At 42.9% G+C, this 144,179-nt stretch overlaps 2 protein-coding genes across 3 annotated transcripts; one reads left to right on the top strand and one right to left on the bottom strand.

Annotated features, from left to right (window-relative positions):
* Window positions 1–61,252: 61,252 nt before the first annotated feature.
* Window positions 61,253–101,031, bottom strand: LOC309344651 (uncharacterized protein). Of its 2 annotated transcripts, none has more exons than XR_014157809.1 (6): window positions 100,906–101,031; window positions 71,318–71,454; window positions 68,832–68,925; window positions 67,992–68,310; window positions 66,427–66,542; window positions 61,253–62,629 (listed from the first exon to the last, which is right to left on the bottom strand). XR_014157809.1 is itself a non-coding variant. In XM_081867282.1 (6 exons), exons 1-4 carry the CDS (start codon window positions 100,936–100,938, stop codon window positions 68,262–68,264), a joined length of 321 nt encoding a protein of 106 aa, XP_081723408.1. In that variant the 5' UTR covers window positions 100,939–101,031; the 3' UTR covers window positions 61,253–62,629; window positions 66,427–66,542; window positions 67,992–68,261. The 2 variants fall into 2 exon arrangements, 1 of the variants encoding a protein (XP_081723408.1); XM_081867282.1 differs by having other exon boundaries at window positions 67,992–68,318.
* A 27,788-nt stretch (window positions 101,032–128,819) lies between these two features.
* DEPDC1 (DEP domain containing 1) lies at window positions 128,820–142,301 on the top strand. The gene is given in 12 exon segments (XM_081867286.1): window positions 128,820–128,948; window positions 130,173–130,438; window positions 130,893–131,043; window positions 131,606–131,721; window positions 133,075–133,213; window positions 134,128–134,173; window positions 135,173–135,313; window positions 135,723–136,574; window positions 137,260–137,432; window positions 137,643–137,819; window positions 138,779–138,964; window positions 140,546–142,301. Coding segments are annotated over 12 exon segments (2,436 nt in total). The 5' UTR covers window positions 128,820–128,900; the 3' UTR covers window positions 140,687–142,301.
* Window positions 142,302–144,179: the final 1,878 nt, after the last annotated feature.

Below are 144,179 nucleotides of genomic sequence, written 5' to 3'. Positions count from 1 at the left end.
CTGGTTTCCTCTGCACTGCTTGGTGTTAACATTTCCAGTAGCCTTTGTGCAGCATTTGCTCACAATGTAATCGTAGCTCTCTTGACCTAGCTCAGTAATGCAAGGATTAGGAAGTTCGGCCACAGAATACAGATGGAATCATAGGACTTAACCAGTGTGCTGAGGAAACACAACAAAAGCAAACCTGGGGGATAATCCACTCCTTTTCAGTGACTTCCAACTCTGTATTTAAGGAACATCCAGTTTTATTCTCTCTTTTCAAAGAAAAGTCACTACCTTTCACATAACACAGATCAGATCCATCCTCATCAGTTTTGAAAAAGTACATCTCATGAGCTTCAAATCCCACAATTTGAAGGTTCCCGGTAAACCTGCACAGCAGCAGGTTTAGACTAGAACATCCATTGTAATTTTATGTCAAGTGCTTGTTCTTACAAAAGGTCGTTTTACAGAATAGCCCAGTTTATACCTTGTGGTAAACCATAAAAAGGTAAAGGTACCCCTGCCCGTATGGGCCAGTCTTGACAGACTCTAGGGTTGTGCGCTCATCTCACTCTAGAGGCCGGGAGCCAGCGCTGTCTGCAGACACTTCCGGGTCACGTGGCAAGCGTGACGACGCTGCTCCGGCTAACCGGCACCAGAGCAGCACACAGAAACGCCATTTACCTTCCCGCTATAAAGCGGTACCTATTTATCTACTTGCACTTAAGGGTGCTTTTGAACTGCTAGGTGGGCAGGAGCTGGGACCGAATGACGGGAGCTCACCCCGCCGCGGGGATTCGAACCGTCGACCATGCAATCGGCAAGTCCTAGGCGCTGAGGTTTTACCCACAGCGCCACCCGCGTCCGTGGTAAACCATGGTTTGTCATTAATGTGGAGACAACGCTTCTCTTGAACTGCCCTGAGATCTACAATTGAAGGGTGGTATACAAATTTAAGGGACACGAGTGGCGTGTGGTCTAAATCACTGAGCCTCTTGGGCTTGCCAATCAGAAGGTCGGTGGTTTGAATCCCCACGACGGGGTGAGCTCCCATTGCTTGGTCCCAGCTCCTGCCAATCAGCAGTTCGAAAGCACATCAGAGTGCAAGTAGATATGTAGGTACCGCTCCGGTGGGAAGGTAAACGGCGTTTCCATACACTGCTCTGGTTTCGGTGTTCTGTTGTGCCACATGGCTGTTGCGCCACATGGTTACCAGATTCTTTTTCAATGAATCTGGGGACACTTTTCAACTTCCTACTAAATAGATGGATTTTGTTGGGGGACTGATTTGTAAATCTGGGGACTGTCCCCGGGAAACGGGGATGTCTCGTAACCTAAAGTTAAAACCCCCTCTGGTCCAGCCCCCACAGTCCTGTCCTCACCACCACCACCTGTCACTCACAAGTTGGGAGCCAACATAGCTGGGAGCTTTCTGAACACGCATCGGTTCTCTCCATGATGTGGAACTTTGAAGTAACTGTTCCTGAAAACATGGTCCCAAATGTGCAGAGCACTGAGCTGCTTTGCTCTTCTCTTCCAGTAAAAAAACCCTGGACATTTTGCTGATTTTTCAAAATTCCTTCCCGGACAGTAATTTCATGTTGTATGGCAACCCTATATAACATGTGTTCTGAGCATGAGCAGAATGTCAGAATGCCAAAAAAGGAAAAACAGTGTAAGGTATGGTAGGGGACCAATAATTCCTCTTGGAGTTCTGGAGAACAGAAGCTGATATCTTTATATTATTCACCACAACCACTATAAAAGCTAATTGCTTTTACCTTATAGTTCCTCCATGGTTGTGAGGAACATCAATTTGTATGTTGTTTCAAATGATATCAGATGATGCTCGCCGAAAAGGTAACACTTTGTTAGCAACACAGAGTAAGTCACTAACAAAACCAGACATACCTTGGCCTGTAGAAGCTGTATAGATGCAGGCAATGAAATACGAAGGTGGGAAGAGGCCCTCTTACAAAGAGTGAGGGCACAAATGTTTTTCACTGACATTTTTCTTTCAGTGAGAGACTAGGCAAAATTGCAATACATTTTAACAGCACCCCTCTTAACACTGAAGGTTGCCATGGAAACTAAAATCTCAGATCAACATGAAAGGCTTTCAGAGAATCAGCCTGTACCATTAGCATGATCTAAGCATTCTGCACACCACTAACAATCTAGCATCTACTTCACGGTGTCATTAATATTCATTAAATATCCCTGTGTGGAATATCTGAACTCCTCACCCAACACACAATTACACACAAACATTGACACAACTCGTGTGTGAGTGTCACACTTAATAATAGGAATGCAATATGAAGCTTCATCTTCAAGTTTTTCTAGCAAAGCATATTTTCCCTCCTTCTTTAACACCACTGGCAGGAACTATTTAGTGCAGATACAGAACACCTTAGGCCTGAGGGAAAATTGTGACCCGCTGGGCCTTTTTATCAACACCTTGAGACTCTTCCTCACCGGCTACACCTCTCATTATCTCTGATCTCTGCCCAACTCAAGTATCTTTTGCTTGCCTGGATAAAGAGGCATTTGCATTCAGCCAACTCAATCTCTCGCTTTCTCCCTCCCACAAAACTCCTTCTTCATATGCACATTTGTAGAGCAATCATTTTGCAGTCACATGGAACATTCAGTAAATTGCCTCCTAATACCATCGATGGACCAGCAACCACCCATCCACTAGTAGCAAGGCAGGGTCACCTGCTGCAAAAAACCCCCACCCTTCCATGTTACTGATTTCCACCCTCTGGACCAAAACAAAAAACAAAAACCCCACCCACCTATTCCCCATCAAAATCACCAGTTTTAGCAATACAAAAAAATTGAGATTTAACTATTGCAAAACCCATTGTCTCAGTGCCTGGTCCATGCTTGTTTACATGAAAACAGACCCACAATTCTTCCCAGGACGGTCCTTGTCAAAACACAACACAAGTTAGCATTTCCTGAACCACAGGCAGCTCCTTTCCAGTCTCTTATAAGATGAATAGAGATTCAGCAACATGCACACAGTGAGCATACAGAAAAATTCGCTTTGAAACAGTAAACTTGCATTTGAGAAAGAAAAGCTCTGGTACATCTTAAGGCATCCTCATTTATTTTGCTCTCCGCATCATTTAAAACACAGTTTGCATCCTGCATCTCACCTGGAATCCCCAGAATTCTCAAACTCGGTACAACCAGCAACATGCATTCTTGCTTATTAACCGTGTGACAAGCTGTGAAAAAAAGACTCTCTCTTCCCTTTCTTGTTGTGAACTGTTTCCCAGCCCACTTCACCCCATTCCCAGTCCAAACTGTACACCTTCTAAAGCTTCAAACAACTCTTTATCCGGAGTACGTTCTGCCTCCTGTTTGGGGGTAAATTCTAGCAGCCAGCAATTTGCCTCTTGTCCATTATGCCAACTGCTTATACCAGGCCTGGCTTATACAGTGCATTATCTCAAACCAGGAACATAAGAAGCTGCCTTCGTTGGCTTGGTGTATTGTCTACACCAGTGTTTCCCAAGGTTGGGTCTCCAGGTGTTTTTGAACTACAACTCCCATCATCCCTAGCTAGCAAGACCAGTGTCAGGGAAGATGGGAACTGTAGTCTGAAAGCAGCTGGAGACCCAAGTTTGAGAAACACTGGTCTACACCATCTGACCACAGCTCTCCAGGGTTTCAGGGAGAGAACATCCCCAGTCTTACCTGGAGATGCCAGAGATTGGACCTGGGACCTTCTGCGTGCAAAGCAGTCCCAGTTCTGAAGCCAATGGGCTTTGCTTTCACAACTCAAAGACTTCTTGTGTAAGAGCAGGGAAAGAGCAGGGGCCTCCTGTAGCTATTCTGCTGCTATTGAACTACAACGCCTTATCATCCCTGACCATTGACCATATTGGCTGGCCCTGATGGTAGTTTAGCAACTTCTGGAGGACCACGGTTTCCCCATGCCTGCAGTAAGGCCTTCATAGAGTACATGTGTATTAAGAGAACAAAGTCCATAAGATGTTTACTTGTTCCATCCAAGCTAGTCTAGCCATGTAGGTGACCTGCTTCAGGAGGCAGCATAGGGAGAGGGGGCAGGAACTCGTGTCTGAATGGTGCAGCAAGGCTTTTAAAGGCATTGGCATTAATTTGTGCTCTATGTCACCTGGGCCAACATCATCTGACATTGCTGGAGACTTCGTGGGCTTCTGTCCACGTCTCAGTCTCCATGTGCAGGTTGTACTTTCTCTTGATTCAACAGTCGCAGATGGATCTCCCATCATCTTCCACCATTCCTGGGTCTTTTCCTCCAGCTTTCACCTCTCATCAGTGCTGGAGGCTTCCTGGATGGACAAAAGTCAGGTCTTGAACTACAGCTTGTAATACTCTCAGGGTATTTGCCGTTAAGCAAAGTGAATCAACCATGTGAGGCAGCAGATGCTGGGGGGGGGGAGTCCACAGCTGTTGTCTTCTGGAGGAGAGAGCTGTGTGCGCACCACATAGGTTGTGCTGTACCCTGCATAAAGACACATCTCTTTACCCTGATCTTAGACACCTGAAATGTGTGTTTTCAGGACCCACCCTATTCTTCTTAATATAATCTGTTTTAACTGTTTGTTGTAACCACCCTAGGAACCTGCTGGTGAAGGGCAGGTAATAAAATTAAAGAACTCCTCTGCCCCTCAGGTGCCGTGCTGGACCCAACACCATTGCTAAAATCGAATTAAGGTTCAACTGCAGCTAGCTTCTGTATGTGGAATAGGTAGATGGGTGACAACTTTGCCTCAGACAGCATAATGTCTACAGCCAGCCTTGAATATTCCACAATTCCAGCCTGCCTGTCAGCTTCTCATCCATCTCACAAATCTCCCGAGTCAGCCCTGACTGGATGCTCAGCTTCTGGATCAGCCTTCATCCCTGGTAGCCGCTGATCAAACATGGCTCTCAAATCCTGAAATGCAGGCAGCCTCAAGACTCTCCTTTCATTTCAGCTAGAAATGCTGATTCTCCCACCGTGCCTCAACTTGCACCAGCTGACAGTTTCTCTCCAAGGAAACCGTATCTCGTTCCTGACACCAGCGCTGTGCGCTTCCCACTTCCAGGCGGCGAGAGAAGTTCCAGGGGCAGCACGATAGGGTTTACTTTCCTTTCTATGAAAGAGAGAACCGGAGGCTTTGTGCTTCATTGACAGATGTACAAATATGGTTCAGAAGAGGCAAATAAACTCCTGCAAGATTTCTGGCAAGCAATGTGTGCAATCGTTGCACCCACAAACTTACCCCCAATTCGAAGAGGAAACCAACAAAACCCACAAAGCATCCTGTAATGCAAAGAAGAAATGAATGTTATCTCAAAGATGCTGGAAAGGGGGAATGCTTATTGTGAAATTATTAGCTAAAATCCTTTCCAGCATCTTTGAGATGCAATTCTCTTTTTTCCCTGTTTATCTTCAGTTTCAGATAGTGCATACTAGAAACGCCATTCCCTCTCTCTCTACTCCCACACCTGCTTTGTCTCATTTCAAGCACAGAATTGCTAGTTTCACAGTCACCCTGCCACCCACCTTTCTCAGACCCTAGTCCAGGTTAATTGTCCATTCATGAAAACAACCTGCTAATCACTGAGCGAATTTCAGCTGATCATTTCCTCACAATTGGAGCTTTACAAATGATGGTCTGTCTGCAGCTGAAACAGCATGCTTATATGTATAATGGGGTGGTAATGGTCATATTTAGGGATTGAGATAGCTGGTTCCTTACTTGCACTTGTTGGGTGCTCACACCACAACCCTTCCTCAAATGCACCACACAATGGTTTGGGTATCAGGAGCCTCATGGAGGGTGAGGTGGGTGACTCACCATTAGCATTTAGGGCACACAAGGCATTTCTCATTAAATATAAGGTAAGAAGCAATAGTGATTGAGTAACTGCCCCTCATTCAGGACCATTGGTTTACGTTTGCATCCAAAAAGCAAGGCTGGGATAGCTGTCATCCACAGAGAGGTCAACCTCCTCTATAGAAATCTAGGCTACACTCAGCTTCACTGAACATACGTAATACTGTGGGGCAGGAATGAGAATCATTAGCCATGCTTGCTGGGGCTGCTGGGAGTTGTAGTTCAGTGACATCAGGAATGTCACATGTTCACCAGGGGAAAGGAAGAGAACATTTTGAAGAGGACTGGATTCAAGACATCCTTGTAGAATTGGACACATTTTCTGGCATGACTGTTTCATTAACTGCTAATCCTTCAGTATCCACCTAACCCACATTTCTCAAATTTATTCACGATTTGTCAAAAGCCAGGCTGAACTAAATATATGTACAGCATTCCTCCTGATAATGAGGGTAATGAGTGGTGGGAAATAGGCAGCAATCATCATCATCATGATCTATGAAACATTAAATACAGTAAATGTGCCAGTTATTTCAGGATGGAGGAATAAAAGAGAGCCCTGCCAAATTTATGTGGAGACAGTATCCTTCTGAGGCTCCCACCTGGAGGCTGATAAGAGATTAACAAACACACAGCAAGCCTTAAGAGCTTGTGAAGCAAATGACAGATATATAATCTTAGAATAATGTGGAGGCAGATTGTGAGGTTGAGTTATTCCTGGGAATTTTACTTACACTGTGTGGAATCAAGATTAATGCAGGGTAAAGACAGATAGATGTTCTAAGTGTGGTTAAAATGGAGTGAACACATATTCCAAGAAATATTGCTTCAGGGTGAGGTAGATGTGGTTCAAAGCACTTTCCAGTATACTTAAAATGCCCACCTGTTTTCACCCCTAGGTTTGTTAAATGACCTCTCTAAGGCGGCAATCCTAATCATCTGCCGTTGCCAAGCTTTTGTCTTCCAGTTGTTTCAAACTACAGCCCTTCAGCCCCAGACAGCATAGGCTGATACGCACACTTACCTGGGATTACCTAAGCCTTTTATGGATAACCCCAGAATGGTACCATCTAGAGATGGAAATAAAGACTGCCTGAGGAATGGAAGGTCCATGATTGTTACCAAACTAACGAGAAATCAAGGTAAGGATTTGAACATCGGGATATGTTCCAGAACCCTAGTTGTTGCGTGGGAGACATGTCCTTTTAGACTGCAATTCTATAACTATGTACCTGGAAGTAAGCCCCACTGAAATCACTGGGATTTACTTCCATGGAGTCACATATAGGATTGTGCTTTAGATGCATATACCACTGTTGATTTAAACTCTTGCCTCGTGTGAGTCTCTCTTCTCCAGCTTTTTGCTGGAATTATTCAGGGGAGGATTGTTGTTTCCCAGAGCATCAGACCATCCTTGAGGATATTATACTTGCACATGCCAAACCACTTGGAACCAAATCAAGGCAACTTTTTTATCCTCAAGTTGCCTTCAAAACAAAGGCACCAGACAATGGTGACTACACTTGTGGGAGCAGTTAGTCAGGTACAGAAGCAATAAGAAAGGGTGCAAAAGCAAAACATGGAAATTAAATAGTTCACTTATACAGAGCTAAATTGAGGAGGAAACAAGGAATGCAGCAATACATGGTTGTATGCAGCATTCTTGCAGATGCTATGTTACTGCAACTTTGCCATATTGTTTTACTGTAGCTTTTCATGAGCATGTCCAATCAATACTATAGGGACTTCTAATATTGATGGGGTATACTGATCTTTAATCTGATACTAAAAAGGGGGAAAATAAACAGTTGGGAAACAACTGATCTCAAAATGGCAAGAGTAGCAGAAGTCAATGCGGGTGGCGTTGTGGTCTAAACCACAGAGCCTAGGTCTTGCCGATCAGAAGGTTGGTGGATTGAATCCCCGCGACGGGGTGAGCTCCTGTTGCTCGGTCCCAGCTCCTACCAACCTAGCAGTTCGAAAGCACATCAAAGTGCAAGTAGATAAATAGGTACCGCTCTGGCGGGAAGGTAAATGGTGTTTCTGTGCGCTGCTCTGGTTCGCCAGAAGTGGCTTAGTCATGCTGGCCACATAACCCGGAAGCTGTACACTGGCTCTCTCGGCCAATAAAGCGAGATGGCTGCCGCAACCCCAGAGTCGTTCACGACTGGACCTAACTGTCAGGGCTCTCTTTACCTTTACCTTTAGCAGAAGTCAAAGCATTTCTTTCTGCTGTGAAAATAACTAGTTATATGTTTACTGGGCTGTATACAAACATTATTTATCTTGAGAGAACAGAAGATCCTGAGAAAGAGTTAATCCTGCCTTCTGCCCTGTAGCTATGGTTGACAGTCTATCCATTGATGTCAATGAGCTGACATGGTGTGTGTGAGAGCGAGGGAGGGAGAGGCAAGAGGAAGGAAAGGCGCTAATAATGATAAAATGTTGAAAGAGGCTTGAAAATTTCCAGGCTAGGATTTAGCCTTTGAGATCTTGGTTCCGTAGACATGAGTGGAAACAGCCCTAAAATGCACAAACTTCACTCAGATGAAGCCCATCGAAATTAATGAATGTGACTAGTTAGATCCATTAATTTTAGTTAGTCTACTGTGAGTAAAACTTAGTTAAATGCCACTCATAATCAACTTCAGCATAACCCAACTTTGCAAATCTGCTTCCTTTGCCTCTTCAATTATTTGGGATAGAGATACATCTTTCAAATTATGTACCGTAATCTGTATCAAAGCCCCAAAATGCACCACAAGGCTCCATATGCCTAGCACAGCATACAAGACAACAAAACCTGTTAAGTATAATTGTTTAATTGACACTGAAATGGAGAATACCTATATGTATTGCTGAAAGGGTTTAGCTGGAAGTTTCCATTGATGGCTAAAGAAAAGCAAGAAGAGCTCTCTGAGCTCCTTGGTGGGTTGATAATTAACTGAGTTAGTTCTAGGTATGAGCTTTCGTGTGCATGCACACTTCTTCAGATACACTGAAACAGAAGTCACCGGATATATATAGAAAGGTCCGGTGACTTCTGTTTCAGTGTATCTGAAGAAGTGTGCATGCACACGAAAGCTCATACCTAGAACTAACTCAGTTGGTCTTTAAGGTGCTACTGGAAGAAATTTTTTTATTTTGTTTTGACCATGGCAGACCAACACGGCTACCTATCTGTAACTGATAATTAACTGTTATTGTTCTCTGGTAGCTCTGATGAGGTGTTTAACTTTAGATCACATGGCAGGCTATTGAATTGCAAATTTGCCATCTTGGAAGGGTGGTGGCTGGAGTCTTTGTTCCCAGACTCTGTAGAAGTAAGGATGCAATGAAGTTCTTCAGGAACACACAGCCTCAGGCTGCAATGGAGGCTGGATTGGGGCAGAGATATTTTTTTATCTTAATCCTGTTTAAAGTTATTTTTAAGATGATGCTGAGCCTATGCTTGGACAAGCATATGCCTTATGGAATTATTTGGATGTATCTTTGATGTTTTTGTTCTGTTTTGAAAAAAGTTCTCCAAGTAAAATTTGAAACAATCTAATGGGTCTGGACAATGTTTTATTCCAAAAGGAGTCAGTTTTTATGCATCTAGTCACCTCAAGCTGTACAATATTAATATCTGCAATAAAATCAAGCCCATAAGAAATTATTATGGTGCCACCATGGTGTGACACCATACTAATTATTCTTACCTTCTCACACCACAGCCGTATAATCAATTAAGATTTGTGTGTAGATTTTCCTCCTTTTGTTCTTTCCATCTGCTCAAGACCTCCTTGTTTCAAGTATTAGACTTCCTGGGCAATTAATGGAAGCCCTGCTGTCACCTCCTGGATAGCCAAGGCACTGCTGGCTTGCTTTATGAATTATTACTTTGTCAGATAAAATCTCACCCCTGAAAGTGAAGGTGGAGAATGTCAGACTTCAGAATTACTGCTGTTTACCTTTTACACTAAAAACCATAAGCTCATATACTCAGAAAAGTGTCTCTGACTTCAGACTTGGTCTCTAATAAATGTGTTAAGAATGGCAGCCTAAATTATAGAAGACCAAAACTCTAGACCATGCATTTGCTGCTCTGCAAGATTTAGGATTTAGGCTTGTCGTATAAACTCTGGATGAAGCTTTCAAGAAGCCTTTGACATTATTATTATTATTATTATTATTATTATCATCATCATCATCATCATCATCATCATCACCAACTGTTCTGGGCACTGCCAATTAGGATATCTAGACATTTTGCCTCTCTGTTGTGACTGGAACACACATTTAACCCAGTCTAGGTGAGGGAAATTGAAGTTGTTCATTATTACATTTCTTATTTTGGTGTTTCCTTGATTTTACCTTGGAGCAAATGACTTGGAGTAGAAAATGATCCAGCATATTTCTTACTAGAACAAGGAGGGAGGGAACCTTATATTGTCAGGGAAATCACACACATGAAATTCCTATTTGGCTCACTAGTCTGCTCCTCTGCAGGCTCACTCCATCAGTATTACATAACCTCCTGCATTCAGAGACCCCTCCGTGTGGTTATCCTGTTAGTGCTGCTTTGCTAATTTTTATTCTGGTGCACTGAACTCTTCAAAGCCTAGCAGGTTCCCTTTTAGTAAAAGGTCACAGTCCAATGGAGGCCAGTGGAAACGTGCTTGCCAAACTGGTGCTTGTCCAAATTTCAATATGGCATGTCAGTTTGTTGTTCTGAAATCAAAGCATCTCTGGTTACAGTGCAATCCCTTTGAAAGACCTCCAGATTTCTTTATTCCCCTCCCCCCTTCCCCCCAGTTCTTTTCCTTGGAAAAATTCTGAGAGGGTGAACACATTTCTGGGATGACATAAGTTTGTCCACAGCCCACAGCCCTTGGTCCTCAAACAGATGGGAGCTTCTGTAGTTTGTTTGCCTAAAAGGTCACAGCATTGCAAAGCTTTTCATCTTATGGTTTCAGTGATTTTTCACAGAATCAAAAATGCTGGATAATGATTTGAACATTATGTGAGTATAAAGAGAAAATCTGGCATATGTTGTGTGCGTCAAAGTGGTGTGATCATGCCTGCCTGCAATATTATTCTCCTTTTCTTGATAGATCCACCCTTATTTTCCAAGGCTACTGAGGAACATCTTCTTTGTGTTTCTCCCACAGTACTGTACCTCCTTACTTTTATTGAGTCCAATTCTCTCCCTCTGCCTTTGTTATATTCCTTTCGCTTAGACTGTAAGCACTTGAGGGCAGAATCCAGATGACTTCTATGGTCACCAGAGCTGCTACGTGTAGTTGGTGCTACATTTTTATCACCAGCTTTGAAGCACAGAGTATGTTTGTGCATTGGTCTTATTTACACGCATCTGATTTTGAATGCTGAGGGGAAATCCAGAAAGAAATTACCTCGCTTTTTCACATCTAGGTCAAAATTCCCTATGGAATAGCATGTTAATATGGGACGTGATAAAAGTGATTCATCATTGCAAAAGTGAGATTAAAAAGCAGATTATGAAGAAAAATGGTACATTAATTTTATCAGTTGTGACAGGACTGACATTAGGGACAATCCATTTGTGTTGCTTTCTGCTGAAGAAGAACTTCCACAGCACAATCCTAGGCAAAAGAGGGGGCTCTCAGGATTGCAGGGAATGGTGGCCAGGATGGTGATTTTCTGTGGAACTCCCTCTTCACAGAGATGCATCTAGCATCTTCGTTAGACAGCTCCCATTGCATGCTGAAAACACACCTCTTTACCTTGGCCTTTGACAGTTAGGTTTTTTTGCGGGGGGGGGGTGGATCCACCTCTTCTGTTTTGTGCTGCTTTTGCTTGGAATTGTTTTACTTTCTGAAGCCATGCAGTCTAAGCTTGGAGCACTCAGCTTAGACATCCTTCCTGGTCAGCTCACATGGTGGAAGAAAATAATGGTGGAAAGTGGGAGAACAAAGAGTTTGGTAGCTAGCTCTTCCTCCCAAGGTGAGGGGATGTGACCTAGCTAAGCCTGACAGGACAGCTTACTCTATGATCTTAACTCCGCCATGGATTCATGGAGTTAAGCATGTTGGTTAGATGAGGCTGGATTTATCCCATGGTGTTCCCATTGCAATGGTAGTAGTTGTAAGGACTTACATTGCCAGCATTACAGTGGTAATGGTGGAATCCCTTGGAGAATATTACAATCTGCTCGTGGTTATGCACATTTCCTGATATCTCTGTATATATTCTCATGCTGAGATTCATATGGAAAATGCATTCCAATGAACTACAGTGGTACCTCGGGTTAAGTACTTAATTCATTCCGGAGGTCCGTACTTAACCTGAAACTGTTCTTAACCTGAAGCACCACTTTAGCTAATGGGGCCTCCTGCTTCTGTTGCACCACCGGAGCATGATTTCTGTTCTTATCCTGAAGCAAAGTTCTTAACCTGAAGCACTATTTCTGGGTTAGCGGAGTCTGTAACCTGAAGCGTATGTAACCTGAAGCGTATGTAAGCCGAGGTACCACTGTACTTTCTATCTGTCTTGATAGATCTTACTCCCCATCCTGCATTCTCAAGGGCAGATGTGTCCCCAATCCAGGATCTAGAATGAGTGACAAACAAAAAGGACATAGGGATACAAGAAGCGCCTGCTGGATCGTGCCAAGAGCCCATCTTGCCCAGCATTCTGTTCTTACAGTGGCCAACCAAATACTTATGGGATGCCTAGAAGCAGGGTTCAAGTGCAACAACCCTCTCCCCACTTGTGATTCCCAGGAAGTGGCAGTCAGAGTCACACGGACGGTGAGGTAGAACGTAGCCATCCTTGGAAATAAGCTTAAATAGGATGCTACCAATGGGAATGAAGCAGAACAAGCCCTGCCACGGCTTGTGCTAATGATGTTTCAAGGCTGCAGTAAAGAGTGCCTATGAATGGAGCTCCATGTTAGTACACTGCACATTCTGAGAAATGTGCTTAACAAATGTAACACCATAAAGAGCATTTAAAATGTAATTGCTGGTTCTGGGGTTTTTCAACGTTTCCAAATTAAAAACAATTAGCAAGGACAGCAAATATTTCTTTATCACGAAACACTGGCGAAAATAGGCATGATGAAGGAGCATATTCTATGGACATAGCTGTAGAATGCCCTCTCTCCCACACATTAGTAAATTAAGGGGAAACTAAACAACAAGGCACATATATCTATATGATTTTATTCATTTCTATGCTGCAAAATCATATCTCTATGTGGTATGCAAAATCTCATCTAAAAGCAAAGCAACCTAACAATGAAATCAAAGCAGCATGCCCACATAAACACACACACATTATACCTGAATATCTATAGTTACATTACAAATAATGCCTTTGACTATTAAGTGAAACCATGGAAACGCAGTTTCCACAGAAACACAGGAAGAGGAACTCAAAAAGCATATAAGGTTAAAAACTCAGGTTCTTGTGAGAAAAACTGAAGAACTGAGCTTCTGGACCAGAAATCAGAAAGGCTTTTAAATTTTTTATCCCCTGTTTTCTACTGCTAGGACCCTTGTGATCTTCCCCGCTCCTTTTCATTATCTCTCCTATGCTTTTGTACTTGGTCTTCATCATGAGCGATGACTGGCATATAATGGCTTAATTGAATAAATGCATTGTTTGTGACCGTTGCTAATTCAGGATGGAAGTACAATGTAGCCAATGTCACACCGAATGTACATTTTAGCTAATGCAGGATTGATCAACAGAGGTTCATGTGCATAAAAGGTGCTGTGCATGATAAGCTGATCTGGTTCTAGTTTTGCTATGTGTGGCTACAGGATGTACATACTCTTACATGCCAGGGGCATCTATAGAGTTCAAGGCAAACCTGATGAATAGGGCCAGCTCAAGACATTTTGCTGCCTGAGGGAAAGAACAAGGTGGCACCCTCTCGCACGCACACACACACACACACACACACAGAGAGAAGCCAACTGAACTGGTAGTTGAACCTCACTTCAATACTGGTGAAAGTACAGTGTCTTCATCTGCATTTGAAGGCCTTAGGCTAGTGTAGGGTGGTACAGGGCAGGCCACTTGGTACTCATAGCTCTGGGCGCTTCCTAGGGTTGCCATATGTCTGGGTTTTCCTGGACATTACCAGGATTTCAATGGCGGAAGTGATGTCCGGGGGGAATTTCTGAAAAGCAGTGATTTGTCCTAGATCTGCGTCAACATAGTAATAATACAGTGGTACCTCGGGTTAAGAATTTAATTCGTTCCGGAGGTCTGTTCTTAACCTGAAACTGTTCTTAACCTGAGGCACCACTTTAGCTAATGGGGCCTCCCACTGCCGCCGCGCCGCCAGAGCACGATTTCTGTTCTCATCCTGAAGCAAAGTTCTTAACCTGAGGTACTATTTCTGGGTTAGCAGAGTCTGTAACCTGAAGCGTATGTAACCTGAAGCATCTGTAACCCAAGGTACCACTGTATAAAAATCATGGGGTTTTGCGTTTTACACACACACACACACACACACACACACACAGCTCAAAAATTTGGAATTTCCCCCCAAAATATCAAAGACTTGGTTCCATCCCCCCATAAAGCTCAGCAACTTTGGAATTTGGTTTTTTTAAGCTGCTCAACAACTTTGGGAATGTTCTACAAAAATAGGTCAACAATTTCTTTGTGTCCGGATTTTCACGTCTTGAAATATGGCATCCCTATGCCTCCCCCACCTGAAGCAGCTGCCTCATGCCTAGTAGTGCCAGCCCTGCTAATGAACTCTGTGATGCATTCCACAGCTATGGGCACAATTATTCCTTGCTTAATTGTGAGGCATGAACACCGCATGCAGACAGTTTGATCTAGGTGCCCGTTTGCATCTGCGTTGCAATTAATTAAGGAGCTATCAGGATGTGGAAGTGCCTTTGCTTCTGTACTGAGATGCAGAGATGCACTTCATCTCCATCCACCTAACATTACCATTGTGCCCTCTTCCGCATGCATTGCACATTGATTCAGCCTGCCAGTATGCATGAGATCCCTTCATTATCCATTCACAGCAGGATTCTGTGCAGCTTTCCACATTCAGATGCGAGAGCAGTGGCTCTCTTCCTCCTTTTTCTGTGCAGTAGATTGTAGAGGGTTGAAAGCGCAGAACAGCTGTTCCAGGCACACAATAGGCCTACAGCACATAAAACAGAATTGTTGGGTCAGGTTAACTGGGTACATCCCAGAAAATGTGAAACATGCCTAATTCCCACTGAAAATAATTCCTTCACTCTGCCCCTTTTTTATATTTGCCTCTCTAACTCATTACGCATTACACGGTTTATATTCACTTGCACACCCTCTACTATCAATGGGTACGTTGAAGAAGTTTGGCAGCATGTCAGGAAGGTATTCAGCTAATCAGACCAAATCAGAGCTGTAATGTGTGCAAGGCAAGGCAGATGGTGGGGGGAGAGAAATATTTAGGAGTCAAATTATCTATGTTGTTAAAGAGCTAGTGAAATATAACATTGGTCCACTGATAAATAAGACAAGGTGAAACCTGACTGACAGAGGAAGCCTATGCATGTCTACTTAAAAGTAAGTCCCATTGAGATCAACAGGATCTACAGGCAAATGCATGTGAATGATTCAAAGAAATTATGTACAGGATGAAAAGAATTAGTGGCACAGTTAGGGCTGGACTTCAGAGCCCCACAGCCTACCCCATGGGTAGGCAAACTAAGGCCTGGGGGTCAGATCCGGCCCAATCACCTTCTAAATCTGGCCCACTGACAGTCTGGGAATCAGCGTGTTTTTACATGAGTAGAATGTATCCTTTTATTTAAAATGCATCTCTGGGTTATTTATGGGGCATAGGAATTCGTTTATTTTTTTCCCCTTCAAAATATAGTCTGGCCCCCCACAAGGTCTGAGGGACAGTGGACTGGCCCCCTGCTGAAAAAGTTTGCTGACCCCTGGGGCCCTACCCCTCCCTCCTGAAACAACACCAGAGAGCCGGCCAAGTTTATTTGGAATAGCAGTTGCAACACTGGCAGCAACCTCAGTTCATCAGACTCTGGGTCAGTAAGAATGAGAAGGTGGGCCAAGGTTGAGCACTACTGCTCTCATTTCGGGCAGACGTTTCAAATGAAAACAGTGGCTGCTGGTTGCCATATTGGCTGCCAGCACACGACTTCACTTCTTGGCATGCCCAGCGCTGAGTGAAGCTATGCCTAGCCTAAATTAGGGTGAAGTGGAAGCAGAGCGGAAACATCTTTCTTCCTCCTCACCTCCAGCCTCAAGTGGATGCCACAGTTCCAGCATCAGCTTTGCTCAAAATGTAGATAGTGAGCAGGATTGCCGTGCTGCTCATAGTACTTGCTCCACACTGGCCCAGTTGGCAGGCAAGGGCCATGGGGTGATGGAACTGTGGGGATTTTGTTATGGAGAGGAGAGCAAAGGAGTGCCATGTCCAATGGGGCAGAAATGCAGAGCCAGCTTTCGGGTAGCAATGTCACTACTACTTCCTGCATGCATAGGCATTTTCAATCATGTTAAAATGGGACTTTAGACTTTTTATGGTCACAAGCACTTTAACAATATGTGCATTTCCATTAAGATTGTAATAATGTGATCTGTCATTTGTTCTTGCACTTTGCATTTGCTCCTTCTTTGTTGCTTTAAAGATTCCTTATTCTCTTTAAAAAAAAATTTAAAAAATTATGCATGTGGATTTAATAGGATTGTGTTTTTGAGAAACATGCCATCAAAACTGATTTGTGACAAAACAGAACTTCAAACTATGAAGGAAAGGAAAGGATTCTTAGTGATATGATTTGGCAATCTTTTGGACAGTATTCTGTTTTTCATTCATTTCTGTTGAGTAACTGCAAAGCAGAATATTAAAATGCAGTTATCTATTCTTTCTTTTTTTAAAAAAAGGAAAATGTACTCTGTTTTTATGCATGAATCATCTCTAATTAGTTTTCTGAGATAGCAAAACCTACTTCAAATATCTCACAAAATTGTAAAAAAAAAGTGGATAAAACTATGATTAGGACTATTCTGCATCTTTTAAACTATGTGCTTGAAACCATACTAATCTAGTTCCATTGTATGTTCCTATGTCAGTTTGAAGAAAAGTTTGATATATCCAAAGAGCTGGTCATCTGACAGCTCAGTATATGCTTAAAATAAGTAAGGCACCGCTATTCTCCTCCCACCCTTGTTCCTGATGTATATCTTTATTCCTTCCTTGCTGCTGATGTAGATCTTAACTCACCCCTTATTCCTTGGTGTTGGGGGGATGCCATTTTGTGGTTTTTCTCAGGTGCCCAAATGTCTTGGGGCAGTCCTGATTAACCTTAATTTGTCACTTGTGGCAATTTCATATTGTTGAGTATTTCTCACCCACATCCTCAGTTCTTGTTGCGTTTCTGAAGCTTATACTAGATTTGAGTGTTTATAGCTCTTCACAGTTGTCTGCGGAACTGGAGTTCATGACCTTCCTATCAATTTTTCAGATTAGCAAATCAGCCTCTTCCCCCCTTTTTCTTGTAGCAATGAACCAGTAAGCAGCCTGGCCACTGAATTCTGCACCAGCTGAAGTTCCTGAACTACCTTCAGAGGCAGCCCTACGTATAATGCATTGCAGTAATCCAGCCTAGAGGTTACCAGAACATAGACAACAGAAGCTGTGAGGAGAACCTGAGCTTACAGGGTTAAACAGCTCAGAGTGTACACCCTGCCTACTATGGGGAGGGGGGGGGGAGATTCTGCATCATATCCGAGAGTCTCCAGCCTTTGTTCTCTCTCTCTACTTTCGCTTTTGAGGAGAGTGGACGTGTTTTCACGATGCTGTTCGAGAATGGATAGTCTGCTGTAAATAAAAACTGCTTTTAGCTGCTAAGATCCTGTCTGGACTTTATTTAAGCACACTGAAGAATGCACTGGAGTTTGCAGCTTTCCCTTACCGCTGCTGAACTCTGCTTTTGCTCAGAGCATCGGAATGTGGAGTTTGAAATGCAGAGGCCTGGCCGGTAGCTGCGCAGCGAAAGCGGGCCGGACGCCAGGCTTATCTGAGCAATAAATCTTCTTTATAACTTACACGTCCAGATAGGGGTGCAGCTGTCCAGATAGGGGTGCAGCTGGGCCACCAGCTGAAGCTGATGGAAGGCACTCCATGCTACTGAGGCCACCTGAGTCTTAAGCAACAGCAATGTGTCCAGAAGTACCCCCAAGCTACGTACCTGTTCCTTCAAGAGGTAGTGTAACCCCATCAACAGCAGGCAACCTCACATCCATCTGGTCTAGGGAACTACCTACTTACAGTGTCTCTGTCTTATCTGGATTGAGCTTTCATTTGTTGGCTCTTATCCAGTCCATTACTAAGACAAGACAACAGTCCAGCACATCTACTGCCTCTCCTGCAGATGTAAAGGAGAAGTAGAACTGTGTGTCATCAGCGTATTGCTGACAATGTACTCCAAAACTCTAGATGATCCCCAACTTGTCGATGTTAAAGGATTCTTCGAATTCCATTAATGGTTGTAGTTTAAAGGGAGCACACCTTGATGTCCCTTGTTCATCCCGCCACTCCTTAAATCTCACAGCTGCTTCTCTAAAATGCTATAAAAGTGGTAGCTTCACCAGCAATGCCTTTTTGTAAAGTGATGATGCTTCTTGTTGAATGCTGTAATCCGTAATTTTGCAGGCTGAAAACTCCTTGATAAAGAAGGACCTCTTTTTCCGTGTGTGTGTGTTCTGCACTGTCACCACCATGCTGTTGGCACACCAAAAATGATTAATTTAAAATAGATGAGATGATGGAGGCAGCTTCAAGAGGGGCCTCTGTGGGGATCGATTAAGTGAAGGTTGCTTTGTTAACACGGCCCTGCATAAATCGAAATGGGGGGAAATGTTTCTGAATGTTGTGATGATTTAGCTATGCCACGCTCAGTCTCCAAAGACTAAAGCTGTCTGGAAACAAAAGGTTTCTGAGAGATCAGAGGAAATTATTTGGAACTAGACTTCTTCTCTTCTAATGACAACAAACAAGGAAGTAGGCAGAGTACCGGTTAAAGGAAAATAAACAGTCCGAGAAAGTGATTTTACTATGTGGCCTTGTACAGAGTTGTCAGAAGCGTGTGACGATATACCCGGTAAGTGGTCTACCTGGGTCAGGGCTAAAGAATTATATGTGGGCAGGTTCTGGTCTTGGGAAGGTCCAGAGAAATTGTCAGAAATGGGAAAGATCTGGGGCAGATAACACAGCTAGGGAGGCAGGCAAGCAGGAAGACAAAGGAATAAGATAGAAGGGTTTGTGGATGCAGCATATGCCAAACTGGTCATAGCATAAAAATGTAGTTTATGGAGGTTTATGAAGGTGGGGCTGCCTGGAGGGCAAGCACAATCTGAGCCGGCAGATTAGCACCAGGCAAGCTGAACTGAAAGCAGCAGAATGCGACTGATGACAAGAGCATTAAATATCCCCCTATAATTTCTTTCTTTCTTTCTTTCTTTCTTTCTTTCTTTCTTTCTTTCTTTCTTTTTACAAATTTCTTTATTTGGCTTTTCAAATTAAAATTTTACAGAGATATATCAAACATAAATCATAAAAACCAGATTCCTAGGAATCTTCTGGACTTCTACCCTCCCCTTTGTGGGTTCTGCTATTAAACATTTCCTCCCGCATCTTTTATAATACTCCATATCTTTTACCTCTTCCATTATGTCCAGAATTCAACCTTAAACTACAAATGATATTCCAAAACCTACTAACAATTTTAACTGTTTTCAATGGTCTTTAATATAAGTTATAAATTCCCCCCGTCCCTTATTAAATTTTGGTCCTGATTTCTAACTCTTCCAGTCATTTTAGCTATTTCAGCATAGTCCAATAGCTTCATCTGCCATTCTTCTCTGGTAGAGACTTTGTCTTCTTAAGCACAAGAACAAGTTTTCAGGCAGGAGAACATCAGCCTTGTATGCAGGGGGTTCAATCCCAGACATCTCCAGGTAGGCACATGCGCACATACACTCACCATACGGGCTGCCACTTGCGCTGCATCCGTAAGGGCTGCTGCTCATGCACGACGTCCATATGGGCATCCATACAGACTGCCGTGCGCACGGCGACCGTATGGAGTGAGCGTGTGCAGCATCCCGTACAGATTGTGCATGTGCGGCATCCTGCACAGAGTGTGCATGCACAGCATCCTGTATGGACACCCGTATGGATGGCACATGAGAGTGGCAGCCCGTACAGTCGCTGTGCGAAAGGCAGCCCATACGGACTGCGTGTGTGCAGCATCCCGTATGGACTGCGCATGTGCGGTATCCCATACAGACTGCGCATGTGCGGCATCCTGTATGGAGTGCACACGCCCGGCAGCCCGTATGGCTGGCACGTGAGAGCGATGCCCCTACTGACTGCGCGCGCCCTTGGCTGCTCTACAGCTGGGGGGAGGCAGGGGCCATCTTGTCACCCTCCAGAGTGGCACCTGGGGCTGCCTGCCCCCTCCACACACCCCCACTTTCTCCAACCCTTGGGTAGGCATGGGAGAGAGCCCTGTCTGAAACCCTGGAATGCCGCTGCCAGTTAGTGTAGGCAATATTGAGTTTAGGTGGACCAATTGTCCTACTCAGAGTAAGGAAGCTTCCTGTGTTCCTTAGCTTCAACCCCCAAGAACTGGAGACAATGTTTAACTCTGTTATTAGCCCATTGCTACAGTTCTCATCTGTGCTTCTAGAGGATGAGGAGTATAATAGCACAGCTCATTCTTTTCAGTAGGTACATTCCTGGTCTATTTGTGCAAAGAAAGAAAAGCATTGGGTGGGGAATCTGGATCCGATCCATTATTAATTTATCTTTTTGTTGCTTTTGTTTTAGAATTATCCTGTTCTACAGTTATTCTTGCACTGATTAAGTTTAGCTTCCTTGAACAGCATCCATAAATAACACCTTTGTGTGCGGGAGTGTGTGCGAGAGTGTGTGTATGTGTGTGTGACAGAGACACCATCTGTGTTGTTTATAAAAGTTCATCTTGCATTCCACACAGACAAACAGAAGGAGGTCTCCATATCTCATACCTCTTGCAGATGGATCAATGTCCTCAGTAGGCATCAGATTGCCTCAGTCTCTTGCCACCACTCTTTCTAGTCTACTAAAACAAAAGAACAAAGAGGGCCTCCAGTAAGTTAGCATAACTTGCTGCAGAGCAGTTAGATGGCGAAAGCTGCTCCATAACTCTCTGCAACCTTTTTTGGATTGACAACCCAGTAGGCCAAACATTTGTCTCTTGACGCTAAAAGATGGAAGATGCCCTTTGCCACTGGAAAGCCACTTGGAGAAATTGCCCACCAATAGTTTCCACCTGAGACCTTCCACCTTTGTTGCAGAGCAGAAAAATAGAGGTCAGGGCAGCCCTAAATGCTCAAGTTTGCTGCCCCATGATTGGTCACCTCACCCCCGATGACCTCCTTGCTCCTCTACAGATCCAAGTCTCCTTTGAGTAAGGGAGGAAGAGCAAATTTGTCCCTGCTAATGGCAGGGCAGCCATTGTTTTTGGGGTGGGGTACCTACCTATCAGAACATATTCCAATACCTTGAGAATATGGACCAAAGTCCCCTTGAGAGTTAGAATGTAAGTTAGAAGGTAACTTCCTTTTGAGGTGCAACATGTAAGGTATAATACAAGTAAAAGCAGAAAAGTAAAGTGGGAGCCCCTCTGTAATTGGCTGAAGTGGGAGCACTAACAAAAGATAGATGTGTTTTCTCCCTTGAATACAAGGAGATTGCATACAATACAAGGAGAAAGCATCATTTCTGTACAGACTGCAAGGGATAGATGTGGCTCCCTTGAATAGGAAGCTGCCTTATACCTAGTCGGACCACTTGTCCATGATCTAGCTCAGGTCTACACAGAGCGGCAGTGGCTTTCTAGGGTTGTCTCCCAGCCCTACCCAGGAGATGCTGGAAATTGAACCGGGCACCTGCTGCATGCAAAAGCAGATGCTCTGCTACTAAGCTATGGTCCTTCCCCATAGCTACATACAAATGCTTTATGGAAATGACCCTGGAGGTAGAAGAAGAACCTGTGAAGTACAGTGGCCCCAACCACCACTTACCTGAACCACTCCAGGAGGATACTGTGGTTAATAATAATAATAATAATAATAATAATAATAATAATAATAATTTATTTATATCCTGCTCTCCCCAGCCAAAGCCGGGCTCAGAGCAGCTAACAACAGTAAAAATAGCACAGTTTACATAAAAATCACCGTCAATTAATTAAAATACATTCTAAAATCAATTCAGCATCAAATTAATGGCAACCATTGGGCTAGAATTCTATGAGAATGGTATGGAATGGTATAGAAAGCCACTGAACAGGCAAGGAGAACGAGCAGGGTCACACCCTCCCATCTCTCTCCCAACAAAGGCCACCAGCCAGGGTGACCAAGGCAGTTTCAGTGCCATGACTGGGCTTGAAACCAGACTGAAATGGATCCAGATAGCCCAGGCATGCAAGAGGCATTTTCACAATTAGAAGACGCATCACATTAAGGCAAAAACACTTTGAGCAAGGCATAAACCAGAAGGTAAGCCTTGGGGAGAGGTTTAGCTCCCAGGATTCAGGTTCCTCAGCTCTGCTGTAGAACAACAGGATTGATTTCTCTCTCTTTTGGCATAAACACTAACCCAACAATAGCTTGATAATCACAGAAATGTAATGGTAGACTAGGAAATCTCAGTATAGAAGCCAAGATGGATTTCCTAAGTCTTAATTGTATCTACTTTCCTTTCCCTGGTTGTATAAAGGTCATTGGACTAGTGTAATTATAAAGATCAGATCAAAAGCAGCCTGTTCAAGTCAATTTCACAAAGAAGGAAAGAAAAAGATCATTGAATGTGCTGTGAAGGGCCCATTTCTCTCTCTCTCTCTCTCTCTCTCTCTCTCTCTCTCTCACACACACACACACACACACACACACACACACAAACACACAAAACTGTGGTGAGAGATGTTTCCTACAGTACCGTTCCACATCACTGAGATACGTGTCTGAATAATGCCTCACTTCCTCTGTGTTAATTCCTCATTGTGGAAGAATGTGATGGAAGTTGCCTTGAAGGAGTCTGAGCTACACCCCCTCCTTGGACCCTGGCCTGATCTAGACCCACTTCAACCTGACTTGAGGCCTGAGAAAGCTTTCACCCTGGCTGATGACCTTAATCGGAAGAGGCACACAGGTAATGTAACCCTGCTGCTTCTCCTGGACCTCTCAGTATCTTTCCCTACCATCAACCATGGTGTCCTCTTGGAGCAAGGCCATAAAGTGGCTCTGCTCCTACCTTCAGTACCAGTTCCAGTGTGGTTCTCATAGTCTGTGGCATTGTGTAAAAGGCAGCAAAAGTTGCCTTTTAGCAAAAGGGGTGGTGACGGAATAACACTGTGTCATGAGCAGTGGGAACCATATAATATTATATAATCCAAGTCTCTAAAAAGTTATGCTTGCAGAGTCTACAGGCACAGACTAATATGATCAAAATGGATGATAGCAGCATCTAGATCTGGACAGTCTGAATCATGTTATGAAAGAAAAAGCTACAATTATACACACACACACACACACACACACACCATCAAACCTATTTTTGATTGCATTTTTATCAGTGTCAATTGGACTGCAGGCATGGCCACAACTGGATTTCTGAGACTCAAGAGAGAGGAAATGAACATTTGGCATCTCATGAGATGCGCAGGATTCTATTCCCTCATGGAGAAATCTGTGTTTTCATCACATATGGGGTTGAGCGACTTTGGTACCACACGTTTGGGAATGGGTTTTATTTCCAGATGGAGCACTCTGACTGCTGGAGGCCAGTTTTATGAAACAACGTGGTATGTTGCTGCAATGTGCATGACTAATGCACTGTAGCGAATTTCTCCTCACCTCCCACCAGAAAGCAGAAACTATACCCTTTGCTTAATTCCCTCCGAATTACTCAATTTTTCTTCTTCCTACCGGTGCTTTTTCAATTACAAGGATCCTTCAAACAATCAGGCCATCCGCTGCTCTTTATCTTTTGACTGAGTAAAGCTGGGGAATGCCACTTGAGGGGAATAGTAATGTGGAAAGGAGGAATTTTTAACTAAAGTTTATTTCTAAAGCTGCACAGTAATAGGTATATTTGTGTGGAATCATCATTAAGGTCCTATGTTGAATAATGTGCTGTGAGTAGGAATAGGAGCTTTGCTATGCTGATGGTCGTCATACCTATTGCAAAGGTATGCTGCAGAACTTAACAGCAGGGGTGAGGGACCTTTTGCAGCCTGAGGGCCACATTTCTGTATTGGCAACCTTCAGGGGGCCACAGGCCAATGGTGAGCAAGGCCAAAGGCAAAAGGGGGTGGAGCAATAAATATAATTTTTACTTTGTGCATACACTTGCCCTCCATCAAGGCAACCGATAGGCAAGATCAGTGGCGTAGCGTGGGTTGTCAGCACCCGGGGCAAGGCAAGTAATTTGCGCCCCCTAACCCCTGGATTTTAGCACTCGAGTGCGAGCGCGCCCCCCCAGATGTTGCGGCCGGCCCCCCCCTGCACCCCCCACGCTACGCCACTGGGGCTGGGGGCGAGCGAAGGAGCCAAGGACCCCCCCCCTTAAGGCTCAGCAGGAATTTATTAAATTTATTATTTGCGGCGCCCCCGCGGGCCGAGGCAGCCGAAGCCCCCTCCCCTCGGGCGCCTCCCCGCCCCCTCCTCTCCTTGGGCTGTAGGTGGAGCCCGCGCTCCGAGGCGCTCCAGATTGGGGCTTGGCGAGCGCCTCTCCTCCCCCCCCCGCCTGGACCGGGGGCTTCCAGCCGCGCTCCGTCCTCGCCCGACCCCCCCCCCAGCTGAGAGTTGCGCTGAGAGCCGGAGCTAGCGGCGCCCCCTTCAGCCGGGAGACCCTCGCCCGCCCGCCGGCTTCCTCTCGGAGGGTGTTGGGGAGCGCAGGGCGCGGCGAGGCCCCTCGGAGCTCTCCTCCCCCCCAGTCGGCAGAAGCAGCCGCCGCCTGTGGCTGGGCCGAGGGGATGGCGGCGGCGGCGGGGTGCGGAGGTGTTGGTGCCGGCGGCGGCGCTGCTGCAGTGGCTGCTCCTCTTGCGAGCAGTGAGTGGAGCGCAGCCGCAGCGGTGGCGGCGGGGGGCGCGCGCGCACTAGGGCGCAAGGGTGGCGGGGGCGGCGGGGGCGGGGAGGCCGGCGGAGGAAGGAACTTGTCCCTTCCCTCTGGACTCGCGCCCCCCCAGAAGTTGCGCCCGGTGCGGCCGGCACCCCTGGCACCCCCCACGCTACGCCACTGGGCAAGATCAGAGTTCAAGGACACTTTCCAGCCAAGCAAAAACACTCGAAACTTGAATGTGAACTGAATATGAAATGATCAAGCTTCTCTTTTTTAAAAAAATGAAAATGAAAATCAATACCAGGAAACAAATTCAACTTACAGTTCAGTTTTAGATGTGTTTGTTGGCCTAAAAAACCCCACTTTAGTTCGCCTATTCTTTTTGCCTACTTGGGCTAAAATTCCCTGGTGAATTATTTGCTGGTGGAGATTTGTGGAAGCAAACCTAGCTTTTTTCCGCTGCTAGGCTTTCATAAAGCTCTGTGTCCCACAGTGCTTCACAGAGCACATAATTACATATTAGCAACAAAGAAAATGCAGCAATTTGCTGTGTGCCAGCAACAACCCACATACAGCTCTGAACATCCAGCCATCTTACCCAACATTAATAGATTGCTTGCAGGCCCTTTGGTCATGGTCACTACATTTTCATTTTGCTCAGAAAACATTTGGGATTGTGCCATTCAGTATTTCAGATATGTGATTGCTTTTATTAAAAAAAGGGGGGGGTGTTCTGTGAGACTGCAACATACATGTACATACAATCCAATCAGCAGAAAATGAAATCTCACACCTAGTTATCCTTGCTTCACCCTCCTGACTTCAGCGAGACTAAGCGTGTAGAAATGGATTGCCATCTAAGGAATAAAAGAGTAAATATATTAGTAGTCATACCCACAGCATATACATTTAAAAGCACATTCCCCCTGAAGAAACCTTGGGGAATATAGCAAACCCTCACAGAGGAAGTCATGTGTGTCAAATTTATGGTGTGAGTGTGGCTTCGTCTTTAGATTTAGAATGTGGCTTCCTTGATACCACCATGAAATACCGCTCGATACCACCACAGGGCTGGCTTTCACTATTTGGCCAAAATAGTGTATCTTTCATCTTTGTTGGAAGCCGCCCAGAGTGGCTGGGGAAACCCAGCCAGATGGGCGGGGTACAAATAATAAATTCTTCTTATTATTATTATTATAAAAACATTGCTACTCCTCTGTATTGGACCCTGAAAACCCATCTTTATTGGCGACACCCCCACCCTCACCCCACTCCGGATTGGTGATCCCAAATGAACAACTCTCACTGGACCACAGCGTAGCCGATCAGCTTACCAACTTTTAGTTGAGGCTGCCGGCACCTTTGATTCCTTAAAAATAAACATATTGTTTCATGCCACCCCAATCTCCAAGCGGTGTGGGATTCCAAGAGCCCATGCGCTTACCTGGGGTTTGTGTTTCTTTTGGAAATGAGGCACAGCAGAGACTGTGGTGTCATTATGATATATGGTTTATTTGCACATATATACAACCTGAGCCTAGGTTGGAGGGGCTCACAGCATTTAATACCCCAAGAGGTTCTTCATTCTCCCATGGGCACACGCTTAGATATCAGCAGAAATCAGCTATGGCCCTCTGTTCCAGCTTGCAGACTGAAACCATTTTCTCTAGATCATATCATCCCCAGCTGCAATCCTAAAAACAACTGCTCTCCTTTTGTCTCTGCTCAATACCTCATAGCTCAGGTAGGGACTCCTCCAACTACTGACTGTCACAGAGTTTTTGCTTTGCTGATAGCCCATCCTCCTGTCTTGTTCTCTGCTAATGTTCTCTGCTAATCTTTCAGGTGATCTTTTATACATGGGAAGCTGAGTCCAGCTATTAAGAGTCTGATTCCCAGTTTAACTCTCCAAGCATAGATTAAATTCTAACACTTACTAAATCCATGAATTATGGGTGCCTTGCACTCACAAATTCTGGCACTCACAAACCCGTAACATTGTTAATAAAATAAAGGATCCATTTCACAGGTCAGGTCAAAGGCTTCAGATTCTAGGAGGGTTCTCACCCATCTCATCTATTGATGCACGCAAGTTGTTTTAAGGTGCCTTGCATTGCCGTGCTCCAAAGTTGTATATGACAAACAGCATAAGAAAGAGTTAATTCCAAGAAGCAAGCATTTGAAATTGCTTTAAGTAAGGACATGTCTGCTTTGCAAATAAACCATTTTGTAATTTGTGCAGTGGTTGGTTTTTCGTGGGGTTTTTTCTTCTTCTAGATTTGTATCTTGCCAAATATGGCTCCATAGAGCCCTCAGGGCAATTTATGACACAAGGTAAACACAACAATAAAATCAATATTTTTTTTAAAAAAAATACCACTACTATCAGTCTCTTAACAAGAATAGACAGCAGCTCATCAGCAGAACAAAATGAGCAATCTAGATATCTGTTTAGCTTGCTTTTTAAAAAGTAAATATATTAGTCTTTCTTACTCATTCTGTTGTAACTTGGGCTACATACACACTTCACATTGAAAGCATACAAACACCCTGAAAATCCTGGAAACTTTGGTTTACACCTCCCAGAGCTACAATTCCCAGCACCCTTGGTGAACTACAGTTCCTAAGATTCTTGTGGGGGTGCTTTAAATGTATGGCGTGCCTGCAGTCTATGGCCCCTTTTCAGCACACATGTTTATGGAACATCTCTGTAAAGACCTCCCCCATCCCCCCTTTGTAATAAACGTCCTATGTCTAAATCAGCTTTTCTTATTAAAAAGAGAGAGAAAACCACTGCATTGGAGCTCAGTTGTGATGTTTGGAATGTAAAGTGTGTCCCTAAACCATGTCAAATATTATGTTGTTTTTCTAACAACATGGACATTGATTTGCATCGTATTGTGTAAGAGTGTACGTTAAATCTTGCCATAGTTTACATTGGGAATTAGCAAACTTTAAAAATAGGCATTCAGTTAAACACAGCCTTCAAAAATTAAAGGCTTAATCTTTGGCTGCAGTACTTTATTTTAGGTCCAAGCACACATAAAGCTTCTTGCTAAGAAATTCCCTGAAGTTATAATGCCAATGCTTTTCATCATTCAAAGCTTTCTTCCAATTTAGAAGAGAAAATAAAGAGATGCTTTTATAGTCTCTCCAGATAATAGTTTCCTAAATGACTGTAAAAAACATTATACCAATGCCATTCAGCTCCTGATGCAGTGAAACACTCTAACATATTCTTACAGATCAGACAATTCAACATATGATCATGGGGACATGCATTGAAACTGCTTGAGATGGTTCGCACACCACCCACTTATTGCAGGGGCTTATTTATTCTGGATTCCATAGATGGAATAATGACTTATTGCTACTCCTTATTGCTACTTGTACCGAAGGATTGCATCAAAAGAAAGACCAGCTGTATTTCCTCACCCTGATCCAGCTACATACTGATACAGCAGGGATGGCAAACCCGGAGGGCTGCTGATGTCGTTGAACTCCAATTCCCACCTTTCCTGACCACCAGTCACCTGACTGGGACTGAGGGGACTTGGAGTTGAACCATATCTGGAGGGCCATGATTTCCCATCTCCAATATATAGCATCTAGGGATCTGTATGGTAAGCTCCAGTCAGATAATGAATGATAGCACCAATCAGACCCGACTTTCTTCCCCTCTCAAACAGCAGATGTCATTGATTGGTTATAAGCAGTGGAATCGTGGGAGGAACCAGCTGGGGAACCACCAAGAGAAGAAGGCTCAGAGCCTGGGGAGTGGTGGTGGGACAACGATGAATGGCTATTGGGAGAAGACTAGGAAGAGGAGGGGTCAGAAGCTGAAGAGGTAACAGGCCTAGTGACCTGGGAGAGTCAGTGGCAGAGACAAATCCAGAAGCAGAGACAGAAGCTGAAGCAGGGGGTAGGAGAAGAGAGGTAAGGAGGCAGAGATGAGTGAGGCTGGTGAAGAGTCACAGATGTCTCCCCCTTCTGCTGCAACAAGCTCTCCCTTGTCTCCTAGAACCAGAAGAGGGCTGAAACAGACAGAGCAGTGGGAAGTTGCACATGGGTGCAGTCTCCAATTGCTTGGGGAAAGCCCTGGAGAGGAGGGGAATTAAACAGCTATGGGGAGGTGGGGAATTTCAGTCTTGGCAGCAGTGCTGGATTTATGTATAGCACTTTTTGTGGATTGTGTTGGGGGGGGGGGGGAGAAAGCACTTTTTGCTGCTGTCATGAGTCTAAGTTTATATTGACCACAGGCTCTATGTATGTTTTACAGAGCTTTCATCACAACAGGATTAATTTCTCTTGTCAGAACTGGCCCCCATTATGCTAATTAAATTTAAAGAGTTCATTAGCTAAATGGTAATTGCACTAACATGCATTAAGGACATTATGATTTACAAAACTTGCTTTCAAGAGGAATTGCTTCCCCTTTTAAATATAATCTCAAATAAAGGCCACACCAAGCAGGAACAGAGGGAGCGGGTGGGAAGAAGAGGCAAGATTTCAGGCATGCTTGTTTTTAATGAACCATTAATTTAGTTGAGATTAATTTTCCTTTTGCATCAATCTGACCATCACTTCTTCTGTAGGCTTGGTGCTTTGCTGCTAAAAATCACTCAAGGTAGCTGATTTGATGCATCCACATTTGCAGTGTTGTTTTTCTTAATTTTTTATCAGCTGACAGCAAATATCACAAGGCTTGTTGTTGAATCTAACTGTGCCGCTCTGTTTGCGGAAGAGATTTTCGTGTAGTGGATGCCTCTACAAATGAAGGTGGAGGGAAGGCAAATTTCACAGCTTCCTGTGTTGCCCAAAAATCTGCCCCAGAGGGTCAGGGGACCCTTCAAAACAGTATGGGAAATGGTGTGAGGAGCTGTAGGAGGAAATGGGAATCAGCAGGCTGTCCCCCCTCCTCTTCACAGCAGTGTGAGGAAGGACGTATAGCATCTGACAAATTACAGTATTCCAAAATATACTGGAAATGCAGGTTGTCTGTTTCATGCTAGTTAAAAATCTGAGCTGGCAAATGAGAACCAATACAAATCATAGCAGTGTGTTCCCACTCCCTTATAAGAGTGTTCCTCTTCGTGCAGCTAGACAGAATCTTTCTCTCGCTGTTCAGGCCATGGGATGGGGTGGGGAGAAGCTTCAGGAGTGGGGAAGGATAAGAGAACCTTTCCCCCTCATCCCCTGTATTGCACTTCTGACACCATGTAATGATTTTGGGTCAATAAAACAGGGAATGAGGGGAAACCTTGGGTATATGGAAGTTATCTTATTTTGGGGTGGGCCCGTTTCACTTCCAACCTGAGAAATGTTACGCTACCTCTAAAAAAAAAAGGTAAAATCCAGTCAAAGGTGACTATGGGGTTGTGGCGCTCATCTTGCTTTCAGGCCAAAGGAACTGGCATTTGTCCACAAATAGCTTCCCAGGTCATGTGGCCAGCATGACTAAACCGCTTCTGGCGTATCAGAACACCGTGATGGAAACCAGAGTGCCTGGAAATGGCATTTACTTTCCTGCCACAGCGGTACCTATTTATCTACTTGCACTGGCGTGCTTTCGAACTGCTAGGTTGGCAGGTCCACTACCTCTAATCCCTACTAGAGGGATTGCTGAAGACTCTTACATGAAGCATTTGATATGTATCCAGCACCTGAGACCTTCCTAGCGTGCTTTAGGTTTCCGAAATCCCCAAAACAAGCTTGGTGTGATGGATAGAGAGTCTGTTGAATTGCTAGGTTCAGAAGCGGAAGATAAAAACTCTAAAATTGGTAATACCCTCTTTTCCCAATACATTCTTCCTAGCTCTATATGTGCCAATCTTCCCAACATACTATCTTCCCTGAAAATAGTCAAAAAATAAAGTAGGACAAACCTGACCCTAAATGTTTGTGGAATAATTCAGCAATTTCTCTCTAGGTTAATGCAGTAATGCTGCCTTACATCTGCCCCCCTCCCCACCAGTATTGACAGGTAGCAAAGATTTGGTCCTGCATCTTTTAATATGTGGCATCGTAAGATCATTCAGAGATTTACACAGGCAGCATTTAAGAAGTGAAGCTTAGGGAGTTGGGGTTGGAAATGCCATCCTTTTGCAAACATTTATTCCTTTTCGTAAAAACATGCTTCTATTCTGCCTGTGCCCCTTGTGTCTCTTGCTGGAAGGAAGACTTGATAGAAAACAGCAGATTATAAAATGTTTTGCTCTTTCAGTCAGGAAACGGAAATGTACCATACGACCCGTATATTGAATGAATAAAATGCAGTCTTAGTGTTGTAAACATTCAATTCATCGTTCACAGTAAGCAGGAGTCAGGCTGATGAAATGTTTGGAGGTGGGGAAATTAATAGAAAGCCTTTCACCCACTCAGGTTGTACAGCTACCGTGTTTTTCAACCTCCCTCCCACCATGCTCACCATAAATCACCTCAGATCAGCGTAGGGGTCTTCTTGGTAGCTCTCCCGTCCCCAGAAGCTTGTGGGGCTGATCCTGGGAGAGGGTGTTCTCTGGGGCTGCCCCTAAGTTGTGGAACTCCTTCCAAAGAGAGCTTTAACCGGCAAGTTCACTCTGCAGTTTTCAGTGTACACTGAAGATACACCTCTTTACCCTGGCCTTTGACAGAGATATTTTACGGACCCAGCCTAGTCTTGTGATTGCCATTTGTTTTTAACTGTTTTTGAATGTTGCATTTTAAATTGTTGTGACCTGCCCCCAGTCCTTAGGGTGAAAAGCAAGTAAATAATAACAGTGCCTAGGCTGTCTATGTGATTGGGAATTCCTTTACAGATATTACATCGAATGCACAGATGTTAGGAGATGCATCAAAGATGGGTGTAACCCCACTAATGTGCATTCACGGAATGCATGAGCATTTGGACTGGAAAGAACTCACATATATTGTGCAAACAATCTGGCCTCACCCCAGTAATTGCAAAGTGATCGTGTGAATCTGCCCTGAGTCCTCCTTATTTCTGAGCTCCAAGATGACCCTACCAGTGAATGCTGCTGATCCTTACTGCTGTGGAGCTGAAAATTTTAATGGTAGCCCTTCCATTATTCTTCCACTACTTATTTAGATTTCTGGTGTTACCCCCTACCTGTGTGCTGGATGTGACTGTTCACTTAGCTATATTTCTGCTATAATGGCAAGTTTGGGCCTGCAGAGAGCTGAAGGCAATTTTTATTTTCTCTTCTCTTCTGTAGGTGTCACTGGATGCTGAAGAGACTTAATCAATTCCAGCAATACATTTTCTGTAGCCAAAACCTGGCCTTGGTCTGGGGCGGATTTGTCAATGGAAATTTATGGCGTTAAGACAGCCTGCCAGAAATGGCTAATTTTAGCACAGGTTGCTTTCAAGGACTAGAAATCTAGAAAGGAACATGAAGAGGAAGAACAAAATCCCATTCACTTCAGCCTGCAAAGAGGAGTCCTTATGGTAGGCCACTTAGGGAAGCAGAAGTCCAAGCCCATACTCACCCACCCTCAAGAATATTTTGGTTCTTATTGACCTTATTGACTTTCTTATTGACCTTCGTCTCGAAGGTCCTATTTTTCAGAGACTGGGCTATACAAACAAGTCTTAACACTTTAACTGACAAATGCTATATTGGAATTAGCATCATCCCACTTCCCACCCCCTTCTGGGTTTACACGATTTTGCACTCGTGGCCAATTTATAGAGGATGAAGGGAAAATGCATGATTCTTCAGCTCATTTAAAAAAAGTTTTAACCCTTGTGCTTGTCTCTTTGCATGCATCATTCATACATTTGTGATCTATAGCCCCAAGTGAAGCCAGGCTGGCATGAAAACCTTGTAGATGCAGAAGCCAATGAACAATTTAATAATTTTTCCAAGCACTTTTTTTCCTTTCCAATATTTCACCACCCAAAAAATTGCAAGATTAAAAAAATGCCACTTCCAGGCAGGGCATGAGTAAGATATAGCTCTAAGAACAACCTGAAGTATAGTAGTTTTTCATTTATTTATTCCAGTTTTCAGCTAGCAGGGGGGTGCAAGCAGCAAGATGCATCCTGACTGACTGCCCATTATGACAGCCTGAAATACTATATGTGATGTCCCATAATTTTATATAATCAGTGGGTAAATTAACAGTGCATGGCTCCCAGTTTCACACGCTTTACTAAGGTTTAGCGTGACTCAATCAATAGTGGGCCAAAGCCGAAGCCATCAAGAAGATCATTAGATGTGTGTATTGATTTCCTCATGATTTTCAGCACTATCTAAAAGACATTGAACAAATGAATTATAAGCACTCCTTTCAGATAGAGACCCCTCCTTAAGTTATTTAGAAAGGATATCAGTGGCATTGGTTTTTACTTTGAATTGTTATTGCTATGTACTGAAGTTCTCACCCTGGGCCAGCAGGGGGATACTGTAGATAGTTATGAAAATAAGGGATCGAAAGTGACGTTCAGTGATTGGATAGTTTTAGAAAGTTGTTACAATTATGTGTACTAGAGTTCTATATAAGCAGGCTGACTGAGCCCTTCAGCTCAGTTCTGTTCTGGCCTCTGAATGAACAAGAGCTGTTTGAAGAATCGCTGTGTTGTCTGATATGTTCACCCACAACTTAACAGTTATACCTTTTAACAATTGGAGAAGATGGACAGAAGCAACACTGTAGAAGGGATCTCACCTCACTCTTCACAACGTGTTGTTTTCCTTCTTGGAAAGTGATAGTGATAAGAAATTGCTTCTCACCGTAAGAAATATTTTGGAACATGGTGTGAAGTGCCTTGAGGGTCCCGATATGTAGGACAAAAAGAAGAATGGTAAAACGTTTTAAATTAATAAAGCAAATAAAAGAAGAGCAGAAACACAGAGGTATGGCAGGAGAAAGGCTTGCATGACCCCCGGTTTCCATTAAATGTTAGACACCCAAGATACTTGTGCCCTGTGAATGAACTAGCTTAAGAATAAAGTTTCCCTTCAGCAAAGAAGGCAGTAGCTCAATGTCAAATGCTAGTCCAAATAATTTCCAGTTGTTAACTATATATTGGTTCAGAACAAAAGCCTTTGTTCTCCAGAATATGAAAGGTGCACTGTTTGTGTATGACGTTACAGAATATGTTTCTTAAAGCATAGGCATTTCCTAGCCTCTAGTGCCAGTTTTAATCATTCTTGGCTACTGTCTTTGCAATGTTCTCTGTTATTGTTGTAAACTGCCTTGGAATTGTTTTTTAATGAAAGGCATCATAAAATGATTTTAAATACCATTTAAAAATAAGGCTTATGCTATCGGTAGGAGGCCAATATAGAGGCAGCAAGGATGCTGGAGACCAAAGAGAACTAAAAGCTGCATGCGAGGCCGAATAGTTTCCAGTGGGTGTGGGGAACCTTTGGTTCTCCAGATGTTGCTGAACTACAACTTTCATTAGCCCCAGGCAGCATGGCCAATGGTGAGGGATGATGGGAGTTGTAGTTCAGGAACATCTGGAGGACCAAAGGTTCCTCACACCTTCCCTACAACCATGAAGAAGTAGACAGTCATGACAGATATCCAAACCCAAATGACATTTGTAAAGGCAGGAAAGTAGCAGGAAGGTGCCCTTTACGTATGTATAATCTTCACATGGGATATTAGACTGTGGTGGAAGTTCTCTCAGGTATGTCAGATCTGCTCTTGTGTGGCTGGAAGAGTTGCAATGGACACCACAGGAACATAGGAGTTGGCACTAACACAATTAACCAATTGTCATCAATTTAGCTTCTTAAGGTCTTCCACTTGGGGCTAATTGCTATTTCTTCTTGGGGATGTTTGGCCACCCAGACAAAATTTCAGGAGCTCAAAGTAAGCAAGCACATGTTGGTGCAATTGCCTTCACAGGGAAGCTTCCGCAGCTCTGGATTTGCTGCTTGCTTGGTGGTCAGTCTCGCTTGCTTGCCTTGTAGGGCTGAATTTGATTATTAAAATGCCTAAATGGGGCAGGGGCAGGGATTTCTCCTTAAGATTTGCAGCTATAGAAGCTCCAGTTCTTGGAGCAGAGGCACACTTTCAAGAACCAGTACACAAATCAACAATGTGTATTTCCTTTTCAGCAGCTTCCTCTTTGCAGGTTGTTGTGATGCTGAATAAAGGAAATGGCTCTCTAGTGATCTTTAGCTAATATGGATTCACCTGGACGAAAAGGTGGGGTGGAGGGAGGGATGTATTAGCTGCCGCATGCAGATATACTCTTCTAGCTTTGCAGAATTCCAACATAAGTTGTGAATGGGTGAAAATGGGGAAAAAAGCATAGCAAGAGATCCCTTCAAGGGAAGTCAGGTCGGTACTGGGTGTTGCTTTCTGGGCTCTAATGAAATAATGAATTGAGTGAAGTGGCCTTGATCAAGTCATAGAATCATAGAATCATAGAGTTGGAAGAGACCACAAGGGCCATTGAGTCCAACCCCCTGCCAAGCAGGAAACACCATCAGAGCACTCCTGACATATGGTTGTCAAGCCTCTGCTTAAAGACCTCCAAAGAAGGAGACTCCACCACACTCCTTGGCAGCAAATTCCACTGTCGAACAGCTCTTACTGTCAGGAAGTTTAGGTGGAATCTTCTTTCTTGTAATTTGGAACCATTGCTCCGTGTCCGCTTCTCTGGAACAGCAGAAAACAACCTTTCTCCCTCCTCTATGTGACATCCTTTTATATATTTGAACATGGTTATCATATCACCCCTTAACCTAATCTTCTCCAGGCTAAACATGCCCAGCTCCCTTAGCCGTTCCTCATAAGGCATTGTTTCTAGGCCTTTGACCATTTTGGTTGCCCACCTCTGGACACGTTCCAGTTTGTCAGTGTCCTTCTTGAACTGTGGTGCCCAGAAGTGGACACAGTACTCCAGGTGAGGTCTGACCAGAGCAGAATACAGTGGCACTATTACTTCCCTTGATCTAGATGCTATACTCCTATTGATGCAGCCCAGAATTGCATTGGCTTTTTTAGCTGCCGCGTCACACTGTTGGCTCATGTCAAGTTTGTGGTCAACCAAGACTCCTAGATCCTTTTCACATGTACTGCTCTCAAGCCAGGTGGCACCCATCTTGTATTTGTGCCTCTCATTATTTTTGCCCAAGTGCAATACTTTACATTTCTCCCTGTTAAAATTCATCTTGTTTGTTTTGGCCCAGTTCTCTAATCTGTCAAGGTCGTTTTGAAGTGTGATCCTGTCCTCTGGGGTGTTAGCCACCCCTCCCAGTTTGGTGTCATCTGCAAATTTGATCAGGATGCCCTTGAGTCCATCATCCAAGTCGTTGATAAAGATGTTGAATAAGACCGGGCCCAAGACAGAACCCTGTGGCACCCCACTAGTCACTCTTCTCCAGGATGAAGAGGAACCATTGATGAGCACCCTTTGGGTTCGGTCAGTCAGCCAGTTACAAATCCACTGAGTGGTAGCATAGTCAAGTCCGCATTTTACCAGCTTCTTTACAAGAATATTATGGGGCACCTTGTCAAAGTCACATCTTCTCAGCCAAGGTTTTGGTGAGGATGAGTGAAAAAAGAAATAGGAATACCTACCATCTTTTCTTTTTACTCACAAGTCACCAGAGCGAGCGCAGATGATGTCTGAAGACAAACTCTTGTGACTTGTGCATATGGATAGAAGGATCAATCAATTTGGGTTCTTTCACATTTTCTAATCTCTAATTCACATTTCTGCACCAATTGGTGATCTGTCATGAAACTTCTTCAGCAGGTTGTTGTGAATTTCTGCTAATAAACATATTTTTGTATGGAGTTTCAACTGATTTTTGCTAGCAGCCTCTCCTATGGGGTGTGGCACTCATCTCTGCATTTATGTGAACATTATTTGGCTTCAGAAGTACATCACAAAAGTCAGATTAAGCATGGATGTTGAAGGACAGTTGTGCTTTGCTTCTCATCTTGTTTCAGAAATCGCACATTTGATAAATTTGGGTTTAAAGGTGAACTGAACCGAATTTCTCCCCATCCCTGCTTGTGGGTAGAGTGGGGGCCATTTCAATTCCTCACCCAATGGAGTACAATCACTGGTCGGACTCCTTATGGAATTGCCATACAGGCTCTGAACAGGGAACATTTTGGCTCAGCGCTAGTAAGAGAGTTTTGTTCATAGCTGTCCTGTTCATAGGCTTGACACTATAATTACAGCCAATTCATGAAGCTCCTCACCAAACTGAAGGAATACAACTGGTGCTCAAAAATGCTTTTGCAGTTGAGCTATATCCTCTCACAGCAACATCTTACCGACATGCTATCAAAAAGCATACTACCAGAGAACACCAGACGGACACATTTCAAAAGTGCATCTCCACATCTGCATGCACTTGGCAAACACTGAACAGAACACAGAAAATTGTCAGAAATGCACGTGCAAAGATGCCGTAAGCTAAATTATCCTGAAGCTTGTGCAGATGGGTAGCTCCTCACTTTTGAGTGACAGACAGATGGTCTGTGTGGGCAGCATAATAACTGACATCCCAAGTGCATGTTCTTTGTCTTTAATAAATGTGCAACCGTGTTTGAAACAGTCACAGCATTGCACAAATTAACATTGTAGGAAATATGTGCATTTGTCTAGATGAACTGACAGCTGTAGATCCTCTATGGCAAAAAACAAAAAACAAAAAGAGTCTACAGTGATGCCCCACATCTCCCAGCCAGCACGAAGGTTGAAACCATGCTAGGAAGAATTTGCAGCAGAATAGTTAAATTATCATGCATGCAGATTTTCTGATACGCCCACACTACTGAGATGTCCCAGAGAGTGTAATAAAATTCCTTTCTGCCTGCATGACTATGATATCTAAAGCTGCTGCGATCATTTATAGATATGTGTAGGAGGGATTCTTTGTGTGATGGTATTTGTATGACTCCCACCGGGAGTCTAGGCTTGCCACACACACACACACACACGGCTGGCCCAAGACATTTTGGCACCTGAGGCAAACCATAAAATGGTGCCCACTGCCCCACCAGGGAAGAGAGGGTGAGTGAAGATCTATATCAGTAACAAAGGGGGAATAAAGATCTATAGCTGGGTCTGCTGCTCCTGTGGATCCTACCGCCTGAGGTAATCACCTCACCTTGCCTCATGGGTAGGCTGGCCCTGCACTCACTCACTCTCTCTCTCATTTAAGATATATAGGTATACCTGCATTCAAGGACTTGTCAAACCAGTGAATAATAGCCCATGCTGATGACCTGAAGACCCAAGGCAAATTTATTCAGGACTGTTTTCTTCCTGGGTCGTGTTTTCTTCCTGGATTACAATAACCCTGTGGAATAGGCTGGAGTGAGAGGCTTTGGCTGATTCAAGGTCACCCAGTGATATTTGTGGCTGCATGGGGATTTGAAACTGATTCGTCCTAGTCCTCGTCTGACATTTTTGCCATTGCGCTACACCCTGGGCTATCCTAACAATCATCCCTTAATCCAAAGGTGATAAAGCTGTACATAAATGTTTGACACACCTTCAAATATGTATCTGTTCAGGCTTCCTCCAGGCACGTTCAGAAGTCAACGTTTGCAATTAGTTGACATCAGGTCAGGCTGTTCAGTGTCTAAGACAGCATTTTTCTCTTCCCTCTTTTTTAAAGAATCAGATTCTAACATGCAGGAAGTCCTGGGAGTTTTTCAATCAGCAGCCTGTTATCTGCAAACTGAATTTCCTGCTTCTCCAAAAGAAGAACGCTCTTCTTTTGAAGCTTTCAGCTGGAAAATGAAAACCTCCCCTATCAGTGTGCAAACCTGTTTCATATTTCTTGCAATTCATTAGTTCCTGCTTTTAAAAAATAAAGGGCCTTGGTAAACCCATTCTTCTTGACAAATCTTTCTTTGTCCCCCCCCCCCCCCCCGCTTCTACACCTTTGAAAGGTAAGGTGACATCTCTTATCGGATTCTTTCCGTGTGAGTTTTGTAGCAGAGTGACTGTAACTTTAGAAAAGGCCTATTCCACATGGCAGCTTCCTAAGAAACCTGAGAAATGTGAATTCAACAGGTCATCAGAAGATGGATTTACTTTTGGTTAAATAACCAAAGTCAAAAGGTTAATGATAAATGCATCCTCGTCAGATTGGGAAGAGATATCTCGCGACATTCTAAAGAGGTCACTGATTATTGTGATGGGCACAGGCTATACAGTCATACCTCAGGTTACAAACGCTTCAGGTTGCGTGTTTTTGGGTTACGGACGCGCCAAAACCTGGAAGTACACGAACAGGTTACTTCTGGGATTTGGTGCTCGCACATGCGCAGAAGCGCTGAATTGCAACCCGCGCATGCGCAGATGCAGCGCTGCAGGTTGCGAATGCTGCGGGTTGCGAACGTGCCTCCCTCACGGATCACGTTTGCAACCCAAGCATCCACTGTATTTTCAATAGGTGCAAATCGGGAGGTGGGAACTTGCTCAGGTGACGATGACACATGGAAAAAACGATTATAGCATAAAATAAACAGAGTATGCATAGAGTGGGTGTGAATGGGTATGAGTACTTTTTCCACCTCTTACAAAGGGCTGGTGTTAAATGAACATATTACTATGCCAAGTGTTCAGTAGAAGAAGTTAGCAGGAGATAAGAGAAGCCCCCCCCCAAAAAAAGTCCAACAGTGAGAGCAGCCCCCAAATGGTGTCATGGACTGGCTGGATGCAGAGGAGTGGTGGGACACACACACACACACATACACATCAGGGATCCCCCAGGGGAAGAAGGTTTGTTGTGCAAAGAGCCTTGAACCTAAGGAAACTCATCATGCAATGAAGTGCTGCTGTTGAGACTCAGCTGATATATATCAGTGTGACATCACCCAAGGGGCGGAGCTAGCCTCGCTTGTTCCCCCAGGGTCCTTCACATGTTCTTCAGTGCCTGAAGAGGGCTTTTATTAAAATACTTTTGTGTCTCTTGCTCTTCCTTCAAGGGCTTCAGGGCAGGAGTTTAGCCTGCCAACAGCAACCCCCTGAGGTAAATGACAAAGGCCGTCTTGCCCTGGATCACTCTGTGGGCTTTGTAGCTGTGTGATGGTTTAAGCCTGGTTCTGCCATGTTGCAGCCCAACACTCCAGCCCAACATTTTTCAAACTGGTGCTCTCCAGATGTTTTGGATGACAACTCACATCAGGCCCAGTGAGAACAGCTAGTCTAGACCATGGCCTATACTAGCCTGTGGTATGACTCATGCTGCATCTCTATATATTTAGTAAGCATCCTTTCTAGAGCTCTCATGAAGCAACTCTCCACCACATTCATGCGCTACTGAAAATGGAAGCGCCTAGCAGTTGTTATGGAAACACTGCCAGAATTACAATCTGAGACACTGGGAGCATGTTTGTGTGTGTTTGATGTTTTTGGCTCTTCTTAATCAGAAATTAAAACTAGCTGTAGAAGCAGAATGGGCTGGTGAAGGCCAGTACTCTGGAACATATGCTTGATTCAATAGCTGAAAAGAAACAAGCCATTCCACACTCATGAATCTCTAAGTATTAGCTTTGGCTACAGCTGCTCTCTCTTTTCTGGGCAGAGAGGGCAGAACAGGAGGACTTGCCTGCTACTTTATGGGAGATTGACCAGGAACCACAAATACAGTGTCTTGGGTTCTATGGTAGGGGGAAGAGGGGCCAGAAATGGGAGGAGGAGGAGGCAAAGGTGAAGGCCAGTGCAGGGAACTTATGGTATGAAAAAATAAATAAAATTTAACCAGGACACTCCTCAGATGTTTTCAGAATGCATGTAACGTGGGAAGAACCAGTGGCGGACTTCTTTTCAATGCAGATACCAGCTGCATAGGAACATAAGAAAGTGTCTATACTAAAGTAAGACCACTGGTCCATCTGGGTCCGTATTGTCTATGCTGGCTGAAAGCAACTCTCCAGGCTTTCAGACTTGGGCCTCTGTTTGCCCTACCTGCGAATGCCAAAGATTCCGTCTGCCTTCTCCATGCAGAAGGGGGATTTTTCTGTCAAGATTGAAATCAGGAACAGAAGGGGAGGGTTAAATTCCCTCTCCACCTCTGCTCTGATACTGATAACAACCAGCCTCCTCATCTCCCTCTCCGCTGTTGCAAGTTGGATTTTTTTTTTAAAGAAACACACTGCACATTAGATTCAAAGATGCATTTTAATATCATGTGGAACTTGGCCCTCGAGCAGCAACTAGAGCCGTCTTTCTGCGTGACCTCATAAAACAGACTCTGAGCACAGATGTGATATAGCTGGGAGGGTTTTCCTGAGGGCACAATGTGGCACTGGGGAGAAGGAGTTCTTTGAGATTGTAATCGTTCCAGCCCATTCTGAAGGCATTCTGCACCAGGCCATGCTCTTTCCACACCCTTTTGCTAGTCAGGGCTCATTGGTGCTAAACTGACCAGAATAAAAATTAGATCAAATCTGCCTCTTGAGACTTTCAGCATGATCAAAATATTTTTTTAAAAGTCGGAGCGGTTTCTGCATCTTTCCCCACACAGGATTCCATTTTCCCAGCAGTTGGCATAATTAGAAATTACATACTTGACTGATCTTCTAGGACTAAATTTAGAGGAAAAAATAATCAGTATTGTTAAAGAAGGTCAGAGCAAAATATGTTGCAAGAATCTAAATCACCTTATGCAACCTCTGATGTTAAATAGGACCATTTATCCACTGTCTGTATAAAAGTTCTTTTAGGAGCACTGTTCCAATATTATGGTTATTTTTAGAGCAAATAACTCCAATATTCATTTCATTTAGCATTGCATAAAACACTGACGTTAATAGTAAGCACAAAATTGACGAGCAAATGTTTGTTTAATTGGCAGATGGGCTTCCTTGACACTATTGCTATTTTGCATATTAATCAACCCCAGATTCATAACATTGGTTACCATTAATCAAAATATAATATTGTGCATTACAAACAAGGAGAGAGAAGGAGAGAGAAAGAAGATAACTTATTCATATATTGCAATTAAATTAGCACTAGGGCTGTGGTTCAGTGCTAAAGGATCTGCCTTGCATGCCAACAGCCCTGGTTCACAGTGAACTATTTTGACAACCATGAATTGCTACCTCCCTGATTCTGGCTGCCAGCTAATTTCTGAGAAAGACATATTTTGCCATGATCAAGGACTGAAGGGCCCACAACATTAATCAGTGGGAGCCAAAACAGGCTTTGTAACCTAGGTCATAACCATCCCAGACATTTAAAGCATATGGCTTCTCTCAAAAAACCCTGGGAACCCTGGGTCCTTTATTAAGAGTGTTGGGAACTAAAGCTCAGAGAGGGGTAAACTGCAGTTCCCAAACTTACTTGCCATAAACAATGCACTTAAAATGTGTGGTGTGGATGTGATCCTGTTCCTAACCAACGGAAAAAGAAACAAAAAGGCTATGCAGTTGTTCTGCTCCTCAGGTTAATGAAACAGCAGGTTGCCTAAGTCATGGAGAGGACAGTTGAAATACATAAGGGGAGAAATCTTTGACAAATTCTGTTGATTTTCTCACTGGAGAGACAAGCTGAAGGAATATTATAACTATGTCTACAGTTACCAAGAAGCAATGTTCAGCTGGAACTCTGCACTTGACATGGAACTCTGTATCTTGCTGGGGGGGGGGGGAATCCTCTGAGAAACAAGTGTTCTTGCAAAGAAATCCAGGGAAGCTAAAATGGTTTAAACCAAAACTCCTCCCAAACCAGAAGCTTTTGCATGGACCACAACATAAATATCAACCTAATTAGTCCCTGCTTGGCCCTGAGGTATTCTTCCATCAAACATTTTCCTCTAGTAGTTGGATTAAGCCTAAATACATTCCCATACCCTCCAAATGTCCCATTTTTAGCAGGACATCCTAGATTGGCAGAAGCTGCCCTGGCTTCTGATCCCAGTCTGGGATGTCCTGTTTTGGCTCCTGTGCTCTGGCCATGCCAGAGTGCAGGATGAAAAGACACACTTTTTTGGTTTTGCACCAGTTGCCATATACTTCTCTCAAGAAACAGCTATGAAAGCAGAACAAGGGAGTCTGCAATGTGAAGATTTATGGTGGAACTCCCAGCTTTGCTATTTGCTCTGGCCTCCTTCTTTCACATGGAGCTTCCTTTCCTTATGGCTTTTTTTAAAAAAAGAAGCTCTCCAGATAAATCCAGCAAGTAAGCAGATTTTCAGAATTCACAGACTCTCCCATGGTAGAAAAAACAATCCTGACCCTCCACATGCAGGAGAAAGGATGCTAATAAAATGCCACGATAAGAAAACAGTTGGCCTGTCAAGCTTGCGAGATTTTGCAGTTGCACAAACACATTTTCAATTAGTTTGGGGCTAGACGGAAGATTGGCTGACAGCTAGGTGGAAAGCTGACAGAGCGGGTCAAGCACTAAAGAAAACAGAGATACTGTTTTGCTGAAGAGATTTCTGCATAGACTAGGATCAGGGTGACCTTGGGCCAAACACTCCCTCTCAACCTAGCCTACCTTATGGGTTTGTTGTGAGGATAAAACGTCAGGAAGATGGATGGGCAGAGAGACATGCATGAAACCTTGAGCTCCTTGGATGAAAACCAGAATGGAAGTGTAACAAATAAAGCACTCACACACCCAGCTTACAGGTGCAGCCAGGACGCAGCCCAAAAGCAACTCCACAGAGAGACATTTCCACTGATTGCACAGCCTAGGATTCACAGACTGTTCTGCAGTGTACAGAATCAAAGGCTACAACTGGCCCCTCTTCTTTGAGGCTTCCCTCCCACGGTGCCTGTCGCATAGACTGAATTCCAGCATCAGGGCTGGCAGCTGTTATGAGAAACATCATAGCCCTAAATCTACAAAATTCTAGAGTCAGCTTTCCTTGGGGTTGCTAGCTTGTAGTCATCAACATTCAGGAGGTGTACACAAAAACTCTACAGAGAAACTTGGGGGAAAGCCAAAGGGAAAAACCTGGGATTTCCCACTCCTGAGTTTGGCACCTTTCCTCGCTCCCAGACCAAGCTGCATGTTAAAGTAACAGCTTGAAACTGGAACTTCATAGACACTGTTTCTTGTGGGAAGGTATGTGGGTTCCCAAGTAGTCTGGCCAATTTTATACCCATTGATACAACTGCTGCAAAAAAGGCCTTGCAAGAGCGGATTAGGAAGAAGATTTTAGGATTTTACAAACTAATTTGTTTCCTTGTTTTGGGGACAGGTAAAGCAGCAACATTTCACACTACTCTATGGGCCGATCCTACAGTTAGGCAGAGTGAGACAGCTGCCTCAGGTGGCAGATTCCATGGAGTAGCAAAATCTCTCCATTGCCCTTAAATCCTCTAAGCTAGCCTGCTACCTTCAAGTGTGGTGAAGGATTCAACTTGCAGTCCAGTCAGATTCTGTACAAGAAATGAGACGCACCGTCTTGTCCTTCACCTGAGGCAGCAAGATGCCTTGGGGCGGCCCTGCTGTTTCTCTCAAGACCTCTAAGCAGTCAGCATAGGGTACTACAGTTTATTCACATGGAAGGATAGGCATAGTGACAAAGAAGCACTAGAGTTGCTTAGCAATGCAAAATACAACTATCAAGCCACGGGAGAGGGGAGAAAAAGGGAATCCACGAGGGTCGGGAAATAAGAAATCAAATAAGGTTTTGAAATATATATCCTCCTTTTGACTGTGGGCTCCTTCTGTATTCCGCGGGTGAAAGCATCCAAGCTCTCAAATCCAGCTAGTGTACCGTTTCATATTTCAGCAGAAGGGTGGAGAGGGGATTGCTGTCATCTACAAATAAGATAAAAGTCAGCCAGGTGCTGAGGAATTCACTCCGTCCTGATTGGATCTGCCCTGCTGTCAACTGAGTGACATCTCTCCTGTTATCATCGTGGCTCAGATATTGCTAAAGCGTTGCGCCTGGGGGTGAAGTGGAATTCTGTTTCATCCCCATTTAGTTAGCTGGCAGCAGTAAACACACAGTTAAGTCATCTACATTCTTCAGTTATTGTATTGTCCCATTTAAAAGAACAGCTAGAGAAATGGGAATTGCTTGGGAGGCAATGATCCATCATTTGTTCCATTCACAGCCATTGGGCCTGGTTACAGTAGACGGAAAGGTGAAACAGACCAGCCAACTTTGTTGGCTTAGCTGGGATGGACAGCCATTTGGCTCCCAGAATTGTCTGTCACTTTGGCCACTCAACGTGGTCATGACATGTTTATGACTCTGTACACACCATACATTTTAAGCATATGACACCCCCTAAAGAATCCTGGGAAGTGTAGTTTGTTAAGGCTGTCGAGAATTGTGAGGACTAGACTACAGTTTTCATGATCCATTGAGTATTCAATGTAGGGTTGCCATATGTCTTATTTTTTCCAAGACACACCCACTTTTTCATGGGTATATAAAATGAGAGACGTCATATCAATCCATATTCAAAAGTAGAAGTCGGCAAATGTGTCCTCTTTTTCTCTCTTCAGAATATGGCAACCCAAATTTAATGCACTACTGTATAAGTATTATTATAGTATCCTTTAAATATAAACCTGCCTGATTCAGACTTTCCAAAGGACTACATAAGTCGAAGCAGAGCCATCCTTTGAAATTTGTGCTCCTCTGAATTTTGCAATATACTTCTCCAGCCAATTAATGTGCACAAAAAATGCATATACTAGCTAAAGGGTGCATAAAAATGCACATATTACTGAAAATAACATAGAAATATATTGTGATTATTATGATGATCGTGATGATGATTAGAATTTATATATCGTCCTATACCTGGAGGTCTCAGGACGGTTCACAGAATAAAATCAAAATATAAAACCACAAAAACATAAACAAAATAAAAACAGCAACCCAATTAAACCCCCAACCCAAAAAACCCCACATTGTAAAAGGGCATAGGGTGCCCATATAAGTATATGGTATGTATGCAGCCTATGTGACTGTGAGAAATGATTTCTCTTATGTTCCCATTTACACACATCCTGATCCAATGCTGAAACCTTTTTTAATGGGGGGGGGTGTCATGATCTAAAGTTATGTTCATCCAAAGAGCAGAAATTAAATTGATTCATAATTATAAGAACACAAATATGGAGCTAAATGGACAGAAGAGGGGATGATCGGATTAGTAATCTATGGCGAATGATGGCCACCGTCAAGCCAACCCCTCTGCTCCAAAATGTCTATACAATTCGAGCACTGATCTTGTAACTATTACATAGCCAACTATACTACTTCCTCTGCTGGAAAGATAAGTATATTACAGTACTATGAAGAACTCATGCTGGTGACAATCCTCTATGCATTCGCAATCTTGTCTATTAGATTGCAAGCAGGTAGGGGCTGTGTTGTTTTATAATGCTCTGTGCACCACCAAGAAGACTTCACATGTTAATTTGTAAATAAGTAAATAGTAAAATCTCTCACCTCAAACCAATTGGGCTTTTACAAGCATCAAGGCGTCGCTTGATGAATGAGCAATCGTTTTAAAGAATCTGATTCACCAGTCTGGTTTGATGTGTGCCCTGTTCAAAATCCCAGAATGTAGTCAGTCAGCCTTTGAAGAGGCTGACTGTGCCCTGAATGTCATCTCTCCCATTCCCCTGATAAGCGGGGTTTCAGGTGTTTGCTTGTTTAGGCTGCATGAAGGCAACCCATCTTGTCTCTGCACATCCTTTTGTAGCTTCTTCTGGGTAGAACCACCAAAGATGTAGACACGTGACCTTCCTCTTTGCTGCATGTCGAGCATCACCCAGATTCAATTTTTTTGAAAATCTGCATAAAGCGTCATGGTGTTCGATACCATCTGCTCATTAACTTAAATTAGAATTTGTTAATGTTAATGCATGCAGTTCTCAGGATTGCGCTAACCATATGGTTTCCCCACATCTCAGTAGGTATCTCTTTGTTCAAATCAATTTCCCACACTTTCATGTAGCGCAATACGTTTTCGCAGGTAAGTAACTGTAACGTTTTGTAGAATGGAGATAGGATTTCTATTTTATTTTATTTAAAGAAAAAAAAATTTCACTCGCATAGAAACGCTCAGAACTGCTCATCTCTCTGTTTGCTCCCTTAATTAGAATGTTGGCATGCAGGATTCAACCCTGGAGTTTCACACCAGTCTGTAAAGGGCACTTCCCAACCCAAGGAATGCACATGACAGAGAGTTAAGTATTTATTGTCAAAGATGGCACTGACTCACTTCTGCCGCTCTGGATATCTACACACACCAATCTAACCACTAGGCAGCTCTGTGCTCTATGGAGCAGTTGCAGCAACAGGGGACCAATCTCCCTCCACCAGTTTGTTGTTGTTTAGTCGTGTCCGACTCTTCGTGACCCCATGGACCAGAGCACGCCAGGCACTCCTGTCTTCCACTGCCTCCTGCAATTTGGTCAAACTCATGCTGGTAGCTTCGAGAACACTGTCCAACCATCTCGTCCTCTGTCGTCCCCTTCTCCTTGTGCCCTCAATCTTTCCCAGCATCAGGGTCTTTTCCAGGGAGTCTTCTCTTCTCGTGAGGTGGCCAAAGTATTGGAGTCTCAGCTTCAGGATCTGTCCTTCCAGTGAGCACTCAGGGCTGATCCATTCCTTAAGAATGGATAAGTTTGATCTTCTTGCAGTCCATGGGACTCTCAAGAGTTTCCTCCAGCACCATAATTTAGGTGTCGTCCTTTGATGGGCTGCATGCATGTTGAAGGAGGCTTCTCCGGTGTGGAAACTTTCTCTGTTCATCCTTTTTCAGTTCTCTGCTGGTTCTGGGAGCCAGTGGAGAGGGAGAGGGTGGGGAAGCTCCTGGCCCTTTCCTTGCCTGACCTGCCTCTTCCTCCTCTTCTTCCAACCCATCATGTGCTCCAGCCTCCAGCTCTGAAGCTTCCCTTGCCTCTGATTCTTGCCTCCTGGCTGGGACAGGTCCCCACAAACCACTGCTCCCTCTCCCGAGTCAGACCCCAGCCCCCCTTCCCCCAGTGCACACTCCTGGGAGTCCTGCCAGTCCCTGACACAGCCCTAGGCACATTGAGGGAAGTGCACAAGAGTTCAGTCTGACACCTACTGCTCGTGACCTCATTGTCTCCACGGTTAAAAAGATAGGAAGCAGCTTCCAAAGGCAGCCAGTCCCATTTTGCCACCTAGGAAAATGGGAATGTGCCACGCCCTGATACACAGCCTACCATGCTCCACCACCACCACTTCCACTGGCAACAGAATGCCGTCCCCCTTTGCCAAACTCGACAAGAGCCAGGGTGCTCCTCAAGGCACTGCCACTTGTCTTCTCCACCCCAGGGGCAGGGAAGATGAGCAGCAATGCCACGCGCTAAAACACCTCCCTCTTGCCTGTGAGAGAGGGCGTTCCAGCAGTGGCAGAGGCGGTGGGGCAAGCAGAACACTGCCTCTTGCACTTCTGCTGCCTAAGGTGGGTGCTTCACTCTGTCTTGTCAGTGGGCCGGCTCCGGCTGCCATGTACCAATTCAAATCAGGGGTCCATCTAACCTAGTGTTGTCTACACCAGTTTTGTCTATGGTGGGGAAACCTCCAGTCCATGAGCCTAGGTCCCAATTTTGCCAGCGATGCCTTTTCTCCAAGGCCCACAACGCTGTCTTAACATCTGATGTCAGGCATACCTCCCAGTCAAAGGCAACACTCAGTTCCTTCACCCACACCATTTCATTGCTCATCGGTCAGATCCAGTTCCCCACCCCAGGTCTACACTGATTGGAGGCCTGTTCCCTGTGGGAGTCATAAAGCCAAGGCAGAGGCTTGTAAATACTGCAGGGTGCCCCCTGACATTCCTCTGGGCAATGATTACCTTATATGGTGAAGGGTGCAATAAAAGCCTTGACCGGATGAGGTAACAGGAGACTTTGGAAAACGGCCATGCGGCTGGGAGGACAAAGGAGAATAAAAAGTTACCGGAGGAGAGAGGTTCGAAGGAGCTGCCCTCCATTATTATGAAAATACTCGCTGCCTCATTGTGTCTTCTTTCTATGCTATGCTAAGCACCATCTATGACGGCAGGATTCCGTCAGTTCCCAGAGGATGAGTGCAGGCGTGACTCTAGATTTTCTTCACCTGTTGGCTAAAAGGTGGGAGCAGATTCATTTCTCACAAAGTGATGGGTTAAAATAGTCCCTGCACGTTTGCCTGCATCTTTTACCCTATAACAGCTAGAGATTTGCTTTTAAAAGAGAGTGTGTGCTCAGGACCAACAAGGGCCCCTTGTTGACTCTGAGCCCAGTACAGTAGGTTCACCTGTATCCTCTTTTTCGTTGGCCTTAAGAAATAACTAGCCCTCTTCCACCCCTGCAAATTCCTGAAAATCACCACTAACCAGGAACAGGGCAAAGAATGCTTCCTTTAAATTCAACACTTGCACAGTGCAGTTGTGTACAGGGACCAACAGTTTGTTGCTACAAGCATCCAGCTAAGATCAAATACCCAATGTGCAGCTTGCGAAAATATGAAGCCCTTGTTGATTTCTATTACGATTGCATAATGCGTGTTTATTCCAGACCATCCCTGTGTTCCCTCACACAAGAGCATGTCACAAAGCAGCTCTTCTGCCTTCCTGACCCCAAAACACAGAATGAATGATGTGTGGACCCACTTACCACATTTCCATTGCAGGCGATTGAGTTGCAGCTCCATGTTGCACCATTTTATAAACGTCCCGTCCCCCCCCCCCCGGTGACGCATTTGCGGCCTGTCAGATTTGACAAGACGTTTTGCTGCAGTGGGTGGGCAAACAGTCAGTGGACAGACACATAGACACAATGTGTTATTATCGCTATGCCAGCTAAGCACATCGTGACATGAAAAGTTAATTGCTGGTTTGTTCAATAATCGTTGCCAAGGAAGATTAATGTTTTGCAATTTGCAGCTCATCTTAATTATTTAAAGCAACCCTAGTTTATCATGCCTTTAAAAAAAAAAAGAAAAGCAAAAATATGACGTGGGCATTTGGAGAAGATTTGACAAGCTTATTCAAGTTTTTAACCAGAAAAGTAAGATTTTACAGACCCACCTGCTCCATTTGTCAAGCAAAGCGGGTTCTCCTTCATGAAGAGCACGTGATGCGGTGGGGGCAACCATGACATCCCCTGCCCTGTAGCTGGGCAGGTTAGTATGAATGGCCACAAATTTGATAGGGTACCTCCAATTGTTGCTGGGGAAAATTTAATGTTGCAAAATTGTTTGATTGATGGGGGTGCTATTTATTCCCTGTGCGCAGCGTTGAGCTTCCTCTTTTCGCTGCGCGCATCGGATCACCCGCCCACCCTCCCTATATTTAGGCTTTGTTCGTGCTGACCTTGCTATGCCTCTCATGGGGTCGTCTGCTTTGGTGCAGTGGCCTGGTAGGAATTTTGTCCATTTGGCTGATCAGCTGGTGCCATTTGGTTTTTTGCCTACCGAGTAGCAAAGCATCACAACTTATAAGGTTTCAGTTAGGCATTGGTTAATTCTGGTTGGTGGAGGGGATGTGGTTGGCTATGCCAGCCCCTCCAATGCTGCTGCTGCAAGGGTGTTCCATTAAAGGAATCCAGGGGCTCGCCATGCTCTTGTCTGAACCCCTGGCAAGGGGCTAGGGCCACGCAAGAGCCCCTGGGAGCATTTGGGGAGAGGTGAGAGCCTGGTGCCCAGCTCTATTCTGTCCCCCAAAATGTTCACCCTTACTGACTTTTGCAGGCTTGCCGTTGTCAGTTCTGTTCCTACCTCTAAGTGGGAATAGATAGTCGCTAACCAATGCCTAAGCAATTCAATAAAGTTGTGGCCAAAATTATGCCAAAAACCAAAACAAAAATGTTGTGTGAACTGTGTCTTTATTTGGGGGGGGGTCCTGGGGGTCCTCGACACGCAAATCCAAACCCTTTTATCTTGTGTATGATTCATTTCTTTTATATGTTACATTTATATCCCACCTTTCCTCCAAGGACCTCGTGGTTTTATACATGATTCCCCCTCTCCTTATTTTACCCTCAGAATAGTCCTGGGAGGCAGGCTAGGCTAAGAGACAGGGACTGGCCCAAGGTTACCCAGTGAGCTTCAGTCCCCTCAAATAAAATATTTGAGGGGGTAGGCCCTCCCGAAGTTAATAGGCATTGTCATTCAAATGGTGGGTGCACACTGCATCATATGATGGATTATGTGGGGTGGGGCATACCTGCTCTCCCTCCCCCCATTTTATTCAAGTTGTCACCCCCGGCTGTAGCAAAGGCTTTCCTGTGTCAGCTTGGGACTGAACTAGATGGTCTTTTGAGTTACCTTCCATGGTTCACTTACAACTAGGTAGGGGTTAATCAAAGAAAAGGAATCAAGAAAATGCAACAAACTCTCTATTTCATTTTAATGACTTAGGTCTCATTAGCAGACATTCACTCAGTGAAGATAATGAATGTATGATTATGGCTAAAGTGTCTCATTAATATATTTTTCTACAGGCAAAATCTGAAAAAAATAATAATTCCTGAAATGTGCCCACTTCATTTTTCCACATCACGCTTTGTAAGGTCTTTGTCAAAGTTAATAGCATTGCATCAGAATCCTTACTTTTCAAGAGCGTTGACAGTGTCTTCATTAGGTTTCTATGAAGACGAAGGAACCTGGGGAATCTGTGACAGCACTTATAATTTTCTAGCACACAACACTTTGAAATCTTAGCTGGGGAAAGCGAACCAAGTTTAATGCCTAGCGCTGCCTCTGCTGTGTTTCATTCGTTTATGCAAGAATAAATTAGGAATCCAGATTGGCCCAGGATCCCCACTTCCGTGAAACAGTTCTTGTTGCAGATATTAAATATTGTGTGGTTTGAAGCTACTAGAAGGATAAGAATGGACTTTGGAAATGAAGCATTGTCCAGACCAGGGGTTTGCAACCTTTAAGACAAAAAGAGCCACTTGGACCCGTTTCCGAAGAAAAAAAACTGGGAGCCACAAAACCATTGCAACATTTAAAACAAATATATCTCCGGAGCCGCAATCTGACAGCGGGCAGGAAGGTGATGTCGGGACTAACGCACGCACCGCCCCCATGAGACGTCACAGCCAGTACAGCGCCTGCCACAGTGGGGAGTGTCGGGGTGCACAATGCGCCTCCTCCCCTCGCTAGTATCCGCCCCGGAGCCGCGGCAAAGGTGTAAAAGAGCCACATGGGGCTCCGGAGCTGCGGGTTGCAGACCCCTGGTCCAGACCCAAGAAAATATTATTTAAACTTTACTGGCAGAACTTCCTTAACTTCCTTCAAAACAGAATTAAAACATCAAACATATCTATACAATATCTTGTGCTGTCCAGCACAGGCCCAGCATTTTATGAAATAATCCAAACAGACCTATAAGCAAAGGTCTCTCTCTATCCAGCCTGCTTTCCAGCCTCCAGGCTGTTTGCTCTCCCTTCAGGGAAGCCATTACATGCATTGTTCTCTCTGTAGCTTTCAAATGAGACAACTCCCTTTGCACCTACACTCCACTGAGTTTGGGAGATAAAGACTCAAAAGCAACTCCTTTCAAAATGGAGATTGCAACACGATACTTCTCACAAAATCACAAAAGTTTACAACCCACACCTGTTAGCCCACCAGAGAACAACAATTAGTTAATCATTAACTCATCAAGAAGCTCAGGGTCCTTTAGAAAACTCCTGTAGAAAAAACCCCAGTGTTAGCAACACACATCCAGCCGTTTCCCATTTAAAACTTCATTAATACATACACAATTTTTCATTTCTGTGTGAATTAAACCATTATACTTAACAGTTCTGTCTGTACATTCATAGGTGTAGTGGTTGAATGAATGTGTCAGGCTTTGGGGAATCAGCTTCCTCCACCGTGGCCGTAAATGAGCAGATCAAACGAAAGGAATTCTTATCAATTAGTTTCTTTAATAAACACAGCAAAAGACAAAAGAAAGTGTCCACCCAGAATGGCGGTGCTCCCAATTAAGCTTATACCCCCTCTGTCCCTATTAATCTATGTCACCCCTACGTCTTGTAATCTGAGTTTGTACCCTCTGTGCTTTCTGTTCTGAAACTTTCTGGGGAGATCTGTTAACCCTGTCTCTTCCAGTGTTTCTTTTCCTAGCTGTTCCCCTTCCAGTATTTCCCAGCTTCTGCCTTCTGAACTATGCCCCTCTGCAAACCACTGTTGCAAATCTATACTGTCCTCCTGCTCCTGAGAAGATTCAGAGAAGGGGGAGGGGGTGGCTCCCACCATTCCTCAGTGCAGCATTCCTCAGCACAGTCCCTGACAGAATGCTTTGCATGAGAAAGTCCCAGGCACTTAAGAACATAAGAAGAATCTGCTGGATCAGGCCAGTGGCTCATCTAGTCCACCATATTGTTCTTTCAGCCAAATACCTATGGGAAGTCCACAAGGAGGACCTGAGCACCAACCACTCTGCCTTCCTGCAGCCTCCTGTGAAAGCAAATTCCATAGTTTCATTATGTGCTTTGTAAAGAAGTATGTCCTTTCGCTTGTGCTGAATCTTCCAACATTCAACTTCAACTTCATTCGTCTTTTTCCTAGGTGTTGTTAGAAGAGGAAGGAGAAAATGAGCTCATGGGAACACAAGGCCAGCTCAATCGTAGAGAACATAGAGATGAGATCAAAGAATCACAGAGCTGGAAGGTACCCAAGGATCCTCTAGTCCAACCCCCCGCAAAGCAGGAATACACAGCTATCCTGTGTGGTGATTGAACCTACAACCTTGGCGTTATCGGCACCATGTTCTAACCGACTGAGCTATCCAGACCAATAGCTAACCTGTCCTCACACTGAGGCTGATATGATTTCCACTGCAGAGAGGAACGCAGCTCATTTCTTTTCCCAGCAAGAAAAGAAACCCAAAATAATCACCACACTATTGTGATGGTGAATAAGAAGGCAAAGCTTTTGATACAGCATCTGCATCAATGTTCTGAATGAGGCAATGGAGCAGGGGCAGGAGGGAGGATGAGACAAGTCTGAAAATACTCTTTAAGAAACGCAATATCCCTTTGCTCATGTTCAGAGTAGTGGAGTCTGAAAACGATATTCCTTCCTTCCCTTTCCCTGGTCACTGTAAGGGAGTGATAGAGGCAGCGAAGCAAGACAAGACCGTTTATTTCTAATTACAGCTAAAAGAGAAAGAGAGAGAAATGTAAACATTTTATTTTGCATTATTAATTTACTTTATTTAGAAGATTTATGTAAACCGTTTGATCAAAGAGCTCTCTGAGAAATGGGCAAATGAAACACAGCTAAAATCCTCAAAATAACTAAGGAACAAGCCATCATTATCATCACAGCACAGATAAGGTCAGTTAAACAAATTTAGGTAACTAAAAGATGTGCCTGGTAGGCTTACTGAAAGAAAAAAAGTATTCAAAACTATGTAGCAAGGTGCCTGTGTCAAAGTCAATAGACAGCAATTACCTTTTGCTTCAGTCCACAACCCTATTCGGCAAAATGTTCTGTTTATCACTTTTTGCCAGAGCAAGGCTTTCATTTTGAACTGGCACACTCTTGACCTGAGCCTTCATCGTTTGTTGCTTCAGAGTACAGCACACATAAACAGAAAACATCTGAGAGGTGGCAAAAGCTTAGTAAATGAAAAAGGTTACTGATCATGAGATATTAGACGCTGAAATCTGAAAGCACAGCAGAAAGCCTGAACCTGGGGTGAAGGGAGAGAATGGGAAAGCTGACAAAACGCTGACACTGTATTGTCCATACCCAAAAAAAATTAAGCTACGCAACAAACCACACACTTCAGAGCCTCATGAGTCCTGGAATCTGTTCACACTGTAGCAGGAACCCCCCCACCCCAATCATTCTGTTTGTACAAACTTCACACACACTCACACACTACATACGCCACACTTCTGTTATAAATTCATAAGAAAATCAACCATACATCGGATTTGCACTGTTCCATTTTTATTTTACTCCATGAAGGAAGGACTACAAAATGGGGAAGGTTTGATACAGGGCAGCCATAATCCCTTCACCATCCCAGCACATCTACAGGAGCCCTGCCCAGTTATGGCTATGCCAACCCTGATGATCCCAGACAGAAGACAATCAAGATCACAAAGAACTTGCATATGGGAGTGGATTCAGCATGTACTGAAACAAAGGACTCTGATCAGATCTTCCCTCAGTGGGCAGGAAACTGCAAACTCCCCTTTGTCTCCTGGAAGTGACTCATGGGGAGTGGGGAAAGGAGGAACCAGCCAGGTGACAAGACACTCAGGTTACCACCAACTCCTCCCTCAACCCCTCCTTTCTGTAATGTATGCCTCCCTCAACCCCTCCTTTCTGTAATGTATGCATGATGTTTCTGGGGGTGGGCTTGACCTAGGGGATGGGAATTTCAAAAGTTTTTATAAGGTCTTGCACACCATTTTTCTGTGTCTTTCCTCTCACCTGCAAGTGAGGGGAGCACCCTGTCGCGACAGTCTTTCTTCAATAAAGACCAAGCCTACAGGCTGCTGATTTGCTCCAATTTACTCTGGTTGGTGTCTTTACTTTTTGTCCAAGGGAGCCCTCAGATTTTTCCGGTAACAACACATTGCAGAAAAGGCAGGAATTAAACATCGTTTTAAAAGAATTAGTAATAATAATAATTAAAAGCATGGGCAAGAATTAAAAATGGCTTTTGCAGAGTGGGTGAGTTAACATACGTAAATGTTTATACTAAGGCTGCTGAAGATAAATCTGGACCCCAATGAGAATTCAATCTCTGATGCCACCCTGCAGAATGTCAGATTACAAGAGCTGTGCCATGAAGCTTTGTTATCAAATACTTGGGGGCACAGCAGGAAAGAAAAAAGGCAACAGTATAAAACCCACATCTGCATGTGTGTGTGTATGTGTGTGTGTGTGTGTGTGTGTGTATGAATATAGCCCCGATCCTGGGGGTGAAATATCTTAGATTATCTACAAAGTTCACTAGTTAGTATGGGATATAGTTCATTGAGGACGTTCTCATAATGTGTGAGGAATCCTTGGCCCTCCAGATGTTACTGAACTACAACTCCCATCAACCTTAGCTATCGTAGCCAATGGCCAAGGATGATGGGATGGGAGAGGTAGTTCAGCAACACCTGCAAAAAGACAGGTAACAAAGGGAGTGCTAGTTTCTCGACCTGGCTGTGGATCTTATCCCTCAAACTGATAAAAAGAAATACATTAAAATCAGCTCTGCAACTGAATACCTTAAAAAAAAAAGTGCTAACAAGTGCTTCCGAGATGAAAATTGCAAGTTCCCCGGACTTGTCTGTGAGTCAGCAGTGGAGAACAATTGAAAAGGGGTTGTAATATGTAGGAGACATTGTCACCACCTCCTTGGCAAACCAGCCGTCTGTAGCAGAAGCTATGCAGAAGCACACATATTTCAGAAGAAAAGGAAAAATGGACAAAATAATAATAACAGGCATAAGTCAGCTATAGCAAAGTGCCACCTATACACACCAGCAGCAGTGGAGAGGGGGGCAGTGGAGAGTGGAGTGCAATTGCTCTTATCAAAAGTGCCTTCATTGTAGCTAGTGTTTTTTGAACAACACCTAAACTTTACGTTCAGCTTGTCTTTTGACAATGCCATGAACTTCCTCACAGAAAATTGTATAAGAGAGCCAAAGTTGGCTTCAAGAATGTAGCAGCAGAGTACAGATAATCATGTCAGCATGCTACATCTGCTTGTTTGAGTTTATCTAGGGCAGCATCCTTTGAGCTGGCAAGGAGCTGAAAATATCCCTAAGCGTTTAAAGCAAAAGATGGACACATTCGCCAAAAAAAGAGAGGCAAACTTTCCCTATCAAATCATTTTCACCTGATTCAGCCATACGATGATCTGAGCGCCTTCAGAAAGTCACTGACATTTCATGCAACTATCAATGAAAATAAAGCCAGTTGATATAAACAGTTAATGAAAGGATACAATTGCTATATTCAATAAAGAATCCCATCTTTCAGAGGCATGTTCCAGGGATGTTTAAGAGCACTAAACACTTTCTGTGTTGCACTCAATGCACGAAAAGGATTGAAAGAGTTTCTAGCCAATCCACACTGCAAGCAAAGAGGACCCAGAGCCTATTCATGGCTGATTTCTCAGACTCGCCCATAAGGAGGGAGGGAACCTGCCCTTTCCCCAAGCGCTTCCTATACTCCTGGTTGTACACTATAGAGATTAATCATGACCATCTGGATGACTGATAGATCAAGAGCTGCTTGGCTCCCTCCAAAACAACACTACATATTTTGCAGGAAGTTAACCAGCAAATTTTGGTGTGTGCAACTGAAGTGGATTAAAGTGTTTGTATGTAACAAGAGAGGGACGCGGGTGGTGCTGTGGGTTAAACCACAGAGCCTAGGACTTGCCAATCAGAAGGTCGGCAGTTTGAATCCCCGCAACGGCGTGAGCTCCCGTTGTTCGGTCCCTGCTCCTGCCAACCTAGCAGTTCGAAGGCACGTCAAAGTGCAAGTAGATGAATAGGTACTGCTCCGAAGGGAAGGTAAACGGCGTTTCCGTGCACTGCTCTGGTTTGCCAGAAGGGGCTTCGTCATGCTGGCCACATGACCCGGAAGCTGTACACCGGCTCCCTCGGTCAATAAAGCGAGATGAGCGCCGCAACCCCAGAGTCGGACACGACTGGACCTAATGGTCAGGGGTCCCTTTACCTTTACTTATGTAACAAATGCATTTAAAAAACAACAACTGGACTTTTGTGCTGAGGAAAATGATGGGAAATGATGGGATAACAACAAATTGATGGGATGTCCTATAAAACCTGCGCAATCAGATCAGAATGAATAAACAGTAGACAACACATAACCTCTGTGCAAGGTTTGTGCAAACAAATCAGGACAAATGCTTAATAAACAGGTCATCTGGAAGCACACCTTGAGAATATTTTAAAAAAACTAATTAATATTCTACATGTGAATTTGAAGTACCTTTCCTCTATGCTGGAGTGCTAGCCATCATGTCTTGTAGAATCATAGAATTGTAGAGTTGGAAGGGAGCATGAGGAACATCTGGTCCAACCCCCTTCAATGCAAGAATCTTTCACCTATCGTGGAGCTCAAACCCATGACCCTGAGTTTGAGTCTCACGCTTTACCGACTGAGCTATCCATAGACAATGGGCCGTTGCTTATATTCTAGACACATTTATAATTACTTGGAGGGGGGGTTAACTGGATTTAATTAGAATGGACATGTGATAGTATTAACAGCTTGTCTTAATTTATAGGGCACCATCTTGAGCATCTAGGCTACACTCATAAAAGATACATACTTTTTGGGGGGAGAAGTGTTATTGAACTCAATGGGGCTTCTATCCAAGGGTGCCTCCAGACTGTCACTATGCTGGGCAAGAGATTCCAATGCATAACCAGCTATTAAGGTTTGTGCAACTCAAGTGGATTAAAGTGCTCTGTCACTCTAGCAAACAAATCCACTTAAAAAGAAACCCGGATATTTTGCGCATAGGAACAAGATGGGGGTTATCCAATGAGATGATTGGATAAGCAAATAATTAAAGGGAAGACATATAAACAAGCAAATTGGGATGAATGAATTGCCATACAATTGCCCTGCAACCAATCACAACAAAATGCTAAAACTGGAAGTTATCTAACCTCTGTATAAGCTTTGTTCAAGCAAATCAGGATGGATGCTGAAGAAACAGATCAACTGGAGGTGCCCCAAGATGATGATGATGAATTTTTGGACTGGGTCTTCAGGATCCATTGGCAAACATACAAATATTCTGCTTTTACATCTGTGTTTCACTTTCAGCCACTTCACTGCACAGCTAATAATGACGAGGGAAAGCAGAAATGTGCCACGAGGAGAATAAACCAACCACACAATTGTGTAGCTGTGGCTTAAAAATAAATATAACTTCCCAATGTACATTCAATATGACCAAGTCTCTTTTATGAAGTGTGATAATGTGAGAGGGTCAGGGGTGGGGAGGATTCCGGGCACCAATGAAGCTGCCATTTCTCTGAAACTTCCTGTCCTTGCACTGTGTAGAGAGATTAGATTTCAGGCCTTCACATAATTTTACTGAACCAAGCTTTTGCAAGGGCCAAGACACCTGTTTTAAAAATTAACAGTGGACATCTTCCAAAAATAAAATAAAATACTTCATACTTCAAATATTAAAACCATCCCACTGGCAGATGTACAAAGCTGTTCATATCAGGGCAGACCCATGGGCTGCTTAAAGATGATCAGCGCATGAGGCCAATTCTCTGATGTGGTGAGATGTGGATCTTCCGCTGCCCCTTCTGGCTTCATTTCTGCTTTGTATATTTTCAGTGCTGGTGTTTCTGCTGGAGCCTGCAAAAGATATCTTTGCTTCAGAGTTTGCTGATAGAGGAGGTGGGGCCTGAATAACTCAGGACTGAGCTTCAGAACCTTTTATTTGTTCCCAAGGCTCAGTGCTGGATGTTCTGGAAAGGAAGGTCTCTGAACATCTACAAAATACGACTCCTTCACCACTACAAGAATCAAAATCAAAACTCGTTTATTTACCCAGGCGTTTTAAAGTATTGTTATCTGCCTGTTTTTTATTTACATTGGTGACTTCTATTTAAGTGTATTGAACTGGAATTGTTGGTTTTCGTTTTCTTTTACCTTTTCTTTCTTCGTTAAATTGTCTAGAAGCATTTTAGAGAAAAAATGAATGAATGAAAAGCTTGAGACTACACATCTTAATCTAATCTAAATTACTGCAGGCCTTTCCCCCCCCCCTTCCAGCATTTCTATGATATTCTTGTTCAGAGGAGGTGACCACAACTGTAAGCAGAACTATGCTAAATTTGATCACACTCATTTATATAAAGGTGTTTTGATACTTGCCATTTTTTGTTTAAATCTTTTTCCTAATAATGTCTAGCTCAGACACTGCTGAGTTTATGTTTCCACTTAGCTATCCAATATGACCCTATGGTGTTTCCTGATGAATCACTGCTAGTTAGAAAATTCTCCTATAATTACATCCTCACTCTAGCCCTATTATCTTCCATATTTTTAACTGGTGTGTGTGTGTGTGTGTGTGTGTGTGTGTGTGTGTGTGTGTGTTATATTGCATTCTACTGGCCAATCCATTTGTCCAAAGCTTATCCGGCCTAAGTCTACTGCAGCCTCCCCCAACATGGTCCCTCTGCCTGATTTGGACTGCAGTTCCCATCAGGCCCAGCTAGCATAGTTGTGCTGGAGGGCACCTGGTTGGGAAAGACTAGTCTAGGGAATTTAATTCCCCACCAACATTTCAAGAAGTATTTTGAGTTCCTCAGATTTATTTTGTTTGTGCTCCTTTTCCAACATGTTTATTTATTGAGGATTATCCCTTTAGTAGAAAAAAAATATATTGCTGCTTTCTCCTGCTTTCAGCTCTGTTATACTATTTGCTCTTGACTTATAACCTATTTAGGGGGTAAATTCTTCCGAATCTTCCCCGTGCTTTACTGCAAACTCTTTATCCTGAAGCAATAAAGACATTAACTTCCACATTCTACAACCCTGATGCACTCTCCCCATTCTTGTTAACTTCTTAACTGCCTCTGAATAGATTATGTGCTCTACATCGGTTTGTATGGGCCAGAATGCCAGGGGAGGCCTACAAATAAGCAGTTCTTGAATATGAACTGTGAGTTTGAGAGGGAAATGTGTAATCCCTACAGCAGCCATCCCCAGCTTGGTGTCTGCCAGATGTTGTTGGCCAGGCCAGGCCAGGCCATCCCAAGCCAGGGGTGATGGGGATAGTCATCGAACAACATAAAGAATGCACTGGGATGAAAAGAGCTCTCTTACAAGTTGGGTTGAACAACCTCCAACACTTCAGGAAACGTTTCTCTGCCTTCCTTAGTTATGCATTTTCTAGGATGGTGAACAGAAATCCCTCACCGGTTTTCTCCTAAGACTATTTCACTTCCAAAGAGTGTCTTGAGGGTAACTTAGGGACAGATCCACTGCTCAAAGTAACTTGCTGAATTCCTGGCAAAACTTTATCCATTACAGCCATGCCTTTGAATTTTCAGGTCATTTTAACCCCTATTAAGATGACTGATTGCCTAGCATTCACTCTGAAATAACTGAAAAGACCTCTTTTAAGCATAATTTCCCTCTTGTGCCATATTGCAGTCTTCTTCCTTTTGATCAGGTTGTTTAGCCTCCTATAAAGGAAAAAAAAACCCATTCCCTCTAATATCAACCTGCCTGCACATTAAAATTAGCAGGAGAGGGTCTCCTAATGATCCCTGCATTAAATGAAGTGTAGAGAGGAGATCTATTGAAAAGCCTTTTCTTGTCTTTTCTTTCCTTTCCTTTCCTTTTCTTTCCTTTTCAGATATGTATTTTATTAGGGTTAATAACGCGGAGAACAAATACAAAACATACAAACAAAATAGAAAATCAATAGGTAAAGCCAGCATCTAAAGCCCAATATGATCACAGAAACCCTAGGGAGCCAACCGATCCCTCATTAGCAATCCATATGCATGATATACAATAATGCAGAATTGCTGCTTAGCGTTCACTGTTTTCTCCATAATTTTTCCTAACTTGTCCATGGCATGATAGTGACCCCGCCCGGGTCACATTGCTTTCCTTAACACACCCACCCCATGGAATCAGAGCTATCCCAGCCCTGGAGCTCAAATAATAAATTCTGTCTCACTATAGTCAATGGAAGAGAGAGAAAAGGGTTGGGGGATAGAGGCCACCACTCCACTTTCTGTTATGTCAAGCTGGAAGGGCGCTAGATGTGGTGGTTGCTCTGCTGTGGATTATCTCCATCCCCTTATAGGATCGTGGTGCCTGTTTTCATCTTCATTTTGCTGCGCTCTTGTTAAGCACAAACTGGGATAATATCTAGATACTGTGATTTCATTATAGTAAATATATACTTCTGGAAACAAATGATTTTTTTGCAGGGGTGGGGGGAGGTTCCATTAACCTCAGTAATCAAAACTCCTAATTAAAATTAGACATTCTCCATTGCTTTCTAAATGAATCTTGGTAACTTCATTAATCTGGTATGATTAGGCAACTGCGATACTTAATATTCTGAAAATCACAGGCTACATTATGCAACATGATGTGGAAAGGTTTTAATTCGAGGCAGGAAGGTAGCCTAAAAGCAAGCATTTGACTTTCGTATTGAACTCTTAGACTTTATTTAGTCTATTGGCAGAAGCCAAGGTACAATCCACTGATTATCCAACTAGGCAGATTGAACCAACTATGTATATGCACATGAGAGCTCAATTGCACTTGGCCGTGGTGTGTGGACTGGCATATATACATGACAAGATTTCAGAAAAAGCTCAGGCATCTACCTGCACTAATGCATAGAAGCTTGTGTGAAAAGGGATCTATGTGTCACGAGCCTTCAGTCTCTAAGGAAGGCATTCAACATTGCACCACTGTGATTGTTCCATCAGCACAAGCATTTCTGCTTGCCAAACAGAACAGTCTACTTCTGCAAGCAATTCTGGAGGTTCTTCCAACCACATAGAGCCTATTTGGGTAGGTGTGGGAGGGAGGAGTTGTGGGCGCCCCTGTTGCACTTGTGAAGTCCATGCTGGCTCCTTCTTGTTCCACTGTTTAGTTGAATCTAGCTGATCTGTCTAACTCCGAGGAGGAGATGGACCCAATACCAACTGCGAAAGATTTCACATTCAACCTCTCAGGTCCTGAGGGTGTACCATTTCCTAGGGACACAGAAGAATGAGCTATCAATTCCTCTGAGAGTCTTGCAGAGCTTCCATCCGCAATGTCCCTACAGCTCCAAACCCTGCCACCTAGAAGTTACCAACACCTGCACCAAAGGACACTGGCCTGTTGCAGCAGTCAGAGGTGGGGGCGGGGGCTTCAGTCTTAATCCTCCAGGCCAGACTATGAATCTGGTGCTGAGACAATGAGCTGTATCCAGCTAAATTGTAGTCATGTCCATTAATTTCAATACGTCTCCTTTAAGCAATAATGGATATACAACCCAATCTGTTCTTAGCTGCCAGATTGCTGGCCATGGTCCTGAAACTTGTGCTTCTGAACTCTGAGCCAATCCTTTTGGTTATCCAAATCCCTGACCTTAGTCTAGCATGAAGCTAGCCCAGACATTGCCTCTTCTTGGCAATGAAAATTGTTATGGTTCAGGGTAATATCTGTGCAATGCTTAAGTGGATATGTACAATCCACCTGCAATGAAAAAAAGACAAGGATACAGAGCCAGTAGACCCTCTTTGCATAGGCGTGGCTTTACATTGAAGTCCCTATGTATGCTAAGGGACAGCAAACATGTTCAAAGTGCACTCTTGTGACCCACTCTGTATATAACTTAGTTACCCAGTCCATGTGTGAACCAGCCCTCCTAGATCTTCAAAGAATTCATGGGGGGAGGAGATGAGTGAGTGGAGGTGATTTTGTGCTCTGAAGACAAACGTTCTCAGAGCCCAATTCCCCTTACATAGTATCTTTCAGAGGCAATGGAGTAATGAGCAGATACACCTTTGTTCATCCTTGAAGCCCCAACTTCTCACTTGCAGGTTATCTTTTTGGTGGGAAAGAAGTTGTCCTCTTCATCGTTGAAAGCATCCTTTTGTGGGGAACCAGTGACCAGGGAGACAACTGAGAGCCATACCACCCAGCCTACAGAATCTCTCAAGAATGTATCAGGACTAGCAACTGCATGCTCCCCAGGCTGCAGGGGATATTTTCTGGCAACATGAGAAAAATGAACATGTCAGTATAACGCTTGTCTAGAGAAGTTTTTGGTGGTTTTGTAAAGGTGGTGGATTGTTCTGATTTCTGCCACCCCCTGCAAGAATAGGCAATCTCCATCATTGGAAGAGATAGCCACATTAGTCCATGAGCAGGTCAGGCTTGAGCAGCCTATACAGAGCAGATAATGGGGTGATAATTGAAGCCAATGTGCTGATTTAGTGCATTTCCAAAATAATGTTTACTATGTGCAAACACTCCTTCCAGGATAAGCATACCTATTATAAGGGAGTGGAGTTTAGAGTTTAATATGTCTGAACATATTAAGTAGCGCTCTTTACTATAAATTTAATGTAAGCACATAGCCATTTGCAGAATTTTGGAAGGTTGCTTTACTGCGAAGAAAGGTCTTTATTCACTATTTCCCAGTCACCTTTAAAGATGTGTATTGAGTAGCAGAATAATTTAGGGCTGTGATTCACAGCAAGGAAAATGATGGAGCCCAGCCAGACATACGAACACCAGCAGCTTGCTCATAGGCCTCTGCTTCTGTCCCAGAAGTGCTTCCCCCACTCTTCTTTTTTTGCCATAGTGTGAGAGAAAGTGCTGCTAGCTCAAAATGCAGGCAATGTAAATAAGAATGTAATTTCACATATAAACAAAACTTATCAGCAGTCACCAAAACCTACTGGGGGGCAGGACAGGAAAGTCCATCTTCATTTGGTCAGACTAATTAGAGTAATTCATGGGGGCAACAATCTGGGTGACTAGCCTGAGGGCGGCTGAGCTGCTTGGGTCGAACCTCACATCAGTCTGTGGCAGAAAAGGAATCCCTTTGAGGCTGTTCTTTCAGTCATACTTCCCAGATAAGGGAAAGTGCCGAGGTTCCCTACTGGTGACCTAGTTATTCCCTTGCAAAGACATGGGTGGTTGTTAGTCACATGTTCATGTCTATTACTTGGCTATTTCACCACCACATTTATGCAAAGATGAACTCTGATCCCCCACAAGATTTTAAAAAAAAATCAAAATCAAATGTGGACACAACCTTGCACATCCATCAATTCTGGATCCGGATTCTAGCATTGCTGGCATGATCTACTTTGGGAACATAGGTGAGATTGAAATACATAGGTGAAATTAAATAAATAAGTAAGCATTCTGATATCCTTTTGAAAACTCCACTGTAGCTTCTGGTGATTCTTCTGCATGCCCTCTCTCAAGCAGGAACTTTTTGTTCTTCTCATTATTTCACCTACAAGTAGTGATGGAGCTGAAGTTCAGAACTTAAGTTTCATGATGGTGGATTTAAAGAGTTCTCTTTTTTTAAAAAAAAATAATATTTATTAAGATTTTAAAGGTTACAAAAAGAAAAAAAGAAAACACCAAGTTAAGCAAAAACTAGACAACACATCACAATAAGAAAAAAACAACAACAACAAATAGAGACAATTAAAAAACACAACAAACCTTCCCATAACTTATCTTTCTTTTGCTTGTTTCCTTGACCTCCTCACACCTCCCTTTTTTGTATTCTAGTTCGGTTAGCTATTTCAGCAAATCCTTTCCATCTTTCCCAATTTTTATCCTATAATTTATCTTAATATAATGTAACTTTAACTTCCCTCTTTTCATCCATTAACAGTCTATTTTTACTTAGTCCTTTATAACATTTCTGCTAAAGCCACATAACTTCATTCCAGCCTCCTTCTAACATTCCTTAATTTTACAATGTTTCTGTAAATAAGCTTTAAATTTCTTCCAATCTTCTTCCACCGACTCTTCTCCCTGGTCTCGGATTCTGCCAGTCATTTCCGCCAGTTCCATGTAGTCCATCACCTTCATCTGCCATTCTTCCCAAGTGGGTAGATCTTGTGTCTTCCAGTACTTTGCAATAAGTATTCTTGCTGCTGTTGTAGCATACATAAAGAAAGTTCTATCCTTCTTTGGCACCAATTGGCCGACCATGCCCAGGAGAAAGGCCTCTGGTTTCTTCAGGAAGGTATATTTAAATACCTTTATCATTTCATTATAGATCATCTCCCAGAATGTCTTAATCCTTGGGCATGTCCACCAAAGGTGAAAGAATGTACCTTCAGTCTCATTACATTTCCAACATTTATTTTCGGGCAAATGGTAAATTTTTGCAAGCTTGACTGGTGTCATGTACCACCTGTTAATCATTTTCATTAAATTCTCTCTTAAGGCATTACATGCCGTAAATTTCATGCCTGTGGTCCATAACTGTTCCCAGTCAGCCATCATAATGTTATGTCCAACGTCTTGTGCCCATTTAATCATGGGATTTAAAGAGTTCTCACTCTTATATAAATCCTAGAGTTCTTGAAAAGAGCTCTGTGTAGGCCTCTCCAATCTATTAAGTGAAATAGGCATAAAACGCTTTTTATATCACAAGCATTATGGTTGGCACCTGTCTGTCTCAGGAAACAATGGAAGAGGGCACCTTAGGGGGCAAAGTCAAACCATTGGAGAGTTACAGTGCCTGTTTTGGCTGTAGAGACCAAGCCAGCGCAGACATCACTGAGACAGAAGTGCAAACACACTGGGAATGTTGGCTTGGGAAAGCACATATCTTTATTTGAGACTCTGTCCTGCCATGTGATGCCCAAAATCTTCCTGACGCAGAGCATGTGGAAGGCAACCAGGGGCGTCGCTCCTGGTGAGTGTAAATTGTCCATGTCTCACTACCATAAAGTAGTGTTCTCAACACACTGGCCTGGTAGACTTTCATGTTTGCATTGGTCATTAGCATCACATTCTCCCATACCCTTCTGGAGAGGCGAGCCATTGCTTAGCTGCCATGCCAATACTCTTGTCCAGTTCACTGTTGATGGAGAGCTTGCTGGTTATGGTGGAGCCCAGGTAGACAAAATCGTCTACCACCTCAAGAGAGAGAAAGAAATGTTGAATGTGTAAGTGTACGTCTAGAGACAATGGATAAAGCAAACGCCATTAGCTGTACAACTGCATACGTGTTTAATGGTTATTTTAGTTTAAAAACCAATAAAATTTGTTTAAGAGAGGGGGGAGGGAGGGAGAGAGCGGGATCTGTTAATTTCCCAACATCTCTCCAAATCTCTCACTCAACAAGAAGTCTACCAAGAGCAGCACAGTTCAGGCCTGCAGGGATGCAGCAATAGCACTAGAACTGTCACGATTTTTATTTATGGACAGCATGTATAGCCTACTTAAGAAATAACAAAACCCTTGTCAGCAGTTTGCATAAAATACTCGTGAGAAAATGCCGATAAAATCAAGAGACTTTGAAAACAAGTAGACATAATGAAATGATCAAAACATAGTTTAATCATTAGTTTTAAACAACAAATGCACATAATAAAATTACATGTCTGGGTAGACTTGCCTAAATAAAAGTGTTTCAGGAAGCAGGCATAAAATGGGATTCAATGAACAACACAGAAAAGGTCTGATGCACTAAACCCTCAGTTTCTTGCATGTGTGTAATAAATAGTATATGGCACTTGCAAATCTGGCAGTTCCACAGGAAAGCAATAGAAGAATTCTAGTACTACAAATATTTTTTGTTTCCCTTATGGCACAGGAAAATGATATCTGTGGATTGTGGCAGCATGAATGACAAGGATTGGCAGTTTCTAGACCTCAGACCACATCCAGCCTTTTGAGGAATGTGCTATGTCCTATCCCAGTTGACATCGTAAATCCATGGGACTTTGTGGCATCCCACTTTGGGGAGGGGGTTGGTAATGGAGCCTTGGCATGCCATCCTTTACCTGCTTTTCCAAGTCACCATCTACTTGCTGGCTAGAGATGTGTGGTCCCTTCTTATTCTAGAGAGAGTTTTAGGATGCAGTCTTAACTCCTGCAGTAAATATGCAGAAGATACAGCACAAAATCCAACACGGGCATGATAACTTAAAAACGTATTATAAAGCCATCAGTCTTTACCCTTGGCAATATTCCTATAAAGTTTAACTTGCCGGATGCAGGGCACTGTAACAAAAGTACAATAAACAACCTACAGGCAACATTTGATTAAATTCATAATATTTCAAGGGAAGGGAAGAGTAAATTTCCGGCATCAAACTTTCATAAACCTTCATGCATCTCTTTTCTCAGGGCAAGTCAAAGGCAGAGCAAGCATTGCCGAAAAAAGTACCCTGAAGTCACCAGAAAATACATTCAAGAGAATAAAGCCAGTAAATAACTCATCCGTCACTGGGATCTTTTATTGAATCAAATTACTTTTGACATGTGGTCTGCATTATGTGAAGGTCAGGTGTTTTGTAATGAAGACAATAGAGTTATGTCTTTGAAAACACAGACTAAAGATGTGCTCCTTAGCACACTTACTTGCAGGTAAAAATCCATTGGAATCAATGAGACGGCCTTCCATCAGATGTATTTAGGATCACTGGGTAAGCGAGGAGGACAGAATCAGGCTCAGGGATTGCAGAGATTTATTTCAATGAGTGCTTTGCTGATGTCTGCAGGGGTCAGTTTGCTTCAGAAGGGGGATTGATGAGCTGAATCCCTGCAGAATGATTAACCTTCTTGGGAGTAGTAAACAAGGCTTGCGTGGAATTGTTCTGCTTCAAAAAGGTATTTGCTTTGAGACATCGATTAGCACTGCAGCTTCCATTGATCCAGGTTCAGCAGCGATTCACTGAAACTGCACAACTACCATGTGCAATAAAACCATAAAAATACAAATTAGAGAGCAGTCAATGAAATCCTCCTTAAAAGGGCAACTTTGCAGCAAGGAGATGCAGCTCTTAAAGGGGGGAAAGATCAGCTATCCTCACACACAGAATTTTAAAAAATAGATTGGATAGGGAAAACAGGGGGACAGGTCTCTTCAGTGATTCTAATGGTCTTTGTGCGTGCTTCAATTTTATTCTCCCTGCACAACTTTGCCTGATTTGAAAGGGCATACAAACAGGCTGGCAGGGAAAGAGCCAAATGCTTTTCGCCTGTGCAAAATTGGCTACATTATTATATAATGATGGTGAGGATGATAATAGGGGAAAGAAGCATTTGTATAGCACTTTCATGTGGCCAAAGAACTTAGCTTGTTCCTTTTCCGTGGTGAGCCATGCCTAAAGCATTGCACACAAAAAACCACAAATAATATACAATGCAAGGAATTGCAACCAAAAATCACACAAAACTACCCTATGGTAACAGACCTACCTTCCTCCTGCAGGTCTCTATCACATACATGCCCCCAGTGATGCTTCTGAGAGTTGGGAACTGTTTGGAGTGGTGTGGCACATGTTTTGGGAACCTAAACATGGAGCAAAATCCTTAGTGAAATCAGGGGAATCGTGTAAGAACACCTTTGGGCTGAAACCTTGAAAAGTTGTTGTTGGTTAAAACACCTTCCCTCTCTGCCTCTTTCTTTAACTCTCATAATTTAAACCGATTTATGTTTTAATCTGCATTTAGATCAACAGACTAACAGTACCGGAACTAGTGCTGGTAATGTGAAGAGGAGACAGGTTTGTAACCCAGCCACCCAAAACTGCATTTGGCACAACTGACTAGCGAGCACATAACAAGCAGGCCAAAAGGATGCCATGTCCATTGGGGGGGAGGTCAAATGGAAGTCAAAGGAGGAGAGAAAGATCGGCTGGATATTAAATTGGGGACATTTCCTTTTGTCCCATAATTTCTTCTGTTTGTTCCATGGCTTCCCAGGTCCTGGAGTTGTTGTTTTTTGTCCTGCCACTTTGCCTGAGGTTTACTGCTAAATTGAAACAAATGTCCATCTGCAGAAAACCTGGTGGACATTTGTTCCAATTCAGCAGTCAACAGCAGGTTTTCCCAGGAAAAGCAGCGGGACGAAAGAAGAACGTCTCAGACCCGTGCCTAGAAGTCGGAAGGGTGGATGAGCCCCAAGATGCCAGAGCAGTGGGCAGCATTTGCCTGCATCTCCTATAAAACAGTTAGTTTGAAGAAGGCCAGAGCTGTCTTGAAACCTGGGCCTTGGAAACCTGTCTAGAGTAATTTGACATACAAAGGCCTGGACAAGATGATCCTTGAAGATTCACCCAGCACTGCTAGCCCAAGGACTGGGCATGCTTGAATGCCCAGTATCACTTTGTTCCGGCGCTCATTAAGGGCTCACTTCTACAATCTGTTCTCAGTACAAGGAATCACTGTTGTAATATGTCAAGTGTAACAAGAAAGTCATGTCCCTCTAGGTGTGCAAGAATGCTTTCTGCCTGCTGAACAGGAACAGCCTAAATCCCACCCACTTAGAAGTAAGGTGTAGGACCTACTGGGCAGCTAAGGGTGGGTTTTATCCAATGCTAGTCCTACCCAAGAGTAGACCTACTGAAATTATAAACAGGACCAAGTTAGGGACATTTATTTCGATGGGTCTATTCTGAGTTGGAAACTTAGTTGGAGACAACACTAAAGGTTCCCGGCAGACCTGATCCCTAAGCGCTAGGTGTGATATGATTTCTTATCCCCGCCACCTGCCTTTAGTTTGACAGTCTAGAGCGTGGTGTTTTCAAGTAACAGATTCCATCTTACGAACATGATGTTGAATGAATTACTACACCTATCCCCATGCACCGTATCAGGATGCAGCTGCCTCGTAGACGTCGCGCCCAGTGCTACCTAGGGAGTAAAGTAAATCCAATTTCTCACACTGAAGGATACTGATGATATTTCTGTTCACTCCTGAGAGGGCTTAATAGTTTCCATGCATCATTGGTACACATAGGCTATGGATCTTTCCCACTCATATCTTTGTGCAGTATATTATACGAAATGTATTCAGAAATGGCAAAATGAAAAATAGTTTTGACTGAAACAAATGATATATACGCCTGCAAAAGATCTTCTTGGGAGAGGCTTAATGGTCCATATTATATTTTTTAAAAGCACATAAACTTTTTTAAAACAAGAAAAAACTCCAAAAATATAACATGGTTTCATGACTGATTGGCATCAGGTAATTACTTTTCTGCCCTGATTTATGCAAAGTGTGCATTTGAAAGACAGGATGGGGTACTTATAACAATGCATTCGCTAGATAAAACAGCATATAAAAATGGATCATATAATTTTTGCTTCCAAAAATGGGTATATTAGGCAAAATTAAAAACAAGAACATGTATATTAAGAGACATTTGATTAAAATGTTGCTGAATTTTCATGAATGCTTGTGGCTGTTTGTTTGTTTTTAAATCACAAACTGGTGTGGAAATGTGGAGCGCTGACTTTAAGACTGGGGAAAAAAGAGAGAGAAACTGAGAGTAAATGCCGGGCCAGAGGTTGGCAGCACATACAGGTTAACTCACAACACAGGCAGGCATTATGTTACTGACCATTACGTGTATAAGCAAAATTGAATAAGGCTCTTAGTCTTCCTCTTCATCTTCTTCCTCTCATTCACTGGACTCTGCTGTAGATGAGATGAGGACCAATGGGGTTGACCAGTAGCCAGTGTGTGTTTGTGTGTGTGTGTGTGTGTGTGTGTGTGTGTGTATGAAGGAGCAAATGACCTATCAACTTAATCCTCTTTTTTAATATATATATAAAAAACACAAACCCTAAATAAATAAATAAAGTGTCAGGCAGAAATGAGACTGTTGGAATACAAAACAGGGGATGGTGAGGGATGCTGAATACATCTGGAATTTTCTCCATGACACAGAGCTCACCTTAAGGCTCCCTTGCTAGCCGCTGTGTGAAACTGGTTGCTGGATAGGCTGGCCTGATTCAACGGGGCTCTTCTTAGCTGTGCCATGCTTGGGGGGTGCATCTGGTAGCAGTGCCACAGAGCAAGGCTGTGGAGAAGCTGGAAAACATTTTAAATGCTTGATTTGAGAGCTGAGCCAGCCCTGAGAGCATGCTTTTTTAAAATAATGGCCGATTGTTCTTGGAATGCACTCAGCAATGTTGCTTGGAGACCTTCCGCTGTCACTCTGCAACTGCTCTATACAGAGAATGTCTTTTCAGGCATTATCAAGCAATTATTTCTACATCTCCCTTCAGCATGCCAATTACCACTTTGCCCTTAGAAATTCAAAATGCATTTCCAAGATTCAGAATATTTACTATTACCAGCCCAGGCTACTGCAACCTAGGTGAAAAGAGGTGTCTGCTTCATTTTACTTTATACATACCAGCTTTCCGCAAATTGCTGTCCTCCAGATATTGAGAAGACCCCAGGTCCTATCGACCCCAGTCAGTGTATATTCCAGAAGAACTTTGTATTTTGAGGAATTCGTGCCACTAGGGAGAATGTGCATTTCGGTGTTAAGGTATTGCAATTGTCTGGCATGCAAAATCAAGACAATCAATGGCACCCATGAAGTTTCCTCAATAAAGATAATCATGCTGGGCTTATGGAATGAGAGGCTTACACCCGTTTGATGGAAATGTTATGTAAACACTGCATAATGACTGGAGAATGTGCAGAATTATGGGGATTCCACTCTGAAACCCTGGAGTGTAGACAGTACAGACCTAGATGGGCCAGTAGTCTACAAACACCTCCCTGTGTGCTGTTTGTAGCAAACAACACTTTTAGGGGCAAAAAGCAGTAAAGAGGCGATGATATTTAGCATGGCCCCCAATGCATGCTAAAAAGAGCATGTTCTGGATTGAGTTCTCACAACTTCAAAATATTTGTGGCTTGCATGTAACTAACGTTGCATGTCGTTCGGTTCTTGGTTACTTGTTTATTTCTTGGTCTGGCACAGAGCTTTAAATAGCCACTTGGCTGTGAATATGAAAAAATGCAAAGCAATGTAATACATCAATAGAAAATATAGTTTGAAGCTGGCATAAGAATAGCGACGCAGTTGCCTTGACAAAGCACTCAGCGTTTGTTACTTCCTATGCTAATTGATGATTTGGCATCCTTCTAACTTCCTCCAGCCGATTGAGTTGGTGAAACAGAATTTCTAAGTTCCCCAGCTTATTAGCATTTTGGAATAAAGTTCAAAGTTACCCATCCAGGGCTGTGGGCCAGCATCCTGTGGCCTTCAGCTGCGTGGAAGCATGTGAAGCAGAGCTGGAGGAACAGCAAGCAGAGAGAGCATGAGAAAGGACGCTTTTAAACCTCTTCTATTCATCAGCAGGATGGACTTTCCCATCTTTTATATCAATCCCATTACTTACATAGGTGAACCAATGTAAGATGCTGGCTTTGGATTAATATATCTGGGGAAGAAGTGTAGCAAGAATTCTTGCTTCTTCAGAAATTATTCACCTAAGTTATCGCCAAAGCCCAAACAGGGCTAATTTCAGGACCTCTATGCTTTGCCCAAATCAGTTGAAAAGATCCTTGTTTTGCCCTAGGTCTGGCTGCTCAGCACAATCTAGAGCTGTCACGCATGGGGTAGGAAGAGGAGGAGACAGGCAGCCCCAGCCCCTTACCCTGCAGGGAGTCTGCTGTGGAAGCACATCTCAGCAGGACTGAAACATCCTCTCCTCACCAGCTGGTGTGCAGAGTATTCAATCCTGCCAGCTGCAGGGTGCTTCTTTACAAGTGCCTTCCTTCATTTTGGGGCTGGATTCCAGTCGGGTGTCCCCCAAACTGATCCAAGGCCCTAGATCAGAGGTCCAGATTAGGAGGAACTGTGCAGAGTCCTGATGTACAGCCTCACACATCCCAGTGCTTGTTTTCCAAAACTGTTCAATAAAAGTGATTCCACTTTTTATTTTTTAGGGGCAGTGACTATTGTCTTCTCTGCATTCCTTAACATTTCATTATTCTGATAGCCTCATGTTTTCTTCTAATCTAATCATCCAAGACGCCAGGGTCTCATGTAGCAGCCAGTGAAATCTCGACGAAGCCTATGCACAGAGCCACAGACTCGAACTTTTCATTCCTTTCATTTTTCATTTCGCTTTTCATTTGTATACCGCCTTTCTGTATTACTATACACAAGGCAGTTTACAAGCTGAAGAAACAACAAAGTAAGACAGCAAAGATCACACATGTAATAACAATCTGATCCAATACAAAAAAAAGTCACAATAACTTTAACCTTTCACCTAGGTCCATCTTGGTAGTTGTACTGTATGCTTGAAGTTTGCTGTGGTTGATAGCTGTGCAGGCCTATCAAGGTGCAGATTAGCACAAGCCATTGCTGTCACCGTCTCTGCTGTGCTCACATCACAGCAGCAAGTGTCACCCCTCCATAGACTGTCTGAGCACTTCCTCCTCCCTCCTGCCTCAGACCTTATTGTGGGCTGGGAGATATGACTAATTGGTGTGAAACAGTTCTCATCTGCATACTCATCCAACTGCATGCGCTGGAGCTTAGCTGTCTTGCCTTTTCTGCAGAAAGATGTGCAAGGAATCAAAGATGCAGTTTTGATTCTTCTACTCTGTATATCTCCAAGTCTAATTCTCCCATTCATGCAGCACCGTCTACAATTGCTTCTGATGAAAATTTTTGCCCCTTGCTGGATCTTCATAATACTTTGTGAGTCAATTTGGTTCTGCCCCTTGGGTGTGCTATTGAATCACATTCCTTCTCCCCGTTGTTGACGTCCTCCCGCCTCTTCCCATTTATTAACAGCAGCTTCCTTCGGTGAGTGTTTGTCATCAGCTTTTTTTCATTTCAAGCTCTCCGATTTTTCCACGCTTGTGAAGAGATTGCTGAAGTATTTGGTTTCTGATTACTCATGATTAAGCAACAGTAGGAATTGATTTGGCAATAATGGCTGAAGATGTGTTGTTCCCTCCAGGCGGGTTTCATTTTCATCTCTTTTCTCTGTACAGATTAATATTATCCTGAGACGTTTGTGAAAGTCGAGTCTTTTGAAAAACTTAGCATTCACATTTCTGCTCTTTGGGGTGTAATCAGTAGCATGGGGTATATGATAGGTTGCAGTTTAACACTGTAAGCTGAACTGCAGGTACTCAGATTTACTCCAGAGTTTACTCCAAAACATTTTTCATAATGTTTCATTGTAACATGGATGGGGAGCCCTAAAGCCTTTGAGGCGTGGACAGACTCCAACTCTCATCACCCTCAGCCAGAATGTCCAGTGATCAGGGATGATGGGAGATGGAGTCAAACAACATCTGGAGGATCACAGGTTCCCCAATCCTGGATTAATAACCTAAGCAGGACCCTAATGGATTGGCCAAAGGTGCAGTTAGTTCAGTATTCTGTTTCCTTGCCAGCCAAGTGCCTTCACAAAACTCAGAAGCAGAGCCTCCCCAATTGTTTGTCGTCGTCACCTAGCATCATTTGACCAGAAAGGCCTGTCCTCTATGAATTTGTTTGTTACTAAGATATGATCCATACTTAGAACTTCCAGGCATTTCTGACAAGGATAAGGTTACTAGATATTTTTCAATGAATCCAGGGACACTTTTCAACTTCAGTAGGAATGATAGGATTTTGTCAGGGGACTGATTTGTAAATCTGGGGACCGTCCCCGGGAAATGGGGACTTCTGGTAACCTTAGACAAGGAGGATTATTATTCTTACAAAGTCACGGGGCACTTCCAGACTGGTGGGACTTCAGGTGAGATTCAATCAAATACCAGCAAATTTAGGTTGCACAAATAAAGCTGATTTGGCACTCTTGTGCAACAGAGCCATCCCCACCACCTCCAAATTGGACAGTTTGCAGTTAGGGAAGTGATTGGGAAAGGTGAAATTACAACCGCTTGAAGCTATGTCCTAGAACCTATCCGCAAACAAATCAGGACACATGCCCAATGAACCGCCAACATCTAGCCTCCCTGCAAACTTTGTGCAAACATATCAAGAAGAATGCTCAATCAACAAGTGCCCTTAGTCACATACTATTTATTAGGCAAACTGGAGCTCTCTAAGCATTGGAGGATTAGCATTGGAAATGCTAAGCATTAGCAGCTAGACTGGAGATCTCTATGGGGTGGGGGGGGACATAATGTATTTTTCATTGGTGTAAAAGAAGGGGGGGCTTACTCCGATGAACAAATGAACCTAACAGGAATGCAGCCATGTAACTTTTTGCTCATACTGCATTCTGAAGGTATGTGATCTTCTCATAATACTCAAGAATAAAGTCTGTTGACAATACTTTTACGTATGACTCTGCTTTTATATTTCTTAGGAAAGTGTACATGCTCTCCCTGCTAACATGCATCTGTTTTTCTCATTAGTGACTTTCTGGAGGAATTTGAAAATATTCCTGTTCACCCAGGCATTTCATAGCTGAAATACACTGTTCCTGGTAACCTAGAGATCACTAGATGAGAGAATGTTTTTAAGTAATACTGTTTTTAGAATGCTTTTTTTTTGTGGGGGGACCATTTCTTTTAAAAATAGTTTTATTATGAGTGTGCTTGTAGTCATGGGCTCCTTTGGGAGGAAGGGCAGGCTAATTAATTAAGTAATTAAATGCCCAGTTTGGTTGAAGGTCAAATTTATTTGAATTCAAAACTCTCAAATGCTGAACTGAACCAGCTTAATTCTGAATAGCCTTGGAATATGGCAATGGTCAGGGACAAAGGTTTAACATTTTTTCTTGCTGTTTAAACTTTAAAAAACAACAACAACAACACACCACTCACAGCAATGTAAGTCTTTCTCTGGACAAATTCTCACCTGCCACACTTGCAGGAATGCCTTGGGAGTGATGCCACATTACCGCGACACTCCCAAGGCATTATGGGAAGTATGGGAACCAAGGGGCAGTTCACAGCTGTCTCCACAGTTTCCTGTGGGCCATACTTCCTGGCAAGGCTCAATATAAGCAGCAACCCCCTTCCAAAACATTATTTCACCCAGGAAAGCAGCAGAAAATGGGACCCTGTTTTTGCAATGGGACGACAGTTTCATGAGGGGAAGGGATTTCATCCCAACCTTGGCCAAGGTCTTTCCTCCCCCGAGACTCAATGTTAAAATGCAAATTATTCTGTTTGGCTATTTGAGGCTCATTTATACATTACCCTTTTATTGTGTTCAAGAAACCTGCCGCCTACATTAACCTCCAGAATAACAGATTGGGCTCCTTTCCCCAGTGGTGACCAAAGGCAACATTGCCATATTTTATTTTATTATGACATTGATATGAAATTATTATTAATAATGTCCTTTATCAATCACTTCCCACAAAGAATCCCAAAGAGATTAACAAAATATCCCACTTTTCCTCCAAGAACTCAGGGTGGAATACAGGGTTTTCCCTCTCTCCACATTCTTCTTCTTCTTCTTTGGCAATCACTCATAGCCCAGTCAGATTGTCTTCCATGAGCACAGTCTTAATGGTGTGTCCGCTGGTGACTGCGGAGGCCAATTCTGGATCCACACGTCCTTTCACAGTGGGGACATAGGTTTCCGGGCAGGAAGTAGGTTGAGCTGCAAGTTGGTGGCTGGTCCAAGGTTCCCCGATGAGCTTCATGGCTGAGTGGGATTCGAACCCTGCTCTCTAATGTCCTAGTCCAACACTCTAACCACTATACCATGCTGGCTCCCTTCCAGGTACAGTCTATTCCCAGACCACCTAGCAAGAGGAGCTTATCAGCTACTACTTCTTGACCATGTCCTGGTTCTGTTTCCTTTCCTAAGCCATGGACCACATGCCCCACATAAATGAGTGGATACTTCTCCTCCTAAAAGCTTATGAAAAGCTCTTTTCAAACATCCCAAGCAAGGGGTGGCCATCCAGACGTTGTTGGACTCCAACTCCCATCAGCCCCAGCCTGCAAATCCAAGGTTAGTGACCCTTGGTGTTTTAGTCCAGCAACATCCAGTGAGCTACAGATTCTCTATCCCTGTCCTAGATAATTGTCATTCTGAAGGGAAATGACCTCATGCAGATATTTTTTCTGAGACATGTAATTCCTCCAGTTGCCAGGTACACATGTCTACACACACACACACACACACACACACACACACACACACTTCTTGCAACAAATACTACCAGCAGCAAAGACTTAAAAGCTTTGTGACTTTACCCACCGTACTTATTCTTTCTGCCATCTGAGAAAGGACTCCATAAATCAACGGCCAACTATTGCCTTGTGACCCATCATACTGTACTGGCAGAACTGTGTTCCTGCCATCAGCATCTGTCCAATGAGGAAATACATAACGCGGAAAAGAGAAGAGAAGAGCAACTCTCTGCAGTTATTTAAGCAGCCAGGTTTACTGCCTCCCAACAGGAATGAGCAAAGAAAGGTGACGAAAGGCAGATTTGGAGCAGAAGGGTTTTCACGTGCTTAGGCAGCTCACCCATTTGCATTGCAAAGTATATAAATAATGCAAGAATATGTTCACAAGACGGAAGGCTAAGCCGGGGCTTAGTGCACATGGCTGGACATCACGGGGGACAGCTTTGTAAAGAATTTGAGCTACAGTGGATAAAAGCAACAAACAAAAGTCCATGATGCAATGGGGTGGAAAATAGAGTCAAACGACTGAAATGCCATTATGTAAATGTATGCCGTTTCTTCACCTGGAACATAGTACATAGTTCCACTCATATATTCTCAAAAATGGCTGGATGGTTTGCACTCTTTTATCCTCACAGCCTAGCTATCGAATAGTCAAGTTTCATTAAATCAGAGCTGGAAGAGACCTTGGAGAGCACCTAGTCTACGGTAGCCAATGTAGTGCCCCCTCCAATGTTGCTGGACTACAACTCCCATCACACCTCACCTTTGGTGAGCCTCATGGGAGATGTAGTTTAACAATATCTGAAGGGCCCCATGTCGCCAACCCCTGATCTACTGTGATCTGCTGAATGCAGGTTCTGCAATGCAGGAGGCAGCAACATACCTGAGAGAAGGCTATCCAGCATCTGCTTAAATGCTTCCAGAGAAGGTGAGCCCACCACTTCCTGGGACATGGCTGAGTGGGGATTTGAACCCTGGTCTCCCAGGTCCTAGTCTGACACCCTCACTACTACACCACGTTTGCTGCTACTACACCTGCCCATTGTGCTCTGACAACAATGAGCTGCATAAAAAAGACGAAGAGGGAAGTAGTCTTCCTCTAGGTCTGCCCCCGCCCCCCTTCTAAGTCTATCTTACTGCATAAAGCCAGCCAGAGCAGAGGCGGATTTATGGGAGTGCAACCGGTTTGCCTGCACTGGGCGCTGAGCCAAAAGGGCGCCACAGGGGGCGCTGCAACAATAGCGAACAATGGAAGGCAAGAGGCAGGGAGCACTAGATTTTGGCATTGCACAGGGCACCGCTGAAACTGTAAAGCCCAATATCTACCACTGGCAAGAGGGACAAGACTCTCCAAGTCCAGCAGACAGTTGCAGTTTGCAATCTTGCCCAGTTTCTCTCCCCTTCCCTCACCCTACCAGGCACAGCTCCATTCCACTGTAGGTCACAAATTGTCTCGGACATGGCAAACTAAAAATGCTGCTGTCCTTATCCCCAGGAGCAATTCTGCATGCGAATATGGGGGCCCGCATATAGATACTGTGGAGTATTATCAGAACAGTAGCCCACAGCTTGCAATCCCGTTTAGAACGTTTTCCCAACGTGGAATACTGCACTTGTTTCCTTTCCTTAGTAGAATGCTAAGAAGCCCACCGGTTGTTATATGGAATGCTAAAACTACTTACTGTGACTGGAATTCACTCAGCAGCATCAAGTTAAACGTCTACAGTAATTTGGAAACAGCAATAAAAGGTTGTTTGCATTTGATTTTACTAGGTAGCCTAAGGCCTAGGTGGTTGAGTTAAAAGTGATGCTGCATTACAAAGCATCCATGGAGGTTGACCCTATGGAGGGAGAAAACTGCACCATTATTATTTTATAGTGCTCTGGATTGGCTCCAGGGCCTTTAAAGTTTGCATAGAAGGGTAAATTCTGCCACAGTAATTACTGTGATCCGGCAATTCTGCTAGGAGGCAGAGGCCTCCTTGGCCTGCTCATATTATCTCACTGAGCTGATTCTTTCCTCGAGGGATCACTAACCCAGCACCAGCAAGTAAAGACTCTAACCTGAAAGGTTGCTAACCTCACTAGTTCACAGTAGGAAGGGATGGATGTCTTCAAGCTCATTAAATTATTTGCAGAAGTATGCTTGGCTAATAATGCAGTTCACACATGGGAAGAGCTCACTGGCAGAGAACATGTTTTGCATGCAGAGGTCCAAGATGCAAGCCCTGGAAACTTCAAATAGATCTGGAAATGACTTTGGTAGGAAACCCTGGAGATCAGCTGCTGATCCACAACCAAGGGACCTCCAAATGTTGTTGGTCTCCAGCTGTCATCTGCACAAGCCAACACGGTCAATAATTAGGGGTGTTGGAAATTGTAGGCCAAAACATCTGGAGAGCACCAGGTTGGGAAAGTCTAGGGCTGAGCTAGGTAGATTAATGATTGGATGCCATATAAGGTGGCAACCTACATCTAGATACAAATACATAAAAGCATGTCTGGTAGAGCAGGGAAAGCCCTGACCCATGTTAAACTGGATTGAAATTCAGTTCCTCCTCGAAAAAGGATATTGCAGAGGTGCAGAAGAAGACAATCAAAATGATCAGGGTGCTGGAACAACTCTGAGTAAAGGTTATGACATTTGGAGCTATTTAGTTCAGAAAAAGGGTGAGGCATGATAGAGGTATGCATAGAATGATGCATAGTATGAAAACAAAGATGAGTTTTTATTCATCTTTCATCATGCTAGAACTTCATCCAAGGAAGCTGAAGGGTAGAAAATTCAGGACCAACAAGAGGAAGCATTTCTTTGCACATAGTGCCTAGCTGATCAGCGCATTTTTCTTCCACAAGAAGTGGCAATGGTTGTCCAGTGTAGACAGCTTTAAAGTGGGATTAGATAAATTCACATTACAGCTTGACCTCTGCATCTCTGCTCTGCAGTAGGTCCAACTGAGCTCCATGGGAATCACTTCCAAGTACTGTAAGTGTGTATTTGATGGCAGCCTCTATCTCCTTACAGGAGCCCTAGAAGCAGATACGGTAAGGATTAACTTTGCCAAGGGTAGCCAGTGTAGAACCCACCAGATATTTCTGGACTACAACTCCTATCATCCTTGACCATCAGCCATGCTTGCTGGAGCTGATGGGAGTTGTAGTCAACAACATTTGGAGGGCACTACATTGGCTACCCCAGAATTATAAATTTAGTTCTTTAGCAATATGTCTGTATTCAGATGAGTAATCTTTACTCCTGTGAGTACATTCCTCACTACTTTTATTGGGACTGGTCATGTAAATAGGCTGGTTATAAATGAAAAGTCTTTAAAGCAGCCGGCACTTAGATGTGAAAGCTGGTGTAATATTTAAACACCCTTCTAGCCACTTGCAAGCATGGATGAGATGGCTTAGCAGTTAAGGAAGTGTCCACATCTAATGGAACCATGCTAAAACTCAAAGTGCAAGCCCTTTTTATGCCAATTACAGTACCATATATTATATTTGCAATGTCGGTTACACTTCTGAGGAATAGCCAAGGCTTTGTTACACAATAACCACTCATGATGTATAAATAAAATGTTAACTGGTAAACATGCATTTGACCATTAACATGGCAATCTTTTTGGTGTCCTGAATATTGTGTTATTCAAATAAAGAATTATGTATTCTCTGAATACAGCCAAGGTAAAATACACATGGCCTTGTCTTAATGACACTGTACTCCTTAAAGAATAATGGCCAGAGATACATCAGCTCTCACTATGCCAAGGTTCTTCCTGGCTCTCTAAGCGCTAGTAATGTATTGCTGTCAGAAAGAGAAGTCAGAAACTGATAATTTAAGGGCTTGTGCTAGAAGGAACCAAAGTTAGTTTTCCTCTCATGGTGCCCTTCTCCAGTGCTATTTTTCTAGAAAAAGAGGTGCTGGAACTAACAATGAACTCCTCCCTTGTTTTCTTATAACAACAATGGCGCCCACCTGAGAGGTGCCGGAACAGAGTTCCAGTGAGTTCCGGCTGAAAAAAAAGCTCTGCCCTTCTCACAGATTCCATAATAACTTAGTAACTTACCTTTTTCCCTGCCTACATTTTTCTGAATTTAAATGTACTATAGGAAAACAACCGTTTGCTTAAGCAAACAGGTGGCTTCTTATCCATTCCGCACACCCACCACAAAAAAACATGAATCCACATCTGTCAGAATAAAAAGAGAGAGAGAGAGACTTCTTTCTGCCTTCACTTAGAAGACAGCAGCTTGTGAGAGGAAAGAGATAAAGAAGTGACATTGTCTATTACTCATCCTGAGTCCAGTTTCAATGAATTAATCATGAGAGACAGCTATTAAGATGTTTTTCTAACGGAGGTCGACTTCTTTTTAATTATCTGCTTCCCACTCACCTCATACAACACAAATAATAATAGGTTTCAAACATAAATGTTGGGGGGGGGGAATAAAAAAAAAAAGTTCCCTAGTGTAACAAACATTATTTTCTTTTATTTCAGTTTATATGCAAGCACAACGTAGAAAGGGGGATTTAAAATGATAGCAATTGTTTCTGCCCCAGCATCAGCTTATGGTAATGAACAATAGGGGAGACAACTGTTGAAAGAGTCAGTGGGATGGTATTTATTTTCACTACAACGTGGTGCCTAAGCATTCAGAAGCTTGAAGTTCTCCATAGCTTTGAAGAGAATTGGGGCTAACTTTGAAAACCCACTACTGATTCTGCCCATTCCATCCCAGCAAGCAGTATCTTCTTAGCACAAAGTGCAGAGAGAAAATGAATGTAATTTGATGTCATTTTTCATTTGCAAGTGAAACGGGGATATGTTAATGTGGTGGACTTCTCTGAGCAGAGTATGCTAATTCACACCATTTATCTTCATGCCTGCTGCGTTATTTGCTTCTATTAAAGTATCTCCCCCCCCTACTTTCTCTCTATAGAGACTCAGGGTACAGCCAGACAGCTATTTTGAAAGTACACATCCAGCTCCTGCTGTTTACTTGTCCCAGGCCTCTGTACCCTGTTGCTCTCCCATCTGCCTCGGCTTTTCCATACCACGGGCCACTGCCAGCATGGGGCTGGGCAGTCTACGTAGCTGAAAAAGTCATAAAGTGTCGAGTAAACAAGATGCCCACAGTTTGAAAGTGCCTGCTAAGTTGGTGCCATGCAAGCACCCAAACCAAAGCTAGAAGCTGCCTTCTGAAGGTGCCCTGAACAGCTAAGTTTAGAATTGCAGGTATACCTACAGCACACTGTATAAGTGGAAGAGCTGACTTAAAGCTTGAGATTATATAGAAGAGGGGTGGAGAACCTGTGGCCCTCCAGATATTAATGTATTCTCAACTTCCATCAGCCCTAGGCAGTATGGCCAGTGATCAGGGAAGATCAGAACAGCAGTCCAAAAACATGATGGACCAGACATCCTCCATAGCTGATATGGAACCTAGCTGTAATGGGAAGTATCAGAAGAAGAAGAAGAAGAAGAAGAAGAAGAAGAAGAAGAAGAAGACGACGACGACTAGGTCCTAAAGCCCTAGTCAGTCACTTCTTCCTCCAGCCATAGCTGAAACAGTTTCATTTCAGTCCAGAACAAAGTGTTATTTGTGGGCCTCCTTCCATATGGCTGCACACCTTAAGATTCTCAGTGAAGGATTTATATTCTTGTGTGGCAGATATGTGAGGGGTAATTTCATACTATAAGGAGCAGGAATGTTCCTCAGAAGTAACCAAGAGGAATCACTTCATTTTCCTTACAATACACACTGGGCCAATGCAACATCAGGGGCACTGTGGAGAAAACAAAATGGCAGCCACAAGGCAAAGTGTAGGCAGGTGTCAACATAGCAGGCCTTATTCAGGCATGGGACCCTTAGCAGCTGCCCCAGAGTGCCTGTGCTGATGCTAGGCCTGCTCCAATAAGATAGGATTTAAAGAAAAATTTTGAATTTCAAGTTTCTGTCTTGAAATTAGAGCTGCATTCATAAATCACCAGTGGTTGTCCCACTCCTTGCATTTCTAGAGATTCAGCTTACTTATGACAAGCAAGTGGCATTACAGAATTAGTTAACTGTGAAGATACAAGGGGTCCCAATCCTCACCCTAAAGTAGCATCTTCCATAGACAAACTCATATGCACCCTAAAGTGTTGGCCCACATTATTCAGATAAGAACAGGTCACGAGCCAATAAAAGAAAGCACAGTATGCCAGAATAGCCTGTGGAAAAATAAATGAGAAAAGAAAACCTAAATGAGTCAAAGAAGTATCGAGAAGAATGGCATAGGGTTTTGTGTTGCTTTGTGTTTGTTTTTGTTTTTGTTTTTGTTTTACAGCAGCCTCCACTGACATTATGGGAATATTTAATGGAAGGTGGGAAACATCTATTTTCAACCAATATAAAATATCAACTTTAATTTTGGGTATTTTGAATGGATAGATTCTGTGAACAGCCAAAGTAGAAGTCAGTCTTCACTATATGCCAAGCACATTTATCATTTCAGCAGTGTGTGTATCACAATACACCAAAGAAAATAATAATAAGCAGGCTGTTATTAGGAAGAGATTTGATTTCCCAGAAGATATCTAGGGAATTGGTGAGGAATGGTCCATTTTGTAAATATCACTAGCTTTCCAGAAGTTCAACAATACTCGGTGCAATGCATCGTGTGGGAGTGAGAGGGCTCTCTGACTCATGCTGCTGAGGATGATGTAAAGAGACCTATTAAAATAGCAGCATGTGCAAAGTAATATGGAGAGAACAAAAGAAGCAGTGAAGGTCACCTATTTCTTTGTTGATAATAACACAAAAGCCTAAAATGTCACCACTTGAGCTAGATTTCTCCACTACAAAGTTAAGTGTTCTTAACGTTCTATATATGCCATGCGTATCTCTTATAAACTTCTGGGTTCTGTATAATTAAAATCCCACACATCACAGTCTCCACTTCAGTTTTCTCCCTACAATTATAAATCACAAATCCTGGCTATGAGGTGGGAAGAAAAGATCCTGCCCCTGTAGAATATATGTGTTTGTGCCTGTATTTATGTATGAGCTCTGGTGACAGAGAGTGTGACTTCTGATTTGTATGGTTATCCAAAATCTATAGACCTCCTGTGTCCAATGGGAGGAAAAATAGATGGCTGTGTATCCAAAGACTATGTGCACATGGGGTCCTTATTATGCGCTATGGATAGGTAAGCCTCGTTGAACAACCAGCAAATTTGTTCTAATGGACATGCATAGCTGCTGATTTAGTGGATCACAATTCTATTTATCTTTTGGTAAGGTCTAGCACATAAAAAGCAGAGAAAGTGAGATTTAATAGTGCCACCTCGCTCGGGGTACCACATATTTACATCCAGACAGGTAACATCTCCAGTCCACCCAATCACAAAAGGGTCCTGCAAGAGGGCATTGCTGGCTCACTCCATTCCTGAACAGTGCTAAGTAGTGCTTACTGCTTATGAACTAGATTAAGCAATTTTCCAAGATCCTCTCTGATTGAATGCTGAGTGCTTTGCGCATCCACTGCCCACCCTTTCTAGGAATCAACATAAGATCGGCAAGTTTGGGACATGCTTTATCTTCTTGAGATTCCTGCCTGTGGCTCCGCATCATACTGCATGTGAGAAGGATGCTGTCCATTAAATTAGTGCTGAAAGCTCACTTAAAGTTATACAAGCCTTGGATCTTTTATTTCCAGGGAAACTTATTAATTTCCCTATTTTGTTATCTGAAGCCTTTACACAATATAACTGAAAATCAGACGCCTGAAGTTGACTGACTTGGTGCATTGCTTCAGACTTGTCTTCTTGATGTTTCTAACCAGTTTCACTCTGTGTTATACTTTTGTAGGTAAAGGGTAAAGGGACCCCTGACCATTAGGTCCAGTCGTGACCGACTTTGGGGTTGTGGCGCTCATCTCGTTTTATTGGCTGAGGGAGCCAGCGTACAGCTTCCAGGTCATATGGCCAGCATGACTAAGCTGCTTCTGGTGAACCAGAGCAGCGCACGGAAACACCATTTACCTTCCCGCTGGAGCAGTACCTATTTATCTACTTGCACTTTGATGTGCTTTCGAACTGCTAGGTTGGCAGGAGCAGGGACCGAGCAACGGGAGCTCACCCCATCATGGGGATTCGAACCATCGACCTTCTGATCAGCAAGTCCTAGGCTCTGTGGTTTAACCCACAGTGCCACCTGCGTCCCTTCATACTTTTGTAAGGGGAGGTTAAATCCAGAGACCATTGGGTTTGAGGTTACTTCCCTACTCATGAAGAATCTAAGGTACCTCCACCTTCAAAGCCAGCGAGATTTCAAGGTGGGCAACAGTGACTACATTTTTAAAAGGATGCATTTCTCCTGAATGTACGTCCCTATTCATCATACAATCTCAGAAGCATCTGGTTCATCAGTGCTGTAGACAGAAGGCTCAACTTGATGGATTTTTTATCTGTTCCAGAAGGGCCCTCCTTATATTCTTATGACTTATTTTTATCTTCACTTGTCATGTGTTGGTACAATAATATGCCAGAGAATTTCTATATGAATCTGTGGCAATTCAGAAGTATCTCTATGAGGGGGGAATGGGCAGCAGTCTCTGTATTTTCTGTTCCTTCCCACTTGGTCCTTCATACTGTGTCCTGGATTAATACAAACTTAATGTACTCTGACTTTAATATATGTTTATCATAATCAACACCACAACACATTTATATAGGCTCATGATAATAAAGCTGTATTAAATGGCCTCCAATCCAGCTTAACCAACCTGAAAATCAGGATATAAGAAAATATAGCATGCACTATATAAAACACCAGAAAATTGTATCCAGTACTGTTCGCTAAGGAGTATGCAATTAAAAAAAAACAAACCACCAGTTTGCAACTAAAAACGGTGAAGTTATTTGCTTCATGTATTGCAACCAGAACATAACTGCAGACATCCTAAATGAATTTGGAGAGTAGAAGAGTAGAAGGGTCACAGCTGGGAATCTAACTTATTCAGCCATGGCACACAGTTAATTTTACTGAAAGATTAAAAATGAGCCATCTCCAAATACTGCAGGCACTGGACTGAAGCTGCAGGAGTCCAAGTAGCAAAATTTGGATAATATCTGACATGACACATATTATAATTTCAGAAGCTGTTGTTATTTTCCTATAACATTGCCACTGAAATAGAAAATGATTCAAGTGTGTCCTTTACTATTGACACATCTGTTTCCCAGCAGACCAAAACAAGTTGAAAATTAATGAGTGAGTGAGACCTTCCTTCATCATTCATAGTAATCCATCATGAAATGTAACTGAAATTATTATGGATTGGTTTCAGGGCCACTTGACTCAGGAGGTCTCCAGCTATACTCGAAAACAATGTTGTTTCATCACTAAAAGAGAGTGTGGAAGGCAACTGAATGGTTCCTGATTGGAGTCAATGACTCAAGCTTAACCAGTTTGCAAGTCAGGCTGTAAGAGGCCATCAGTTGCCCAGGGCACATTTGGAATTTTGCAGGAATGCTCTGGATACTGGACACAAATGCTCCCTGACTTCTGCTTATATAGCATTGCACTATGAGGACGGTGCTTTATTGGTGGATTACTCACATCCACATGAGCTATACATCCCTGGCTGTAACATTCCTTGTGTATTCCTGGGGGGAAAGGAAGTCTACTATAGATATTCTCATGGCTTTGAACTAAAAGCAACAGTGTGAGTTAAACTTTCACAGCTGTCGCAGCTAGTTTCAGCCTTTGATGCTCCCAGCTAGTGTATCGTTTCTCATAATTTACCAGCCATGTGACATTCTGCTATTTCCTACTGAATAAATGTTGGATACACAGATTCGTATGAACTCCTACACTCAAGGATTACAAATAGCAAACATGCTCTGAACACTATACGCAACATTCTTTGGGCTCCCCCCCAGACAACTTGTTTATTTAGCATTCATCCTGATTTGCTCGCACAAAGCTTACATGGCACTCAGGCTATATCTGGTTTTTATCGCGCATTCATTCAGATTTGTTTACTCGGAGGTTACATGACAATTAGCAGATGCTGTGACCTTCCAACAGTTTGACCTCACCCTTTAAGGCACATGCCTCTATTGTTTCCGGAGACAGACAGCGACAGCAGCCTGGGCTCTACATGCACTCAGACACATCCCTCTCTGTCTTCCATCTAGACAAGCCATGGGCAGAGTTCAAGGACTCTGTTCAGGGAAGTTTTTAACGTGTGATATTTTACTGTATTTTTGGTTTCTATGGAAGCCGCCCAGAGTGGCTGGGGAGGCCCACCCAGATGGGCGGGGTATAAATAATAAATTATTATTATTATTATTATTATTATTATTATTATTATTATTAAGGACACATTCCAGCCAGGCATGAGCACTCAAGGTGGGCGTGAATCACAGCCAATGAGATGTGTGGACGGCAGAAGGACTGGGTGTGGCTTGGGAAACTCCAAATGACCAGATAGAGAGGCCTGAAGGAGAGTCACATTCTCCCCCTAGGCCTGATGCCTTCCACACCTGTTGCACTGCCTTCTGCTGAGTGCCATATCAGTAGATATCAAGCAAACTTTGTTGATAATTGAAAGAATATCACTAAAATTCTCCCCCTCCAACCAATTGCCCGATGCAGAATGTTCATGCATTTTTGCTGAGTAAGGTAGAGCTTACGCTTACCCAGATGTGTTGTCAGAATCCACACTCTTAATTAATGCACTTTGCTATTGTATGACTCCTAGGTAGTGTGTGTGTGTGTGTGTGTAGAGCGTTTCTCAAGTCAAGACATGCATGCAGTGCATGTTTGTGTCTGTGTTTAGGATGCGTGTTTTATGATGTGTAGCTTAGCCCATCATTCATTTGCAAGCAGATCTGAAAGCAAGTATCTGGAAAATCATCAGTAAAACTCGCCAGTGACAAATGCCCCAGGTTCCCTGGTACATGGTTGAAGCTGCAGCTGAATACCTGCCAGCAACATTTATGAGCACATTTTTCTGCACTCTTAGCATTCATGCAGTCAGTTTTCCTATTCATGGCTGTCACCAGGAAGCATCATATCTACCCTCCTTACCCAGCATTGTGATTAAATCCCTCAATCAAAATAAAAAATGAGACTTCTATTTTGAAGGAGCTGAGGGTTGCCGTGTGATAGGTAGCTTGCTGAAAGTGCATGGCTCAGAATGCACTGCGGAAAGGTATTTGCCGGCATGCAGAACTGTATTCTAAAGCTTAACTCTAAGGTGCTTGTTTGTGATTTATCATTTCTATAGCACTCCCATCAAGCAAAATGCTTTACATACATATTTTCATTCATCTTCACAACAGCCTTTTAAGCCAGCTTTGACTGAGAGGCATCCGCTTGTCCAAGGTTATCAGGTGAGCAGAAATATGAATCTGGGTCTTTCGTGTGTAAATCCAGCATTATCCTATCAACGGCTACTAGTTACAATGGCTATATTACCTCCTGTATCAATGGCAGGATTCAAGTTGCTGAAAATCATAAGGCAGGGCCATCTTATAGGCGCTAGGGGTGCAGGGCACCTGGGCGCCAGGCTCTCAGGGGCACCAGGCCGAGAGTCCGGGGCCCAAGAGTTGAGTCTGGGGAAGAGCCCACCTGTCGGTCGGAGCACCACGGCGGGCTCTTCTGCTGTGGGCGGCTCTGTGCCATGAGTTCGGGGGCGACCGAGCCAGCTCCACCCTCCTGCATGCCTGGGACTGGGCAACCTGGGGGGGAGCACCAGGCGGATCTTTGCACCCCGGCACCACATATGCTTAAGACAGCCCTGAGTCAAGGGAGCACTGTTGTGCTCAGGTCCTGCTTTTGAGCTTCCCATGAGCATCTGGTTGGCTGCTGTGACCACAGAATGCTGGACTAGACGGGCCACTGGCCTGATCCAGAAGGACATCATCTGAAGTCCTGCACTCTGATCCACACAAAAAATGTTCTATGGTTCTTCCCATTTCTCCTTACAACAGCCCTGTGAGTTAGGTTCTCCTGACAGATGGTAGCATGCCCCAGTAAGCTAAATGCAATCAGTTTCCAAATGTACAAACCATTATATTCCTGCAGGATTCTGGTATTAAGAGATGTCTTTCTTGTTTATGGCAACTGTGTGCTATTCTAAAGATTAACATGTGGGGGAAGGCATTGCCTTTATTACGTTACCGTTGGAGAAACCCTGTATAATATATAACATAACAATAGTATCTGTTCTGCTGTAGCTTTAAATTCAAAGGTTGGCATGGCAACAGATATTCCCACATTGTTGCATCTCCCTTGTGCTGCCATTTTGTTCAGGATCCCTGGTGGGTTCAGGATTAACTGCCTCCACTATTTCATTTTGAATAACTAAATCAGGGGTTTTTTGGGGGGGGAGCTATAGCATGAAATGCACAGCTGAAGCGTGGTACAAGCCGTGCACTTTTTGTTTTGTAGCTTCACTGCAGTTTTAAAGTATGCCTTTATGCAACCTGCATAGTCCCAAGCTCAACATGATGGGATGTCAAATGCCAGTAACATAGCACTCTGTTTAGAATTGAAGCTGGCTGAACCACATATAGTGGTACCTTGGGATGCGAATGGGATCCGTTCTGGAGCCCCGTTCGCATCCTGAACAGAACGTAAGATATGACGGCGCATCTGCGCGTACGCGGGTTGCGTTTTGCCGCTTCCATGCATGCGTGTGACATCATTTTGAGCGTCTGCGCATGCGCGAGCGGCGGAACCCGGAAGTAAAGCGCTCCATTACTTCCGGTTTGCCGCGGAGTGCAACCCGAAAGCGCTTAACCTGAAGCTCATTCAACCCAAAGTATGACTGTATGCACCTCTGGCTTGACGTTTGCCTGTCGTCTGCAAACACCTCACAATTTTCCAAAACTTGTCTATTATTCAGACATCTAACTTTCGAAGGAGGAAAACACAGCTTCTCTTGCCCTTCCATAGCACCACATTGCCATATATGTATTGCATACTCTAATGAAGCAAATACTTTACAAGTATATGTTGTTTCATGTTAATTTTGAAATTTAAAACTAATGATAATAACAGCAACAACTTTTCTTACCTAAAGGTAAAGGACCCCTGACAGTTAAGTCCAGTCACAAACGACTCTGGGGTTGCAGTGCTCATCTTGCTTTACTGGTTGAGGGAGCCAACATTTGTCCACAGACAGTTTTTCTGGGTCATATGGCCAGCATGACTAACATGCTTCTGACGAAACCAGAGCAGCGCACGGAAACACCGTTTACCTTCCTGCCGGAGCAGTACCTATTTATCTACCTGCACTTTGACATGCTTTTGAACTGCTAGGTTGGCAGGAGCTAGAACCGAACAACAGGAGTTCACCCCATCGTGGGGATTCGAACCTCTGACCTTCCAATCGGCAAGCCCTATGCTCAGTGGTTTAGACCACAGCACCACCTGCGTTCACCTAGCTTTCACCGAAAGGTCTCATATAAAAACTTACCATGGATAGCAAAACAAATAATTTGACAGAGACCAAGCTGCAGCAGAATGGAAGCAGCACTGATTGTGATGAATACTGATCAGAACAGAAATTACTGCCTTCTTACATTCTTCATTAGAAATATATATGCTATCAGGGCAGGATTGGGCACTAAGCAGAATAATCAGAAAGACCCCCAAATGCAGCAAGGCTGGCTTACCACATTGCAATGTAAGTGAAGAAGTATGCATTATAAATTTAAATTCCCCAGAAAACCATGAAGTCCAGAGTCGCAAATCACCTACCCCTGTATCTGCCCCCCAGTATACCAGCTCTATAAGCAAGTACATCGACTTTGACTAGAAAACCATCATCAGTTACCTTGATTTGGCAAACAAAACAAGGGCAGAGTCATCACTGCAGTTAAATTGATCAGATTTGCTGACCATTTCAACAAGCCCATATTTGAAGGAGCAAGCTACAGTAGTAAGAGACTGACTAGATACATCCTTAGTGCACTAAAGCTGCTGAGGTGTGTTTGTTATTTCCTTATTGCTATTCAAGCGACTGCATAATGATTACTTTCCTGAAAACTTACTAAATAAGTAAGCACAAGTTGTTGCTAGGTAACACAAAGCTACAGCAGCATCACTGCCTGGTTCAGGCAGAATGTACTATTTGACAGAGAGGGGGGAGCTAGAAAATGTCTTTTACATATATTTTCTTTTCTTTTGCATGTTTATTAATCGCTACTGAGTCATTTTGAAACTGAAACTCCTCCCTCATTTTGGGGTTTATGTTGCCCCGCCCTCCTCCTTTTCCTCTTCACTGTTAACAAATATTTACGCTTTGTTCCCTGTGTGTCTCACCTCAAAGTTGAGGGACCCCACCACAGCCTTCCTTCATGAAGGGATGAAATGAAAAAATACTGAAACTCCCACCCCTTTCTATTTGTAGGGGGGGGGGTCCTCACTCAAGTATCTTTCTGGTTACTCATATAGACTATCTTGACAACAGTCTTGGCTAACCGCAACAGCGCAATGATAGGTAGAAGTTGCAAACCTGGCAGGATAAAGTTAGAGGTTTGATGTTACAGCCAGGAAGCAAAAGAATATTATACAGTATATTAAAGTCTTATGTATTTTTCTCATTTCTTCAGATTTATATTATTTGATACCATTTTTAATTATAATTATTGTTTCCTGTGCTGTGGTTTTCACATTAAGGGCACATTAATAGATATTTTAAACAAACAAACAATGTTGCTATATCTTTAATCAGTGCAGATGTGCAATGTGTTTTTCTTCATATGCAGTGTTAACATGAAGAGAATTTATTACCATAAAGTATACTGTGGGCATAATTCAGCACAGTTTTCACTTGTTTAAGCTCATTCACTTCGTTGGCCTTGCTATGCTTGTTTACTCAGAAGCAAGTCCTAGTGTAGCCAGTGGGGTTTACTCAGTAAGTGTGTTTAGGACTGCAACCACAAGCCTCCCTTCCTCTTTATTAGACTGTGACTAAAATGTACTTCAGAAACATTAATACTTTGTGATATAGTGGTTGGTATGATGAACTAAGACAAGGTAGATGAGAGTTCAAATCTTCTCTGCCCTGAGGTTCACTGTGTGGCCTCCAGCCAATCACTGTCTCTCAACCTAATCTATTTCACATGGTTGGTGTGAGCATAAAACAGGTTATCCCATTTTTAATATATATTTATATCCCACCTTTCCTCAGAGGAGCTCAAGGTGGCATATATGGCTTTTCTCTGCCACAGTTTATCCTCATAACAACCCTGTGAGGTAGGTTAAGGCTGAGGGAAAGAAACTGTCCCAGTATCACTCATCCCCAAGGTCATCATATTCAGGTATGCCACTCTGAGCTATTTTGAGGAAGGGGAGGCAAAACATGTGATTTGCTTTAAACATGCATTTTTTTGCGCTCTGGAAATGTACCACTGATGTTCATGCCCTGCACTGGTTGGTTTACATGGAGTCAGTATTACCACCCATTTCCCCCCTTGCCCACCAACTGTTTGCTTCCATTAGATTCATTTCTTGTAGACCTTTTGGCCAGTTGTTCCAATTGATCTCTTTCCCCTTAGAAGTGCCTGGATTCAGAAACAAACTCAGAACAACAGGATGGCAAGTCATGATGCTGTAGCTACATGAGTCAACTGCTTTTCAATGGCTGGAGGAGATGTGTCAAATAATTCCCCCCCCCCCTTGATTTGGAAAGACTTGCTTCAATGAGATGTGAAAAACTTTGTCTTAGTTGGCATAGGGTACTCCAGAGGGGGAAAGCTTAATCAACTTCCTTTTGCTAACTTACTGTAGTGGGATATAATTTCAATTTCCTACAATGTACAATAAAGAACAGCGTTGGAAATTAACTCCAAATAGTTCACCCCACTGGCATTGCTTACTCCAGAACTGACAAATGCCCCCTATTGGGGCACACAGAGACTTTTCTTCCAAATGTCATTTTCTCAGACCAATGATCTCCATAGCTGCAAAATAATCTCTTTGCTATGTCTTGAAGAATTTCTTTTGTAGCCATGACATTATGGATGGTTATCTTCCTAAGTGTCAGAAAAGGCCAGGCGTCAAGGGGGCTTACTAGTAAAGGCAGTTATATTCCTTCATACCTTCGGGTGCATTTCAAGCAAGTCAGATGTTCAAGCAGCAAATTTGCTTTGACTTGTAATCTTCTTCACATTTGGGGGCTGAAAATGAAATTGTGCTCCTTTAAGGTACTGAATGCTACAGAGTTGCTTCTGCCTTCCTGTTAGGAGCCTGATGTGTTTTGAAGGCAAATTTAAATAAATGAAAACTAGAAATACTATTAAACCATTATATTAAAGATCTTGCTCCTTTGAGTGGCAGAAATGTCTTTCTATTCATCTTGGGCTTCCTACACATGCTGCCAGAAATATTTCCTTTGCGCACGTGATGGGTGATTTCATGCATTTGGAATATATCTCTTTTATTGTGTGATATGCAAGTCCGCATAAGGCAGCACTGAGAGGGACTGAGAGTTGGGCATAAGGTAGTTCTGCTTACCAGACTGCCATTAAAGATATCAGATTTCAATATGGGACACTATCTGGAAAGGCTAGCTATTTCATTTATTTATTAAATTTATCCCATGCCTTTTAGAAAAGAGTCTCAAAGCAGCTTACAAAATAGCTGGGCATTTGTAACTGTTTACTCAAAAAGAGGGGAAGTGGTTCAGCACATTTCTCATCTCACATTTGCCATGGTGCTCAGAACACACCACAGACCAATGAGTGCTGCTCCTGTCCACAAGCAGAAGTCAACAAAAAGCTACCATAATCCCCTTTAGCCATCAACGGTTAACATTGTTTCTTAACTGAATTACCAAACACTTCAGAAGCTGTGCTGAAAACTCCTCTTCCATAATACAGTGGTACATTCTCACGTTCCATGTGCTATGTTAAGGAAACAGGCTGAAATGTGAGTTCGTTTTTGCTGCTCTGCCAATTGCAACCATGTGGAATAACATGCAGATCCTCTAATGCAGGGACTTTATTGCACCTGATTTTTTGTCCTCTTTTATTATATACAATACTTTCTTAGTTGGCTGCAAGAAGGTTGCATTTCCTAATAGAAAGCATCCAAACACATTTTCCTTCATAGATTCCCTGATCCATACAGTTTGCATCTGGAAAAAAATGAACTCAGTTTTTGCAAGCAGATTGAAAGAGAAGCTGGAACAGAATGCTAATGTTAATAAATCATCTCAAAGGCCTTTCTAGAACCATTCTGGTATAGTTCCTGGGGTTATTTATTATTATTGGCTGTTTGCTTGTGTCACTAATCAGGCAAACATTCACCTTTGTTTCGTTCCTTTCTTTTATGTATAAAGGTTATAATATTCATAATTAAACTGGAAAGTTCATTCAGTGTAACCTAATTTAGAAATAAACATTATTTTAAAAAATACAGTGTCTTTATAAGTTAGGGAATTGTTCTGGGGGGATGCTTATAACAAACTAATTATAGTGCCTTTGTTTTCATCTGTAAGAGGATTTGCATGCATAACAGAAATAACTGAGCAGTTTATTAAAACGAGTTGAGGAGGAAATGCTTCATCTATTCTATTCTAGATTTATATTCAGATTATAATAATTTACCTCTCAGCTGCACATTTTTTTGTTTGCATTGTCAATTCACATATAGGTGAAGTCTCTCAAACAGGAATATATAATAGCAGGATTCGTGAGCTCAGAATGTGAGACTTCCACACAAGGTTTTGAATGGTAAAAAGTATAACATTTTCGTACTTGGAAAGTGGAGTTACATAGGATATGCAGAGCCACTTTGCTTTGCTACTAATGGTAGTGAAAATTAAGGGCACTTAGTAGATTAAGTAAAATGTTGGCATGAATCTGACTTGCATTCTAGACAGGACCTTTGTATTACTATGAAAGCATTTGCATATCCAAGATAGAGACATCAGAAGCCACCATTGTTCTAGTATAATTTACAATCCCTTAATATTCATGTTTTTTATTATTTTCTTTTTTTTAAAAAACCCTTAATACAGTAAAATTATAACTACAAAAAATACAAATTGAATAAGTAGAATACAGAGTCCTCTCTTTAAAGTAATTCTTAGCGCTTACAACCCACCTGGAATCTTTCCTTTCTCCTCCCAGCCTCTCACCCTGGGAGAGGGCCATTCCCTGACTCTCACCCAGGTTCCTCCATCAACCATCTACCATCCCCATAAGTATACAATCTCTGGACCTTAATAAAACTCCAAAGAAGGAAGAAGAAGCAGAAGAAAAAGAAAGAGGAGAAAAATGTAAAAAAGAAAGGGGCAATAAAAAGAAAGAGAGGGGAGAGAGAGAAAAGTTATAAGCAAAAACGAAAGAAAAAGATACAAAGAGAAAACTTCCGATTTTCCATTTACTGGTTACTTAAAAAAAGAAAAAAGGTATTATTTAAGACATTCAGTCCATGCTAACATTCATCTTCTCCACCTTCTATTAAACAGTATTTCTTTTAAGTCGAGGTGTCTCAGAATCAATCATTTCTTTTTACCCACAAAAACTCCAAGATGGGTTCCCTAATTGTTATTATTATTGATAGATGTCAATAACTTTATCTCCATTAATTCCCACCAACATTACTTGAATGATAATAAATTATTCTGCCCATTTCCATATTAAAGTCTCTCCACTGTGATCACATATTGGGACGATACACTTTTCTTTTTCTTTTTCTTATTACATATCCTTTAGTTCAGCAGGAAGTTGCAGGATGTGCACTGGCGGGAAATAAAGTGTTTCCAAAAAACTCAAATACCCAAAGTGTATTGAAAGTAGGATCATGTATGAATGCACTGATAGCATCATGAGCACAAATCATCATTAATGCACATTCAAAAGGACATCTAGAAGGGGACTAATTTTTATATTTAAAGCATGTTCCGCCAAAACCAGAAAGCATGAAATAAAAATAGTGGTGAAAGTATTCAGCTGTTCTCATGTGTGTCTTGTAAACCTAGTAAAGTATTTTCCTTTAATGAGCTCTTGCACAGTTCAGTGGACACCAGGGACTATTAGACTCTTTTTGTGTGAGTGCAACGTGAGCAAACAAAACTTGCAGTTCCATAGTAACAGTATCTGAATAATTTAAATAGAGCAACTTACAAAACAGTAATTTACTGAGGCATATTTTGCACAACTGTGACAGGCCTATGTTAAAGCTAGTATAAAAGATAGCTGTTGTCTGATGGTACAATGGGCTAAAGATTTTGGATATAATATTCAGTTAGAATCATGGGAAAGGTTGTGGAAGGAAGGTTGAGGAAGGAAGGTGCTCATCAATGGTTCCTCTTCATCCTGGAGAAGAGTGACTAGTGGGGTGCCACAGGGTTCTGTCTTGGGCCCGGTCTTATTCAACATCTTTATCAACGACTTGGATGATGGACTCAAGGGCGTCCTGATCAAATTTGCAGATGACACCAAACTGGGAGGGGTGGCTAACACCCCAGAGGACAGGATCACACTTCAAAACGACCTTGACAGATTAGAGAACTGGGCCAAAACAAACAAGATGAATTTTAATAGGGAGAAATGTAAAGTATTGCACTTGGGCAAAAAAAATGAGAGGCACAAATACAAGATGGGTGACACCTGGCTTGAGAGCAGTACATGTGAAAAGGATCTAGGAGTCTTGGTTGACCACAAACTTGACATGAGCCAACAGTGTGACGCGGCAGCTAAAAAAGCCAACGCAATTCTGGGCTGCATCAATAGGAGTATTGCATCTAGATCAAGGAAAGTAATAGTGCCACTGTATTCTGCTCTGGTCAGACCTCACCTGGAGTACTGTGTCCAGTTCTGGGCACCACAGTTCAAGAAGGACACTGACAAACTGGAACGTGTCCAGAGGAGGGCAACCAAAATGGTCAAAGGCCTGGAAACGATGCCTTATGAGGAACGGCTAAGGGAGCTGGGCATGTTTAGCCTGGAGAAGAGGAGGTTAAGGGGTGATATGATAGCCATGTTCAAATATATAAAAGGATGTCACATAGAGGAGGGAGAAAGGTTGTTTTCTGCTGCTCCAGAAAAGTGGACACGGAGCAATGGTTCCAAACTACAAGAAAAAAGATTCCACCTAAACATTAGGAAGAACTTCCTGACAGTAAGAGCTGTTCGACAGTGGAATTTGCTGCCAAGGAGTGTGGTGGAGTCTCCTTCTTTGGAGGTCTTTAAGCAGAGGCTTGACAACCATATGTCAGGAGTGCTCTGATGGTGTTTCCTGCTTGGCAGGGGGTTGGACTCGATGGCCCTTGTGGTCTCTTCCAACTCTATGATTCTATGATTCTATGATTCTATTAGTTTTACTGCATGCAGTGCACTTAAAGAAAATGCTATGAAAATGATGTATAGATGGTATTTAACACCAGCTAAACTGGCCAAAATGTAGAAGACAAGAACTAATGAATATTGGAAATGTAAAGAAAGGGAAGGTATCCTCTACCACATGTGGCGGACCTGTAAAAAGGTAAAGGCTTTCTGGGAAATGGTGTATAATGAGATAAAGAAAATGTTTAAAAACACTTTTGTTGAAAAACCAGAAGCCTTTTTACTGGGAAGAGATACCAAGGGAAGATAAAAGACTGTTTCTGTATGCAACAACTGTGGCAAGAATTATTTTAGCCCAAAAATGGAAACAACAAGAAGTACCAACAAAAGAAGAGTGGCAGATGAAGATGATGGACTTTGCAGAACCGGTGAAGCTGACAGGAAAAATCCGAAACCAGCATGATCAAATATTCCAAAAGGACTGGAGTAAATTTATACAATATCTGAAAGATTATTGTAAGCAATTAACATCACTAGCAGGGTTGTTTGAAGACTTGTAATGAGAAATTTTCTACCTTTCTATATTTATTTAAATTTTGAGTCCTTTTGTAATGAGTGTAATTAGAATTGGAAAATGTACAAAATGCAATGATATAAAGGTTAATTTTGAAAACTACGAGGCGGAAGGGAAGGAAGTCTATAGGCTCTAAAGAGCCAGGGTAGTAAAGTGAATAACGATGATGTGAATGTATATTAGGTAAAGATAAAGGTAAAGGGACCCCTGACCGTTAGGTCCAGTTGTGACCAGCTCTGGGGTTGCGGCGCTCATCTTGCTTTACTGGCTGAGGGAGCTGGGTTACAGCTTCCGGGTCATGTGGCCAGCATGACTAAGCCGCTTCTGGCGAACCAGAGCAGCGCACGGAAATGCCGTTTACCTTCCCACCGGAGTGGTACCTATTTATCTACTTGCACTTTGTGCTTTTGAACTGCTAGGCTGGCAGGAGCAGGGACCAACAACGGGAGCTCACCCCATCATGGGGATTCGAACCTAGGCTCTGTAGTTTAACCCACAGTGCCACCCACGTCCCTTAATGTATATTATTAAATAAATAAAAATTATATCTATATATTAAAAAACAAAGATAGCTGTTGCCATCACTGAAATAAACTGCCTCGGTTTTAGCCGATCCTAAGATTGACAAGAAGAGCAATCTGCATAAGCAGCTCATCCAAGAGGGGTTCTCAGTTATACATATCATCAGCATCAGGGCTGGCTCAATACATTTTCGCACCTGAGGCAGACCCCAGAATGGCACCTCCCACCCTGCCATGGAAGAAAGTGTGAGCAACAAGGAGGGAAGAAAGAGTGACATCAGCATCTGCCCCCCCTGTAGATCCTGCCGCCTGAGCCATTCACCTGACCTTGCCTCATGGGTGGGCTGCCCCTGTTCAGCATATATCCTTTGGGAATTCCTTTTAAATTAACACAACAGTAATAACATTGAGGTGGGGGGTATTAGGTGACAGCTGGTGCACTGGTAGCAAGTAATAAAGGTGAATGAGGAGAATCCAGTCTCAACAGCAGAGACCAAAAAGATCATAGTTTGTTATCTATTAAAGGTAAAGGAACCCCTGACCATTAGGTCCAGTCGTGACCGACTCTGGGGTTGTGGTGCTCATCTTGCTTTATTGGCCAAGGGAGCCGGCGTACAGCTTCCGGGTCATGTGGCCAGCATGACTAAGCCTCTTCTGGCGAACCAGAGCAGCGCATGGAAACGCCGTTTACCTTCCTGCCTGAGCGGTACCTATTTATCTGCTTCACTTTGACATGCTTTCGAGCTGCTAGGTTGGCAGGAGCAGGGACTGAGCAACGGGAGCTCACCCCGTTGCGGGGATTGGAACCACCGACCTTCTGATCGGCAAGTCCTAGGCTCAGTGGTTTAACCCACAGCGCCACCCACGTCCCTAAACAAATCTTGCTCGCAGCGGTGGTATTTATTAATGGCCCCAATTAAGTCCGCGGTGACAGCAAAGGTAGCTTTATAAAGCTGCACTTCTAAACTCACTTCCTAGGAAGCAAGTCCTATTGCTGCATTTGCTACCCCTGGTTTAAAGGGACACAAGGTAACTCAGATGGGCATCTAAATACTACTGTATTGCATCATTTTCAATATACTGCACTTTTAGATGTTCATCTCTGAGTTTACATTTGGGGGGGTGATATAGATAGAAAACAGCTGTTTGTGCATCCAATTTGCATCAACAAAAACTGCAAACATTTCATATGTTTGCATATAATAAGTGAAGCCGATACTAGAACTTGCCTGTATATTTAATGTACATGTTAAACTTTAAAACAAAGAAACAATACAGAACATATCCTTTGTAAAAAATCCTTTATTTAAAATACATACTTTGTTGTATGAGCAATGTGTTCCACAAACAACAATAAAACAACATAATTCTATTGTTGGTTTAGTGTCACCAGAAATCAATGGAGATTAAGGTGATTTAAGCATAATTTGATCTGATTCAAGTTATTTTAGGACTCGGTTTTTGACCAAGCAGCAAAATGCAGTAGCTGTGCTTTCTGGAAGGGCTAATAATGAGAATGATCAATAGAACCAAAAGGATGCTATCATCTCCTTATGTCAGTTGTATCCCTTGGTATACACAGGGGGTGGGAGAAAAGGAAGAAGCACAAAGAAAAGCAGAAGCAAAGATTCAGGGTCACATCTTGGCCTGTTTTCAGATTGCCACTCTGATCTGACAAACCTTATCATGCCATACCTCAATGGATGATTTCTTAATAAGTGATTGTATTATGGTGATCATTATTTATTATTTCCCATTATAACCTCCTCCTTCCTCTCCAAAGGGAGCCCAGAGCAACTTGCAGTAACAAAATTACATGAGAACAGTATGAAACAGCAATATAATGTAAATAAGCAGTGTATATGAATTGCAATACATACAGATTGTCTGTATTGCCAGATTCTCTCTCTCTCTCTCTCTCTCTCTCTCTCTCTCTCTCACACACACACACACACACACACACACTTTGGTGAAAATAGGGAGTATTTCTTACCTTGAGACTCTCAAATGAATTCTCTTGTGTCATTTGAATGCCTGCGTTAACGAAATGGACTTAAAGCTGATGATGAATTAATGAATGAACACAAAGATATGTAGAGGAGACAGATGGGGTGGGAAGCAGTGGCACTTTGGGTTTCAGGCTGATTTTTAAGAATAAGGGATATTGTTAAAATGTCAAAGCTGACTCACTGTACGAGGAACCATACTGAAAAACAACTGGATAGAGAAATGAATACGCTTTTGTAATGTTTTGGAATAATAAGTTCCGAGACATGGTTCATCTTCATGCATTTTTCTTGGTGTTGTGAATCACCCTTTATATGTTTGCTCTGTAGTAGTTCTTTAATTTTCCTAAGAAAACAAACAAACAAACAAACAAACATGACAATCTTATCCACATTTCCCTGGGAGTAAGTCCCACTGACTTAAAAGGATTTGCTTCTGAGTAGACATGCATAGGTGTGCACTGTAAAAACAATTGACATACCAATTTAAGGAAACCACAAATCCCACCCTAAGAAGCACATGCAATGCTATGTCTGTGGACTCAAAAGCAGATCCCACTGAAATGAGGTTTCCTCCAAAGGAACTGAGTATTGCAGGAGTGAGAAACCTGCCGTCTTCCAGATGTTGATGGGCTGCCAATTCCCATCTACTGGGTGGGACTAGTTAGATGTTATGACTCCAACAATGGGAGGGTTGTAGAGGCTCCCCACCGCTGATGTGTAAGGGTGCAACATCCCTATAATTTCACGGAGGCTTGCCAAAAGCGTGATCCCGTATAAATGAAATCTCTACATGTTTCCTTTATGTTCCACTTATGAGATTCCCTTTTAGCCCTGAAATAATGGAGCTCTCCACGATGGCACTTTCCCATCTCCTCTTTCTGGGAATAGCACATATAACACATAAATACTTGAAAGGCAAATCAATACAGCATAACCTTATTATGGAAGACTCCTTCTCTCACACATTTTAAATAGGCTGTCAAAAGCGCGGGCCTAGAGATTCTTTCCTGAATACCAATGAAAAGCTGTACGTGAGCTATATGTATTTTTAGCATTATTTTTTTTTACGTATTAAAAAGAAAAAGAAAAGGTAATAAAGTACTGGTAGCAGCCCTGATCCCCACCCCTCTTTTATTAGGAATGCATTTGTGGATTTCATTAGTGGCATCAAATATTTTGTCTGCGTCTTTTGGGCTTTAATTATTTCAGTACTCAAGCAAAATCAAATAATCGTTCACCAGAACAATCATTGTGCTGCAGAGTGGCAGTGTTTTCGATGGTAATGTTTTCTTTGCCTTTTCTTTGCCATTATCCTTGAGTATAATTGTTTTGATCGCAGGACTGCACTCGCTTGATTGATGGAAATAGGGCTGCTGCTGTTCTTTCTTTTGCATGAAAAAGAAAATCGTCTGCTCCAACCAGAAAGTTTGCAACTGAATGGACTGAGGTAGTGGTGGCAAGGGTAAAAATGAAAGAGCCACTGTTAATCAATGCAAAAGAGCACATAGGTTGATATAGGCTAAAATAGCTTTATTAATTATATTACTGTAAGGAAAAATGCAAATGCATGATAATTAGTATGTACTGACCTCCCAGTCATTGCAGAAGAAGAAGAAGAAGAGGAGGAGGAGGAGTTTGGATTTGATATCCCGCCTTTCACTCCCTTTAAGGAGTCTCAAAGCGGCTAACATTCTCCTTTCCCTTCCTCCCCCACAACAAACACTGTGTGAGGTGAGTGGGGCTGAGAGACTTCAAAGAAGTGTGATTGGCCCAAGGTCACCCAGCAGCTGCATGTGGAGGAGCAGGGAAGCGAACCCAGTTCACCAGATTACGAGACTACCGCTCTTAACCACTACACCACACTGGCTCTCAATGAGAGAGTGCATTAGCACTGAGTGCATTAGCATTGAGTGCATTAGCACTGACTACCAGAATACAGGAATGGAGCAGCCTATTTGTTACTATGTATAAATATTGGCTGTGGATAAGTAGATATCCTAGAACAGAATTAGTCAACATGGCACCCTATGGATGTTCTTGGATGACAACCTCCGTCACACCTGACCATTGGATTGCAGCAAGCTAAGACTGATGGGAACTGGAGCCGAACAACTTGTGGAGGGCACCCAACCGGCTGCTTCCATTCAACCTCTTTGTTGAGCATTCTTCCTGATTCATTTTCCCAGAGGCATTGACCATTTAATGGGCATTCATTATGATTTGTTGGTTGGGAAGCTGGATGATGTTGCATCAAAGGAAGAGTTCTCCCATACTCTCCAACGCACTTTCCCATCACTTTCCTTTCAGCAAATAGTCCAGTCTTTTAAGGAAGAGGATGTGTTGCACAAGATCGCCCTATCAGCTATAACTGCAGTATAATCTGAATTTGCCAATATGATTGAATCCCATCCAAAACATGTGCCAGTCTGGAAGTGCTTATTTGGCTACCCCTGGGACAGAGAGGCACTTCTTTCTCTTTCTCCCTCTCTTCCTCCATGAAAACTGGGTATTTGGGGAAGGGGCCAGCTCCCTGCATTGCTGCTCCCTTCGATTCAGGGATTCAGGCTGACTTTGAATAGGCTCCCTATTGTTCTCTCTGCCTAGCTTATGATACAGAACTGGTGTTAAGGTAATGGGGGGCATGTACAAGGCCCTAGACTCTGTGGGATTACAAATGAAATTAATAATAGGAAAAATATCTCATTTGGGGAATGTTATGTTTAAGACTTAGGTGTTGTGTGGAGGAAAAAGTTGGGTTAGGTTGTTGTTGTTATAAATGCTGGTGGTAGTTATAAATACTGTATTTTCTAAAGCCAACCTGTTTTGGGGGGAGGGTCAGTAACAAGAGTGTGTGTAATGCTTTGCTATATATTTGATGTGAATGATCTTACTACTTAGTTTGTTTCATGTATACTCCTCCACTGAGGAGTCAGTGGGCTGAAAATGAAACGGGATTTATTCTAAATATATTACGATCTGCATTGTGTTGAATTTTGCTATGTGTGGTGCTGTGGAATTAGGGGGAGGCTTCCCATTTGCCATATGTTTCATCAAGCAAAATCAAAAGCCAAATAACCCTGTTAAGAGAGGTGCTTCCAAAGCCATCTCCTTAATTTTATTTCCCACTCAGTCTCTAACTGTTTAAAATAATGCAGAAATTCAAGTTATTTAATTACACTTGGGAAAGCATTCAATAATATCAATTATCCTAAAGACATGCCTCAGAACTACTCAGGTGTCACTGTAGATTTAAAAGGTCTTATTTCTGATCGGCCTGAAATCCTCCAGCTGTGAAGACGTGCTAACTAGATAATAGATATGCTACACCGAACTGAACACATCAGGAAAATAAATCTAACTCGTCAGCAAACAGTATCCGAAGATTTGCTAGGGCTTCGCAAGGTGCCCACTCCTGTTCAGTAGATTTATACACCTTATGAGATCAATAGGACCGTGAAGAACGACTTACTACCGAAAGGAGGGGGGTCCTGCATATTTGACCCATCGAGTCATGTTATCTGCAAGCCAACCTTTTCCTCAAGGTGCCACTTTCTATTAGTTTCAGAGCACCAACTGCCCAGTGATCACTTGCCAAAAGCATATTGCCTTCACTTAGCACACCGTAAACGTGAATTTTCAATTAGCCACACTTCATTCGGCAACATAGATAATTCACTTCCTTTAGATCGCTGAGTAACTGACCTTCACTGAACAGGTTAAAGGGAGAAATAATGCAGACTTTATCGGCTAATATACGGGTGGCTTCTTCAGCGGTTTTCAAGTTTTCTGCCCTCAGAGAATACTCTCAAAATTGACTCCTCTGCCTAGCAACACTGTGCCTTCCATGTGAGATGCAGAGGATTCTGAGACATGCTATAAGGCACATGGTTCATGTGGGTCACCAGCCATGCCTATCAGTCTACACCTTTGCCATGTATGGCCTACAGCTCAATAGATGTTACATCTTGCCATTCCACCAGTGCAAGAAACTTCTGCTTGCGGAACAGACCTTCCTCCTCCTGTCCTCTCCCTTGCAGCCCCCACCCACAAACCCTCAAATCTGTTCCTGACCCCAAAATAATGACAGATATGACAATAAATGTGTGACTGGCCGGACACATATTATACTATTCTTGAAGATCTGAATTTGATCCCAGTTTGCTACCAATTCCAATTCATGATGTTAACAGTGACATATCAAACCTAAATGGCTTGGGCCCAAAATATCAAAAAGTACATTCTCCCATGTTGACATTTCTAGGTGCTAAGATCAGCGTGGGAGGCCCTGCTGATAGTGTCACCACTCTCTCTGGCTTGAGGGGCAGCTGTGTGTAAGAGGGCCTTTATTGTGGTGGCTCCAGATTGTGGAATATCTCCTCCTATAACACACTTCTTTACCCAGGCCTTTGGTTGGGTGTATATATGTCCTCCTCCTGTATTGCTGTGCTGTGTAGTTATTTTTTAAAGTGGTTGTTTTTCTGGTTTTATTTTATTATTTTAATGTACACTGTACTTGTTTTAATTGTGACCCATTCTCACATCATTTGAAACGCAGGCTATAAGTACAAACAAATTCATCTCTTTAAGGAGTCTCAAAGTGGCTAACATTCTCCTTTCCCTTCCTCCCCCACAAGAAACACTCTGTGAGGTGAGTGGGGCTGAGAGACTTCAAAGAAGTGTGACTAACCCAAGGTCACCCAGCAGCTGCATGTGGAGGAACGGGGACGCGAACCCGGTTCCCCAGATTACGAATCTACCGCTCTTAACCACTACACCACACTGGCTCTCCAAATTCATCTCTTGTTGCCATTATTTGCTTCAGTCTCTAAGGCACCCTTCCTGCGGAAGTTATTTTTTCACAGAGATCTAGCCTTCATCTTCCACATTGAAGAAAAATCATTCAGTTTCTCTGAGTAACAATTGCAAGGGAATAGATAGCATTATTATTAATAATAATAACAACAATAATAATTAAATTTGTATACTGCCCTATATCCGCAGGTCCCAGGGCAGTTCACAGTTTCATAGTTGCCAAATATTACAAATGTTTGCCACAAATCTTATGAAAAGCCCCAAATATTAAGAAGCTCGATTTTACACACACACACACACAAGCGTTTAAAAGGTTGGCGCCAGGAGCTGATTCCATTGAGCTCTCTGAGGATCAACCATCAACATGGTTGTGGAATATGCATCTGCATGTGAATGCCAAGTGCAATTAAAGACTCTGAAATAAAAAAGTACTTTTAGTTTTAGCCTTTTTTTAACCCAGTGCACCATTATATTAAGAAGTTCATTTTTAACTCTCTGGGGTTGGCAATTGTCATCTGTCATTTATCTTTTCTGAAATGACACTTGTTTAAATTAGTTATACTTAGCAGAAACTGCAAGGAATATGGATATCTTTGAGTTTCTGGATTGAAGCAGTTGCTCTTGGGAAGCCCGCAATCCCTTTATAACCTTCTGCACCTTGTGCTTATAATCCTTGTTTTGTCTTCATTGATTTATTAATGCTCTTCTCACTCATAAGCATAGCATCTATCTGTGGTTTGCAGAGGGATAAATTAATTCTACTTTATTGGTCACTTGCGGCTTACACAGGCATTTAAGAGCACTTCATAATGTTCAACACAAGATGAATAAAGAGGATCTATACTAATTGTATTTATTTCAACTCACTCCACCAAACTATATTTCAGTTTATATCCAGTGCTTTGTTCTGTGTTCCACATTTAGCTCAGATTCAGTGCGCTCTCAAATGCTGATTATTAAGATCCCTTGAAGAAAAATAATAACTTAGATACTCTTACACAAGGAATGGGGATCATGTATCCCTCCTGGGGTTTCTGAGTCCCAGTCAGCATGGCCAATGGTCAGCGATGACGGGAATTATATTCCAGCAACACCTGAAAGGCCAGAGCTCCCTCAGCCCTGTCCTACACAATACAAACTATCCTCAGCCCAAAAGTGCATTGCAGTCCTAACTTTGTGATGGGCAGAAATAAGTAAGTGACTGGGGTGGGGGAACCCTGGGAAGTTCTGATCTGGAAAATTCGGGGACGAAGCCAACTACAGACCTGCCAACTGTCCCATTTTAAGCGGGACATCCCAGATCACAGAAGCCAATCCCAGCTTCAATCCTGGAATGTCCCATTTTTTGGTCTGGCGCTCTGGCCAATTTCTGGCCACCAGCCTCTTGGCCAATTTCTCCATGTAGTCTCTTGCTAGGATTAACTCCACCCACCAAGGCAGTCAGTTCTGTGATCACTCCTTTGAAATGTCCAAAATTGACTCTAGTTTCACAACAGAAGCATCACACAATAGGGCTTGGTTTTCCAGTCATGTCTAGGCAGAGTTGTAGAGTGAGCTGGAATCCCACATCTGTAGGCTCTCCAGAGAGTTGTATTTTTTAAAAAAACGTATTTAAATCTTTTTATTTAATTCCATCTCTGGAGTGTCTTGTTTGCTATCACTCTTGGTTCTTTTGTTGCTTATTTCCTTCTCTCTCTTTCCAAAATGTGGAAATCAAACAAAATCATTGTGATGACTCATTCTTAGAAATCAACAATTTCTAAATAAAATGGGGGGGGGGGGACTGCAGAAATAAATTAATTGTGAGAATCTTCACCTTTTTTCAATCCTGTTTGCTAAATGTGTTTTCCGCTACCTGCTGTGATGCCATTTTTGTGTTTCTTTCTTCTCCCAATCAGGGATCACAATGGCTGGTAACCAGATTAGATATGCGCTACTGTATTTTGGTATTGCTGTACATTTGGGTATTGCTGCCTGAATCACTCACAAAGGAATCCCAGCCAATTAGAATCAACTCGTGAGGGGCATGACATCAGAATACTATGTCTCCAAGCAGATTTGGGTACTGGCCAAAGCAACTGCTTTACCTGGTTTAAACTATGCATCTGGTGTACCTTGTCTCAAGACAATACAGGAAAATGTTGCAACGAAACAGATGACAAGCAAATGAAAAACGGCAACACAATATGCCCCTCTTCCTTTTATGCAGGATGTTCGATCAGATGCAGATAGACTTGTGGGACAAAGCAGGGTGATAAAGGCAGCCTGGAATATTATGTCATTTTGCAAAGAGGTTTCCCCTGGAATTTAGTGCAATGAAATGCTTAGTTGTGTGTCAGAGCTGTACAGAATAGTAAGATTCCCCAAAATCCTCACAACCTACGTCTATAATATTAAGAGGATTCTCAGAAAACATGCCGATGCCATAGTAAAAAAAAGAAAAATCACATTCCTTCTTGTCGACTAAGACTAATGTTAATTCAAGTCATACATAAACAAACCCTTTTTAACAGTGAGGGTTCAAGGCCTACCAGTCTCCCTTGAGAGCTCTGCCAAGCAACAACTGTCAGCTTACAGCAGCACAGAAGGCTATGGAATTATTATTTTTTAAGAAGACAGAGAATTAGTGAAACTATGAGAATAATCCCGTTCATTACGGAACAGAACTCTCTACATCGTATTGCAATAATGTATTTAAAATGTTAACATTCTGCAGGGAAATGCGTCAAGTGCATTAAGGCTCACATCTCTCATTTAAGGAATTGAAGGAAAAGCATAGAAGCACCAACATCCCTGGGATTTGTAAAGTTCCTATAAATAAACCCAACAGGCATTCTTGCTTCCTGTGCTGGTCCCGGGGGGCAGATTACCGTTGGCGTGGTCAGAGTCTGGTCCTGGGTCACGAGTCTGGAAACAGTTCACAAAGAGCGAGGCGGGGTCCGAAGCAGGAAGCCGGGCGGGGACGGGAACTTTGGAAGGACAGGTCTGGGTCCGGGCAGAAGCAGGTATTCAACGACGTTGCTCCCGCAACCTGGGACCGGGCTGACTGGCCTTTATCTTCTCCGAGGCCAGGGGCGGTCCCAGCCCACAGGTGACCCGCCTCTCCTGGCCTTAAGGCGAGCACTCCTCCTGAGAGAACCCAGTTCCCTCCACCTCTCTGCCCTGAGCCTCTGCAGCTCAGGAAAGGCTGGAGGGTTACTGGACCCAGGGGGAGACTCACCTTCCCCTGACAGGGCTGGGAGAGGTGCACCTGTAGGCAATGGGTCCTCAATCACCTCCGGAGCCAGAGTGGAATCACCTGGTGCCTGCTCCTGAGGATCCGGCACAGGTGCAGGCGCTTCAGATTCAAGGCCCTGCCCCAGCTCAGCTGGCCCCGGAGGCGGGGACTCCTGTGCAGGCTGGGGTTCCTCCGGTTCAGCCTCTGAATCAGATTCCCAGGCCATCACACTTCCCTTTAATATTACCCAGCAGAAAGGCTGTATATCCATTGCTGTTTATTTCAAATGCAACATTCATGTATAGAATCAAGCACATGTGTTCATGGAAGGCAATGCCAATGGGTTCTTCCAGACCCATCCCTTACTGAATAATCGCCATGTCCTTTTCATTCAAATTCTTCAGGGCTTCCAAACGACACCATCCTCCATTTGCAGTTGTTTCAGATTTTTTTTCAGGCTAATCACTTTGAACTACTTTGTTCCGTATGACAGAAAACCTAGTAAGTGAGAAAAAGGGAGCTTTCTTGCTCCACACCCTCTGTGTGAAAGCTATATGGTGGGATATAAGAATAAAAACAACACCAAAAGAACCATATCATTGTAGAGTTGGAAGAGACCCTGAGGGTTACCTAGTCCAGTCCCCTGCGATGCAGGAATGTCAGCTAGGTCCTACATGACAGCTGGCCATCCAGCCACAGCTAGTAGGACCAGTGGTCAGGGATAAAGGGAATTTTAGTCCAAAAGCAGCTGGAGACCCAAGTTTGGGAAACACTGGTCTAAAAGGACCCCCTCTGTACATTAACCTTCAATATAAGCATTTTGCTATCCCAGTAATTCTATTCAAAGCACAATTAGATGTGGCAAAACTCACATTAGAAATTCCTTATGAGAGGCTAATTGAAAACCAGTTCAAACCCATGGGGACAGATTGTTAAAAGGCCTTAATTATGGCAGGTTCAGAAATCGGAGGAAATTAGCCACCAACAAGGACTGCATTCTCAGAATGGCAGGTTGAGATGTTTTCAAACTGTAGTCCACATCATCTGGACCTGATTTTAGTTCATCAAAGTCAGAAGAAAAAACCTGTATTGCTGCCACAACCATCATTTCTGGCCACCTCATTACATGGAACAGTGAAGATACATCATGCTCATTGACAAAAAAGCGACCAAAAATGACTAAGAGGCTTCAGGGATACAATCTATTAAAAAAGATGAAAAGCTCATTTCAGCTGTCATCAATATAAATACTCAAATCCTAGGTTTAAAGTCTGATCACAAGCAAATAGGACGTGATAACAGAGTAAAAACATTTAAAGGGTATAAATGCCTAGGATGGATGATTCTGCACTGCAATGGGATGATGGTGCATGGAGGGTTTAGACATCATTTCTTCCCTGGGGGAAAAAAATACTAATATTGCCCATTCTCAGGTTGCTACATGTTCTCCTCTTGCGTTCGCAAAGTAAAGGATGGACTGAACTCTGATTAATAAGAATACACACAGAGACATGAACCAGCAAGACTCTGGGAAGGGTGCGTATAATCTGTGCTTGTCCGAGTCTGCAGCCCCCTCGCCCAGGTAGTTTTTATTCACAAAAGAGCTTTTTACAGAGTGTTCGAAAGAACCAATCAGATTTCCTCTGAGCATTTCCACAAACCCACGTGGGGAGAAAGTTAAACTACTAAAACTAATTAAGCACAAATATTTCTGGGGTAAATAAGTTGAGAACCACAAAGAAGAGCATCTGGCAACCCCGGAGGTAATAAACAAGCAATACATATGATAAGGAGGATGGCCAGGAGGACAACAATCACTATCACCTTCATGGGAGATCTGTTTCCTGGCCCTAAGATTCACATCCTAAGATTACCTTTTAGAAACTACAGAGACAAAACAGCCCAGTCTTTGAGGACACAGGACGCCTGCCTGTCTAAGTGTGTACGTGATTTGCGAAGAGCAAGGAGAAATGGGCAGCAAGGGCAAAAGGGCATCAAAAGGGCATGAATGTAGAATCTTATGGGATTTAATCAGAAATTATCGTCAATATATCAAACCCAGTCAACACAATGCTTTCATCGTGGACACGATGGCTTGATGTATATTTTATAATTCCTCATGGTAATCCCATCTGATCCCTACACTCCTCTTCTCTGAGCAAAAAAAAAAGCTCTTGGGGGAGCAAGAGGGGATTCATTTCCTTTGGCCAACAGAGCACTGGAGGCTCCTGTGTCACTGAAATAACTGCTTCATTTACTAATAAACAAGCAGAGCCAGGAGTGAAGGAAGGGAGGTGCGGTGGGTGTGGGCCACCCTAGGTGTCACCACTGAGGGGGGTGACAAAATGCTGGGCAGCACTCACTGCAGGGCCTGCAGCACGCCCAAGCCACACGTCTTTCCTGGGAGTGACACGGTGGCTTGGGGGCACACAGGCTCCGTGCTGCCCAAACGGTCTGCCCGCTGCCTGCCCCCCAGCTGTAGGGCAGCTGAGTGGGAGGAGACAGGCAGACTCCGGAGCCCCCGTGGTGTGTCCCACCCCTGGGCGCACTGCCCCAGGCGCCCAAGCAGCTTCCTCTGCCGCTAAGCAGAGCATAGTAGAAGGAAGTGAGCACCCCTGGAGCAGGCAGCAGTTCCTCAGACGACAAGTTATGTAGCTGCCATCTCAGGCTGCACCCTCACTTTTAGCTGAGGCAAGTTAGGAAACTTTCAGCTCTTTCTCTTTTCACCCAAACTGCTGTTCCCCTCTCGCTTTCAAACATATACTCTGAGGTCCCATAATTGCAGATAAATTGCTCATCCAGGGAACCATCTGCCATTATTAAGAATCTCCTTTGTCATCCTTTCCCACACTGAGTGAAATCATGAACCCATCCTAGCTCTCCCTCTCAACATGCTGCCAGTTCCTCCTTCCTTTGTACTCTCCCAGTCTGGCTACTATCCCCTTTCCTGGATTGCCACAGCAACCATCTTCCACATCCACAGCTATTACCGAATAAACTGCACACATTAGTCATCAAAATGATTCAGGTTAATCACGGACCCAGAAAGTTAAATGTCTTTTAAGGGAGTTGAAAGGCTCTTTTTCAACTGTTACAGTTCCATACAGTTGCTGGCCTTTCCACCGCACGGAAGAACACAACCCTTTAAAAAATAAAACGTATGTTTAAATAAATACAAATTAATAAAAGGTTCACGAAATGACACAGACAAAGGGCTAAAAAAGCAGTGCCACTTGGCTCTAATTACATCACGCCCAATAATCTAACAGATACCCTTGACAAATACAATTCCCACAGCAATCACAGTAGCAACGAGTACGCTATGTGAGTAAACATTTCATCTTGCCAGCTACAAAACACAGCAGTTTTGAGAGCTCAGGAAATATAATATCTTTGCCAGTAAAGTGCATTCTCCAGGAAACAGGAATACTATGCGCAACAAATACACATTTATTACACAACTGCATGAACTGAACATGTTTGCATGAACTGAGACAACATTTCCTGTATTTATACCATAGAGTTTCTACCTGGTAAACTGCCTTAAAATTATGATGATTTAGGCTGCAACATCATGCTGTCAGAAGAACTTCTAAATAAAATCAGGATAATGTCTTACAACAACAAACCTTTTCAAACAGAGGGCTAGATCTGGCTCCTTTCAACTCCTGTTTCCAATTACTCTGTGGCAGGCATCGTTTTAGACATATTTAATTATGTTTATTTTTTTAAAAAAACAAAAATACTGATGTTACCTTTTAGGGTCGAACCCTCCAAAGGCAGCTTCCAGTAATGCATCACACAACACATAGCCTCTCCTTGTAAGCAGCTGAGTTTTGTTAAATCCAACTAATGACCCAAAAGTGCCTTCTTTTTTTGACAGTGATGAACTTAGTACAAGATAATTCTATTATCAATGTCTTTAATAGTGGTCAAATGCCTCTGCAATTTTAAATATGGAGAGCTGATCGCAGTGGCAGAGGGGTGGGGGTCGGTTTTCTTAGAAGTTCCCAAATATTCATATTCCCATCACCACCAGTAGCAATGACTTGAACAGAAAGCTTCATGATATAAAGGAGGTGATGAAAGGAAAATTGAGGTCTGTGATGTTCCTTTCATGTACACTTATAAGAGTAGGTGCAGGGAAAGCATTTTATCTTTCTGCTTTCCAGATTTCTGTGTTTTCTCCTGCTTGAATAATATATCCTACAGAGAACCAGCGAAAGGTATTTATAGCACGGAACGCAGTAAGCCCGTTGCCAGGCCCTTTGTTCCTGTGAATCGTAGACTTGCATCGTGCTAGCTTCGCACAACAGCCTTGGAAACAGAAATTTAGTCATGGAGAAACCCAATCTTAGGACCCAAACAGGCAGTTTTGGTGGTCACAATATAAATAAAATTACTGAAATGGGGGTTTTATTACTTCTTTCACATTGGAAGCTTTAATGAGTTTGTTTGTGCGCCCTCAGGGTGAAATGATGCCACAGGCAGAGGACTACGTAAGTCCAAACACTGAAAGTGGTACTGTACTCGATTTCTGAAAGGTTTTAACTTTCCAGAGCATATGATATATTCCAAATATATGTTCCATAGCCATGCAGCTTCACCTCTTTAACCATTCCAAGTTTTCATGCGTTTTTAGTAGTCACTCAAACATTGTGGGTCTCAGCATCTTCTTTCTTTTGGGTAATTATTGAAGATACATCTAAGCAACTTTTCTTCATTGCAACTGTAGCTGTTATATTATTTACAAAATCTGGAATAACCCGATGGAAGATTCCATTTAGACAGTGGGACTGCTCTGTTCGCAAGTAAATGGCATCAGAAAAGGAAAAGGCTGACGAAAAAGAATTGTAGGTTTTTACTGTACTCTTCAGCTACTTGTTCATTTCACCTGTACTTCACCTCAGTTTTTAATGACTCCAAATAATCTTTCTCTCAGTTCCATTTTTAGCTTAAATTATAGCCCAATTAATCTTCTGTTTAAATAGGCTTTGGTGGTCACTATTGTTCTCCATATAATTGTTTGTGTGCATGTATGTCTGCACGCACACACCCACACCAAATGAGAAGAAAGACACTTTGGGGGCTCCCAGGTCAGTACTGATTGATTGATTGATTGATTGATTGATTGATTGCAGTGTCCACATGCCATTCTGGCATCAAAATTTCAGCCTGCACCCCACCATCCTGCCCCTCAATTTACCTTGGATTTACCCTGGAAAAATCTGAAAAGCTACAAAATCCTGTTGTGGGCCCAGTCACAGTGAAACACACACACACGCCCCACCAAGGGAGCAAGGCCTGAGCCAAGAAGGTGAACAAACTGACAGGATAATCATGTAATGGCCCTGCGGGGTGGAAAAGAAGAGTTTGGATTTGATATCCCGCTTTATCACTACCCGAAGGAGTCTCAAAGCAGCTAACATTCTCCTTTCCCTTCCTTGGTTGTTTTTCTGGTTTTATTTTATTATTTTAATGTACACTGTACTTGTTTTAATTGTGACCCATTCTCACATCATTTGAAACGCAGGCTATAAGTACAAACAAATTCATCTCTTTAAGGAGTCTCAAAGTGGCTAACATTCTCCTTTCCCTTCCTCCCCCACAAGAAACACTCTGTGAGGTGAGTGGGGCTGAGAGACTTCAAAGAAGTGTGACTAGCCCAAGGTCACCCAGCAGCTGCATGTGGAGGAGCGGGGAAGCGAACCCAGTTCACCAGATTACGAGTCCACTGCTCTTAACCACTACACCACACTGGCTCTGGTATCATTCTGTCTGGCATGTACCCCATATCAATGTAATATACAATAATATACATCCCTTATTTATGCAGCCAAATGCTCTGCCACTGAGCTATACTCCCCCCCCCCCATTATTTATGAACATAAGGATTATTTATTTATGCCCAGCAGGATCAGGCCAAAACCCCACCTAGTCCAGCATCCTCTTCTCACAGTGGTCAACCAAATGCCTATGGGATGCCCACAAGCAAAGATTGAAACACAGCAGAATTCTCTCCACTTGTCGTTCTAAGCAACTGGGGAGGAATTCAACAACGTGCTGCTGCAAATGTACTGTCAGCACAAGGATTCCTGCTTGCCACATGGAACAATCTCCCCTCTCCTCCTTACACATGCTGTTCTGGGGGTTCTCCCACCTCACCCCCTGGAGCCTATTTGGGGGTGGGGAGCAGAGGAAGGGGGGAAGCCCTATTGCTCTGGCAGAAGTCCTCGCATGCCCTTCCACTAGGAGGACCAGTTAGCTGAATATGACCCTCCATATTCAGAGGTTTGCTGCCGGAGACAGAACATAACCACCATGGCTGATGGCCATTGATAGCCTTATCTTGAATTTGCCATATGTGTGGCCAGAGACCCACCCACCAGGTCTCTGGTTCTGAGGTGCTGTACCCACTACAGTGCAGTGTGGCTAAGAAACATCCATGCAAATGAAGGCACGAGGCTACACAGAGACAGACTGTTTTAGTTCCCAGTGACTCTCACCAATTCCTGTGGGATGAAATAAATGGAGGTGGGACCCACGCCAGATACGTAATTATGTCATCAGGAACAAGGACCAGAGGGCAGCCCTGCTTCGTTAACATCTAGCATGTAAGTTAGAGATGGGGATGTTGTTGGACTCCAACTCCCATCAGCCCCAGCCAACATGGCCAGCAAGCAGGGATGATGTGAGCTGGAGCCCAAACAATGCATGAAAAGCCCCAATTTTCCCATTCCTCTTCAAAGGGCTGCCTCTCACTCCTACAGGAAATGAATGCGGACAAAGCCATCTTAAGGACACACCCCCTTCACACCCGTCTTGCTTGTCATGATGTGCATTTTGCTGGTCCTATATTAATTCCACTTCTGATTATCTGAAGTGGAATTAAGATTATTAGCTGACTGCTTCAATAACAGACATTTCAGTACTAATACATAACTGTCAAGTATAACAACATCTGGCAGAGTTCTGTTTAGCCGGACAAATTGTTAAGAGTCAATGATTACAACCTGCAATAAACAGAGATTAGCAACTTATTATTGTACTGAATTAATGTTTTGCGGCTTTTAGGACCTGTGTGGGCTGACTGTTCCACTGAAATATTTCAGTGCCATGGAAACGCCGGTAGATATTTTCTCTTAATTGCATGAATGGCTGACAGATAACAGTGCAGCACTGTGGAATTAAGTCCTTGATTGCTGGTGAATAGTGCCCAGAGTGGGGAGGAAAGAGAGCTGCGCACTGAATTGGCATGAAGGAAGGCCACAACTCGGTTGCAAACGTACAGACATCTAAACAGCTGGGCTCTACCAAGACACAGGCAGACTTGAGGTTCCAGTTGCCTTAGACCAAGTCAGAACACTGGTCCATATATCATAGCATTGCCTCCAAGGTTTCAGGCAGGAGTCTTTCTGAGCCTGACCTGAAGATGCCAGGGACTGAATGCAGATGCTCTGCTGCTGAACTATGGGCTTCCCCCTGTACTAATGTAACCAGTGCTTTTTTTCTATTAAAAAAAAATGTTTAGGGGTACTCTCCTTTTGACTCAAGAAAATCACCATTTCATAGTTTAAATCAGGAAAAATAAATACAGTAAATGGACAAAAGTACAAAGATTCACAAAATGTTTAGGGGTATGCGTATCCCTGCATACCCCCCCTCCCCAGAAAAAAGCACTGGATGTAACCCAGCCTACAAGCTTTCAATAGCATAACAGGGAGGCAGTTTATTACTCAGCAAAGAGCACACCAAGATCACTGGCAAGTAGCTGGAATACCTTGTGTGGTATTATTCAGTTTGCTGACAAACAGAAAGTCATTCAGGTAATGGGGAATGTGACCAAGCCCCCTTTTTTTCTTTTTTTTACAAAGAAAATCAAATCTTTAATAGCAGCTTCCAGAAGGGGAGGAGTCCACATGTATTTGGAGCAGATATGAACAGCAAAGAAGAAAAACCACTGGCATCCGAGCGGGGCAGGGGGCACAAGGATCTCAAAACTGCTCCAACAGAGTTGTCTGCATGCACTCAGGATCAAGCCCCATAACTCAAGTTTGCTCTGGGGTTGATTTTAAAGTGCAAGCTTGATCGTGCATCATCTCACTCACACAAAACAATGACATGGTTAGTTGTCCTGTGAACCAGCATTTTAGATACCAACTTTTATTAAATAAAGTTACCCTATGTAAATCAACATTAAAAAGCCTTTTTGACAGTCACTGGGAATGAGGGTGAACATTTTGAATGCAGCACAAGTTATCGAGCAACCCCATGGATGTGACTTTGTTGTAGCAAAAAGAATTCTACCTGAGCTAAAGCCTGCAGAACCACAGGAAGCAACCAGAAGCCATTTATATATTAAAAAATCATACATGTAAAATTCACTGTCCCAGAACTGGGTTGTAAGCCCTGGAAGACCTGCTCCCTGCCTTGCAGGCCTTTTTTTCACCTGGCTGGGAGAGCAGGGCCCTGACTGACTCCAGCTACAAAACGTGAGGCTTCTGAACAGAATATTGGGCTGGGGTATTGTTTATGGAGGTTGTGGCAGGGCTTGTTACTGTTAATTTTTTGTACCTTCATTTTGGATCTTGTGTTTTGGGTCTTATGATTTATGTGGAAATTGTTCGGTTTGGTCGTGTACTTTTTAATGTTTTGTCTGTTGTTTATGACCACTTGTGTTATATTTGTAGCTATATAATTTTAAATGTCTTGAGCATGGCTTTAACTTTAGAAAGACAACATACAAACAAAATGATTGATTGAAGAAGCCTACATTAGTTACAGTGCCTCTTTGAAAAGTGGGTCTGTCATCATAGTTCTTTACACTCAAAACTTTTGTGTTTAGCGAGTCCAGGTGCCTAAAAGTAGAATTTCTAAGGGTAAAGAAAAAAGAAAAAAATCGGCATGGATCTTCAAATCACCGGGCCTGTGCAGCTCAAACTCCCAACTAGAAAAGTAAAGATTAATATAAATACAGCATGACTTGGTCTGATCATTGAGTAAAAGAGCGTTAATTCCCTGTGCAGCTACTGCGCAATCTGAATTCAAATCATTATAGCTCAATCAGCTCCCATGCCTAATAACAGCAGTATTAATGTCCCCAAACCGGTAATATTAACATTAATAATTGGCGTTATTAGCACATGTCAAAGGGAGAACTACATTCCTTGGATTGCAAGCAGAGCTCAGTTAAGGAACAAGACCTTATAACCAAGAGAAAGTCTCTGGTAACAAGAAACTTATTCTTAGTACCCTTTAAATGAGAATTGTTTTTTCCCCTAATGGTTACCATGAAGCTTTACGCCCCCAGAAACTGTTCTCTGACTAGATGGATGTGGGTAGTTTGGCACACTTCCGTAGCATTACTCAAATCTGTTAGATTTTATTTTCACCTCATTACATTACTCTTACCATCTTCGACAGTTCTCATATTTTAAATTCATTTGTAGTCTAAATTTAGACCTGTCGAAAGTGGAGAAACCGAGGTTTGGGGGGGGGGGAGTATGTCTCAAAACCAACTTAATTATAACCGCATATATTGTCATAAATTTTCATAACACTGTATAAAAGCTTATATAAGCACCTTCCTGATAAATAACAAAGAGCAGCAGGAATAGACGATATACAAGGAACGGGTAAAAAGAGAAAAAAGTGTTCCTTCAGTCATAGATCTTCTTAAAAAAATCTATTGAAAATAACAGATTAACTGAAATATGGACTTGACTTTGTCAGGAGGATTTCATCAATCCCCATATTGGAAGATAAGAAATAATTTTTTACTTATAACAAAAGAGGAAGTATTTCTCTGGTCTATGTGTCTTAATTCTCTTGCTTATTTTATGAGCCTAGTAATAACTGGCAGTCTAGATCCTAGGCCAAACTCTCAACACTCATTATGAAGTTGTCCTGCCCTTCCCCATTCCTGCTTTGGAACTGCCCTGCCCCACCTCCCATTGTGCTGAAACTTATCAGCAGTCTGCTTTGGATGGTGGCTGCGATCACAGCAGCATCTCACCCAGTGGGGCAGAGCCACAGCCACCACTACCAGTTGCATATACTGGCGAGGGAAGAGTGAGGCAGAGATGATGTCCTAACTCGCTACCTCTCCCCGCCACCAACCTCAAAGTGGGTTTAAGGCAGGCATAGCCAGACTCGGCCCTCTGGATGTTTTCGGAGTACAACTCCCATCATCTCTAGCTAACAGGACCAGTGGTCGGGGATGATGGGAATTGTAGTCCCAAAACATCTGGAGGGCCAAGTTTGGCCATGCCTGGTTTAAGTGAAACAAGTTACATGGCAAAAGTAGACCAAGATATAAGCTACAAACTAGGTGCGCAGCAGAATCAGATCAATCCCAGGATGAAGTGGGATGTTTGGGGCAGCAGAGATCTCCTGAAATGCCTTGTGGTATCTTGTCAGGTTTTGGGGGATCTGATCCCTCCCACAGTGGCAGTCAAGAAGCAGATAAACCAGAAGAATTCTTACCAAGTCTTTTGTTTAGTATTCACAGAGAGAATTATCTTAGATAATGGCGTTGCTCCGGGTAAAGTCCCACCCCCTCCGTCTCTACTATTATACGTCATCCCTGCACCAGCTGATCTGTGCTTTCTGCCTCTAAGCTTTCTGTTCTTCTACTCTCAATGCACGCCGGGTCCTGGGAGAGGGGGGTCAGGAATGCTTTCTAAAGACACTAAGTCTGTCAGCTGTCTCTCCCCTGGTGCGTCTTCTTCCTGCTGCCCCTCTCCTAATATTTCCCAGCTTCTCCCCTCTGCAGCCTCTGAACTACGACCTTCTGCAAACCACTGTTGTAAATCTATACTGTCCTCCTCTTCTTGGGAAGGTTCAGGAAGAGGGGGTTCCATTTCTCCTCAATCCAGGCCCTGACATGCTTTGGATGCACAGATAATAGGGAAAATGCTGCATATAACTTTGCTGCACGAGTGCAGGACTCTCCTCTACACAGAATCTAGAATCCTGCACCGGGAGCCCTCCTGATGTTGAGCTGTTTGCGTGTGTTGGCTTCCTATAGGTCGTCTAGCGATCACAGTGGTTTTGTAAAGATAAGCAAGCTAAGGCATATTCTGAGTACCGTCCAAGGAAATTCTAAGTACTGTACAATAACTACACGGGTTCCCACCCCGCCACCCCTGCAATCATCCACTCCTACTGGTTGGAAAGACCGTCAAAATGGGACTTAAATGGAGTGTGGTATAAGTTCTGACACTATACCCTTCAAATAAATTGGTATTTTATTCCGTGGTCTAGTAAAGGATTGCATCTTCTGTATGAGGACTACCACGTCAGGGCTGCTCAAACAGGATCTTCTTGCAACTTTTCCTACTGTGATAATGCAAAAACTCTTGATTAAACATGTCAGGGGATGAAAAGTAAACCACTTGAAAATCAGCATATTTTTATCAGGAGTCGCAGCAACAGCTGATTAAAAGCCAGGAGAAAAGAAGAGCCGTGGCTGAGTGGAAGGGCTTCAGCTTTGTATCCAGAAGATTCCTGGCTCAATCTCCAGGTCGGGCTGGGAGAGTTCCCTGTCTGAAAGCCTGGAAGGTCATGGATATGCAAAAGTGAGCTAGGTAGAACAACGGTCTGACTCAGCATAAGGGAGCTTCTTAAGCTCCTACGCATAAATCATCCAGAAATCACATTTGGAATTATCAACATGCAAATAATCTAACTCTCCGGGGGTGGGGGATGGGTCATTGCTGTTACTCCCCTAAATGTTCTGCATGTTATAATGTTTAACACTTTAGGTAGCGCCTTCCAATTGTTCAAAATAGGGTTCTCACACATAACATCAATTATCCTCCCAGAACCTCGAAAGATAAGCTAATGCTATTGGCCCCCATGTTGCAGAGGAGACGAAGTCCACCTAGCAAGTATGGAGTTGAGGTGAGCTTTTGAGGCGTGCTTATACCGTGGTACCTCGGGTTAATTCATTCTGGAGGTCTGTTCTTAACCTGAAACTGTCCTTAACCTGAAGCAGCACTTTAGCTAATGGGGCCTCCTGCTGCTGCCGCGCCGCCGGAACACGATTTCTGTTCTCATCCTGAAGCAAAGTTCTTAACCCGAGGAACTATTTCTGGGTTAGCGGAGTCTGTAACCTGGAGCGTCTATAACCTGAAGCGTATGTAACCCGAGGTACCACTGTAATTATTGTTGTTATTATTATTTATTAAATTTGTATACCACTCTAAACCTGTAAATCACAACATAAAATTACAACAGGGGTCAGCAAACTTTTTTAGGAGGATAGGAGGAGGCTGGTTCACCGCCCCTCAGACCTTGTGGTGGGCCAGACTGCGCGCCATGGATGGAGAGGCCAGCGGGATGGTGGTGAGTCAGCGCGCAGGCGGCAAGGCTTCGGATTGGCTGGCACCAATTAAAGTCCAGCTCCCTTCTTCCGCAGGGCAGGGAGAAGCCAGGAGGAGGGAGGGAGGAGGCGCCACAACAGTGTGTGGGGGGGAATGGTGCCCCCCCAATGCAAAAAAAAATGGCACAGCCCGAACGATCACGCCGATCCAAGCAGCGATTCCAGGACCATCCGCGGGCCAAATCCAGAGGGCAATTGGGCCTGATCCGGCCCACGGACCTTAGTATGCCAACCCATGAATATAAAAACACAAAATACATAAAAACAAAAACAAAGACAACCCAATAATCTCCCCTTCCATAACACATTTAAAAGGGCATTAGATGTCAGTCAGCCAAAGGCCTGGTTGAAGAGGAATGTTTTTACCTGGTGCCTAAATGTATATAATGAAGACACCAAACGTTTCTTGGGAGAGCATTCCACAAATGGGGGGCCACTGCAGAAAAGGCCCCTTCTCGTGTTGTCATCCTGGGGACCTCTCGTGGAGGAGGCACATGATGAAAGGCCTCAGAGGATGGTATCAGGGTCCAGGTAGGTTCATATGGAGAGAGGTGGTCCTTGAGTTATTGCGGTCCTGAGCTGTTGAGGTGTGCTTAGTTCACAGCTCACCTGTAGCTGCTTTGCCACATGAGCTCTGGAGCTCCTGATCTCTGAAGTAGAACCTAGCGTATGTTCTGCGACTGCAGCTCAACCCCAAGCCACAATTTCACTCTAAGAATTATTTTCTCTAGGATGGATATTAAACTGACAAGCACAATCCCCGTTGAGCTCCTGCAAGTCACAGTCTGCACAGAAGTAAAATGTTCCCCCTTTAGGCATCATCATGTCTAACAAGTTGAATTTATATGAACGAGATGTTTAATTATGTAAAATAATGTTTAAAAGGCTTAAAGACAAAAGCTTTGTGTATATATCTTTTTCCCCTAATGAAAAAAAACAACACTTTTTTTCTTTCCTGCTGATAAATAATTGGAACAGTTAAACATGATACATGGAAAACTGGCTTGAGCAGAAAAGAAACAGAGCTAAGGGTGATGATCTACCGAACACCCAGAAATTATTTCCCAGTGAGAATATTTCTTCAGCAGCTCACCTAGAAAAACAAAGGCTTCTTTATAGCCCGTATGTAATGAAAACTGAATGCTAATAATTCAACATCAATTCATATTTAATACAGTAATTATGCAACTATGATGCTCTTGCATCAGCTAAATGTCAATTCAAACAAATCCAACATCTTTCTGAAATCCATCTGCACGCCTTTAAAAAATAATAATAACGCAAATTCAATAGCACCATCGTGTGGCAGAAACAAAAACTACAAAAATAGATATGAAAGGAAAAAGGAATCATTCTGTTTCTCGTGTGCATCCTGAACCTCTTCGTGCTTCTTCTTCAGAAACAATTCCACTCATTTTAGAGACTCAACTCCAGATCAGGACAAACAGATCTAAGGCAGTTCAGTTCCTCAGGGACTGCAGAGACTTCACTCGCAGGCAATACGCAGCACAGCCCTTCTCTCAGCTAAAATAACCAACACTCAGCAAGCATTGACCTGGACTCAGAGCTTGCCATGTGTTAGTGTATTAGAGAGATCTTGGGAGGGACGCAGTGCATCACCTCTAGAGGCATGGCTGGTACAAACCTGCCACCTGCCACCTCCAGGAATCCCTTCTGGGAGGAAGGGAAAGGAGATTGTTAGCCACTTTGAGACTCCTTAGGGAAGTGAAAGGTGGGATATCAAGTCCAAACTCTCCTCCTCTTCCTGGGTTTTTTTTAATTGCCCATTAGACATGGCAGTGTGGCATATACAGTGGTACCTCAGGTTACATACACTTCAGGTTCAATACGCTTCAGGTTACAGACTCCGCTAACCCAGAAATAGTACCTCAGATTAAGAACTTTGCTTCAGGATAAGAAAAGAAATCGGGCTCCAGCGGCACAGCAGCAGGAGGAGGCCCCATTAGCTAAAGTGGTGCTTCAGGTTAAGAACAGTTTCAGGTTAAGTACAGACCTCCGGAATGAATTAAGTACTTAACCTGAGGTACCACTGTATGTACATTGGCTTTAAAAGAGGATTAGACCAATTCCTGGAGGATAAGGCTATCAGTGCCTATCAATGGCTACCAGCTATGATGGCTATATTCTACCTTCACAGTCAGAGGCAATAATGCTTCTAAATACCAGTTGCTGGAAACTGTGAGAGGAGAGAGTGCTTTAGTGCTCGGATCCTGCTGGATGGTTTCCCACAAGCATCCTGAGAGAACAGGATGCTGGACTAGATGGGCCATTGGCCTGATCCAGCTGTCTTTTCTTACATGACATTCTTACAACCATTTAGGCTGTAGCCACATTTAAAGCACTATTGTACTACTTTGACCAGGCTACCTCAAACTCAGGCCTCCAGATGTTTTTGGCCTACAACTCCCATGATCCCTAGCTAGCAGGACCAGTGGTCAGGAATGATGGGAATTGTAGTCTCCAAAACATCTGGAGGCCCGAGTTTGAGGAAACCTGACTTTGACAGTCGTAGATTCCGCCAAAGGGTCTTGGGAGCCCTAGTTTGTTAAGGATGCTGAGCGTTGTTCGAAGACCCTTATTCCCCTCACAGGGTTGCAATACCCAGAGTTCCTGGGGATTGTTAAGCTACTTTGGGGAGTGTAGCTCTGTGAGGGTGATAGGATTCTCTTGTGCAACTCTACTTAAGAGGTAAGCCTCACTGTCCTGACCAGGCCGGCAATAGCTCTCCTGACAGATGATTTGAATTGGACTCAGATAATTGAGTACTTTCAGTGCTTTTCAATAATATTTGTGGATCGGGGGGCAGCTGCACCCCTGCACCCCCCTTCCCTACACCCAATCTTGAAGCCACCACCTTCTATCATTCCTGACACTAAGGAATAATGCATTAGTCTCCTTTCAGGGCTACCTGAAAACATCTGAATTCAAACCACGTAGCATAACCAGCACAGTAAGTGAAGAGTGATTATTGTTTAAAAGTGGGGCAATGTGTTGAGAAAGCTCCTCTTTTGTAATCTCACGGTTGAAAACAGCAGCCACCTGGTTAGCCACAGGTTGAAAAAAATTCTGCTTTCATTTTCTTAATATGGAAAATGTATTTCTATCCACGAGAAAGAAAGGATAATAATCCTTGTCTAGATGAAAGCAGAATTGAGATGTCCAGTTAAAAGAGGACTTGGAAAAGATTGAATTGCTCCCTAAGGTGTTCAGAGCTTAAAGAATGAGTGTTCCATTTTAAAGCTGGTAGTATCTGTCATGGCCATCTGTCATGGATGCTTTAGCTGAGATTCCTGCATTGCAGGGGGTTGGACTAGATGACCCCTGGGGCCCTTCCGACTCTAAGATTCTAAGATTCTATGAAAGAATACGTACCATACAACTGCAGCTACAACAGCAAAATACAATTAATTAGTATCAAATATCTGTGCAGTATCACAATGACCAACACAGAACAACCTAAACTGATAATCTATTCTGAGGTCTCAACAGAATCCCGAAATTCTCTGCTGCTGCCACAAATTACTTTCAAGAACTGCAAACACATTCATGTTGGCTAAATATCTGTACCATTTATTTATTTATTGGAGTTTTTTTATATTATGCCTTTCAGAATTCCTGTCATTCAAGCATCAGAAAGATTCATTAATAAAAATTGCAATTACAGTGGTACCTCGGGTTACATACGCTTCAGGTTACATACCCTTCAGGTTACCGACTCCGCTAACCCAGAAATAGTACCTCGGGTTAAGAACTTTGCTTCAGGATGAGAACAGAAATCGTGTGGCAGCGGCGCAGCAGCAGCGGGAGGCCCCATTAGCTAAAGTGGTGCTTCAGGTTAAGAACAGTTTCAGGTTAAGAACAGACCTCCGGAACGAATTAAGTATGTAACCAGAGGTACCACTGTATGATATTAAAGTATAAGAGTTCGTTACAGGGCAGTTTGTGGTAGATGGCCTCAGATGGGGAGTGAAGTGGCCTTTGTCTACTTTCCGTCCTTGAAATATCTACATTGGCTCCCAGTACGTTTCCGAGCACAATTCAAAGTGTTGGTGCTGACGTTTAAAGCCCTAAGCGGCCTCAGTCCATTATACTTGAAGGAGCGTCTCCGCCCCCATCGTTCCGCCCAGACACTAAGGACCAGCGCCGAGGGCCTTCTGGCAGTTCCCTCGCTGCGAGAAGCCAAGTTATAGGGAACCAGGCAGAGGACCTTCTCGGTAGTGGCAGTCGCCCTGTGGAACACCCTCCCACCAGATGTCAAAGAGAAAAACAACTACCAGACTTTTAGAAGACATCTGAAGGCAGCCCTGTTTAGGGAAGCTTTTAATGTTTAACAGACCACTGTATTTTAATATTTTGTTGGAAGCTGCCCAGAGTGGCTGGGGAAACCCAGCCAGATGGGTAGGGTATAAATAATAAATTGTTATTGTTATTATTCCTCTTTCTGAGACATGATAACCCTCCATCAGCCTCTCACTCCTTTTGACCTTGGAAAGTCAGTTGCTACAGAGCACATGTTATCTTCTGCATTATTTTGGATTGTTTTGGATTTGCAGGAAGAAGAATATACACCTGTAATCTTCTGGCAAACCCCCTACTTCTTCACTATGAAGTCACCACCACAGGGTGGTCGGCCTAAGATCAGTGGTCTGGAAGAGGTAATTTCAGCAAATTAACTCAATTCCACTTGATAATCCTCATTTTTGAAGATCTTCACCTTACGATTCCTATAAATTAAACTACTGTTTCACACGGAGGCTGTCTTGTTTCACAAAGAAGATAAATCAGAGTGCATTGATTTAAGCCAGTTTAATTTCATTGAATCAACTGAGGTCCTCCAAAACATGTCAGCATTTATAGTTTTCATAATCCAGAAACAAAGCTGTGATGTCCTGGAGCTAAATAATTATAAGGAAAATAAGTGGCATTTCCTGCATTCTAACAGTGATGGTGGCACTACTGAGGCTTGTTTAGGTAGTAAGAAAGCTGAATTAATTTGAACACCGCTGGATCCTATATTACTTTCAGCCACAGGCCATTATATGTTTAATTCCTGTGTCTTGTTTTTTTATACGTATGCCACAGTGCATTAAACAATACAGTATGAATTCAGAGGCAACGTCCTCAAAAACATGGTGCCTGCAGAGGCAGCTGGACTCCAGCTCCCAGAAGTCAGCTCCAGTTTGCAGAGTCAATGGTCAGGGAAGATGGGAATTGTAGTCCAACCCATCTGGAGGGCACCACGTTGGCTACCACTGCTGTAAAGGAAATGGCACAAACCGTTCAGTCTCAGTAATCAAGGGCTGTTGTATAAAGCAAAAATGTACTTCTAAGCTTGTGAACTATTCGCCCTTCCTGTTAGCAAAATATTTAAATCCTGTGATTAGATTTATGTAAGTTTGATTTACGTTAGCTCCATTTACAGTGGTACCTCAGGTTACATCCGCTTCAGGTTACAGACTCCGCTAACCCAGAAATAGTACCTCGGGTTAAGAACTTTGCTTCAGGATGAGAACAGAAATCATGCTCCGGTGGCGCGGCAGCAGCAGGAGGCCCCATTAGCTAAAGTGGTGCTTCAGGTTAAGAACAGTTTCAGGTTAAGAACGGACCTCCGGAACGAATTAAGTACTTAAATGTTTTATATGAGCAAGTGTTTCCCACTTAGGACAACTACCATTCATCCCAGAAGGCCTTTGTAATTGCAGTCTTTTCAAAAAGGTCACCAGTAAGTCTGGGCAAAACTCGAAAGCTTCAGCTTTTGTGTTTTACTGACAGGAATGAACAAACAGAATATCTGACAAGATGGACATTAATAAGACTCATTTAACATTTTAAAATAGAAGTATTCCTCTCTTCTGTTTTTTACCCCCTGCTGCCTCTGGAGAAAGGTAACTTAGAATCCAGAGCTTTTTGGATTATGGCTGCATGAGTAAGTGTTGCAGTTGCTGTAATGAGCATCATGTGAGTTTCTTAATTTGATACAGAAAATCTGTGAAAGTGGCAGTTATTGTGTTTTCCATCTACCCCAGGTGTGGCTCATATTTGGGGTGCTAAACTTTTTTTTGTCCCGGGTAATGCCTCCAGAGGGCAGCCATTGAGGCTCTAAGTCTGTGTCTGTGTGCAAATGTGCATGGGGGATGCCAAACTGGGTCTTTGAACCAGATGAAATAAAGCCTAGTTTGTCCCCTAGCCTGAGCTCTTCCTTTTGTACCTTTTGCAGTCCAGGGACTCCCATTTCTATTTTATTTATTTGCTTGTTTATAAAAAATATTTATACACCGCTGTATCTTTAAAAAAATACATCAAAGCAGTTTGCAACAACATAAAAACTGAAAATTTCCTGATAGTGTCTCTGTTACCATCTTCTGCATCCATCACACTCCACCGTTCCTTTTCTGCAACGCCTTGGGAAGGTGAGGGACCCCGGAAGTTCAACCAATGAACCCTAGAATAAAAAGCAAACCCACCTATGGCATCAGGGGGACATTTCCACAGCAGAAGGCACTTGACTCTTTGAATAAACTGAACGCACACACAGAGAGAAACAATCCTGGATTGTCTGAGTCCTGGAAGACCTGCTCCTTACAGTACTTTGCTAGCCTTTTCCACCTGGTTTGGGAGGGTGACTGACTTGACTGACTCCAGCTACAAAAGCTGAGGCTGTTCAGCAGGTTCTTGGGTTAGGGCACTGCCTTGGTGGGAGGTGTTTTTTATTTAAATTTCTTAAGTATACAAAAACAGTGTGATGTCTCTTTCTTCAAGTTATGATTTCTACAATTCACTTGCATTTGTTAAGAAACATTAATGATGCATACAATGTTAGGTTATGAAGAAAAGAGGGGGGAGAGGGAGAGGGGTGGGTGGTCATGTTTCTATTCTTCTACTTAGTGTATTGTATGTGTGGGGTTTTGTTGCCAGCGTTACTTTGTGTGTGCGTGTGCTTGTTGCTGCTGCTGCTGCTACTGATTCTCTTTTTTGTATTTTTATCTTAGGTCTTATTCTTTATGTGGATTTCCCCCCATTTGCTTGTTTGTTTACTTTTTGATGTTTTATTTATTGTTTATGACCTTTTTTGCTACGTTTGTAGTTGTGCAATTTTATTTTTCAGGTTGCAAGCCGCCCTTGAGCGTGGCTTTAACGATGGAAAGGCGGCATGCAAACAGAATCGATCCCTGGCCGCTGGAACTGAAGAGAGACGGAGGAGAAAAGCTCCATAATCTCACTCCACCCCAGCCTATCCCCAGTTCAGCACGCCCGATTTTCTCTCCATTGTACTCCATCTGCGTCCGCCCTATACAGTAATGCCATCTAGTCCTCCTAGACAGGGGAAAAATCGGGAACTGCGGCACTGCGTCCATTATCCACCTCCGGCCTCCTTTGCTGCTGAGAACACACCTTCCTTCCGCCCTTCGCGTGCGCGCGCGTCACATGACCTCGTGCTCCTCCAATCAGAGGCTCCGGGGCGCCGTTCAAACGGTCCGGCAGCAGTTGCCCTCCTGCTTGGCGTCGCTCGCCATCGCCTTCGCCTTGCTCGGTCCGGGCGCGCTATGGAGGGCCGGGTGGTGTCTCCGGGTCCCTACCGAGCCACCAAGCTAGTAAGCGGGGCGGAGAAAGCGGCGAGGGAGGGACTCGCCCCGGGGCGATGAATGCAGAGCGGCGCATTAGCTAGCAAGCCCGGAGTGCGCGGATGGGGAGGCTTCACACGTGACACAGTGCGCGTGTCTGCTTGTCTTCGTGTCTGTTTTTTCTTTTTCTTTTTTAAGGTTGCCTTTTGGGGCCCCGAAAGAGCTTCTCTCCCCCCCCCCAATCCTTTCCAGATGCTTGAAACCAATAAAAAACACACAATGAAACAAAATTAAACCCAAAGAAAATAGAGAAAACCTTCAGACTGGGCAGGTGGTGGGGGCAGTTTGTGGTGTGGGGGTGGTTTGTTTTAATTTCTTTTTGCACGCTACAGTCATGGCATGCAGAGGTTTTTCTCTTCCTTGTCCACATGCTAGTAAGCAGCAACTGGCTTCTTTGCCCAAGGACACCAGGGATGGGGAAATTGTGATCCCCCAGATGATATTGGATTGTGCGGTCCCAGCCAGCATGACAAGTGGTTGGGGATAATGGGAGTTGTAGTCCAATAAGATATGGAGGGTCACAGTTTATTGATTCCCCGTGGACATGGGGTGTAAAGTCCTCCATGTGTGATTGCTACATGCAGCACTACCCAGAAGTGGTTTCTATTTAGGGCTACGAAAGATGTTTAGAAAATTATCCAGTTCCACACTGGTGAAGCTGGTATTTTTAATCTGGTTTGCCCTTTTGCCTAGAAGTGCATGTTTAACATCATACACAAAGTGGTTACTACTCCACGTTAGAATCTGTGGATTAACACCTTAAGTATGCATTGACAGGTGCTAACTGCTCTTAAGGGGCCTTGAATATGTTTAGTGGTTAATGAATATGTGATTCGTGGTGGCAGGACAAAACATTTGCCTATATTGAGGAAGCCGTGGAGTGATCATATGACTCCTCCTTTGCACACCTGCAGATTCCACACTTCACAGCACTGCCATGTGTAATCAGCCCTTTGTTAATACCCTTCTAGCTAAAGAGGAATGTTACTACATTTTCAATTGCCATTATGGCTGAAATGAGGATTCTGACGTGCATTAATTCCTTGATAAACAGCACAGGGTTTGTGGTATATTTGGGCGTTGGTGCATTATGTGATGGATAACTTATCGTTTCATTACCAATTCCAAACTGCAGCTTCTGCTTAGCTTATTCTTGTTGTTTTTTAAAACCTAAATTTCACTTCTGCCTTGTAGTGGAATGAAGTTACTAAATATTTTCGGGCAGAAATGCCACGAAGGAAACACAGGCAACACTTCAAAAAATATGGGAATTGTTTTACTGCAACAGAAGCAATCGACTGGCTTCATGAATTACTGAAGAATAACAGTAATTTTGGTCCAGAAGTTACTAGGCAGCAAACTATTCAGCTGTTAAGGAAATTTCTCAAAAATCATGTGATAGAGGATATAAAAGGAAGATGGGGCTCAGAGAATCTAGATGACAACCATAACTTGTTCAGGTAATATATAACCATATTGATAGAACTTGGAAAAATGGGTTGACTGGATGCAAAAGTCCTTTTGATTTCCCCTGTTTCATGTGTTACTACCAAAAATAATGAGGTTTTAATTTATTCAGTTTCCACCTTTGAGTAACATGGAATTGAAAATTAGCTGTAACATAAGATCAGCATCTAGTAGTATGATATAATATGCACTAGGCTTGTGCCAAACTGCTTGGGAAAGTGGGCTTACTTTATCCTGTTCATACAACGAAAGAATTCATCTTCTTCCTACGTTTCAGTACTTGTATGTGACATGTATCCATTACCTTAATGAAAATTGTTGACCTTTATACTGTAAATGTTTTTGAGTGATGAAAACTTTCCCAAATACTTTGAAATACAAACTGTGTTTCAAAATAGTCTGTGACGCTACTGTTCAATGTTGAGCTTTTGTGTTTTAAAATTACAGGTTTCCTTCAGTTTCCCCAGTGAAAATTCTGCCACGTCGGTATCCGTTGAGTGAGAGCACAGATAATATTTCTAAACAGACAGAAAAGACATTTAAGTTACCACATTTCTCCAGAAGAACACCCAAAAAATATGAATTCCGGGAATGTAAGGTAATAGGTTATTTCTGACTCTGATTCTATGACTCATTATGCACACTTACCTGGGAGTAAACCCATGGAACACAGACCTGCTTCTGAGTATTTATTTATTAGATTTCTATCTTTCTCCAAGGATCTCAGTGTAGCAGCATACATGGTTCCCCTCTTCTCCATTTTATCCTCACAACAACCCTGTGACTTAGGCTAAGCTAAGAGATGGCAACTGACCCAAGGTCACCCAGTGAGCTTCATGGCTGAGTGGGAATTTGAACCCAACTCCAGACCAATGGCCATGCTGGCTGGAGCTGATGAACACGCTAGTCCAACAGCATCTGGGAAAGCTACAAGTTGCCCACTACTACGTTATGGTGTTGCAGGATTGCTGTAAACATTGTGGGAACAGCTAACTGATGAGCAATTGTGGGAACATCCATTAGCGGTCTTCTGGCTTCCAGACTCCTGGAAGGATGGGGGTGGAGAACGGTTGTTATGAGACAGTATGACTCTCCCAACTCTTGAGTAAAAGTCTTGACTATACATATTTATAATGCCTTTTATTATGGCTGCTTTGTAGGAGAACACAGAAAATGTGAAAAGTGAAATGATGGAAGAGGACAGGAAAAATACGTGCATCAGACAAATAACCCAAGCGGACATAGACGAAGTTTGGAGAAACACGGTTGTGATACAGTGAGTGACAAATGGTCGTCTTCACTCCCGTCATTTCCCAATGTGCCTAAGGATAGAATTGTTAACTTCTTGGGCAAAGATCATTGTAGTGTCCTGATGGTCAGCTGAGGTTCTCAAAGCATTCTGTTGGGAGAAGCCTCCTTTTAAGTTGTATACTTTATTGCTGGCAGAGCATTTTGAGTACAGTCGTACCTTGGTTTTTCAAATGCCTTGGGAGTCAAACATTTTGGCTCCCGAATGATCGAAAACCAGAAGTGATTGTTCCGGTTTTCGAACATTCTTTGGAAACCAAACATCTGACGCAGCTTCCGATTGGCTGCAGGAGTTTCCTGCAGCCAATTGGAAGCTGCGCCTTGGTTCTCAAACGTTTTGGAAGTCAAACGGACTTCCAGAACAGATTCCATTTGACTTCCAAGGTACCACTGTACTGGAAACTTTGAGCTTAGCAAGCTTATACACCAAATTGAATTAAAATATTAGCATTCCTAAAGAGCACTAGTCCTACTAAAACATAAAAAGTGCATGGATTATTGTAGTAGCTTAAGCTGGGAAGAAGAGTTATTTCTTCTAGGAAATAATGTGTGTGCTTTGTCTCTGGTCCTGTTTATATTTTAATGATAAGCTCCTCTGGTTAATTTATTTTAAAACCTATTTTTAATGGGTAATGAAGATAGCTTGTTTAACTAACTAAAACTTGCTTTACTCCATCTCTGGTTCATATGTAACACCAAGCCGGGTTTTGTGAAAACCAAAACTAAACTCAGCCAAACTCCTCCTGGCTGCATAGCTGATAATGAGCAGAGGGAGGAGTGTGTGAGGCCAAAACTCACAGCAGCTCATGCAACTAGTGGTAAATCATAGTTAAGCATTACTTATGAACACGGCTTCCGTGATACTTCATGGAACTTCTGTTGGACTTTTGAAGATGCCCGGTCTCTAGTGTCCTTGTCCTTTACCTGTCTGCGCTTAACAGATTTATCCTTGCTTATTATGATGCCTTAGACACCACAGGAAAATTCATTTCGAACTAGGCACTAAAGTGGATTTACATGGCCACCCCTCTTCCCCTATACTATGATTTATTTACTGTGATCACCCAGTGGTGAAGTTTTCATGAAAGCTTGGTTTTGATTTGCAGGCAGTAACATTAAGAACACAGTAAAACGATATGCTTATCATTTCAGAGATGTTTGAACATCAATATATATTGAATCCTTTTGCAAGCATATATATATATATATATATATATATATATATATATATATATATATATTCCTTTTGCACCACCCCCCCCCCAAAGTGATGTGCTCAGTTCTGGAATTATCTGGTGTTGTGTTTTTTTCCTCCTTGCAGTTTGCAAACTATTTTAGGCATGCCATCACTCAACGAAGTATTGCACCCTGCACAAATAGTTCCTCGGTACATAATATACAACATGACTAATACAAGTAAACGTGGCATTGTTCTTCTACAAGACAAATCAGGCAAGTCCTGTACAATTATTTGAAAACCTGATTTCCACCCCACCCCCCTTCAAATATTACGGAAAGTGCAGCATTTCTCCTGTCTGGTAATTTAACATTGGCATTAAAATCTAATAATTAATATCTAATAATTAATTAATTAATAAAGCCCTCAGTAATTTGAAAGATATATGCCTCCTTTCCTACAGACCCTCCCAGATGCTAAGATCAGCAGAGGGGGCTCTCTTGGTAGTTTCCCCTCCCTCAGATGTTTCCGGGGTGCCCTGGGAGAGGGCATTCTCTCTGGAAGCCCTAAGTTTTGGAATTCCCTCCCCATGGGGGGGGTGCCTGGCTTCCTCACTATTCCGCTTTCAGTGAATTTTGAAGATGTGCCTGACCTTTGACACCTGACACGTTTGTTTTCAGAGCCCCGCCCCCTGTTTTGTGTGATTGTGATCTGTTTTAACTGTTTCAAGTTTTTAATTGTAACCCGCCCTGGGATGTGCTAGTGAAAGGTGGGTGATAAATGCAATCATAATAATTTCAGCAGAACTTTAATGTAAATATGCTTCATTATCACAACCTAGCACAAGGGAAGAAGGAGCAAAGGGGAAGTCTAGAACTTTTCCTTCTTCTCAAACTGCATGTTTTAAAACCAGTTATGTCAGCTAAGGGTTAACTAGTGTGATGCAGTGACTAGAAAATTAACCATGAAGCTTTTTTAGATTGTGACCTTGAGCAGCTGGTAACTCTTGTTCTAATTCCCAGCTATGTCTCATGGGTAGCGTGAGGGTTAAAGTGAGATGTTATATCTTCCAGAATATGCCCTTAGATGATGGATGAAACAGGACAAATAGAAAGAATATGTAAAGTCTGCTCTTAAGAATAATAATGGGAACTGGTCAATTTGTCTCTTCCTTCCTCTACCCCCTTCCTTGCAGAAGACCTCCCTCACTGGGTACTGTCAGCTATGAAGTGCTTGGCAAACTGTAAGTTAGACACACATTGTTTGAAATGTCAGGGGCTGAAATAGAAATGGAAAACAGAATAGAAATGCCAATACTATATTGGTGACATCTGCTGGGCTCTTATTTATTCTGGGCTTCCAATAATCTGATTTTTAGAATATTTTATGAGATAAGTGAAATTAAGGCCGAAAAAAAGAGCAAAATAGTAACACTGTAATTCCATAAATGCACCACAAATTTGTGCCTGATCTGTACAATGGCAGTTCTTAAAAGAATTGCTGTGTTACGTCTTGTCAGGGGTCCATCCACCACCATACCCCAGCCAGAATAACTAACTAACTTTATTTTTAAAACAAAACAAATTCCTTCCAGTAGCACCTTAAAGACCAACTAAGTCAGTTCTTGGTATGACCTTTCGTGTGCATGCACACTTCTTCAGATACACACGAAATGCTCATACCAAGAACTGACTTAGTTGGTCTTTAAGGTGCTACTGGAAGGAATTTGTTTTGTTTTGACTATGGCAGGCCAACACGGCTACCTATCTGTAACTGTAACTTTATTTTTGCCACTCAGGAAGATAATTCCATTTGCATTATTATGTATAGATGTATTCAATGATGGTTATGGCCGAAATCCTAACTCCTGCCGTCAGGGCTTTTCAGAGCAGCAGAGGGGCTGCCACATCCACACACCAGCCAATACAGAATACAGAATGGGGGGGGGGAGGCTTGTACCCCATCCCTGTACCAGCTGCAGCAATTGGGCCCAATCCTAGGCTGGCTCCCCTTTCAGAATGCCTGTTTCTGAGCTTTCTACTGCTGGAGCTCCTGCCTGCTAACCCCTACCTTAAAGGGGGTTGGAGTCCTCTGCCCCATAAGATATCTCTCTCTCTCTCTCTCTCTCTCTCTCTCTCACACACACACACACACACACACAGCTCTTTGTGCTGTTTTGCGTTGTAAATTTTTGAAGAGTCAAGTTCAATGTTGCTGAGATTTATTTCCTTTTGTATTTTAGGGCCTAGAAGCAATGGCACGAGCCAGCCAATGTACATGGGCTTTGAACGAGATGTATTCAAAACAGTTGCCGACTATTTTCTTAGTCTTCCTGAACCTTTGCTTACATTTCAGTACTATGAGTTATTTGTGAATATACTGGGTACGTATTCCTCTAGTTCTGAGGCACCTCAAACTTTAATGGGCATTTGAGAAGATGGACTAAGACGCCATGTGTCTGAGCGAAATCACTTGGTTTTCACTTGGAAATCACTTATTTTCAGAGTGAACTCTGGCTGCCTTATTAGGACAAGTAATTTATTATAAATTTTAACAACTTGGTTTTCTGTTCTTAGTCTTTGCACTGAATGCTGAACACATTCTTGTTATGTGTCCTTAGTCTTGCATATCTGAGCTATCTGTTGCACTTATGTTTTTGAATATCCTCTGGCTGAGCAAGTGTTCTCTTCAACATGACTAACATTTCTGACTTAACTTTTCTGACTTGCGTTGCTTGTCTTGTTGTCCTGTCACATCGCCTGCATCTGAACTTGTATTTCATTTTCTGATAGTTTTGTGTGGCTACATCGCAGTTCCAAATAGATCCAGTGGAAAATCTAGTGCACGGAATGACTTGACTCTTTCAAAAACTCCACCCTTAAACTCTTTCAAGTCAACCGAATGCCTTCTGCTAAGTTTGCTCAAGACTGGCGAAAAGGACAAAGCTGAGGCTTCCAAAACAGTTTCTGTAAAGTGTACAGCTGAAAAGGGACATGATAAAAAGTTGCAACATGATAGTTTGCCTTGTGAACATGCCACCGTTCATGAACTAGCAGGTGGGAGTTGTCAGGATCTTTCAAGACTGAAAAATGAACAAGCTGTGCCTCTCAAACTTAAGGCGAGGTGTTACTCTTTGGAAGGAATTGCAGATACCACCTCAGGCAAGTGTAGTAAAGACGGACTAAAAACACTTTCTGAAACTGGAGTTCATATACCGTTCGCAAGTAATGGAGACCAGCTGTTTCACTCTGCACGTAATTCAGACTGTTTCTTGGATATTTGTTCAGATGTCGCTGGCCCAAAAGAAACATGTGGCTTCAAGAGAGTTTCCGCAGCAAGTATTCCAGACCAAGAGCTATCTAGTGGTAACTACAAATCAAAGCAACTTTGCAGATCTCGTAGTTTACGTGGAAATAGCAGCTCTAGCTGGTGTAGTGCCCATGTTCCAGTTGCAGAGATCACGGTGAAACCACATCCTTTGGGCCATCTGGGCCAAAAAACCCAAAGCACCACTACACTGGTTTCTAAAATAGGAAATAAACCTGGGAATTCTGATATGGCCATCAATAAAAGACTCTGCAAAAGTGCAACACAACTTTCAGAAAACACGCTTCCCCCCAGCACCCTTATGTTGACTGGCACAAGTAAGATTGCTTTCCTGAGCATGGGATTTATTTATTTATATTTACTAACTAGTTTGTTTTTCTGCCTTTTTTTTTCCTTTGCACAAACCCCAAGGTTTTAAATGACTAAACATATTCAACAAGATTTGTCACAACGGTTCCTAGGGCCTTTGAGGTTCAGTAATTTTTTAAAACTAATATTTTGCCATGCAAGCACCAGTATTTTCTGTAGTGCATGCTAATGCCAAGTGTGTGTGCTCTTCTGTCAATGCTGTTATATTTGTGTAATTCAGCATATTTGTAACCCGCGTAGCTACTGGGCAACTCTTCCAAACAACATATAGAGAAAAGAGAGAAGCTGCTGTTGGGCACGGACTGCTAAATCACTCGTCTAGTCTCTAAACTTCTAAACAACCAGCTAGGCGTTTTTATGTAACTGGACTTTAGCACACTTCGGTGTTAAAATAATAACGTTTCGTTTTCATTTGCTCTTCACCTGTATTGCTGGAGCAAAATGAAGCGACTTCAGGATCTTAGCACAAAAGTCTAGGATAGAGCACATAACTAACTTATTAACTGAAGTAGAATTAATTACCGTAAAACTATTACTCTGTGTTATGCGGGGAAATTAACGTGCAGGATTGCTAATTCTGCTTTTGATACAGTTACTGAGAATAATGTCTGTCCCCAATTTTTAATTTGCTAGAGATGCTCCAATCTCATTTAGAAAGAGTTGCTATTGAAGCACTGCAGATCTGCTGCTTATTGCTTCCTCCATCAAATCGCAGAAAACTTCAACTCTTGATGCGCATGATCTCTCGAATATGTGAAAATGTTGATATGCCACGACTTCATGATGCAGTGGGCACCAGGTCTTTGGTAAGATGCATTGCTTTCCAGTTTTTTCTTAAGTTGTTCCATTGTACAACTGAAATTTTAGGCTTCCAATGCTATCAGTCTTCCCTTCTGTGCCATTGTTACTGTTAAGGGGATATGTCTTGGGAAGGAACATGATACCACATTCTTTCCCAAATAATTGCCACAATACAATTCTTTTGTTTCCTAACCAGTTTGTTTAAATGTTTCCAGATGATACAGACATTTTCTCGATGTATATTGTGTTGTGAAGAAGAAGTTGATCTTGATGAGTTGCTTGCCATAAGATTAGTATCCTTTCTAATGGATCATCACCAAGAAATTCTGGAAGTCCCGATTTATTTACAAGTGGCCGTACAAGAACACTTAGAAATTTTAAAAACTACTCAGGTGAGGGAAAAGGTTGAAGCATGCCTTTCATGCTTCAAACAGAAACTCTTATGAGTCAGAGATCTTAACTCCTGAGCTTGCTGTCTTTTTTCTCAGCCTGGATCTTGGGACACATTAGTTAACTATTTAAGGCTCCTACTTAAAATGCAGAACTTGACATTTCTTGCCCCTTAAACATAAGGATGTTTCGCATCCTTGAGGTACTATTCTTCCCATATCTTCAGGCAATTGTAATAGTTTGGCTCCTAGCAAAGATTCTGTAGAAATCTTTTGGTTGCTTTCAGGCTATTACAGCGGTGCCTTGGTTGTCAAACTTAATCTGTTCCGGGAGTCAGTTCGACGCCTGGTACCGTTCGAAAACCAAGGTGGGACTTCCGATTGGCTGCAGCAGCTTCCTGCACTCAGTCAGAAGCCGAGGAAGCCGCGTCGGATGTTCAGCTGCCGAGAAATGTTCACAAACCAGAACACTTACTTCCAGGTTTGCAGCGTTCGGGAGCCAAGCTGTTCTACAACCAAGGGACCACTGTACTCAGTTTGGTCTTCAGGGAATTCCGTGGACTTCCAGACCTGATTATTAATTGACAGGAATCAAATTTTCATTATGTTATTTCATACTATAACTGTTCTCTGCACTATAATTCTGAGTCCAATGGCCCTGGGTACTTCTGTGGTTTCAGAAAATTGGGTCATATTTTTATCATACTTTGATTCCATTGTTCATTGGTATCTTACCCTTTGGGAGTTTCAGCCTCTATAAGTAGGTCAGTATTATTATCATCATCATCCACATATGACAGATAGAGAGAGGGCTGAGAGAATCCTGGTTTGAAACCCATTCAGTGCATCCCTGGCTTAGATTGGAACTGGGAGCGTCAGACTGAGAGCACTTGCTGTTTAACAGATGCACTAAACCAACTCTGTGTAAAATGCCTGGAACTTGACATTATCTTTGTTTGCAGATGGAGTGCCTAGGGGAAGAACTGAGCACCATATTTCCAACTTACTCCTACTGCGAGAGGATAACTTCTCAGGAATTTGATGCACAAAAGATTTTCACCTCTCAGGCAGCAGTTGCTGAGCTTCTGGAAAGCGTCATTAAGGACAGAAAATTAAGTGTGAAAGACAAGAAGAAGAAGCTTAAGCAGGTAATAGAAGATGTTAAACCTGCATCAACATTATTTGTGAAGCAGGTAGCCATTTAGTTTTCAGAACTAGCAGTTAAGTTGCCTCTGGCAATCTCATTTAGATGAAAATTGTCTGCCTGGAAATGGGTGCTTGCAGTCTGAAGAACAAAGGGATCTGTTCAGCGGCATCTTTTCTTTTTCCTTTTAAAAAAGCTGCATCTGTTTCTGAAGCCTGCTACAGCCCCATCACTGCTGCCTCTTCTGCTGTAGTGGTGAAAACAAGGCTTGTACCGCAAAGGTTTAGGTGGCACTTTAGGTCTTGCAAGTCAGGCAAAGATATAACAGCTCTGGCCCAGGTTGCTACTTTAATCTTGCTGCTAATTAGCATTCTGCTTAGGCACTTATCTGTGTTAAGCAGATGTCCCTATAGTACACCAGAACTTCTGCTGAGGTGTAGGTGGCTGCTGCTCTCGACCTCCAAAATTCACCCCCATCCCAGCTGTGATGAACAGGGACTTTCTAGCGCTACAGTGTTCGTTGTGCCAGCTGCTTTGCAAGTGCAAATACAACTGTGTTGTAACTCTGTAATGGGAGGACATGGCATTCATTTATGGGATTGAAATCCCTAGCTACAGTATGCAGAATCATATCTAGCCCACCTCAAGATGTCTGGCTGAATGGCAATGCATTTTGCAAACTAGGGGTGTGTGGTGGTGGTGGGGATTCTTTTCATTTTTTTAATGGATCAAGAGCAAGTCTGCAGTAGAGATTTATCCCTCCTTCACCAGCCGAATCCTAGGCATGTTGGCTTGGAAATAAATGCCACTGTCCCATATGATTTGCTCTCCAATTAGTATGCAAAGGATTTGGGGCTTAAAGGGTTAATGGTGGACATGCTGTTTTTGCAGTTGGTCTCTGCTTTGATATTAGTAGTACTCTAAAATGACACAGAACACCCCTGCAATTGTTATGAAAAAGTGCATGCTAGGTTGAATAAGTAGGGGTTCCCCTCCCCCCTCAGTAAGTGTTTAGTTTGGTTTATTCAAGGTCACCTGACACACAATTTACTGTAATCTACTTTTGGGTAAAGTACAATATCTTTGGAAGCTTAATACAGAGGATTTCTGTTCTTCTGCAAAAACCTTTGAGTTTGTTTTTTTCCTGGACAAACCCCCTACACAAAATTGTACTTGTCCCAGAATTTCTAAGTCTTATGACTGGAGTCCAGCTCTAAAGCAAGCAGCTTTTAAATCACCAAGTTGTTGTTACTATTCTCTGTTCTCTCTTGTAGTAATGGAGACTTTGTTGGGCTTGAATTCTTTCTTAAATTCAGCCAAAAGTACATTTTAAAGTTCCTACTCTGTAGCTAGCTGGTTGCCAGTGAAATAATTGTTTCATTCTGGATAGCAAGAAGTCTTAAGCCAGTATTTTGTAGCAAAGTAGAATGTTAAAATTGAATAAATAAAATAAATAGAAAATAAAACAAACTTGGCCACCTCCCTGCTCACCCCTGACTGTCTTTATAAGAATTATTACTTGGTTGTAGCACTGTGTTCGTTTTTTGTAACTTCAGTATGACTAACATGGCATCTTGTTCCTCAGTTTCAGAAAGAGTATCCTGAGATCTATCGAAACAGATTTCCAACCACAGAAAGTGAAGCCATCCTGTTTGAAGACAGGCCCACAATTAAGCAGCCAATGCTCAGCCTGCGAAAGCCAAAGTTTCGTACCCTGAGAAGTTAATTTTATGTCTTTTGACGAATCTGATGTTTGTAAAGCCATTTTGCTTGGAAAACAAATATTAGCCACATTTAAGTGAGCGAGTATACAAAAATGTGAATTTGTTGAACTGTGCTAAAATAGGTTGGGTCCCAGGGTTCCCTTGTCATACCTAAAGTCTGGAAATGACGACATCGATGTTTACAAAAGAAACCAACCAATGTAAATAGATAATATTTGTGTGTGAGTGGAGTTGGGTGAAATGAAGGGTAACCAAAAATGTACAGATACCAATAGCCAAAAAGAAAGAGATGGTGGAGTTAGTAGAATTGAGAATGCATGCTATAACCCATTCCAAGAAATGGGGGCATACTTTTACCTCAGTAAGCTGGTGTGTGTGTGTTAATTTTCAAGAAGTACTGCATTTTTTTTTAGAAATTGTAAGTAGAAAAGTAGAGAATATTTTATTATTTTTTGAGTGAAAGCAATAGGTGTGCAAGCAATTTGATTAGACAGCTTTTACTTTTCAATTTGCACTTACCATGTATGTTGGTCGTCTGTTGTCTTGAAACTTTGCAAGGTCGCTGTTGACCAAGAAGAGGCAGGAGAAAAAGGAGGCATGGAACATGTGTCACAGTGTTAAACAGAAGAGAGCGATTGTAAAGCTGATCATCTTTGCACAAATCCAGCCTTTCATAGAAAAAGGCTTCAACAGCCATAAAGAAGTAATTAAAATCCTTGCTTGCAATGGTTCAAAGTGTGTTGCATTTGTAGTCCTGGAATATTTGGAAATACGTGGTTAATGGGTCACTGGTCCCATTACCGGTATTTGTGTTGAGGTTTTCCTCCCATGCTGTCTTGGTTCTCTTTCTTTCCATTTAGGCCAGTAAATTGGATCCAGGCGAGAAGAGCAGTCCTAAGTGGGATGAGGCGGAGAGTTAAGTAGCAGGCAATCTCCACTTCCAAATCCCTACCAGCTTGCTCTGGCCTTGTTGGGAGTTGGAAGGTGTTGCTACCGCCATCACCCTTCCATACTGACAGGGTTGGTTGTTTTTAAAACCTTTCCTCCCGCCTGTTTCAATGGGAGGGAAATTAATTACGGCAGGTTCAGGACAGCATCAGTAGGTAGCCCAGTATGTTGACTGTACAAGCGAAGGGGATTGAATGCAGTGGCTCAAAGGTCACCCCCAGTTGATCCCACCACAAATGGGAAAAACAATGGCTGTACTGCTTCCATGGCTCCTGGGGGCTTAGAGGGGCCTCTAAGGCAGATGGGATGTCCAGTCAGCAGAGCACTTCCCTTGTGGCAAAGCCACACTTCCATCCTATCCCCTTTCCCCCACCGGCCTTTGGCAAGGGTTAAATTCAACTAGTTTTCAGGGGAAATCTTAAGTCATCACTAATATAATTTAAGTGGGACCTAAGTACAACTAAGGTTACTCTGAATCCAATCCATTGTGTGTTGTAGTAAGACTACACTGCCCAGATTCTTTTCACCTCACCTCTCCTTTTCTTTTTATGTTTATCTGTTGTAAATGTTTTGTGTTTACAGCATGTATCTGTCAATATTTAATTGATTTTATATTTTTAAAATATCTGTCAGAGGAAGCTTGTTGAATAAAATGACATAATGTTAGTACTCTATTTGTGTTTTGTTCGGAAGGGTGTTTCAGAAAGTGCATTGAAATTGAATTGTAGCAGAAGGACCTGCAAGTTTAGGAACTAAACGCAGAATTGTACTTAAGGAGTTAAATATCGTAGCAAATGGAAGACTATATGGAGTACCTTTTCTGACGCTTAACACTGAATTTAGATTATCGTAGTATGAGCAATGTTTAAAGGCTGCAGTGGTAAATGGAAGGCCCCAAATTGTAACAGCATAATTTATTGTGGGGCAGTTCTAAAAACCAAAGATGCTCTGAGTTATTGCAATAATTGTGAGGTAACCTGCTTATTCTGAGTCTTTTCTGACGTGGGTTATTTTTCATCACACATTGGCTGTAGCTATCATACTGGGTTTTTAGATACCTTCATTTCCATGTGAAAGTTTGATAGGTTTATCCCTTTTTTCTTAATGCTGACTTAGCCCTGAGTCTGTCAATCCTTCTAAGCCACTATTTGCTATCTTTTTATGTGTGACAGATATTTCCTATGGAATGTGCCAGTATTCCTGATAATTTAATATGCCCATTCCCATCCTCTCTTTATGATCCCTACCATTTTATAGCCTTTGGCTACACTTGCAACACATGCCTTCAGTGCCTTTTGTATCAGAGACTCATTCACTTCCGCCAAATTTAATTAATGTTAATTAAGTTGCAAGAGCCATCATACAGCAGCTAACTAATGTTTTCAGCCCTACTGAGCATTTCTTCAAGGTTAGAACAGTGTTTCACAGAATTGGCTTCAAAGTCTTTTTGGAAAATAACATAGGAAGGCAAACGGGAACAAAGAAAATAATTTTCAGGTATGTCTTATCTGAGTCCTTTACGCTTTCAAGTCATATTCTTTATGGCAGACCTACCACACTTTATAGTTCCATATAAGCAAAGCTTAGACACCTATAAGAATGTTGCCTTTGCAGCTTAATTGCACAAGAAAAACGATTACTGGGAATTAAAGATTTGTTTGGTAATATTCTCTTCTCTGATACCTATTAAGAAACCATGTGTGTTTTGCAACACAGGCACAATGCTCACAATGTTTGAGAGAGTAACAATCTGCTTTAACTTGTACTATTCCCATAAATACAATACTCTATTTCTAAGAACTATGGTTAATAGTTCTGTATAGCCCCCAAGCCTGCATGCCTTAGTCCAATGCAGTATGATAATTTGTGTATTTTATAGTCTCTAAGCCAGCCTTTCCCAAACGCTGGTGCCTTTCAGCTGTTTTCGACTACAGCTTCTAGCAGCTCCAGCCACAGTGGGACTTGTGCTCCCAAACATCTTGAATGCATCAGGTTGGCAAAGGTTGCTCTGGGCAAATTGCTTGCTGCCAAAATTGAGAAAAGGAAACAAGGAGTTGAAACCAATGTTCATCACATAGAACTAAGAATTTCAGTGGGTCGACTCTGAGTAGAAGTTATATGGCTACAGTCCATGCATGACCTTCTAATGCACTTTCAGAGGCCGCACATTGCTTGCTCTGATCCTAAAAACTGAACAGATAACTGACAAAGGTGTTTGTGCTGTTGTCCAAATACAGATGCAGTGTTTTTAATAAAACTTTTTTTTTTAATTTGGGAGGAGGCAGAGATTCCTCTTTTAAAATAGAACTTTACAAAATTGTTTTGGTGTATAATGAAGTGTAACCTACACAGCTGTGATTGGATTTAAGGACAGGTTAAATACAGATGCCATTGGCAGCTGCTGCAATCTTCTGCTTCTCGTGTCCATCAGAGACTCTCTGTTACATAAAATGGGGCATCTGGCAGCCTATGTAGTCCAGTCTCCTGGAGCCAGCAGTGTGCCGCGGGCCAGTTCCTCCAAGCTGGAGGTTTGGGTAATGGGGCAAA

This window comes from Podarcis erhardii (assembly GCF_964252035.2).
Source record: "Podarcis erhardii genome assembly, chromosome: 6".
Taxonomy (NCBI): domain Eukaryota; kingdom Metazoa; phylum Chordata; class Lepidosauria; order Squamata; family Lacertidae; genus Podarcis; species Podarcis erhardii.
This window is presented reverse-complemented; position numbering and strand designations above follow the sequence as displayed.

Excerpts from the sequence above, each read along its gene's own strand:
- LOC309344651 (XM_081867282.1), bottom strand. The coding sequence starts at position 100,938 with ATGACACAAGAGAATTCATTTGAGAGTCTCAAG. Across the intron at positions 68,926-71,317 it reads GCTAGCAAGGGAGCCTTAAG|GTTCCCAAAACATGTGCCAC; the intron begins GTGAGCTCTGTG and ends CTCCATGTTTAG. Across the intron at positions 68,319-68,831 it reads TAGAGACCTGCAGGAGGAAG|TTGTGCAGTTTCAGTGAATC; the intron begins GTAGGTCTGTTA and ends TGCACATGGTAG.